At 46.1% G+C, this 144179-nt stretch overlaps 1 protein-coding gene across 1 annotated transcript; it reads left to right on the forward strand.

Moving 5' to 3' along the window:
• Positions 1–13025: 13025 nt before the first annotated feature.
• On the forward strand, positions 13026–96247 carry LOC308608977 (cAMP-dependent protein kinase catalytic subunit PRKX). Its single transcript, XM_081222382.1, has 9 exons — positions 13026–13254; positions 45511–45679; positions 62496–62759; positions 74522–74641; positions 82229–82324; positions 88180–88237; positions 91601–91678; positions 93463–93610; positions 96115–96247. Exons 1-8 carry the CDS (start codon positions 13089–13091, stop codon positions 93586–93588), a joined length of 1077 nt encoding a protein of 358 aa, XP_081078508.1. The 5' UTR covers positions 13026–13088; the 3' UTR covers positions 93589–93610; positions 96115–96247.
• The last annotated feature ends 47932 nt before the right edge of the window (positions 96248–144179 follow it).

Genomic DNA, 144179 nt, shown 5'->3' on the forward strand with positions numbered 1-144179 from the left:
ATGCTGCTCCACAGCCCGCAGTGCCCAGGACAGCTCCACTACAGCAAAGAAGTATCTGGTCCAAATATCCACAGTGCCAGGGAAGAAAAACCCTGGGCTATAGATTAGGAAATCTTCAGCGGGATCCGTTAAATGTGCCCACCAGGGAAGGCACCCACAGAGTGACAGACAGAACAACACAAACGCTGTAGAGGGATCTGATTAGTGTACGTCTCACCTGGCATCTCTAGTCCTTGTACCCAGTGGCATGCCCTTTACATGGAGTTGAACATAACTCCAGGTACCACCTATTCTAGAAGAGAAATAGAATAGAAAGTCCTTAAACAATTTTTAATGAATTTTCCAATAAAGTATGTATTTTCTTTTACAGTGTCTTTTTTTTTGTGGGGGGATGGATGAGCCAGGGCTTTATGGGGTTTGTTTTTAAATTGAAATAGAGTTGATATACATAAACAATATTATATGTCTCAGGGGTACAACATGGTGATTCACAATTTTTCCAGATTAAACTCCATTATAGGTTATTACAAGATAAAATGGCTCTATTCCCTGTGCTGTACGATATACCCTTGTATCTTATTTATTTTATACGTAATATTTGGTGTCTTTTAATCCCCTCCCCCATCTTGCCCCTCCCCCCTGGTAACCACTAGTTTCTTCTCTGTATCTGTGAGTTTGCTTCTTTTTTTGCTATATTCACTAGTTTGCTTTGTTTTCTAGATTCCACATATAAGTGAGATCCTACAGTATCTGTCTTTCTCTGCCTGGCTTTTTTCGCTGAGCGTAATATCTTCCAGGTCCATCCACGTTGTTGCAAATGGCAAAAGTTTGTTGTCTTTTTATGGCGGCATAAAAATGTTAAAGAACCTCTCCGGAACCCCTCCAACCTCAGAGCATGCATTGTTTACACACCAAGGTTTAGTAAAACACTCAGATGGCTTTTGACTGCAAACTGAAGCAGGAAGTGTTATGGGTGGGGCTGGGGCTTGGTGGCCAAAGTGGTTTGAGAAGTCAAGAAGATGGTATTAAAAAAAGGGTATAAAAAAAGGGGGGGGTATCAGATGAAGATTCTTGCTTCAGTGCTCTGTGGCAGCTGATCCGGTGCATGTCAGAGTGCAGTCACAGTACTTCAAACGAATGACATCACCTTTTTCCCACTGTCCCCGCAAAACAAGCACCTTAAAGATGGCGCAACTGATTGCATTCTCCAGAGGTGACCTGACATCTCCCATCCACAGGTCCTTATCTTGCCCCTCCCCCAAGAAATGGAGCCTAAATTCCTTCCCCTTGCATCTGAGATAAACTTACTATGTCTCACATGTCTTAGTTCCCTAGAGCTGCCAAAACACCACTGATTGGGTGATGCACTGGGGCTTCACCCAATCGTCATGCGATTGGGGCTTAAACGTCAGACATGTATCTCTCCTAGTCCTGGAGTCTGGAATCTGAGATCCAGGTGTGGGCAGGGCTGGTTCCTCCCGAGGCCTCTCTCCTGGGCGTGTAGACGGCCCTCTCCTCCCTGTGTCCTCACAGGGTCGTCCCTCTGTGTGTGTCTGTGTCCTGATCTCCTCTTCTTATAAGGATACCAGTTCTATGGCATCAGGACTCACCCTAATGACTACATTGTACCTTCATCCCCTCTTTAAAGACCCCATCTCCAAATACAGCCACATTCTGAGGTCCTGGGGGTTGGGACTTCAACATATGGATTTTGAAGGCACGTAATGCAGTCCATGTCACCACGGAATGGGGGTGGAAGGGACACTTCGAAGACAAGGTTAGGAAAGCCATTGTAGCTTCCTCCCATTTCTCCAGGGATGCTCCCTGGTGGAAATCAGCCCCAGGGCTGGGAGGAAACCCAAGCCCCATGGACGTGGTCCTGCAGACAGCCCCAGCGGAACCCAGCTTCAAGTCACCCCTCTTCAGCTCTCGATTTGATGACCTCTGCGTGCTCATTCCAAAATAGCACCCCATCCACCTAAATATGCAACTGACCTCATCCCATTTATGAAAACCATGAAGTAAACCTGAAAATTGGGAAGAGAGAGAAAGAGGCCAGAAGTTGTGCTTTTTCATTCATATTCGTTATGCAGGAGGGGGTCAGAAATCCAGTTTGTTTCTGAAATAACTGCATTCAGCTCTTTCCGAGATTCCATTTCCCGGCAGCCTTTATTTTACTTTTGACAAGCTGGGGTTGCACCAGGTGTAGCCTTGACAGAGACGGCTCCCTCTGGCTCCACAAAGCTCTGAAGCGTAGGCTCTACGGGCAAGCATCCCGGCTCACACGGCAGGAACTCAGAAGAACAAACACCCAGCCTGCAACCACAAAAGCCTGCGGCCATCTCACACCCCCAACTCAGGAAATAATAACACGCCCCTCTTATGAACGCTGGCAGCTAGTATGAGGGATGCTGCTTCTGCCCTCTGTGTCTTGCTTTCACTGCTCCTTGCAAATTTCTGGAAAGATCTTTGAGAGCAAGAAAATCGGGAGCAGTAGCTCCAAAAGAAGGTCAGAGTTTTGAAGCGGTCATTCTTTTTTTTTAAATTTAAATTTAAATTTTTTTATTGAAGTAGAGTTGCTGAAGTTACAGGTGTACAATATAGTGGTTCACAATTTTTATAGGTTGTACTCCATTTACAGGTATTATAAAATATTGGCTATGTTCCCTGTGCTGTATAATGTATCCTTGTAGCTTTTTTTTTTTTTAAACATCTTTACTGGAGTATAATTGCTTTACAGTGGTGTGTTAGGTTCTGCTGTATAACAAAGTGAATCAGCTATACATATACATATATCCCCATATCCCCTCCCTCTTACGTCTCCCTCCCACCCTCCCTATCCCACCCCTTTGTGGACACAAAGCGCCGAGCTGATCTCCCTGTGCTATGCGGCTGCTTCCCACTGGCTATCTATTTTCTTGTAGCTTATTTTATACCTAGTAGTTTGTACTTCTTACTCCCCTCCCCCTATACTGCCCCTCCCCACTTCCCTCTCCCCACCGGTAACCACCACTGCATTCTCTATATCTGAGAGTCTGCTTCTTTTCTGTTATATTCACTACTTTGTTATGTTTTTTACATTCCACATATAAGTGATAACATACAGTATTTCTCTTTCTTTGTCTGACTGACTTCACTTAGTATGATCATCTCTAGGTCCATCCGTGTTGTTACAAATAGCATTATTTTATTCTTTTTTATGGATGAGTAATATTCCATTGTATATATGTACCACATCTTCTTTATCCATTCCTCTGTTTGATGGACATTTAGGTTGCTTCCATGTCCTGGCTATTGTAGATAGTGCTGCTGTGAACATTGGGGTGCATGTATCTTTTCCAATTAGTTTTTGTCTTTTCTGGATATATGCCCAGGAGTGGGATTGCTGGATCACATGGTAGCTCTATTTTCAGTTTTTTAAGGAACCTCCATACTGTTCTCCACAGTGGCTGTATCAATTTACGATCCCACCAACAGTGCACGAGGGTTCCCTTTTCTCCACATCCTCACCAATTGAAGCCATCATTCTGTGGCAAGTGCACAGTTTATCTTGGGTGGGCTGGACTGTGGAACATTCCTGCACCATCAGTCTGGGATGGGACACATTGACAGATCCCCCGCCGGTACAACCTTGTCATTTTGCAAAGAGGAAGGCAACCTGCCAACTGGCTAAAGGTAGACAGCTATATACATATTTTTAGAGTTTTTCTGTAAAAGGTTTATCCCATGCCCTTGGGGCAACAAATGGGAGTGTCCACAGAAACAGACCCTCCACAGTACGACCTCCAGTTCATCAAATTCTCATGGGGATCTAAAATAAGACAAGCTGATGTGTTGGATTTCTGGGGTTGCTGTAACAAATTACCCCGAACTGGGGTGACTTAGGACAACAGAAATGTATCCTCTCACAGTTCTGGAGACCAGAAGTGTGAGATGAAGGTGTGGGCATGGCTGGTTCCTTCTGGAGGCTCTGAGGGAGAAGCGGTCCCATCCTCTCTCCCAGCTTCTGGTGGTCCTGGGCTTGTAGATGCATTACCCCAATCTCTACCTCCTTCTAAACAATGCTTTCTCCTCTTTATGTTTCCTTTTCATGTAGGGACATGTGTCCATGCATCACTGGATTTAAGGCTCACCTGGTTCATCCAGGCTGATCTCATTTCAAGATCCTCAGTCACATCCACAAACACTCTTCTTCCAAATAACATCCCATTGATGGATTGTAAGAGGACAGATCATTTTGCGGGGGGGAGAGGGAGGGGGGCCACCATGGAACCCAGTACCTGGTCCATGAAAGACAACCTCTAAGCTTCTTGGCCATTGGCTTTTTAAAAATATGGTGGAATCTCAACATTTTGGCCCAAGATTGTGGAATCCCCTACCAGGAATTCACATTTATCCAGATACCTTCAGATTCCTTAATGATCACACGGTAGAAATATTAGACTAATTGACATTTTCAAATCCTAAAATTTAGACCCACAGACTCCAGCCTAAATGGCTTCACGGTCTGTATTAAAATGCCCCACAGAAGGCTGGGCCCATTGAGGGATCAATTTTCCCCCAAACTATACAGTTTCATCCATTGAACACTCTGTTGTGAATCTTTTGGACATTTTTTTTAATTTTTTTTTTTATTGAACTAACTATAGTTGATTTACAGTGCTGTGTTAATTTCTGCTATACAGCAAAGCGACTCAGTTATACATATATATATATATACATTCTTTTTAATAGCCTTTTCCATTATGGTTTATCCCAGGATATTGAATATCGTTTCTTCTGGAAATTTGAAACTCTTTGTACTGTCTCTAGACAAGCCCACACCTACTCCCCCCCTTTTAAAAGCTAAAGCGCTCTGTCTGATATTCAGTGAACGCCAGTTCTATGTGTGTCCACACAGCAGATTAAATTTGTTTCTGAATCGTTCTTAGTTCTGTGTCCCTCAAAGATTTCACACCACAGAACGTTCCTATCCCCTGAAGGTCTTTTTGTATTTAACCTCAAGCTTATCTGTCACACTTGTATCATCTTTCTTTTTGCCCGAGAGGGCAGCCACGAATTCAGCAAAATTCAAAGCAAGTGATACCAAACCCTTGTTTTCTTATAAAGTTCCACTGTTCATTATACAAGCACATGGTTGTGTGGTTGTTCTTGGTGGTGGTAATAACCCCAAATATATACCCCATGTATGTGAGATGGATGCTACCTGTTGTGCCTTTTATCCTGTGGACAGGTGTTTGATGTTAAGTCCAGGCATGAGGTGTTGGTGGCATCCTTGCTTTCTGGAGATGGGTGGAATCTCTCTGTTCGTTCAAGGTTATGGGATGGGATGTTTTAGGGCTCCTTTTGGATATGTCCAGTATTGCCTGTTTCTATTCAAGTCTATCCACATTTTCTAAGACTGTTCTGAACAGCACTTCTTTTTTCCCCCTTTACTTACGTACTTTTAAATTGAAGTATTGTTGATTTACAATGTTTTAGTTTCAGGTGGACAGCAAAGCGATTCAGTTATATATATATGTATGTGTATATATATATATATATATATATTCTTTTTCAGATTCTTTTCCATTATAGATTATTACAAGATACTGAGTACAGAGCCCTGTGTTGTATAGTAGGTCCTTGTTGTTTATCTATTTTATATATCTGTTAATCCCAAACTCCTAATTTATCCCTCCCACCCCCTTTTCCCTAATTCAAAAAGATACATGCAGCCATGTAAATAAAAATAAATTAATTAATTTAAAAAAAAGATCTTAGGGAAAACCCTGAACAAACTTTTTGGCCAACCCAATATAAATTATATATACACTATGTAAAACATATACATTATACAGATTATACAAATGTATTTATTATGACTATCATATTTTAAAATCCACAGTCTCATCTAATGCTCCAGGGCTTTATTGTTGCACATGCCTTTTGACACGTGAAGGATTTATTTCCACGTGAAGAGTAGACAAAGAGGCCTGCCTTATTTACATTTAAGTCACCCTGCAGTTTTCTGAATAACGTTTACTGGGTGACCCATGTTCTTTGCCCTGTTAAAACAGCATGTGCATTCTGGAGTCCTGTGAAATGCGTTTCTCAATCTCTTTCTTTCCTCTGCAACAGGAAACTATTTTTTAAAATCCTGGCTTTATCATGAGAAAAGCTAGTTGCCACCTCATTCCCAGTCTTATTTTTCCGGATTTTAGAGCCCCGCCACCACGCCTTGGAGGCGATGATGCTGTGATGCTTTGTGATGCTGGCCTGAATCCTCCATTAAGGAAGAATTCCAGCCACAAATGCCTTCCTCCAAGATCAGGGCGTGTGTTTCTACTTATAGTCACATCCTCCTTACGTCCCTCACGAGTTTTCAACTTTCCTCTTCCTACTGATAAGTACTGATGACCAACTACAGCAATCTGTTTCTCCGATAAGAATTAATAAATGTTTTTTTACGTCCCTCCTGGAAGTTAAGATAAACTACAGAACCACAGTTTCTAGGCAAGCCCTAAGATAACTCTCAATCTGTATCTCCTGTGAAATCTTGTGTGTTCTGAGGTCTCTGACCTTATGAAAAAAAAATCGGCACACAACATTAGAAAAATCTTTGTAAAGATTCTCCTAATCCAGACACAACCTTTTGGGACATTTTTTCCCTTTATGGGGCGGGGGAGGCATCATCTTGTTATATAATGAAGATCAGAGTGTGTTACAAAATTTGGATGACTGCCTATGATACTTAAAATTTGGTCATAATGCTCCCATTCTTAAGAGTTTGAAAATCCCCTTACATAAACAGACCAGTATACATTCCCATATTTCTGGGTGTTGAAAGTATGTCTATTTATTTCTCTATAATAAAAACTGCCTTGAATCATTGGTGTCATTGTCAGATCATGTCACTAAAACAGAATATCACAGAATGGGTGGCTTAAACAGCAGAAATTTATGGTCTCCAGTCCTGGAGGCTGGAATCTGAGATCCAGGTGTGGGCAGGGCTGGTTCCCAAGGGTTCTCTCCTGGGCGTGTAGACGGCCGTCTCCTCCCTGTGTCCTCACGTGGTCGTCCCTCTGTGTGTGTCTGTGTCCTGATCTCCTCTTCTTTTAAGGACCCCAGTGCTATGGGATCAGGACCCACCCTTGTGAGCTCATTGTACTCTCATCCCCTCTTTAAAGACCCCATCTCCAAATCCAGCCTCATTTTTCTGAGGTCCTGGGGGTTGGGACTTCAACACTTGAATTTGTGTGAGATTGCTGAGCACATTTCATCCCATAATCATGGGTAACTCTGATCATGAGGCTTTTGATATTCTCCAAAATTGAATTCTGAAAAGTACATTTCTAGACGTAGAATGACTGCACCAAAACATATGATCATTTCGTAACATTACAACCAAAAGTGTATAAGAATTCCCTCATTAGCATGGAACATTTCACTGGTACGATGTCAGGTGGATTTAAAAACAAAAAGAAAAAAGCCGTCACATTTGTTCTCAGTCCAGTTTCTTTGATTATTAGTTATTTTAAAGATTTTTTGTTTCCTCCCTGTGTGAATGACCTGTAGCTATGCCCTTTTTTGGGTTAATAGTCTGTTAATGCCCATTGAACATATATCAGTTTGGCTCATGTACTTTTCTTAGGCACTTTGCATTCTTGTTGTTAATGTGTTTTTATTTTGTTTATAATTCCATAATGTTCTTACATTTTTAGGTTGTCAGATCTACTTATCTGTTTACCCCTGTGATTCTGTCTCTCTCAAGTTTAGGAGGTCCTCCTATGACCATCCAGGGATTGGAAAACTGACCCCACTCCACTCTTATCTTCTAGTCTTGTTGTTTGATTTTATTTGGCCATGCCACACGGCTTGGGGGATCTTAGTTCCCCGACCAGGGATTGAACCTGTGCCCCCTGCAGTGGAAGCGCGGACTCCTAACCACTGGACCACCAGGGAAGTCCCTAGTCTTGTTGTTTTAAGTTTGTTTTCCCGCTTCTTTATTTAAAATTTATTTATTTATTTAATTAAAATTTTTTTAATGTTTATACAATTTTTAAAGGTTACTTTCCACTAGCAGTTATTATAAAATACTAGTTATATTCCCTGTGTTGTACAATACAGCCTTGAGCCTGTCTTATACTTTCCCCCCGTCTTTAAATCTAGTCCTTCTGAAATGGATTTTAGTTTTCTTTTGTGGTAATGTCTTTGTGGTACTTTTTAATAGCATACAAGGTGAGAATCTAAAGGAGCTTTTAATCCAAAGTAGATAACAGTTGGTACTAGAATATTATTTATAATGTCTAGAGACATGTATGACTTGATTTGATATAATTTTTCTCATGTTACTTTGTGGTACTTGGAATTCATGGAAAGCTCCAGACACTAGCACATGAGCTAAAAGGACAGTGATCACCGCCTGACCCAAGTGACAAGGTCTGGTTTGTGGATTCTAGGATGCAGGTCACTGTGGCTCATGGGGTCCACCCCACTCATTAATTTTCACAACTTGAGATTTTAGGTAGGGAAAGGAAACTGCGTTAACATATGATGGAACAGAATGATGGATGCCCTTGGTGAAATCTCTCTTATGTCATCATATTTACTTCCTAATCATCCTTACTTTCTAATCATCACTATGATTCCTTGGGTAAAATATAACTTTTAAAGTTCAAGTTCAGAAATCCAGTTAAACAGCAGCCACAGGGGCACAGAACGTTAACTTCTCTTTTGGATGAAGGATGCTTCTATCCACCATATCTATTCACGTTTTGGGAAGCATGACCCACCTGTGTTCCTCCAGCATCACAGCTTAGATTTTCCATGAATCGCTTCAGCATCTGACAAGTAAAAACTTTCCTGCGTATCTTTGGTGATGAGTAAATGCACCATCTTCTAATTACAGGCTGGTCTATCCCAGGCAATGTGTCTATTCTCAACACGTTCCTCTACAGTTTCCTTTGAAATCTCTCAAGAAAAGCCTCCGAGTAAATAGACACGGATAAAAACATTATTCATAGACATTGGAGCTGCATACATGAATAAGAGCAGTGTGACAGTCAGATGTCCTTGTACTTTTTCAGATTTTTAAACTTCAGTTTGTAGAGAGGGTGGCTTAGGGTTTTATTTTAGTGATGGTGGATTGCTTGATTTTACCCAAATGTGCACATATTTAACCATCCAGGATTCTACCTTGGATGAGTTCATTGCTCTCAGCCCATTTGGAGTTCATGACCTCCCTCACCAGGGCAGTGTGTGTGACATCTCCATGGTGAAAACTTCATTTCCATCAGCAGGAAGGCCATTGCTAGATCAAAAGTTATCCGCGTATGTTGGGTCAAACACTTATTCAACAAATGAAGTTGAAGCTGTTTGAAAAGGGGGTCCGCTTTGCATAAAATATCTCTAGAGAGCCAGGTGCCAAAATACAGCCCTTGGGGTGCGTGGAGACACCTTGTGAGTGGGGGGAATTCAGCTGGGCTCCCACCGGGGCAGGCCTCTGATGCCTGTGGGTGTACTGATCATAATGATAAAATAAGTACCATCATCTGTGACTCGTCATGACAGCAGAGGTCCATCCGTGGAGGCAGAAGTGCCCAGGATTGTAATAGAACGTAGCCAACTAACTAGGTTATCATGAATTCCTAGCGTGTTAAACCAACGCAAACCCACCACGGGGCCGTCCGGACAAGGGAAAAAGAAGAAGCGGAGGATTGCAAACCTACTAAAAGTGAGTGCTTATAAATACTTGAATCACTCCTTGCCAGGAAAACATTCACTGGTGCCGAATGAAAGCACAACCCGCCCCCGCTATGTGGCTATGCAACAGCTCACCTGAGAAATAGGAACAAAATCACTGAGCATGAGAAATGACCTAGGCTATTCCTAGTAAACCACGGCTTCATCTGAATGGCAGTAAAGTCTAACCTCGGAAATCGGAAACCGTATTCCTGTAACTGAACACTTCTCTGAATCAGAATATAATAAAATATATTAGAATGTATATTCCAGAATATATTAGAATGTAGTAATATCACATAAGTAATACCTAATATTATATATAACTTGTAGCATCTGAAGGCAGCTGAAAACTTCTTTTGGAATATATATATTAGAACATATAATAAAACGTTAGAATATATATCTCAGAATAGATTAGAATATATGGGGTATAAATAGTACCTAATATTATATACATAAAAAATGTAAAGTCTGTGAGGGCAGCTGAAAACCTCTTTTGGAATATATATATTAGAACATATAGTAAAACATATTAGAATATATATCCAGAATAGAATATATGTGATAGAATAATATCTAATATATATAAAAATATAAAGTCTGTGAGGGCAGCTGAACACTTCTTTTGGAATATATATAAGAACATAATCAAATCGAATATATACTGTAAAACATGTATCACAGAATAGATTAGAATATAATATGTGATATTTAATATCTGTTATACACATATAAATTGTAAAGTCTGTGAAGGCTGGTAAACACTTTAGAATACATATCAGAACACATTGGAATGTAATATATATAATAATATAGAGAGATTGTAAACTTTGTGAAGGCAACTGTACACTTTTTATTTTAACTCAGTGTACACACGCACACATATCTACATATCTACTTATAGACGTACACATTTACAAATTGCATACAATTCCAAAAGAAGTGTCCAGCTGCCCTCAGGGACCACCCTTTTTATCTCTCCCTCATCCAACACCGCCTACACCTGTTTCGGCGTTGACTTCAGAGCTCATTCTGCGTACGGGGAGCATTTAGTCCGCTGGGTTAGAGTTCGGTATTTCCCTGTCCCATCACCACCGAATGCGCATCACAAAGGCGGTACAAATGATCCTGTAATGCCTCGCTTGCAGGACTCTTTTTCTTTTTTGCCTTTCAAGAAATATGCTGTGGTTTCTGAAGAATTTTTATGAGCCTTCCACATGAAAGCGGCTTTGTTCATCAAGGTGTTGTGAAACCCGCCGGGATATTTATAGGAGCAGGTAGGTAAGCGGTCAAGCTCCGGGCGGGCGAGGAAGCGTCAGATCCACGCCGCCACCCAGAGTTTGACTCTGCGAGCGTCTCTGTTACTTTTTCCTCCCCGGCTGCCATTAGAAGGGCAGGGCGTGCCTTTCACTGGGCGTGAAACCCTAGCCTTGACCATGGACCTTAATTAGCCAGCCCGACCGCAGTCACAAGGTCGCGTCCGCGGGGAGCGGGCGCGCGCTCCGCGTGGAGTCGCGCCCTTGCCCGGCGTGGACCGTCCCGGTCGCCCCTCCGCGGGCCACGGCCTGGTGGCCTGAGCGCAGGGGACCAGTCCTTGTCCGTCTAAGCAGCCGCTGGGGCGCACGCGGCCCGCTCCTGGAGCGCATTTTTCGCATTCCAGGTGAAGATCTGGCCACCAGCAGAGAGCAGGCGTCTCGCCCGGGGAAAAAGCCACCCACAATGTGCAGAGCAGGGCTGGGGCGCGGCTGGCAGCCGGGGGCCAGAACACCACACCCAGAGCCGGTTCTGATTTCCTGTCACCCCCTTCCAGTTGGCCAAGCGAGGCAGGCCCGGCCTGGTCCCCCGTAAAACGCCTCCTTTCTGAAGTTCTGGCCTCTGCGACAGACCGTCCCCACGCCGACCCGAGGCTAGGGCAGGCACGGTGCCCTCTCGCTGCTCAAACTGTGGTCCGCGGACCTGCGGCCCGCATAGCCCTGGGGGCTGCTCTGAAAGACCGATTCCAGGCGTTCCTTGCCCGGCCCGCTGTGGTCCAAGGAGCACTTTCACCAGATCCCCGGAAAAACAGGGGCCGCATCCGTCTAGTTACATTTGCATTTCAGATACAGCCCCGACATTTGGGGGTATCACTATAACCAAAGATGGCCTGGGACACACTTCGCTACCGTTACCGTTCGCTAACGCTACCGTTGTGTAGTTGTCTGTGACCGTCCTGCGTTTCTTTTCCGAAATCGTCCCTGGTGTTTACACCAGCTGCCCGTCAAGTTGCGTGCGCCGCATTTGGCAGTTGTCTGATTGTTAGCTGCCTCTTAGTATTTAAAAAAATGGTTCTTTGAAATAATTAAAGATTTATCGGAAGCTGTCAAGAAACGCTCCGGGAGCGCAGCTCCGCGCCTCCCCCATGGTGCGTCTCTTACATGACTGCAATCCAACAAGCCAGGGCTGGGAGCGGCCTCGGTTCCGGTGGTTATTCGCCAGACGTGGCGGCCGCCCGCCGGGACTCGCGGGCACCGCGCGGTCGGCGGAGCGCGCCCCATCCGCATCCAACTCCAGCTTTATTTTTTAACTTTACTTTTCTTTAAGCCACGCCCTCCCGCTCCCCAGCCGGTCCCGCCTCCCCCCAGCCTTCCGGGTTGGGGCGCAGCGGGCGCGGGGACAGGCTCGTGAGTCTCCCGGGGGAGCTCAGCCGAGACCCCATCCCTGGGGCGCCCCGGGGCGCGGAGGCCGCGCAGGCACCCCCCCGCCCGCGCCCGCACGCGCCCGCCCCAGAATGGCGGGACAGGCCCCTGGCGCCCGGGCCCTGAGGTCCCAGGGCTGGGGCGCGGAGGGGGCGGGGCGCGGCGGCGCGGGCCACACCCCCAGCCGCGCGGGCCACACCCCCAGCCGGGCGGGCGGAGTCCGGGCCGGCGCCCGGGCGGGCTGAGGGAGCGGGCGGCCCCGCCCAGGCCGCTTCCGCCCGGCCCCCCAGCAGCTTGCAGGCAGCACCCGCTCGGCGGCGGCGGCGGGCGCGGGACGAGAGGAATGAACAGGCAGCCGGGCGGCCGCGGCCAGGACCCCGCCTCGCGCCCGCCCGCCCGGGCCGCGCCCCCCGCCCAGGCCGCACCGCGCCCGCCCCCAGAGGCCGCTGGCTACTCCCATCGGCTGCCGCCGCCGCTCCTGCCCTGATCGCCGCCCCGCGCCCCGCCATTGTCCCTTCCGCGCCGCCAGCTGCGCCCGGCCGCCGACCGGGAGGCGGGGGCCGCGCATGGGTGGGCGCCGCTGATGCCGCCGCCGCCGCCGCGCCGCCCTCCGAGGCTGCGTCCCGGGAAGCCCGGCCCCCCGCGCCCGCCGGCCCGGCCCGGCGACCCGGACCTGAGCGCGCCCCCATGGAGGCGCCCGGGCTGGCCAAGGCGGCCGCGGCGGACGCCGCCTCCCGAGAGAGCTCGGGGGAGACCCCCGACGGGGCGCCGGCGCACTTCCCCGGCCCCGGGGCGCCCTCGCCGGAGCCGCCCGCCTACCGTCCGCAGGACTTCGACACGCTGGCCACCGTGGGTGAGTGCGACGCACGGGGGCCCGGCGCCGCCCGGGAAGCCGGCATCAGACAAAAGGCTTGTGTGCGGTCGCCCGGCCGCCGCCCGGGGAGGGCCCTGCCTGGTCCCGCCTGCTCGGGGTCTCCGCGCGGGGTTCCGCGTGCGCCCTGGGTCCCCCGAACGCCCCGAGACTTGGAGGGCTTTCTTCCGGCCCCCGATAGCCTCCCCACCTGCGGGCGCTCTGCCCCGCGCCTCCAAAGTCTCCTGATTTAGACCTTCCCGCCCACCCCCCAACAACCTCCCCGGTGTCTGGGCCCCCCCGACGTCCCAGAACTTGCTGGGGTCACGTCGCATTGAGGACGTCGCGCGCCCTCGCGGGCAGGGGCTCCCGGGGACGGAGGCGGCGGCGGCCGCGGAGACCCTTGCAGACCTCACCTTGGCCAGGCTCCCCTTCTGCCCCGCCTCAGGAGGCTCCCGCCTGGACTTGAGAACTGGGAGGTCAGGTGTCCCGTGGCGTTTTAGGGGCGCGGGGCGGCTGAATTACGCATATCCTTACCCTGCCGCATTTTCCGTCCGTGTATCCGGAACTGGGCATTTCTTTTATCCGGCACTGATTTCCTTTTTGTCGTCCGCCTATGAACCTGACCGCTCCTAGGCAGCTGGAAGCGTGAAGTCTCCAGTCCCGAGTGCCTGGATCCCAAAACGTGTTGGTGTGTGGAGCCCGCCCTGAGTGGGTCAGAATATCCCAACTCCTCAAGGGTGCTGCCTTCAGGCTGTGGGCTCAAACCAGCCTGTGGCTTCTTAGCAACTCTTTGTTGCTAAGGAAGTTGTCCCAACCTGTCAGGAAAGAATCCGTGAGGAAGGGGGCACATACCGTAAATGACCCTGGAGCAGGGGTACCCAGGTACTTCTTGGGGCCCTTCCCCACCCTCTCTTGGAAGGGAGGAGGAAGCATTGGCCTCAAGGGCATGGCTTGGGGCTTCATATGACCAAGGGGCACAGCCAGAGTGGCATGAAAACCACTCAGAGTGACCTTGAAACCTTCCCTTTTCCGTCAGTAGCCTTTTGCCCGTGTGTAGTTGGCTGTGAGGAAGGAGTGCCCAGGAAGCCTGGTTTGGGACGGAGGGGAAAGAAAGCACCCTCCCTCTCTCCTGTTTCTCTCCTCCTCTCCCTCTGAGCCTTCTTGTCCATCTCCTCTTTCATCTCTCTCTCTCTCTCCCTCTCTCCCTTTCCTGTTTTTCTCTCTGTGTCTCTCTGTCTTCATCTTCGCCATCTTCTCTCTCTCCCTCCCTCCCTCCCTCCCTCCCCCTGGGGCGCTCTGCAGGGCTGCTTTAAAAGCTGGCTGTGTTTTGCAGGGTAGGAGACCAGGATAGAAACCTAGACCATTGCAGTCACACCGGTAGGTGGAAACACAATTCAACAATGGAAAGTTGCGGGAGGACCCGGCGGCCCTTGGCACGCAGCGCTGGCAACAGGATCTGTTCTGGGCACTTAAGCAAGTCTATTGTGAAAGGTGCCAGGGCATCAGGCGGGGCATGGGCTGGCGGGTGGGCTGCGGACGTGACGCAGCCTGGTGTCTGCAGCTGCCTGGGGGGGCTTTGGGCGCTGCCTAGTGGGCATAGGGTGCCCAGTGGGTCGTCTTGTCCTTAAAAATAGAATGTCACTGCCTCTGGGGACCGAGCAGGGCCGGGTGGGGGGTGGGAAATGAGCTCTCCAGTTTTCTTTCCCTTTCTTAATGCAGAAGATACTTGGTCTTCAAGGATAACTTCCTGTGGGTTCCAAGGGTGTGAAGGGAGAGCCAGGTCACACAGTTCAGGATGTTGGACCAGCAGGGGTCTGGGACCCAGGGTGTGTGTGTGTGTGTGTGTGTGTGTGTGTGTGTGTGGCTTTGTAGTTTTGGTGGCTTTTTAAAATCACCTTTTGCCAGAACTTTCTTTAATATTCCAGATTTATCTGTGCATCGTTCATCTAAGAAACTAAGAATAAGGTTGTAAAAAGTCCCAAACCCATCAGAGGTGTTAGAGTTTCCAGTAAGTTTAGACCATGAGGTGTCATGGACAAAACTGAGGGGCTATGCTGGGCTCTTTTCCCACAGTTAGAACGCAGTTGGGGCCAGCATGGTGCCTCTTCCTCCTAAGCTTCGGGCCCAGGAAACCTAAGTTCCCTTTTGACTCCTCCTGGACCCATTCCTAACTGTCCCCCATCGCAAACAGGCACCTCCAGTGGATCTGAATCGTCTGAGGCCATCTGTATGCATTTCTCCAGCTGAGCAAGGCTGTTTTCCACAACTTGAAACGAACCCACACACAAAACAGAAAACCACAAAACACCCTGACAAACCTCTCAGCCTTTCTTAACATAACCACAATCCCCACGCCCTTGGAACCTTCCAGAATGAGTCAGAGTGGAAGGACCAGGCTGGCTGGGCTTGTCCTCCACCCTGAAGTTCTGAAGTTCTGGCCTCTCACAGTGGTGCATTTTCACCTGGTCTGATCTCCACTCCAGTGTGTGAGCTCTTCTTTTTCTCACCAACAGGCATTTTATTCATCCTTTTCTTTTGCCTGTGAGCTGGGCCCCGGGGGAGGCGCCCGTGGGACAGAATTGCTGACTCACAATCCCCCAAGGATGGTTGTGATGATCAGCGCAGGTGGAACGCGGCAGGTGGGCACAGATGTGCTTCTGCATGATTTAGCAAAACTGGCAGTGGCTATTCAGACGGCAGGACCCCCCAGGAGGGTTGGCACCGGGATACCAAGACCCAGCTGGAAGCAGATGGCCCAGTTCACGGGGCGGCCATGACACCTTGGAGATAGAATAAGGAGGAAAGTCAGTGACCAGTAAGGTCCCAGATGTCCTTATGCTGTGCTCCTGGATACACCGTCTATGGGAAGTTGTCCGTGTTCGAGGTTGATTAGCTCTCCACAAATTCAGACAGCTTGGAAGAAAACTCAGCTAGTGTCAGTGAAAAATCACACAGGCATTTTTTAAAGAGCGTGGAAGGGACCTTGGGTCCTGTCTTGGCCAAACTGATTTCGTAGATTGAAAAACAGGCTCAGTTACGGAAGGAATGGTGTGCAGCCCCTGGTCCACATGCCTGGTCCCGGTACAAGCTTGCTTTCTTGCTATGAGCACGAACACTGGTGCTATTAAAGATAAATGTTTTGAAATAACGATAGGCACACAGGAGATTCCAAAACCTGCACCCTTCATGAAGTTTCCCCCGTGACGTCTTCTGTAGGTGTCACACAATATCAAAACCAGGACGCGCGCCGGCGTGGGGTCCGTCCTGCTCAGAGACCACAGACCTTAATCAGTGCTCCCACTTTTCATGGGCACTCGTTTGACTTTGTGAAGAGGGGGCATGCGTGTAGTTTTGTGCAGTTTTATCCTGTACATCCATTTGGGCAGCCACCAGCACTGAGATCGAGGCACAGAGCTCGTTCCCTGACCACAGAGACGCGCTCACGCCTGACACTTGTATTTTTTTACTATCACATTGCGCTGTCAGAAAGTTGTATTTTCTTTAGACCGAGGAGACCTTCCGTAGTGATTAATTAAACCTGCACTGTTTGTCTCTGACGTTCATTTTCCTCCCTGCTGATACGAGTGTCTCATGCACTCTTGGTTCCCCAGAACCGGCCCTAAGTTTTCTCCCTCCCACCTGGACTCCCAAACCATCACAGGAGCAGCACGCCCTGGAGGTGGGTGGAATCCGCCCTGGGGAGATTTCCCACTGCATGTGAATGACTTCTCTCGGGGCGATGTTGACAGAAGCCTTTAGCAGGGAATGTTGCTTATTGTGTAACGATACCCAGAAAATCGTGTTCACCTTTTAATCTGATTTACCTTGAGTGGGTGTGAATGGTAGTTTCAACTTAAGAGCATGAGAGGAAGTTCGAAAGTTAGGTAAAATAGGAGAGAAGAATATTTCTTTTTATAAAATTACGGAAAATACTAGAAAAGAATATTTCGTCTTACAGAAGTCCTGCAGGCTGTTCCTCCTCATTAAAAAAAGTTTACTTGTTTTTTGGCCACTCCAAGTGGCATGTGGGATCTTAGGTCCCTTTTTTGTTTGTTTGTTTGTTTTTTGCGGTACGCGGGCCTCTCACTGTTGTGGCCTCTCCCGTTGCGGAGCACAGGCTCCGGACGCGCAGGCTCAGCGGCCATGGCTCACGGGCCCAGCCGCTCCGCGGCATGTGGGATCTTCCCGGACCGGGGCACGAACCCGTGTCCCCTGCCTCTGCAGGCGGACTCTCATCCACTGCGCCACCAGGGAAGCCCGGGATCTTAGTTCCCTGATCAGGGATCGAACCCCAGCCGCCTGCAGTGGAAGCGCGGAGTCTTAACCTCTGGACCGCCAGGGAAGTCCCTGTTCCTTCTCATTTCTAAAAAATGGCAGTGAAATTCACATAACACAAAAGGAACCATTTCAAAGGGAACCATGCCGTGGCGCTTCACACATTCACAAAGTCGCACGACCCTCATCTCTGTGAGGTTCCAGAACATTTTTGTCTGCTGCCCCTGCAGGGTGACCTGAAATCTGTGAGCAGTCACCCCCTGTTTCCTCCGGCTGCTGGGAACCCCCGTCTGCTCTCTGTCTCCGTGGATCCGCCTGTTCCACGTCCTCTTCCTCTTACACACTCAGCCTTCTTACTTTCTATCTCCAAGGGGACGGCGGGGCGGGAGGAGGGTGGGGCTTTGGGAAGAGAAGCTTAGGAGATGCAGAGCCCATAGGTCCCTGCTCGGGAGGAGAAAAGGAAAATGGGCCAGAGGATAGAAAGTATGGGATGGGGGGGGGGGTCAGGTGAGGACCAGCCAGGAGGAGAAATGTGCAGTCAGTGAGAGAGGCAGGGATGAGCAAACGGGTCACAGACACGTGCACACAGAACCTGCTGTCCTGGGTCGGATAGAGTCCCCCTTCTCCCCCCAAACTCATGTCCTCTCAGAACCTGGGAACCGGGACCTTGTTTGGAAACGGGGTCTTTGCAGATGTGATGCAGTGAAGGGTCTGAGATGAGGTCCTCCTGGAGGAGGGTGGCCCTATATCCAGTGACAGGGTCCTTCTAAGACACAGAAGAGGAGAAGAGAGACACAGACACAGAGGAGAAGCCCTGGGAAGATGAAGGCAGAGACAGGAGGGATGGGGCCACAAGCCCAGGGACGCCTGGAAACCCCAGAAGCTGGAAGAGGCAGGGATCCTCCCCAAGGAGCCTCTGGAGGGAGCTCAGCCCTGGGACACCTTGACCTCAGATGTCTGGTTTCCAGGACTGGGGGAGGATGGATGCCTGTGGCTTTAAGCTCACAGTTTGCGGGAGCCCCAGGAAACGAATACACCTGCCAGAGAGGATTGCAGAGCTGATTTCTACGTGGCTTTACAGCTTGGTCCATGAAGCAGTTTCCCCAAATCCTTGGAGGTGGAGGACACCAGCTTACATGTATTTTCCGAGGGTGTCCTCATCTCACACAGCATGTGGGTGTGGCTAAAGCAGAGCTCACTGTTTGACAGAGGTCATCCCCCGAGCTGGATGGGGCAGGGTGAGTTCCCATGTGGTCAGGCCAAGGGGCGCCATCTTGAATCCATCCCGACCTTGTTTTCTTGACGGGCACCAGCTGCCATAATAGAATACCGTCCACTGGGTGTCTTATCAACAACTCAGATTGATTTCTCCCGGTTCTGGAGGCTGGAAGTTCGAGATCAAGGTGCCAGCGTGGTTGGCTTTTGGTGAGAGTTCTCTCCTGGGTTGCACTGGCTGTCTTCCTGCTGGGTGCTCAGATGGTGGTGAGTACAAAGCTCTTATAAGGACACTCATCCCATCCTGGGAACCCCACTCGTGACCTCATCTCATCCTGATTACTTTGCAAAGACCCACCTCCGGATACCGTCCCATTGGTGTGGGGGGATAGGGCTTCAAAATGGGAATTTGGGGGGGCACAGACATCCAGTCCATAACACTGGGTTGACTTCTCCTTCCATGTCGCCCTGCCTTCTTCCTCCTGAGCTTCTGCCTTTGGGGTGCAGGTGGCTGCCCGAGCAGCAGCCTCACCTTGTCGCATCCTGGATTCCTTACAGGAGGACACCTCTCTCCCTGGATCTGGGGACAACCCTCCTTGTCCCAACTTGGCTCATCCATGGGGACGAGGACATGGCGCCATGATGCTGATCTCAGACCTGCTTCTGGGATGGGTCTCTCCGCAGTCGGGGACCACCAAGGAGGCCGTGTCTGTCACTGGAAGAAAAGGGCGGAAGCACCACATGACACGGACACACGCTTCCCCTTTCCGGGGTCACTTGAAGCTTGTCAGCACGATGTTCTTCCCGAGAAACACGTGTTCACGATTCTCAGTCCATCTCCTTCAGTCTCAGGAGCAACTTCTTGGGGCTTTCTTGGTATTTTCCTCCAAGTTTGTTTGTTTGTCTTCAAACACCCACATGTCACCACCTTCACACCATTTAAAACGTTTCCCTTTTTCCTCTTTGCTTTGCAGACTACAAATGCTCCTTCTTGCTGGGAAGAACAGTAAAGAACTGAGAAAGGAAGGTTCACTTTTTCAAGATCATTCTTAGCATTCTGGTCAGAGCACAAATATCTCCCTTGATTTTTCACAGGGACCCCCGGGAGGAGTGAGGTAGGATGGGGCATTTGGGGGTCTTCTCCCCACATGGTCAGGGTGCTGGCTGATGGGGTGTCTGGTGAGAGCACAGGGGTCCTGCTTGGCAGGTGGCTGTCTCCTTGCCATGTCCTCACACGTCCTCTCCTGGGTGCCTGTGCAGGGAGAAGGAAGTGCCCTCTTGGATCAGGACTCCACCCCTATGACTTCATTCTACCTCCTTAGAGGTTCCATGTCCAAATACGGTCCCACCAGGAGTTCGGGCTTCACCATATGGATTTGGGGGAGACACAGACATGCAGAGTCCCTAACAGTGGCTGAGACAAGAATCAGGGGTAGCTCCAAGGTGTGGGGGTTACATGATTGGAAAGCTGTGCCACCACTTGGAGACATGGAGGGGGTTAGAGATGGAGCAGTGTTTGGGGGGAAAGGCCAGGAGTACCGTTCGGGACGTGGTTAGTTTGATCTGCCTGGGGGACGTCTGTGTCGTTATCTACATCATCACCATCGCCTTCCGCCACATCCTGCCACCCTCCACCAGCATCCTCTGCATCACTTCTGACACTTGGGAAACTTTCGTTTAATTGAAATGCACAGAAGGGTGTTTTAAAGTGGACAATTCGGTGGCACAGTGTTATGCAACCACCGCCTCTATCTGGTTCTAAAACATTTTCATCAGCCCCCAAAGGACACTCTCTACCCATTAAGCAGTCACTCCCCAGCCCCCCTGGCAAACACTAACCCGTGTCTCTATGGCTTTGCGTGTTCTGGACATTTCACGTCAGTGGAATCATACACTGGCCTTTTGTGTCTGGCTTCTCTCACTGAGCTTCACATTCTTGAATTTTATCCTGGTAGCCTGTGTGAGTGCTTCATTCCTTTTTATGGCTGAGTCATATTTCACTGTGTTGGATGGACCCCATTTTGTTTCTCCTGTTACATTCATTTGCTTAGAGAAACAATGCACCACAGCCTGGGCGGCTTAAACCATAGAAATTTATTTTCACACAGCTCTGGAGGCCGGAATCTGAGATCCAGGTGTGGGCAGGGCTGGTGGGTTCCTCCCAAGGCCTCTCTCCTGGGCGTGTAGACGGCCGTCTCCTCCCTGTGTCCTCACGTGGTCGTCCCTCTGTGTGTGTCTATGTCCCGATCTCCTCTTCTTATAAGGACACCAGTCCTATGGGATCAGGACCCACCCTAGTGACCTCATTTTACCTTCATCCCCTCTGTAAAGACCCCATGTCCAAATACAGCCCCATCCCGAGGTGCTGGGGGTCAGGACTTCTAGATGAAATTCTTTGGGTGGAGGGACGCAATTCAGCCCATCACACCATGAACCTTTTAATGCATCATATGGTACCTCAGCCTCTTTGGAGTTCCCATAATGCACTAGTTGAGCCTCACCCCAGGTGGACTTGGCTGATTGCAGCCAAGGTAAGCACCATAATATCATCACCTTCATCATCACCAGCATCATCTTTTCCAAACACAGGCTCGTCTCGTTTTCCAGGACATACGATAGTGTCTTTGCATGGATTTGGCGCTCGCTTCTCTTAGCACACCTGTCGTGCATCCACCCCTCCGGTGCTCAGAGCACCTCCTTCTTCTGACTCCGGAGTCAGGGAGCCGGCAGGTGCGGGGGGTGGGGGGAGGGCAGGGCCCGCACAGGAAGCCCAGCGCAAGCTTCTCTTCCCTTTGTCTTCTGTTGTGATCTCTCTCGTGGCCTTTCCCACCTTTTGGCTACTGTAACAAATTACCTCAAACTCAGTGGCTTAAAACAACATGCATTGATTAACCTGCAGTTCCAAGGGTTAGGAGCCTGGAAATGGTATTACTGGTTGTTTTTTTTTTTCTTTCTTTCTTTCTTTCTTTTTTGGCCGTGCTGTGCAGCTCGCAGGATCTCAGTTCTCCGACCAGGGACGGAACCGTGCTCTCGGCAGTGAAAGCTCCCAGCCCTAACCACTGGACCGCCAGGGAATTCCCAGTATGGCTGGGTTAAAAACCAAGGTGTGGGCAAGGCTGTGTGCCTTTGGGAGGCTCCAGGGGAGAATTTGTTTCCTGGCCTTTTGCAGCTTGTAGAAGCCACCCGCATTCCTTTGTTTATGATAATCTTCCTTCATCACTGAAGACGGCATTGCCGGGTCAAACCCTTCTCATGCTGTTTCTCTCCTGTTTCTCTCGGATACTTCTAAGAACCCTGGTGACTCCACTGGATTCACCCAACTAACCCAGGGGCATCTCGCTATTAAGGCTCTGCTGATTCAAGTCTGTGGTTAGCACCCCTTTGCCATGTAAACGAACATGTCCCCAGGTTCTGGGGATTAGGACGAGGACATCTTATTCTGTGTATCGTGCACTGATTCTTCTAATCTACTGTGTACACCTCACCTGAGACACAGCACCGCTTTGGGGAACGTGACGGGTGGATGGCTGCACCCAGCCTGGCCTCAGCCCTGGTCTGACGGCACTGACTTCCACAGATGCAGGGACCAGAGTAACAATAAGAAGCTCTTCCGTTACTACCTGGGAGGAGAAATGGGAGATCCACTGACCAACAGATGGGTCTGGAAATTGTGTGTGTGTGCGCGTGGCTGTGCACGCTGGGGAAGGGATTACTGAGTTACCTGAGGCTGCCCCATCTTTGCCCTCTTTTGAGGGTCTGGAATGGTGTCACCACTAACTTCCACCTCCCCGGGCAAGCAGCACCAGTTCTCGTGTTGCAAGAGAAACCCCAGTGACGGGACTGCTCCAAGATGAGATGACAAAGCCTTATACCTTCGAGGAGCTTCTGGCCCCAGGATGGACCTTTAGACGCACGGCTGTGACCCATGCGGAGGCAGGTGTGGTTAGCCACGTGGAATCCCAGAAACCAAGCTTGTGCCCACCCGGAGGCGGGAGGTAAAGGTGGCGGCGGGTGGATTGTTCTCGAGGAGGCTTGAGCATGTTGATTGATTGGACAACAGGGGTACGTTTATTAATCTTTTGTTTTGAGGAACTTGGCAGGCTCTCCCCCCGCCACCCTGAGGTTACCCTTGGAAGAATAATAAAAGCAACACGACGAATGCATCTAAGCAGCTCCTAATTCCAGCAGCGTCATGCCCCCCCTGCGTTTCACGGGGAGGAGGGATCTCCGATACTACGCTGGGTTGGGTGCACAGGATGCTGCGTCTCTTGCTACATCCTTAGGGCACTTCAGTAAACGTCCGCTTGGCATCTGGGTTGCGTCCAAATAGGAGCATATGTTACAAAGAGCTATTCAGTGCCTTTGGAGTTAGCCATCGAGAACTCCAGGCAAGCATCCTGAGTGTCCCCAAGGCTCCTCCCACTGGAACGCCCTGTATCAGCCAAGGCTGCTGGTGGAGTGAGGGCATGTGTTCTAGGATGCAGATCCTTTCCTCCTCGGGCATGGGTGGGTCCTGCTCCCCTGGGGCGTAGGAACATGAAGGGGACATTCTCCATGTGGGTGGCTGTCACCCGTCCTGTGAGTCACCTTGTCCCCATGTAGGGGCTCCCGTCGGACCCCTCTGGGCCATCCTTGCAGCCTTTATTTCATGCCAGGTGCTGCCGTGGCCTCCCCAACACCTGCTTGGCCCATTGCCGCCCGCTTAGTCGAGGAGGACTGTCAAGACTAGACCCTGGGCGTCCGAGGTCCCCTCCCACTGGGTGATTCCACGCTTGAAAAAAAGATCCACCTTTGGCACCTTGCACATCTGTTCACCCCACTTACCATTTGGAAATTCACGCTGGCTTTTCCTCCAGGTACAGGAAAGACAAACCGTCTCCCAGAGTCCCTGCTCAAACGCATGAGTTCCTGAAAATCATTGCACCCAGCGCTCCCATGTCGTGAGCTGCTGTCTATGTGCATCCTCTGGACGTGGCTCCTTTGGACACGGTTTTGATGAGGCGGCTTATCGAAGGCATTCGGAGGGCAGCCTCCCCAGGGTTCCTGTAAAACAGTTGACAGTTTATTCGGTTGATGATGTCACCCTGCTGGATCATTATCTCGGGAGCCACTTCACTGAACAAAAGACCAGACCGGGCAGATCTGAGGGTTGGGTGTGGCGGGCAGGGCTCTGCTGCTCAGAGGACGGCCTTTGTAATGCTGAGGGCACCTGGGGTCTGAGGTTGGAGGGGCAGACAGAAGCTTGTGCCTGGGTGTGTGCAGTCGGGGGGCAGGGGGCTAGCAGGGAGCGAGGAGAGGTGGGTAGTTACCCAGCATATGTTTGGGGACAATTCCAAAAAAAATCATTCAGCACAGATTGAAAACTCTAGCTTGGAGTGTCCCCCCCCCACCCCCCCACCCCCAAATCGAATGGGCATCCAGAAGGCCAACTATCTAGAGTTTCCTCTTTTGGAAATTCTGCCTGGGTGCTGGTTTCCATTTATCCTTACACCTCAAGGGAAAAAAACATTTATCCAGAAAAAACCAAAACACCAGTGAGTCAGAGTATTGGATTCTTGAATATAAATAGTCATTGTTGGCAGTGATTTTACTCACCAAGACCTTCATTTAGTTGATCCTCCAAAAGATTAATTAGCATGTTCTTTTGGTAACAGATTCTGAGGTATCTGTTGTATTGATTTGGGTCAAAGCAGCAGCTTCTTGTTGCCTTGATTATTTTTTCTCTATTGATTTCTTGTTTTCTTTTAAAATTATTATTATTATTATTTATTTCACTGGGCTGCGTCTTACTCGCGGCATGGGGGATCTAGTTCCTTGACCAGGGATCAAATCCGTGCCCCCCGCAGTGGAAGCGTGGAGTCTGAGCCACTGGACCACCAGGGAAGTCTCTTTTGTTTTCAATTTCATTGTTTCCTGCTTGTAAAGTTAGTAAGGACCTAACACAAAGACCCGGGTTAGGTCTTTATTTCTGCTTGCTTTTGGTTTATGTTACTCTTCTTTGTGTAGGGTTTTTTTTTTCTTTCTTTCTTTTTTTGGTCTTTATTTACTTTTCCTGGTAGTAAAGTGCTATATTTTGATTGACATTCTGGGCTGCTCCTCTGAGCATCCCAGAGGGCCATGGAAGAAATGGAATCGTGACCCAGGAGGACTGCTAAGCCGGCGTCATCTTTTCCCACCACCCCAGGGCAGCCCAAAGGCTCACCGCCTCATCTTGGTCGTTGGGGGAGTCTTGTGTTCTATGCACTGTGGCTGGTTGACCCTCTTACAGGTTTGTTTCCCTCTCCCAGCTGCTGCTACTTTCATTACAGTTCTCCCTTCAGGAATGAAAAGCCCCAGCTGCTTCCCTGGGGAGAACAAGCCATAGAAATAAGCATGGAGAAAAACGAGTCAGCAGCCACCTGCTCCAGAAGCCTGTTTCTAAGTGCAGTGCATTTCAGGACAGCTGCTCGGCTTCCTTAAAAGCAAAAGCAAAACAAGGGTGCCGTCAGCTTTAGACATCAGCTTTACAATCCCTGTCTAGATGCCACTGGCAAAACCATCCGTGGGAAGGGTGGGGGGTGGGGGTGTGGACTGGTCTCTTTACCTCCTGGGTTATCGGTGGGAGATCTTCTACCTTTGTACAAGGGGAAACCGACTTCTTTCTGTAGTTGTCCAGTGGTTTTCCGTGTTTCTGTTTCTCCCTGCACTACTGCATACACAGGTGTGCACACACCCATGTACACTGCAAAGTTTTTGGCTGAGGGGGTGAGGACCCTTCTGGCTGTTGAAAACATTCCAGTTCTTCGGACGTTGACAAATACTCTGATGAAACCTGAGACCGGCCAACCTCTTTGGATGGGAAAAGCCATCTCCCATTGCCAGGCCCGCTGCCTGGCCTTCCTGTTAAGTCAGCAGGGCAGGTAGTTCCTAGGTAGACAGTCCCGAGTCTGCCCCAGAAGGTGGTTTCTGAATTGTCCCTTCAGAACGTTTTTGTTCTGGAAACAGTGCAACCTCTGACGGTCCGGGTTCCAGGCTGCTTCATTTGCAGCCCAGAAAAGAGTAATGAATCGTGACAGACATCACACAGTGAAAGGAAAGTAGAAGGCAGGCTGAGTATAAAATGAGGCCGCCAGTCCAGTCCAGGAATCACTCAGTAGCACAGACAGCAGGAGTCTTGCATGTGGATTCTTGAAAGACTGCAGATTTGCAGGAGGGCCTTCAAGACAGAGTGAGCAGCTTTTCTCAAGGCCCTTGAGGCATGGAGACCTTGTCTTTCTATCGATTTTATTTGTTGCCAGCATTAAACTTGACTTCCCAAGTGGCTGGCATGCCCTGTGAAACAGGTCTCTGGCTGTCCTGACTCTGCAGGGACTGGCCGTGCCCGGGCTTGTAGAGCAGTGTACTTTGGGTTATGAACACGTCCTCTGGCTCCAGCTGGGCAAGACTGAGGCACGGGCATTGGGAGACACGCGTTTTTCTCTTCTTAGTAGATGTTTGGATTCCATGGGCTTTCCCAGGATGTGGTTTGCGTGTATCGCACAAAGATGAAGGGTGCATGCTTACCCCAACCTGCGGCCACGGGGGACTTTTAAGATGACTCCTGGGGACCCTTAGGTCGCTCCCTCCCAGACCCCCTGGTCTCCGTCCTTCGTCTTTGGGGAATGAGGGTTATGCTGTGGGAATTGGATATCCTTGACAGGTAGGAAATCCTGGAGGAAGATTGTTGAGGGAAAGTGGGTCTTTGTCACATTCTCAAATGACACCTTTGATCTTGGTGAGAAGGTTGTGGTTTGAAGTGGGAATCATCAGAAAGACTTTGAATGGGAGACAGTTATATTTGATCAGGTGTCGTTTGTTCAGGTTTTCAGAATGCCCGTATTTAGTGCCGTGAGCTCTTAAATGATCACAAAATAGATACTAAATGAGAATGTAAAGGGTGGATTGTAATACCTAACAGGCTCATTCGAAATATGTCTCCTTTGCGGAGCCTAAACTAAAAAGACTGTAAAAATATTTCTTTATCCTGTTTGGAAAATGCTGGGTCTTGAGAAATAGTCTATTTAAGAGGCAGAACGAAATGCCTCTTGAAAGACCGCGTCGGTTATGCGATGGGTTGCTACAGTCCGTCCATAGCTGAGATGAAAGTGGTTCTCAAAGTGGGGTCCTGGGGCCCATGGGAGTTCCTTATGGGACTGAGGTTGCTATGACTTTTGTAAGAATACGAAAGCATAATCTGCTTTTTTTTCCTCTCTCCTTCTCACATGAGTGTTGGGTGGAATTTCCAGTAGCCACCTGACGTGTGATGATGGTTGTCTCTTTGACCACCAGTGAAATGCATCCTCGAGGGCTCTTGTGTTTTCTGTATTTTTGTTTTACTTGTTAGTATGGCTGCTATCGAGAGGCACCCCCAAGCCCCACACCAACAAACGCTCCTCAGGGATCTTGATAGATTTCTAGTGCATCCAGAAATCCTGAGATCAGAGAGTTTGAGAGGTGCTGCTTTGAGCGTGGGGGGCTCTGAAGTGGACATTGAGGGGCTTGAAGGTGGCCTGGGTCTATGTCTACCACACTGTATCACTCTGTACCCTGGGGCACAGTAGGGACCCCAGAATATTTGTCCAGCCAGGCACTGGAAGAATGGATGTGTTGCTGGCTGTCGGTTACCCTGGCAAGAGTTCAAAGCGTGAGGTCAGTTTGAGGAATTGAAGGGTCACCTCTCAGGGATGTGATCAGCAAGAGAGAGAAGAGACAAGGATCGGGGTCAGGGGCTTTAGAAGAAGAAAGGTTCTTGTGCTCCGAGAACCCAACGGTTGGTCAGCTGGGGGATATTTCAGCAGGATCCATGCTTTCCATTAACCATCACGTGAATGGTCTAAACATTGTAAAGACTATTATGCAACTTTAGTCCTGTTTTCTGTTACCAAGGATAAGTTTCGGACTGAGCCCTGATCCTCCCCTATCAGGAAATAAAGGTGATTCTCAGTTTGGGAGCAATATGGCAGCCTCAGCCCTATTATGCAAATGAGCCAGGCTCCTGAGTAGACTCAACAAGACTAGTTGAGCGTGACTAGTTGAGCATGTTTGTATGCCTAGTTCTTGAGTCATTTGCCTCTCCTGGATTCTCTCATAGCAAACTTCTCCTGTTCTTGGATTCTTTAGAGCAGCAGGGTCCAACAGAACTTGGTGCCATGAGGACCATGTCCTATAATCTATTTTGCTATGGTGACCAGCTGATGTACCAGCTTCTTTTTTTAAAATTTATTTTATTGAAGTATAGTTGATATACAATATTGTGTTAGTTTCAGGTGTACAGCAAAGCAAAATGATTCAGTTATACATATATAACATTTTTTTCCATAATGGTTTGTCACAGGATATTGAATAGAGTTCCCTGTGCTCTACAGTAGGACCTTGTTGTTTATCCATCCTATATATAATAGTTTGCATCTGCTAACCCCAAACTCCCAATCCATCCCTCCCCCACCTCCCCTCCCCCTTGGCAACCACAACTCTGTTCTCTATGTCTGTGAGTCTGTTTCTGTTTTGTAAATAAGTTCATCTGTGTTGTATTTTAGATTCCACATATAAGTGGTATCATGTGATATTTGTCTTTCTCTGTCTGACTTACTTCACTTAGTATGATCATCTCTAGGTCCATCCATGTTGCTGCAAATGGCATGATTTCATTCTTTTTTTATGGCTGAGTAATATTCCATTGTATATATGTACCACATCTTCTTTATCTATTTCTCTGTCAAGGGGCATTTAGGTTGCTTCTATGTCTTGGTTATTGTAAATAGAGCTGCTATGAACATAGGGGTGCATGTGTCTTTTTGGATTACAGTTTTGTCTGGATAGATGCCCAGGAGTGGGATTGCTGGGTCATCATCAACTTCCTTATTTGATTCAACCTCACTTCATTGGACTTTAAATAAGCCACATGTGTCCGGTAACTACTGCATTGGACAGCACAGCTTACACACTTAAGAATCCCAGCAGTCGTATAGGTAAACAAAATCAGACATCAGAATGCCTTCCTTCTGGAGTGCCACTACCTCAGGATCGGTTTTAAGTGATTTCTCAGGCACTGTTAGTGATACCAATGGAAACAGCTCTTTAAGAAAATTCTCGGCCGTCCCCTGATTCATTATGACACCTGAGCTAAATTACACGTCAAAAAGACCTTCTTTCCCTAGTATAAGTAAACGTCCAGAGGCATACGTATATTTTCCAAAAGTGATTGAATATCAGCTGCTGTTTTCTAAACATCTCTGGTTGCATGTTCCACACGGACCCCTTATAGCATGTCTTCTGCTTCTGTATGAACCATATTCTTATGGTTACTTGAGGATTTCATAACAAAACACTTTCAAACGGGCAAAACATCTTCACTGATGGGAACATTGAGTTTGTCAGCAGAAGACAAACTACATCTTCCTTGAGAAGATGTAGTGAAAGTTACAGTTTTAAATATATATACACACAGGCATAGCTTGCTTTACTGCACTTTGCAGATGCCGCGTTTTTTTACAAATGGATGGTTTGTGGCAGCCCCGCCTCGAGCAAGCCTGTTGGTGCCATTTTTCCAACAGCACTTGCTCCCTTTGTGTCTCTGGGTCACATGTTGGTCATTCTCGCCATATTTCAAACGTTTTCATTGTGATTATATGGGTCATGGTATCTGGGACCAGGGAACTTGGATGTTACTACGACAAGTCCCTGAAGGCTCAGAGGATGGTTTGCAGTTTTTAGCAAGAAGCTATTTTAAAATGAAGGTCTGTACATTGTTTTTTAGACAGAATGCTATTGCATACTTAATAGACTACAGGGGAGTCTATCAACTGGGAAAGATCACTTTTATATGCCCTGGAAAACCAAAAAATTCCTGTGACTCGATTTATTGCCATATTGGCTTTATTGTGTTGGTCTGGAACCCAACCTGTGTCTCTGAGGTGTGCGTGCGTGTGTGTGTGTGTGTAATTTATTTCCAGCCTCTCCCCATTGTAAATATTGCCAGAGACTTTTTTATTAATTAATTTTTATTGGAGTATAGTTGCTTTACAATGTTGTGTTAGTTTCTGCTGTACAGCAAAGTGAATCAGCTCTACGTTTACATATGTCGCCTCTTTTTTGGATTCCCTTCCCATTTAGGTCACCACAGAGCACTGAGTAGAGTTCCCTGTGCTATATAGTAGCTTCGCATTAGTTGTTTATTGTATACATAGTATCAATAGTGCAGAGACTTCTGATGTCATGTGGCCACCTGACTGCACACAGATGCCACCTGCTTGCTGGTACGTGCACACACACACACACACACCCCTCATAGTCTCCCTCTCCCAAGTTTCCATTAAACTGATAATACAGTTTATTTTCAGGAACACAGCACTAACGTAGATACAGACAGTCATCACAAAGGAGCTGCAGGTGTCATGCACAGCTTAGAAGTTGCATCAGACTTCTGGACAGCCAAGAACAGATGGCAGTGTGTAGGATAGTGTGGACGAAGCAGCGTGGGGAGGGCTGGACACGCCAGACCCCAGACGAGCTCTAACAAGAGTGAGGATTGAGTGGGACTTCCCCAGCGGTCCAGTGGTTAGGACTTGGCGTTTTCACTGCTGGGGCCCGACTTCGATCCCTGGTCGGGGAAGTGGGATCCCTGCGAGCCGCATGGCGTGGCCAAAAAAAAAAAAAAAGTTAGGATTGAGTAACGAAGCACAGGGATCCCTGGAGAACTCCACAGCTCCTGCGATGAGCATGGTGCCCGGAAAACCATCAGCACTGTTGGAACAGCTTATTTAGTAAAGAGACGGAAGGCAGTGTTTGCTGTCTAAGGGTGACCTTCTCCTAATTTTCTCACGCCGAGGGTCCCAGCCTCGCTCACACGTGGAAACTTGAGTGGTCCTCTGTAGACCCTTGTTCTTAACAGGAAACAGCCACCAAACTCGCCTTGTTCGATAGCTTTACACAGTCTGAGACATCAGGATAGCAGAAGACTTGAGATCCCAGAGAAAGCCAATAATTCAGGGAACCTAAGAGAAGGTGAAAACAAACAAGGGAACATAAGAGGAATTTTTTTTAAAGTCTCACTTTGAGTCATATTTTCAGAGAAGTTTGACAAGATACTGTATCCATCAGCAATAATAGGAAGTTCCAATAAAAGAGAAACAAAAGAGTTTTCACCAGGATGGCTGGATATCACAAAGGAGGATTTTCTAAAGTCCAAAGGGTGATCTGATCCACGCTTGTGACTTTAGTTACCATCCTGGAGCTGGTGGCTGCCAAAGGCACAGCTGTCACCTGCACCTTTCTCTTGTGAGCTTGCAGGTTGGTCTCCAAGGCAGTGCCTGTTGGGTGGGTTTGTCTCTCTCCCCCCAACATCCAGGGGCCCCTTATATGAATTTCCAGAGGCTCTTGTTACAAATCGTTACAAACCAGGTGACCTACAGAAACAAGCATCCATCCTCCCCCAGTCCTGGAGACCAGACGTCTGAGGTCGAGGTGTCCCAGGGCTGTGCTCCCTCCAGAGGCTCCAGGGGAGGGTCCTTCCCGCCTCTTCCAGCTTCTGGGGGCTCCAGGCGTCCCTGGGCTTGGGGCCGCCTCCCTCCCGTCTCTGCCTGTCTTCCCGGGGCTTCCCCTCTGTGTCTGTGTCTCTCCTCTTCTGTGTCTTAGAAGGACCCTGTCATTGGATGCAGGGTCACCCTCATCCAGGAGGACCTCATCTCACACCCTTCACTTCATCACTTCTGCCAAGACCCTGTTTCCAAGTAACGTCCCATGCTAAGGTTCTGGGTGGGCATGAATCTTTGGGGGCTCGATTGAACCCAGTACATCCCTGCTCCTCCAGGCATCCGCAGGGTCCAACATGGAACTTGTCACCACCCTCCCCAAAACAGAACAACTCAGTGGAGCCTTTGGACACCTGCCAGGGTTTCCTGTTTCCTGTCTTTTTTTTTTTCTTTCTTAGACCATACACTGTATACTTTTAGAGTGAATTATGCATAAAAGTCTGTGCAAACAATAACATATATTACAATAACATTCTCAAAAAATCCTACTATATTTTAGCGTTGTTAAGTTATATAAAATACATCTTCATAAAAGTACAGGATCTTGGGCTTCCCTGGTGGCGCAGTGGTTGGGAGTCCACCTGCCAACGTAGGGGACACGGGTTCGTGCCCCGGTCCGGGAAGATCCCACATGCCGCGGAGCGGCTACGCCCGTGAGCCATGGCCGCTGAGCCTGCGAGTCCGGAGCCTGTGCTCCGCAATGGGAGAGGCCACAGCAGTGAGAGGCCTGCGTACCGCAAAAAGAAAAAAAGAAAAAAAAAAAAAAAGAAAAAGTACAGGATCTTTTTTCAAGTTTTAAATCATGACCTTCTCAGATGCCTCAGCGCTACCCTGTGGGCTTCTCCTCCCTCCCTCTCCTAGCCCGTCCCCTCCAGCCTCATGCAGGATTTGTTCTTTCACTCCACACTCGTCTTTCGTCCTTCCTACTGGCTTCTGCAACCGCAGGGAAATCTCTGAAACAAAACGGAAAACACGCCGAGCTCAGATCAGCCAGGGACTTCCCCCCTGCCCGCCGCGTGATTTCCTGTAATCTGTTGCCTAAAGAACGCGATGAAAGGATTTCAGAATCCCTGCCTTCTCTTGCCCTGTTTCCTCCATCCTCATGAATCTCCATTCTCTCTGTGGCCTTTGCCATCCTTAATTTCTTTTTTTTTAAATTTTAAATTATTTTATTTTATGTTTTTGGCTGCGTTGGGTCTTCGTTGCTGCACATGGGCTTTCTCTAGTTGCGGCGAGCGGGGGCTACTCTGTGTTGCGGTGCACGGGCTTTTCATTGTGGTGGCTTCTCTTGTTGAGCACGGGCTCTAGGCACGTGGACTCAGTAGTTTTGGCGCGTGGGCTCAGTAGTTGTGGCGCACGGGCTTAGTGGCTCCGCGGCATGTGGGATCTTCCCGGACCAGGGCTGGAACCCGTGTCCCCTGCATTGGTAGGCGGATTCTTAACCACTGAGCCACCAGGGAAGTCCCACCCGTCCTTAATTTCAATGAGCGTCTACTCTCCAGTCCACCCCACCCTCCAATTTCCACTGGAAACTTCCCTTCCTCAAAAATGAACGTCTTTCCCGACCTTCACCCCAAGGTGAGGTCCATCCATATGTTCCTCAACACACCTATGTTCTGAAGTCCTGCAGCCTTAGAGGCCCATGAAACACAGATGAGCGCATCAGAGTCAGGATGGCTGTTGTCGTTAAGGTTTACTGCCAGCCTTTCCCGCACGATGGTAACAAAACAAGATACGAGGGACCAGCCTGGTGTGGATTGTGGCTGTTTCTGAAACGTGCAGAGCGTCCAGCACACAGCAGTATATCAGTAGTGGTGGGACGGATGCCTCGCTTCATTAGATTGACCCAGTTGTTTTTTTTTTTAATACTTATTTATCTGGTTGCACTGGGTCTTAGTTGCGGCTCGCGGGCTACTTGGTTGCAGCACGTGAACTCTTAGTTGTGGCATGCATGTGGCATCTAGTTTCCTGACCAGATATCGAACCCGGGCCCCCTGCACTGGGAGTGTGGAGTCTTAAGCACTGCGCCACCAGGGAAGTCCCTGACCCCATTTTTGCTTAGAGAGCTAGGTGGTCTTCACAGCGTGGGCCACATAAACTATTGTTGTCAGAGTCTCAGCATTCTCTACATTTCCAGAGGGGCAAATTGACACTTGACGCAAGAGTTGAGCATGAGCTGAGGTGCGGCACCAGCTGCTGGCCACATGAAAGACGATCAAAGCCAGTCGCCCAGTCTCAGGAGCCGCTGTGAGCTCGTGGCCACGAGTTGGACGGCACGGACGTAGACCGTTTGTTTCTGTCACCACAGAAAGTTCGACTGGGCTGTCTTGCTCCAAGTTGGTGCTTCCGAACGGGACACTTGGCAGCATCTGGAGACATTACTGATTGTTACACCTGGTGGGTGGAGACCAGGGAAGCTGCTCCACAGCCCACAGGGCCCAGCACACCCTGCATCCGAGACTCATCCAGCCCCAGTGTCAGTAGTGCTGAGGCAGAGAAACTCTGCGTTGACATGAGAGACCCTGTCTGTCTGTCTATCAATCATCTATCCATCCACCTATCATTAATCTATTATATCTATGTACCGTCTATCAAATCTATAAATCTTTCATCTCTCCATATCTATCCACCTCTCATCTACCAGTCTACCTATTATCTATTTACCCATCTATTATCTGTCTGTATTTCTCTATCATCTATCTACCATCTCTATATTTCTCTATTATGTATGTATGTATCCATCTATACCTATATCTATCCATCCATCCATTTATCATCTATCTTCTATATCTATCTATCCATGTATCCATCCATCCATCCATCCGTTTATCACCTTTTTCTATCTAGCTATCATCTGTTACCACTCTTACTATCTACCACCTACCTATTATCTATCTTCTATGTGTCGTCCATCCATCATCCATCTGTCTATACCAGTGGTCTTCAACCAAGGGGATTCTGCTCCTTGGGGGAACACTTGACAATGTCTGGAGGCATTTGGGGTGTCACAGATGCGGGGGGGTGGCTCCTGACATGTGGTGGGTGGAGACCAGGGATCAAGCTCCACACCCCACGGTGCCCAGCACACGCCCTCCCCCCCCAACCCCCGAATTATCTAATCCAGAGGGTCAATTACGCTGAGGTCAAGAAACGTCGCAGTGCATTCATTGTTCGTAACTTTGGGGGTTGCTAGGACATCATCCCATCCCACCCTGGATGCGGTACCGGGCTGTGACTTTTAACTTGCCGGGCTTGTGTTGTCAGAGGACCAAGACCAGCCTTTGTGCTCCTGGGTGAAGTGTCACCAAGCGCGGTTCAGAGTCCCTCATATCTCCTCTTAGGGAGCCCAGTGCAGGGCCAGGAATTCCAGGCGTTTCCTTGTGTCACATTCGCTAGCCTTGGGGTTGGTGGGAGGGATTTCTGTGTTTCTTTTTTCTTTCGTGATTATACACTTTGTATCTTTCTTAAGAGAGACTGTAACTTAGTAATTAATCTGTAAATAGAAGAATTGTGGTTCTGAAATATCTGTTCTACCGTCGGGCACTGGGAAATGGAATGTGGCTTGACTCAGCAACATTTTGAGGGAATTGCTTGTTTTTTGTTTTTTTTTAAATCTGTCTAGACTAGTGAACTCACAACTCTAACCTCCCACCCAGGCTCAGATGAATTGGGTCCAGTTTAATCAGCTGATCTTTGAAGTTAAAGATTCCAAGTTAAAAAAAAAATCCTCATAACTTTATCCAAAGCACACATTTTTTGGGGGTAGATTTTGCTTATTAAGAGATAATTCACAAACCATAAAATTCACCCTTTCAAAGTGTACAGTTCCACAATTCTAATTTTAACCAGAGTTAGCACACATTCTTTAAAAAACACCTTCTAAAGGTTTTTTTTTTCCCCCTGTAAAACAGAAGTTTGTACTAGTTTGCAGCCATAATTTCCAAAAGCCAACTTTGAAAAGGAGAACTGCAGGCTTGGGACACATGATGTCATGTATTGTAGTTTATAAGCTTTTCTGATGTTACCTTAAGGGGGGAAACCTGAAGGAAAAGAACTGGGTTTTACAACGATACATTCTTTCATTATGGCGTAGTAATTATCTTGCAATAATTATGTAATGTATGTTTATTGAATTGATCAACTTAACATAGATTTAACTATCATGTACCTAAAACATTTCTATAGCTCACAGATTTAAAAAATGAAAATTATACATGGAAATGCATCCCTGTTTTTGGCCCCCATCTGCCTCCATCACTGCATCCCTGGCTGACTCCAGGTACCCAGCCTTAGTATCTTGTATCTGTCTGCAGAAGCCCCTTTCAGGGACTTCCCTGGTGGTGCAGTGGTTGGGAGTCCACCTGCCAGTGCAGGGGGACGCGGTTCGAGCCCTGGTCCTGGAAGATCCCACATGCCGTGGAGCAACTAAGCCCGTGCACCGCAACTATTGAGCCTGTGCTCTAGAGCCCGTGAGCTGCAACTACTGAGGCTGTGGGCCACAACTACTGAAGCCCGCGCGCCTAGAGCCCGTGCTCCGCAACAAGAGAAGCCCCCTCAGTGAGAAGCGCGCACCACGACAAAGTGTAGTCCCCGCTCGCCACAACTAGACAAAGCCCGTGTGCAGCAACAAAGACCCAACGCAGCCATCAATAAATAAATAAATAAATTTATTGTTTTTTTTAAAGTCTTTTCAACATAGAGAAGCACATATCACTATCAAGAGTGGGCTGACATTTTCTTCACATACTGCCTTCTTTCAGCCTCCTTAGAAATTATAGATCCTTTTTTCAATTGGTTTAAACATCTCCAAACTAATTTCACTTGTCTAAACAGTTAAGGAGATAAAACGTTTGCTCCTGTTGGATGGAGGAGACAAGTGATTTCTGACACCTTGCAGGCGGGGTTCCAGGCAAAGGGGGTGCCTGCTGATGGCACTTGGGGTCCACTGGTGGTGGAAGGGTGTTGGAAGGGACCCCGGGATCCCCCTGGGTGGCCAGGTGATGCTGCTGATGCTGAGGCTGCCTGCCGTGTCCCAGGCTCACCTACGGGTCTGCTGAATTCTTCCCACCTCTGGGAATGCTAGCGAATTGGGGGTATGTCCCCCTCTGTCTGGCCCCCATCTTGCAGAATTGCTGCATCAGAGGCCACGGCACGACGAGGCCGGGGGTGTGTGATCCTCAGGCAGCCTCGGCTCCGAAGCGTGGTCCAGACCCCTCTGTAGCCCATTGAGGGTCACTGGGTCGCTCAGGAGTCTCCCAGTTGCAACCCTTAATATTATATACATCCTGTGTTAACCTCTGTACCTTAACCTACTTCGACCATATATAAGTGTGAGGAAGAAGAGCGTTCCCTCGAAACCCAACGCAGAGCTCAACCCACTGGCCCAGCAGGTGATACACGGGGTGTGGGGATTCTGCTCCTGCTGAGGGGACCTGGGTTGAAGCACATTATCCGCCGCATCCTCTTTCCCAGCGTCACAGGGAAGAGATGCCGTCCTTTCTTGGACGCTGTGCTCCTGTGGCAGTTTTCCACCCACCACTGGCCTGTCGGCTGTCTTTTATCCTGCATTTCAGGGCAAGTTGGGTCTCCTCCACCCACACTCTCTCTCCCCTTGGCTGCGCCTGGTTCTGTTTTGTTAGCATCTGGGATGCCCCGGTGCAAGGCACACTGAGCATCCATCGTAACTTCAAGAGAGATCGCAGGTTACAAAGAAGTGGAGGGTGCAGGGGATGGGATGGCCAGTAAGGCAGGTCTTTCTTTAGAGATGGTTGGGGCACCTCTTTCTGAGCTTTAGCTCAGCTCCCTTCCTACCAGTAGAAACAGGTATTGAAAAATTGTCGTTATCATTCGGGTATGATTATGCTCAGTATACAAGGGGCGGGTGCAGACTGTTTCGGGATGGGGTGGATACGTACTAAGAACTCTTGCAGTTGGTGTCTTTGTGATCATGAGATGCTCCCCTGAAAAAGCTTTACTTCTAACAAACTTCTGGTTACCAAAGGGGATAGTGGGTCTTGGGAGGGAGAGATAAATTAGGAGTTTGGGATTAACAGGTACACACTGCTATATATAAAATAGATAAACAACAAGGACTTACTGTAGAGCACAGGGAACTGTACTCAATCTCTTGTAATAACCTATAATGGAAAAGAATCTGAAAAAGAATATATATACATATATGTAAAGAACTGAATCACTTGCTGTAAACTGAAACTAACACAACATTGTCAATTACCTATAGTTCCATTAAAAAAAAAAGTTTTCTCTGGACTTCCCTGGTGGTCCAGTGGTTAAGAATCCGCCTTCCAGTGCAGGGGATGTGGGTTCGATCCTGGTTGGGGAACTAAGATCCCCCATGCCGCGTAGCAACTAAACCCGCGTGCCACAACTACTGAGCCCTCGCGCCACAACTAGAGAGAGGCCCGCACGCCACAGCAAAGGAGCCCGCTGCATGCCGCAACTAAGACCCGACGCAGCCAAAAGTAAAATAAGTAAAATAAATATTAAACAAAAAAAGCCTTCTCTGTATCAGACGGCTGTGGGAAGTGAGTTGAAATTAGTTGGCATCCGGATCCCGGGAGTCTTCAGGAGTGAGGTTTCTTGACGTCAGAAACCGGGTGACGGGTGTATTTAATCCTCTTCCCAGCTCTCTGTGCTTTAAGGTTTGACGGAGTGGTTTGGACTGTCCTAAAGTTGCCTCGGCTGTTACTAAATGAAGATGGAGATTACAGGTAATTGTCAGGTGGACTGTGATGAGGTTTTATCTCCTCTTTGGGAAACAGGCTTACAAAGCCCATATCTGTCTGTCGTCTGTCTATCCTTCATCCATCTCTCCATTCTTTCTATCTGTCCACGTTATCTGTGTATCCGTTCCTTCCTGTTTTTGACAGGGGTCGGGGGGATACAGTCAGATTAAGAAAAAGAAGGCAGGTGAGCTGGTACAATCGGTCCGTCTCTACCGATGCCTTTAGCAAAGTGTCTCTGGTCAAATCTGGAATCTATGGATTTCGGACCCAGGGCTTCTTGAAGATGGTCACGTGGGGCATAGGATCCTCTAGGGTGTACGACAGACGCGACTTTTTACAAGAACTTTTTATTATGACATAGTTTAAGACGATTAACTCAGTAGGTGAAGACGCAGGAGAAGTTGTAGAAGAGTCCACAGAGGGGAGTCCCCACGTGCCCTCCTCTGGGACCCCCAGTGATAACATCCGTAAACAAAGGATGAAGTTAAAACCAAGAACTGGCTTTATAGGATCTCCCGAGTGGGCCTTCTTTGGGTAACAGTGGAGGTCACTGAAAGGCTTTCTGCACGAAATCTGAGCTTGGATTCTGGGTCCAGAAGGTGCTTTTATCCCTTGTAAGAAGGTAACACCCGGGAGGCCACCCTGGGATCTTTGGGTAAAGAATGGACTAGAAGGATGAAGCTGATGTTTTTCATTGCTGGATTAGGCCCACAGATGTGAAAGACAGGTCTTGACACCTCAGACCCCCGAATCCATCCCCACAGCCGTGGCACCTCCTGTTCAGAATTGTTTCATCCCCAGCGTGGACCCAGAATGGAAAATGTGTGTGTGTGTGTGTTTAAGAATTGTTTGCATAATCAAATAACTGCCCCTCCCTTGCTGTGTGGACGAGACTTCATCCTATTTATTGATTTATTGTTTGAACTTTTTATGGGAGTGTAGTTGATTTACAACGTGTTAGTTTCAGGTGTACAGCAAAGTGATTCAGTAATACATATATCTTTTTTAGATTCTTTTCTAAAAGAATAGAATTCTTTTCTAAAATATAGAAAAATAGAATTCTTTTCTAAAATATGGGTCATTACAGAGTATTGAGTAGCGTTCCCTGTGCTCTACAGTAGGTCCTTATTAGTTATCTGTTTTATGTACAGTACTGTGTATATGTCAATCCCAATCTCGCAATTTATCCCTCCCCCCCAGACTTCATCTTATTTAGAGCAGACCCTTCAAAGCACGAACTCAGTCATTTTTAGGGAACCAATACTATTTCTGAATCTCTGAAACAGGAAGAAAAGAAAAGGTGATTTCTCGTCAGGTTAAAAAATGGCTCAGTTCCCTAATTTTCAACAGAACACAGGAAATACGGTTTTTACGTACAGGACTCCCTTTGCACGTTTAACCAGTCTTTGCTAATTTCTACCTTGGTGGAATTTCTATCTTGATTCTGCTCCACGGGTTGTTATCATGATCCTGTTATTTCAAGTTGTCTTTTCCTGTATTTGTGAAATAAATGTTCTCCTTAAACATGTCCTCAAAGGGTTTGTTTCTCCCCCTTTCATCATCAAAGAGTGGATACGTCCTTTCTTGGGGAGTCTTTTTTCCTTAAAGCACAAGACGGAAGTGTGTAAGTTAACGTCTCTGCCGATGGTCTCCACGATGTAAAGTAATAAAAAAGCAGTGTGTTTCTTCAAGGTTAAATTTTGTCAGAGGTATCTAGAAATAGGTAGAGGGGTATTGCATATTTCATTTGATTGCTGCAGTCTGAAGGATAAAAAAAAATAGTCATTGGGAAGCCAGACTTCTATGTCATAACAGTAAGCTTAATTAAGTCCATTTTTCGCAGGAGACATTATGTATACACTTTTACAAAAACCTTTGTAAGAGGAGGAATCTTCTCACTTCCCAGTAATTAAAACATGAAATGCAAATGCAATTCATAAAAGGGAATGTGGAATTTGGCTGTCTTTCTGGTGAAACTTCCTGTTTCAGAGTCTCCAAGAGAAATTCCCTTTTCTGGCGGGGGCGTGCTCCTGGTGAGGACAGGCCAGGGGCTTACCCCACCGGAGCAGAAACTCAGCAATGTTTCCTTTGCCCAGAAAATGTTGCTATTGTTAGCTATCATCCTGTTCTCTCTTGGAGCAGACTCATGGTTTGCATGCTTCTTTTGATAAGCTTTTGGAAAGTTCATCACTTTTCCAGAACAGAGCGGCTTTTCTTTTTATGAATTCTGATTGTTTTCCTTGACTATCTCCTCATCAACTATCTGGCCAAAGACAATGGAGTGTAGTGTCCTCTGTGTTGGCCTTTAAATTTCCCCGGATTTCCCAAACCACATCAGTGTATCAAAAGACTTGAGCAGATCCCTGTTGGGGTATTTGAAAAATGTAAATTTTCATTTCCAAACGTGTTCTCAAACAGGAGGAAGACAAGTAAAAATCCTGTTAGGTTCTGTATGCGAAAACATGAACACATAGTATTAGGTGATTAAATCAGAAGGGTGCTAGAAGAATCCTTGCATCGCGTGGTTGAATTTGTACCCCTGGAACTGCCATAACAGATTACCGCCAAACTGGGAAGCTTAAAACCATAGGCATTCATCCTCTCTGAATCCTGGGGACCACATGCCGGAGGTCAAGGTGCCCCAGGGCCACGCTCCCTCCAGAGGCTCCAGGGGAGGGTCCTTCCCTTCTCTTCCAGCTTCTGGGGTTCCACACGTCCCTGGGCTTGCGGCCACATCCCTCCCATCTCTGCCTCTGTCTTCACGTGGCTTCTCCTCTGTGTCTGTGTCTCTCCTCTTCTGTCTCTTAGAAGGACCCTGTCATTGGATGTAGGGCCACCCTCCTCCAGGAGGACCTCATCTTAGACCTTTCACTTCATCACCTCTGCAAAGACCTTTTTCCAAATAAGGTCCCGTTCCCAGGTTCCAGGGTTAGAAATTGAATCTATCTCTTGGGGGACACAACTCAACCCTCAACTGGTGGGAGGAGCGTTAGAAAAACTGTGTGTAGGTGACCCAGACAGGACCAGGCCCACCGTGGGTCCCCTCCCAGCACAGAGGTTGAGTAGGGTCCAGGTGGGCGATGTCGGTTTTCTGGTGTGTTGGTCCATTAGTGGATTTTTTCTATAGAACATGCTGCGGGAAAAGGTGGGGAGACCAGAGGGGGAAGAAGGGTGAAATCAGAGGGAGTGGCCTCCCTGTCATTTCTGTCATTACCCCTCTGATCCCCATACCCCGAAATAAAACCCAGAGTGGTTTCCATTTTCTCCTTTTGTAATTACCTGGCATTCCACGGTACTCCTCCCGTGCTCATTCTGTATGGATTTTCCCCAAGTGTTTTCAGGTCCAGCAAACTTAAAATGACCCCCACAGACTTAAATCCTAGTTTCTTTGATTTTCCATCTGCTTCATTTACATTATGGGCTTTCAAAGACAAAATAAGGCGGTCGCGTTTTTTGCTTGGAGTCTGCAGGGCAAAGGCTTTCCCATGGTCCCTGTGTGACCTCCCTCCTCTCGGGACAGTTTGTGGGTTTGGGGCTGAGGAAGAGGGCCGGTCAGTCCCTTCTGACCATGCGAAATGCGTTTTCTGCACTTTCCCACACCTCAGTCTGCAGTTCTTTTTCTTTTTTCCCCTCTGTTGTGACTTCACAGTAAAGAGATACCTTGTGTTCAAGGTGACCCCTTTCTTTATTTTTTAAATTTTTATTGGAATGTAGTTGAGAAATAGTTTTTTTTTCCCCCGTTGTTTTGAGATGTGTTTGACGTATAACACTGTATTCGTTCTGGGTGTGCAGCACAATGATTGGATATTCATGTATATTGCAAAGTGATCACCACACTCTATCTAGTTAACATCCATCACCTCACATAGTTACACATTTTTTTCTTGTGATGAGAACTTTTTTAACGGGAGCACAGGCTCCGGACGCGCAGGCTCAGCGGCCATGGCTCACGGGCCCAGCCGCTCCGTGGTATGTGGGATCTTCCCGGACCGGGGCACGAACCCGTGTCCCCTGCATCGGCAGGCGGACTCTCAACCACTGTGCCACCAGGGAAGCCCTGTGATGAGAACTTTTAAGATCTACTCTCTTAGTGGCTTTCAAGTAAACAATACAGTGTTACAGCTGTAGTCACCATGCCCTACTTGACATCCCCAGGACTTATTTATTTTGTAATTGTAACCTTCGACCTTTTAACCCCCATCATCCATTCCCCCCATCGCTCTCCCCTCACCTCTGGCAACCACCGTCGACTCCGTTTCTGTGAGTTTGCCTTTTTTTAGATTCCTCATATATGTGAGATCATACAGTGTGTGTTTCTCTCTGTTGGACTTATTTCACTTAGCATAATGCTCTCAGGGCTCCTCCGTGATGTCCCAAGTGGCAGGATTTCCTTCGTTGTTTCATTTTATTGGAGTATAGTTGATTGTCACACTAAGTGAAGTAAGTTAGACAAAGATCACATGCTGTCAGTCATCTGTGGCATCTAATTAAAAATGATATAAATGAACTTACTTACAAAATAGAAACAGAGTCACAGATTTCGAAAACAAACTTAGGTTTACCAAAGGGGAAACATGAGGGAGAAGGCTCCGTCAGGAGCCTGGGATTAACATACGCATACTAGTGTATATAAAATAGATAATCAACAAGGCTTTCCTTCATTTTTACACTGAATAATATTCCATTTCGTCTCTTATTGGGCAGAGGTGGGTCACGTAACCATCCTTACCTGCAGCAAAGCTAAAAGGCGGGCTTCTCTACTTTCTAACGGGAGGTGTTGAGAGCTGGGGATGTATGTTGGAGAGCCTGCCAGCACCGAGCAGGAAAAGATGTCTGTCCTTTTTCTTTCTACTGCAATAACAGCTTCATACCAGCACCATTGAATGTTGTTTTTGTCTTCAGTGCACTAAAGCCGGTCAGCTTAAAAATTACAGCCTGCTGGTTTCATCTGCCTTCAACAAGATGGTTTCCCTGTATCATCCTGTAATCTGATTGTGGTGCTGAGGGACTTCCCCCCATGTCTGCACTGCAGGCACTCTGCTTTGAGTTCTCGGTGTTTACAGCACACACAGCTCAGAGCAAGCTTCAAAGATGTTGCAGGCAGAAAGGTAGGAAAAAAAAGAAATCTGTTGAGTCATAGCTGTGCTGTCTTTCTTTTCATCATTAGAATTTTAGCGTGTGGCGAGACCATTGATAACGTTTATATAGTAATCTACCTGTTCTATCAGAGACATGAAAACAGTATGAGTCCAAACGGGTTAATTTGTTTTGCCTTTGGGTGCATAGAACAAGTCAAAGGCAAAACTTGCACTAGATGCCATGCCAGTGTCCTCGGTTCCCATTCATCCGCCCTTTGCCTAACGGAAACACCAGCGTTCTCATGAAAACACCTAAACTGTATCAACTCACTCTCCTCAGCGCCCTTTCCCTACGTGCCTCTCTGTGTTGATCTGATTCCACAGAACTTTGTCAACACTGCCTAACTGTGATACAGTTCTATATTTACTTCTGAATTATCTTTTGATGAGGATGTACTTTTAAAAAATGTATTGGGGCTCATCATTTGCTTCTTCTGGCACAATTTCTTCATGTTTGTACATCACTGTCTACTTCCGCAATAATAAAATATTCATGATTGGGAACTCCCTTTAAAAGCCAAGGTGACGGGCTTCCCTGGTGGTGCAGTGGTTGAGAGTCCGCCTGCCGATGCAGGGGACACGGGTTCGTGCCCCGGTCCGGGAAGATCCCACGTGCTGCGGAGCGGCTGGGCCCGTGAGCCATGGCCGCTGGGCCTGCACGTCCGGAGCCTGTGCTCCGCAACGGGAGAGGCCACAACAGTGAGAGGCCCGCGTACTGCAAAAAAAAAAAAAAAAAAAAAAAAAAAAGCCAAGATGACTTATCAGTGTCCCTCACTCCAGCTGCGTTAAGCCAGTAGATGTACTGACTGATTTTGCAGCTTGAGAATGTTAATTTGTAGAAAATGCCCTCCCCCCAAACCTATGGCGTAGGTATAACTTTCTTTTCCTCTCCATCTTACCATGTGCCGTAAATGGCATTCCCAACTCTATGAAAGAGGAGAAGGTGGCTGTATGGTTGTGTTGAAGGTCTTTTTCCTCTCCGAGCCATCCTTGAATTCCTTTTTTCCTGCTTTCTCACGTTGATTACCATCTTTCCAGCCAGGGAGCCCCAATTTGTTGGCCGTTTTCCACACCTTCTTCCCCTGGAAGAGCCTGTCCTCTGCGTTATTTCTTCGATAGGGGCAGGAAGGACAGCCGTCTTGGATAAGCTTCCAGAGGCTCACACATACAGATGTCATTTTTCTGCCCAACTTTCCCTTTTCTCTGGCCGTAGATAAAAGTCCTTTGGATCTTTCATCTCAGAGGCGCCTTAAGTGATTGCCGGCTGGAGGGAGACCAAAGAGGAGGAGACATTGGGTTGACCGTGTCACAGCATGGTACACGAGAGGGTTTGATTTCCTTTTACATGTATACTGTGGATTTCCTTTCATGTTTGCAGTGGTTGCACTTTTAAAATTCTTCTCTCTGTTAGTATCTGCATCACTTGATGCTAACCCTTGGCAAGTTTTAACAGAAACACTGAGTGCGTTTAGCTGGCATTAATGGGTTCAAGGAAGAAGCTTGTGAGGACGGCTGTGTTACACTTAGCCTTTTTTGTTTTGTTTTGTTTTGTTTTAACAGGACAGTGGCAATCACCAACACGTGTACTACAGTTGTGAGTTTATTAGCCTCTCATACAGTGCTTCGTGGGATAAATAGAAACCTGGCAGGGATGCTCACAAGTTTTTCATGGAAAGAGTTATCTTCTGATTTTTTTTTAATCCAATTTTTTAAACTGAAGTATAGTTAATTCACAATGTTGTGTTAGCTTCAGGTGCACAGCAAAGTGATTCGGTTATATATATGCATATCTATTCTTTTTCAGATTCTTTCCTATTATAGGTTATTATAAGATGTTGAGTCGAGTTCCCTGTGCTCTACAGTAGGTCCTTGTTGTTCACCTGTTTTGTATATAGTAGTGTGTATCTGCTAATCCCAAACTCCTAATTTATCTCTCCCCACCCCCTGCTATCCCCCCTGGCAACCGTAAGTTTATTTTCTCTGTCTTGTCTTGATTTAGAAAACCTAAAGAAAAACACACATTGAAGGAACGTATTTAGCATCCTTTTCCATTCTGCCTTTCCCTGTGTGCGTGTTTGTGTGTGTGTTTCCTCTGGGATGACTCATTTTCAGAAAGGATGGCCCGTCGCCCCTATTAAAGAACAATTCGGGGGCAAGTGATCCTGTGTGTCTATCTTCAATTGACCGTTCCAGACAGGTGCCTGGCACCCAGCCCTCGCACCAGATGTATCGCCCGGTACTGAGTTGTCCGAGCCTCCAGGTTCTCTTGAGGTCGGGGTGCTGGTCCCCCATCCCGGGGGCCGTGGCTGCTGACACCGCCTGTCCCCACTGCAGGTACAGGGACGTTCGGCCGCGTGCAGCTGGTCCGCGAGAAGCAGGGCACACACTTCTTCGCCCTGAAGGTGATGAGCATCCCGGACGTCATCCGCCTGAAGCAGGAACAGCACGTGCACAACGAGAAATCCGTGCTGAAGGAAGTCAGCCACCCGTTCCTGGTCAAGCTGTGAGTCTCCCTTCTCCGGGTCCCCACCGTCCCGGGCCCCAGGTGCATTTTCCCGCGGGAGGTGGGATGGAGTGCGGTCACGGCGGGTCACACTTCGCTGAGACATCTCAGCTCCCGGTCGCGCGGAGAAAGGCGCCGTTCCCACACGTGCCTGCCCAGGGTGGCCCGCCTGGTGCCGCGCCCCCTGCACGAGCTGCGTGTCCACAGGGGCACCTGGGGCCCCGCCAGAGGCTCTGTCCCCTACTGCCACCCCCAGCTCCTTGGACACCCCGTCCAGCCGGTCTTCCTGGGACCTCAGTCACCTGCTCACCTCTGCTCACTCACATCCTTTCTTGGGTTTCTAGTTGACCGTTCAGTGTCCCCATGTCGATGCCTCATAGAACCTTCCAGTTGAAGGTGCCCAATAGGGACCAAACGGATCCCTCTTTCTGCCACGCTCTTTGCTGGCGGAGGGTAAGGCCATACCCCACTCAGGGGCCAGAGGTGTGGGCGTCCACAGAGGGCTCTCCGTCCCCATCCCCGGGGGCCTTCCACTGCTTCCCACCCGTTCCGCCGCCTTCCTCACGCCCCTTTCAGCCCCCGACCCCTCCCCACCCAGCCTGGCGTGGGCCCCCCTCTCTGGCCCGAGTGCCCAGCTGTTCTTGGCCTCCCAGACTTGCCTCTTTCAAGGGGTTCTTTGCTTTAACTACAGCCGTAGTGATCCCTTCACCCGCACGGCCCTCCCGTGATCTGCGTCTCTGCTGACAAATCGGCAGGGAATGACCCCAGGGGCTCAGTGTCCTAGAAACAGCCCATCCCGGGCTCTGGCTTTGCCCTTGGCTCTGGCTTTGCCTCTGGCTCTGGCTTTGCCTCTGGCTCTGGCTCTTTTCAGACGCTCTTCCCCGCATCGTCCCAGGAAAGTGACCTGCAGTAGAAGGTGGGAGGTGCCATCCATGTTGTCACCCCAGGGCCACCCGCCCCCCTGTGGTGCCTCTCCCCACCCCCTGCCTCTCCCACCTCACCCTTACCCGCCTTTCTTCTGCGGTACACCTGCCTGTACACAGAGACAGGCGCCTCCACCCTGCTCTTGGAGCATCTTGCATGTGCCCCCGGTGCAGGGAGATAACACCTGTCGACTCACAGCCACCGGAGCAATGTCCCCAGGGCCCAAAACAGCGTGTCACTCGGAGCAGGGACGGGTGGCATGTTGGGTGGGTGACAGAGGGAAGGAGCTGAGTTCGTGTCTTACTTTCCTTTTATGAAGCCCAGTGGCCGTGTTGGGCCCGTGTGGACGGGTCAGTAGAGTCTCATGCTGGTGAGTCACTAAAATCGAAACAAAAAAAAAACTAGCCGATGCAGCAGAGTCACCACCCCTCCCTGTTCAGGTCTGAGTCTCCTCCTCGCTGGGAAGTGGTGGGAAGATGGGTAGAAAATCTCACACGTGTAGATCTTCTTCTGGAAAGAAGAAAAGCTTCTACTTCTGGTGTCTCTTCTAGAAACTGAAAGAGTGATTCTGGGTAAAGACTTCAGTGGGCTAGGGTTTTCAGGACACATGTTATAAAGGAGATGTGGACGCCTTTATCTGTTGCCAAGTCATTCTCACGTGATTTCGGAGAACGGTCTTGGGCTTTTACCAGATACAGGAAGTCTCAAGCCAGAACCCCAGGGTGTGTCCCCGAGGGTGCTTTGTGGCTGAGTTTTCCCAGGAAGACGGGGCACCTGGCCGCTGGGTTCCGGTTTCCTCAGGAAACCAAGTGGCGTGATCTGTTATGTGTCTGCAGTGAAATTAGGAGAACACGGAAGAGAGGCAGGTGGAATTGATGGTGACAACGAAAAGTCTGAGACATTGGTGTTGAGAAGACAAAAGTTTGGAGAAGAGGGAAGAAGCCGATGGCAGGAGTGCTTTCCGGGGCTGTGTGTGGGCGGTGGGCATGCCGCCCAGCGGGGTTGCTGAGGTCACCTCAATGCATATTTTCTGGGATCAGGCACATCCCCCTGGAAACATTAGGGTGATGCCGTAGGGAATCTTGGGGGATGGCTTCCATTCTGGGAGCTCCACCTTGTTGTGGGTTGAATTGTGTGTGCCACCACAAAAGATATGTTGATGTCCTGATGTCCTGACCCCCAGTACCTGTGAATGGGACCTTATTTGGAAGTTGGGTCTTCTTTGTAGGTGTAATCAAGATGTAGGTCGAGGTCCTATAGGAGTAAGCTGGGTTCTCCATCCGATGTGATGGGTGTCCTTGTAACAAGCGGAGAAGACACACAAAGACACACAGAGAGGAGAAGAGGCCACGTGAAGACAGAGGTGGAGATTGGGGTGATGTGGCCACAAGCCGAGGAACCCCCGGGATTGCTGGCAACCACCAGAAGCTATAGAAGAAGCTAGGATGGATCCTTCCCTGGAGATTCTAGAAGGAACCACGCCCACCAACACCCCGATCTTGGACTTCTGGCCTCCAGAACTATGAGAGGATGCATTTCTGTTGTTTAAGCCACCCAGTTTGTGGTCTTTGGTTACGGCAGCCCCAGCAAAGTAACACACACCCCGTCGTCTCCTGGAGTGGGGACCAGCCTAGGTGATGGGCTCTGGAGATGCTTTCTAACTACGTCAAAGGAGTCCCCAGGATAGAATCCTTGAGCTTTGGGACGTTAAAAGGGAATAGGGAAAAGGAGGACCATGATAAACAGAGCTGTAGTCAGATAACTCTGCGTCCTTTACTCCTGGACAGCTAATCAGGCGGTTTCCTCATCAGGTAGGGTAGACTGCTGGATCCAGAGGGACACGGATTCTGTATTCCGATGTTCCTTGCTTTTGGATAAGTACCTAAATTGTTTCCATCACAAAGGCTGTAAGCCCTAGTTTCAGTGGGATGGAATTTGACCCCAGGTTATCTAAATCGGGTTTTCTCTTTTAAAGAGTGTGATCGCTCTGCACTGTGGTAGCTCTATAATCTGGCAGTCTCTTTGCTACCTTGATATTCCTGTTGCCATACAGCTCACTGGGTGCAGGCACACCTCAATGTGGTCTTTTTCTATGTCAGGTCCAACTGTCCTATGGCCAACAGGCAGGAATTTTTCCTGGTCCTTTAGTCCACAAGGCTGTCCCTCTGCGTGTTTGTGTCCTGGCCTCATCTTCCTATAAGGACCCCAGTCCTACGGGATCAGGACCCACCCTAGTGACCTCATTTCACCTTCATCCCCTTTTTAAAGACCCCGTCTCTAAATCCAGCCACATGCTGAGGTCCTGGGGGTTAGGACTTCAGCATATAGATTTTGGGGTGGACACTACTACTTAGTGACTTGCTAAGTGCAGGTCTTTCAGTGCACGGGGGTCTTATTATAAAGTACTTGTAGCCTTTGGAAGTTTTCTGTGCATTATCACTTGAGGGACCCGGCGGTGTTTGAAAACTGGGATTAAATTGATCTAGGGTCAGCAGACTCCAGAGGTGCCCCACACGTAACAGGGGGAGAGCGCTGTATCTGACCAGCCCCGCGAACGGGGGCAGTAGGGTGCCCGGGGCCACTGGATGGAGCACCAGATTTAGTGGGAAGAGACTGCGAGGGAAGCAGGTATCGAATCCCCCCAGCGGTGCAGTTTCTCTTGGAAATCAGTTGCTTCTCCCAACATCTGCCTTTCATACTCTCCAGAAGTGTTGAGTGAGCCTTACTTGCATTCACATGAAGCCACAGGGAATACCAATGATTCCGGGTATCACGCCGAACAAAGACTCAAGTTTCAACTTCCACTTGAACGATTTGGCAAGTTCGCCCACAGTGTTATTAGCGTCCGGTATTTGAAGTGCTACTGTGGTTGCGTTGTTGAAAGTTGGCCAGGACGTTCATTACACACACATCAGAGAATGCATTCTGTTCTGGGATAAAGCCATCCTGAAGACCAGTTCAGCCAGCGTAGAGATAATTTTACAAGAGCTGACAAACTCAGTGTAGAAGGATTGTGACACAGTCAAGATGTCCCGGGGAGGAAGGCTTGTGTCCTGCCCCTAGACCATGACCCGGGGTCTGCTCCCCGCCCTTTGTGCCTATAGAAATCGCTGGCATCTTAGAGTTGCTGGGATCCAGGACAGGCATTCTCACCTGGGCACCGCTGACCTTGGGGACAGGAAATTCTTTGTGGTGGCGGCTTTTCTGTGCAGTAAAGGAGGTTTAACAGCACCACTGGTGTCTACCCACTCAATGCCAGGAGCACTCCCTCCCTGGTGTGATGACAAAAAATGTCTTTAGACGTTGACAGAAAATGTCCCAGGGAGTGAAATAGTCCTGATTACAGACCACTGCCAGGATAGATAGATAGATAGATAGATAGATAGATAGATAGATAGATAGATAGATAGGTAGATAGAAAGAATGCATGGATGGATGGATGGAAGGAAGAAAGGAAGACAGGATGAATAGGCAGGTGATATAGAAATAGATAGTGAGATAAATAGATTGATATAGATATTTGGATAGATGGGTGGGTGGGTGGGTGGGTGGATGGATGGATGGATGGATGGATACACGGATGGCAGACAAATAGATAAGTTGACGGATGGATGGATTATTGGTTGATAACGCCTGTGATAGGGGCACACACAGAGATTAGGTGGGTGTGGGTGCATTCTCACTTTCCTGGCCCAGCCCCTGCCCGTGGAGTTGCATCATTTCGTCTTGGTGATGAGCCTGTGGACCCAGTGACAGTCCCAGTGCTGTGTCACTCATTGTGCTGTAGAAGACCCAGCTAGCCAGCCATGTTTCATTGGCTTTCCCCTACAGATCTGGGTATGAAAGAACTCAGAGGTCCATCACCCGTGGGGCACATCCTTCTCATTATTGGCGAAATGACAGCTTGGATCTCCACGTAGAGGAACTTGGGTCTTAGTCTGGAGAGGACGAGCCCTAAAGGACCTAAAGGAAAGGTCTTTCTTCCTGCCCACAGACTTGAGTCTGGTCTGCATCTCCATTGGCACATGGACAGGTAGTTAGCAAAACTGTTCCTTGGCTTTTCTGATAGTTAAGGAGGAAAGAACACCCTGTTCTGACTTCCCTTGACCCCTTTGCACTTGAGTTTCAGAAGCAAAAGTCCAGAAATAGCTCTCCTTCCTCTTTCACCATCGCCTGCAAGGGACAGCTGTGACAAGGAACACAGCCACTTCCCAGTTCCTTGTTCTGTTCTTTGTCCAAACATCATGAAATGTCCATTTTGAATTTTGGGGGGTGTGGCCAGATGGATGCTTATACAAGGGAGGTTTGAATTCTCCTGATGGAGGGAAACTGAAGTTCCCGATGAGGCTCTGGTAGATCCCAGCGTGGTTGGTAAGGATGGAATCGTCAGCCCTTTGGGGTGGGAGATCCTAAGCCACTGAGGATGCTGCAGTGGAATCTCGCAGAAGGAGAAGGCATTTGTTGGCTGACAGGTGCGGGGGAGTTCTTGGTGCAGGGGCCACGGGTCAGCCAAGAGGCTGGGACGTGGGGAGGAATCTGAGTCCACCTTGGACGCAAGACTGGGTTTGTGGGGGAGCTCCAGCGTTGATGCTGGTGTGTAACTCAGGAAGAGGGGGAGGAGATGGGAACAGGCCCCCAGGGCACCTCTGGGGAGGTTAGATGGACACACTGTGCGCCCGGGTACCTCGGAGGGTGCGCTTCCCTGTGCATTCAGCTGGGGACTGGGGTGCGAGGACGGAGCACGAGGTCACCCCGTCCCCGCCTTGCACAGCGGTGTACTGGCCTGGCACACTCCTGGGAAGTTGGATGGGAGAGAGAGGGTTCCAGGTGGGGCAGTTTCCAGGGAGCCGCCTCGGAAGAGAGAGCGAGCGAGTGGTCGTCCTTGGGAAGACATCAGATGGAGCCACCGAGTGTTGGGACCCCTGGGGACCACAACAGGGGGATCCTGGGGTTGGGGACGGCGAAACAAGTTCAGGTCACCTCGGCGGGGCGGGCGGGGGGCACTGGTTACCATGGAGCCGGTTCGGAAACTGGAAGGGATGTTCCAGAACCTCAGATCGCGCCGGGCGATGAGGCTCAAGAAAGGGTGACGTGAGTGACTTTCCATTTTCTCCTTTTAATGGCAGAAGTCCAGCTTTATGGCAGCATCTGGAGAAATTGTGACCAACTTAAAGTTAGGTGTCTCCAGCTAAATGAGGCTGACTTTTAAGTTAATTAAAATGCCATAGGGGAGGTGCTCACTGCAGACTTTGCAAATAAAAGACAATAATCAAAGGTGGAAAGTGCTTCTTTGAGCTCAGAGCTGACGTCTCTGCCAGTGTGTTCTGTAGTCACTGTCAACGACGGCCACTTTTTTTTTTTTTTTTTTGCTGTTTATGGGATAATTGATTAATACGTTCTCTCGAATGCATTTTTTCAATTTTAATTTTTTAATCGTGGTAAAATGTACATCACATAAAATTTACCATCTTCACCTTTTTTTTTAACATCTTTATTGGAGTAGAATTGCTTTACAATGGTGTGTTAGTTTCTGCTGTATAACAAAGTGAATCAGCTATACATATACATATATCCCCATATCTCTTCCCTCTTGCGTCTCCCTCCCTCCCACCCTCCTTATCCCACCCCTCTAGGTGGTCACAAAGCACCGAGCTCATCTCCCTGTGCTATGTGGCTGCTTCCCACTAGCTGTCTGTTTTACGTTTGGTAGTGTATATATGTCCATGCCTCTCTCTCACTTCGTCCCAGCTTACCCTTCCCCCTTCCCGTGTCCTCAAGTCCATGCTCTATGTCTGCATCTTTATTCCTGTCCTGCCCCTAGGTTGTTCATAACCATTTTTTTTCATTTTAGATTCCATATATATGTGTTAGCATATGGTATTTGTTTTTGTCTTTCTGACTTACTTCACTCTGTATGACAGACTCTAGGTCCGTCCACCTCACTACAAGTAACTTAACTTCGTTTCTTCTTATGGCCGAGTAATATTCCATTGTATACACGTGCCACATCTTCTTTATCCATTCGTCTGCCCTCTTGACCATTTTTAAGTGTATAATTGAGTGACATTAAGTCCATCCACATCGTGCAGCCATCCCAACCATCATCTCCAGAACCTTTTCATCTTGCAAAACTGGAACTCATGGTGTCTGTGGAACACTGCGTCCCCCTCCCCCAGCCCCACCATCTACTTTCTGATGAGTGTGACAACTCTAGGTACCTCCTCTGAGTGGAATCACACACCGTGTATCCTTTTAGGTCTGGCTTCTCTCACTGAGCATCATCTTCTCAGGGTGCATCCACATTGTAGCCTGTATCACAATTTCCTTCCTTTTTCATGGATGAGTAATATTCCATCGTGTGACTGGAACACATTTGTTTATATCCATCATCCATCCATGGACACTTAGTTTGCTTCCACCTCTTGGCTGTTGTAATGCTGCTGTGAACACAGGTGTACAGACGTCTGAGTCCCTGCTTCAACTCCTTGAGTGCATTTTTGACATCTCATTCTCTTTCCTGCCCGTGGAGAGTGCTTAAGCATTTTCTCTTCTCTTCTCTGCTTTTCTTTTCTTTTTTTATTTTTTTTCTCAGCTTGACTCATTCCCTTTTCTTTCTTCCTTTGTCCCTCCACCATCACCAGGTCACCACGTGGACAGTTTGGTATGATGCCTTGTGTCCTTCTCCCCGTACTTAAAGAGCTCTGTGCACACACGCACGCACACGCAGAGTGTGGCATCCTTACAGCATATTATACACATTTTTTTTTGCCTCTCCCTGTTTTTAACTCTGTTTCATAGAGGTCCCTCCTGGGCATTTTGGGTGGACGCGTTCCAGGAAGCAGGGCAGGGGTGAGGGCATACAGAGAGGGAGGGAGGGAGGTCTCTTAGCTTTTCCTTGGAGAGAAGCCGGGCCATGGGCCATGCAAGGTGGAGGTGGGAGGACCAGGGAGCGGACGTGGTCTAGGGGACGGACGTGTGTGAACGTGTGCGCGTGCTCCCAAAATCATGCGCTGTGGTCGCGCTTGCTGCACACTAGACACGCTAGACTCCTCAGCTCAGCTTCTCACTCACACCTGCTCCTTCCAAGCTAGACTCATCCGCCCACCTGGCACCTGGTCCCTTCTGCTCAGATGTCTCTGCAAGCAGTTCAGGGTCCTCATGTTGGAAAGGAATTCTTGACCTTCCTCTTTGCCCCACACCTCCAATCAGTTCCTCCTCTGGACTCCCCCCAAATGGCCCTTCCGGCTCCTGGGTCTCCCCGCCCCCCACCCCCGGGCACTGTTGTTGATTTCCTTTTCTTCTGTGTTCACTCTAACCAGGGCTTCTGACCTTTCCTCTTCCTTTTTTTTTTTTTTTTAATTCTTTGAACTATAGTTGATTTACAATATTGTGCTCATTTCATGTGTACAGCAAAGTGATTCAGTTTTATCTATTTATATAAAACTTTTTTCCTATTCTTTTCCATTATAGATTATGATAAGATATTGAGTACAGTTCCCTGTGCTCTACAGTAGGTCCTTGTTGGTTATTGTATATATAGTGGTGTGTATATGTTAACCCCAAACCCCTAGTTTTTAACCCCTCCCCCCGCTTCCCCTTTGGTAACCATAAGTTTGTTTTCTGTGTCTGTGAGTCTATTTCTGTTGTGTAAGTAAGTTCGTTTGTGTCATATTTTAGATTCCGCATGTAAGCGATATCACATGGTATTTGTCTTTCTCTTTCTGGCTTACTTCACTCAATATGATAATCTCTAGGTCCATCCATGCTTCTGTGTCTGTGAGTCTGTTTCTGTTTTGTATATAGATTCATTTCTATCACTTTTTAGATTTCACATATGAGTGATATTGTATAACGTTTGTCTTTCTCTGTCTGACTGACTTCACGTAGTATGATCATCTCCAGGTCCATCCATGCTGCTGCAAGTGGCATTATTTCATTCTTTTTCATGGCTGAGTAATATTCCATTGTGTATATATGTACCACATCTTCTTTATCCATTCCTCTGTCGATGGACACTTCTGTTGCTACCATGTCTTGGCTGTAGTGAATAGTGCTGCTGTGCACACAGGGGTGCATGTGTCTTTTCGAGTTAGCGTTTTCATCTTTTCCAGACCTGCCCTTTCCTCGTCTAAATCACATCTCCAAAGTCCGTCCACCTTTGTTCATCTGGGTCCCCTCTCTTTCTCCTCAGTCACCTCCCCAGGGCTCATCCACTCTTGAGTGGAGACTGGGGCTTCGTTCTGACATGAAAACCCAACTGTCCTCCTTTGCTTTCCAATCCCATCAATGACTTTCCTTCCTGCCCTCGGCAACATGCAGACTCTCTACGGCGCGTCCACAGCTCCAAGGTTTGACTGGTGCCTCCGTTTCCAACTTCCGTGTGTGTCAGTCCCCAGCCTCCTTCGACCACAGATACACCTGGCCAACCCTTCCCATCTTGCTGGGACACACCCCCCTTTTGTGTTTGGTGTTTAGAGGCAGTTCCCCTGCTTCCCACAAGGCTCATGACAGGCCAAACGGGAGATGCCCTTTCCAATGTGTCCAAGATAGGACATTGCCAGGTATGAAGTGGGTCCTTTGTTTTTTTTGTTTTTAACATTTTTTTTTTGATGTGGACCATTTTTTAAGTCTTTATTGAATTTGTGACAGTATTGCTTCTGCTTTATGTGTTTTGGTGTTTGGGCTGCGAGGCATGTGGGATCTTAGTTCCCCGACCAGAGCTCGAACCCGCACCCCCTGCACTGGAAGGCGAAGTCTCAACCACCGGACCGCCAGGGAAGTCCCCGGAGTGGGTCCTTGTCCAGATGTATCCACTAAACAAAGAGAAAACCAGTGGGTGGTGAGGTCAATAAAGACGGGTGATCGTGAGTTATTGGAGATGTTGCTCAGTGATGCTAACCATGGGTCCCACGCCTTTTAGATCCACTACGTGCATGCTTTTCTCGTAGCGATGTGATAAATCTTGCTTTTTGCCCTCAAACTTTTATTTTTCTTATAGACTCGGTGCAAAAGACAGTGAGTGTCCTGCAGTTGATGAGAATGACTGGATGAACAGATTGGCTGATGCGGTTTATCCTGTTTCCGATTTTCTAAACTCAAGGGCTTAATTCCTCTGTGGTCACACGGACCGCCTCCTGTCAGCCACAAGCACCAAGTAATGACTGTAACTTTTTGGAATCGTGGTGTCAGGAACTGTTTGGATATTTGTTTAGCTCTGCTCATTAATAATACCCAGCTCTTTACAAATTCTTTCCATATAAGCAACCTCTGAACTGGTGGAGCTTTGAAACAAAGATGTATCGGAGGAATTTTTTTCTCCCTTTTGATAATTTATTTGATTTTCGTGATTTGGAGAAGGAAAGTGGCATCAGGGCCCTCAGGATTTTTGTTTGTTTTCTAGCCATAATTTCTATTTGTTATGGGTGCCTTTATTTGAAAACTGTTGCTTCTTAAGCAAGCTGATGACGGATCACTTCTGCATGTGATCTACATAGGTGAAAATGACTTATCCGCTTAATATACAGTGGCTTTCTTAGGTATGATGGTTGGTTGAAGTTTTGTTTGATTTCATTAGATATTTGTGGAACAAACATCTTCATCCGTCTTTATCGGTCGATATAGTTCTCCCCACTCTATCCCTTGTTTGTGACATTTGAGATTGTGATACAGTGATTTATTGTAAGAAATATTTATTTGGTCGTCTTCTCAGTTCCTGGCACGGAGTTCCTAAAACCCTTGAAATTTCCTAAGTGTCCAGAGCCATAAAGGTGTCTTTTGTTAGGTTAAAGTGGTGGCTCTTGGAAAGCCCCCGGGTCACCTGTGGCTGGGGGCTGGTTACCAGGGGAACCAACCATTAGCGGGTTGGAACTGTCAGTCCCACCCTGACCTTGGGAAGCGGAGGGGGGCTGGAGGTTGAGGTCACTTCCCAATGGCCAGCAAGTTCATCAGACCTATGTAATGAAGCCTCTATAAAACCCCAAAAAGGTAGCGTTCAGAGAGCTTCTGTGTTGGTGAACAGGTAGAGATTTGGGGAGAGTGCAGCCTGGAGAGGGTGTCGGGGTCCCCTGCCCCCTCCCCACATCTCACCCTCTGCATCGGTCCCATCTGGCTGTTCCTGAGTTAGCTCCTCTTACAATAAACCGGTGATCTAGTGCGTAAATGTTCCTCCGACTTCTGTGAGCCGTTCTAGCAGATGAAACCCAAGGAGAGGTCGTGGCAACCTTGCACCTGCAGCCGGTCGGTCAGAAGCACAGGTGACCCCCTGGACTGGCCGTTGGGGTCTTGTGGGACGGAGCCCTTACCCTGTGGGGTCTGATGCTAACTCTGGGGGCATAGTACCAGAGCTGAGTTGAATTCTAGGACACCCAGCTGGTATCCGAGAACGGCTTGACGTGTGAGGAATTGAGCCGGATAATAGACACGTCACCCTCATTTGCTTCCTGTATCGGTCGACCTACCCGTGGATGAAGTTGCAATTCCCCTGGAGCCCAGGTGACGGAAAGAGAGACTGTGACCCCGGCCTCCGTCCCGAATCACCTGGTGTCCAGCCACGCTGTTTTTCGGGACTGACGCACTCCACTCACTTGCTCAGCCCTGACAGTTACCTCATTCCTTGCTGCTAACCCCACCTGGGTCCCGTGCTCACCTCCCCGCATTGTTCATTATCTGATGCTCCTGAGACTTGAGATGAGTTTGCCTTGGAACCTCGTGACGCATTGTTTTCCAGAGTTGAGAATACGTCAGGGCAGTTTCTTATCCTGATGGTGGGTCTGTGGGAGCAGTTACAGAAGATACGCAAAGAATGAGTTGCCTAGCAGCTCACTGATGACTTCCAGGTGTGTGTGTGTACACGCACGTGTTTGTGCATTGGATCAGAGGAGAGATAGGCTTATATATATTTCTCCTACCTTTTCAACCCAATTCACAGCTGTAGAAGACAGTGCCCTTGCTTAGATATTATTGACTGTTTCACGTCTTCTTAAGGGCTCAGTTTGGCCTCGAAATCCCAGAATACCAGGGCTTTCCACATGGGTTCTAGCTAGATTGGCCACCCGCCTTGCCCCAGAGAAATTCAGCAAGTCACCAGTTTACGTAGAGGTTCAGTGTACAAGTTCACCGGTCAGGTATCAGGATCCTAGAACAGCGGTCCCCAAGCTTTTGGGCCCCGGGGACCGGTTTTGTGGAAGACAGTTTTTCCGCGGAAGGTGTGTGTGTATGGTGGGCTTCAGGTGGTAATGCGAGCGATGGGGAGTGGTGGGGAGCGGCAGCTCACCTCCTGCTGTGCGGCCCGGTTCCTAACAGGATGCGGACCAGTACCGTGGCCTGGGGGCTGGGGACCCCTGCCCTAGAACACATTTCCCCATCAGAACCGCAAAGCCCTTGCTGGGTTCTAAGCTCACCCACAAAACACAGCAAGGCTGTCGTGCGTTTGGGATACCGTGCGCTTCTATTCAAGCTTCACGGCACGGAACGTCCGTGCCATACACGTTGGTATGTGGACCGGAGAAGGAGGGCGGGCGGCCCAAAGATAACGACTCATCTCGATTTTAAATGATGGAAGGAAGATGGGCGTCTGTTCAGACAATTTCTCCAGAAAGCCCTGTCGGGGAGGAAGACATTTTCCTTATCCTTCTAGGCTCTTCTGGCTGGTCTAAGAATGAAATGGACGTGAGACAGGTGAACAGGAGAAAGTTACACAAAAGTTGAATCCCCTGGACACACGGGAGAGACCCAGGAAAACAGAGTCACTCACAAAAATGGTCCAAACCCTCATCAGAAATGCTATCCTCTTCAGCTAAAGACGAAACAGCCTGTTGGGGTAGTGGCTTGGGACTTCAAAGGGGAGGAGGGCCGTTGACATGGAAACGGAAAAGAAAAAGGTTGGTAAACAAGTGTTTGCTGAGCCTGCAGAGGCAATGGGACACAGGGTGGACCCTGATCTCCAGGCCCTGCTGTTTCCCCACCACGGGTGGCCCATACCACGGGCAGACATCTCTGGTGAGGATAGTGGTCCCAGGAACAGCTCCTCCATCTAAATTCTTTTAGGCTATTAGCGAGAAGGTCAAAGTTTCTTTTTTGAGTCTTTGGGCCTTGATTTCAGCTCGAAATAATCCGCGTGCTAAAGAGATACTTTGGGGGGGCAAAGTTGTGTTTCACTCAGTAGCAATAGCCACAACCCACAACCCCAAAGCTCTCTTTCTGCGTCCTGTGTTCCCTCAAGTCTCAACACTGCAAATCTTGAGCCTTTGGGCTGTCAGATGTGAGAAGGGGAACAGGACAGAGACGCGGGGCTCTCAGGAACTGGCGGAAAAGCAACGCCTAGACGTGGCTGCCACCGTGCTTCTTACAGACAGGATCCCGGGCCGTCTCTGACTCCGAGAGACAGAAATCAACGAGCAACACCGAGAAAGAATGGCACGTATAGCAACCCTATCGGAGGGTAGCCGTCATCCCCCACCTGCGCCCGTCGTGCAAAGAGTCTGCACGTGTAAACGCGCATGTAGAGAAACCCTTTTGTAACGCGTGCCCCATATTGTGCGAAGACATATAAACCACACTGCTTAACAAAACAGCCCTTCATTTGAACATCAGAAGAGTGTGTTGTCCTTTGTTGTTTTTAAAAGGCTTCCCTTGGGCATAGAAAGGTTCTTCACATCTACCACGGGGGGCATTTTTCCTCTCTGCAGCCCATAGTTTTTGTTTTGTTTTTCAAATTTGACCCCAGGCACCGCAAGGCTTACGGGGATCTTAGTTCCCCAATCAGGAATTGAATCCGTGCCCTCAGCAGTGAAAGCGCCAAGTCCTGACCACTGGACCGCCTGGGAAGTCCCCCATCTTTTTATTTATTGCATAAACTTATACCTTCCTGACCACTGCCACACTTGGTTATTGCTTTGTGGTTTTCCTTCCAGCTAGTTTTTGGGTCGTTGCAAACTATCTCCTCCAATGCTTTGTGTATATATTGATACGGTTTATTTCAGGCAGATCTCAGAGATAACGGTGGGTTCTGTTCCAGAGCACAACAGTAAAGCAAATATCTCCGTAAAGCGAGTCACACGAAGTTTTTGGTTTCCCAGCGCATCTAAAAGTTATGTTTACTCTGGACTGTAGTCTGTTAAGTGTGCAGTACCATTATGTCTAAAAAAAGCAATGTGGGTGCCATAGTGAAAAACACTTTATTGGTAAAAAATTGCTCACCATCCTCTGAGCCTTCCGTGACTTGCTTTTTTGCAATAGAAACATCCAAAATCACAGATCGCCACAATAACGAAAAGGTTTGAAGTATCACGAGAATTACCAAAAGGGGACCCAGACACCCAAAGTGAGCAAATGCTGTTGCAAAAATGGTGCCCATAGAGTTGCTCGCGGAACAGGGTTGTCACAGACCTTGCATTTGTTAAAAACGCGGTGTGTGCAAAGCACACTGTAACGAGGTGTGCCTGTATTTTTCTTTATTTTATTGGAACAGCCTATCCCAGCAGGCAAGACCATCTGGTGGCTGATGCCCTGAGCATCCTCCCCCAGGGATGCCGGGTGCTCCGAGCATCCTTTGTTTTCGTGGAAGCCCAGATGGATGCAGCTCTTTGGGGTCAGCCTTGGAGGGGAGCACAGTGTCCTGAGCAGAGAAGACGCCCGGGCTGGGGGCTCGGGGATCAGGCACCCTTGGCACGTTGTTTCACATCATCCTCTGTGTATCCCGATCCTGCAGGGGGACCTTTATATGCTTGTGCATCAGTCACGCTTCTGTGTCCTAAATCCACTCAAAAACAGAGCCCTTACTTCCAAAGAGCGTTTCACTTTTTTTCTACATCTTTTTTTTTAAACATCTTTATTGGAGTATAATTGCTTTACAATGGTGTGTTAGTTTCTGCTGTATCACAAAGTGAATCAGCCATACATAGCTACATCTCCTTTACAGGCAAACTTTCTTCTCCATCAGTGCTTATCTCCCCCGGATGTAGTTGTTGCTTTTCCTCTTTGCCATGACCTCTAAAATTCATTCAGGACTCTGTCTTCTTCTTGCATCCATATTCTTCTTTTCTCCTCAGTTTCTCGCTGCTGCCTTTTCTTCCATTAATAGAGCCGATCAGCGCCTTTCTAAGGATGATGTGTCTCTTCTGACTCTCTGGGGACATCTCCTACCCGTCGTTGCTGAGAAATCTCTTACTTTGGGGTTTTGTTCATGGCCACCTTTCCCAGCAGGTGTCTGGGAGACCATCGTGAATGGACTGGAAGTTTGCAGCCTTGATGACAACCCTGGGGGCACTGAACCAGGTGTGATCCCTGAGGTGTGCCCACCCCGTGTGAGTCTGCACGGGCTGTGAGAGAAACGCCCCAGATGGCACGGCTGGAGCAGCAGATTTATTAGCGCATGTTTGGGGAGGTTGGAAGTCTGAGGTCAGGATGTTGGCCTTGTGGGTGCCCTTTGAGACCGTGTAGACGGCCGTCTCCTCCCTGTGTCCTCCGAGGGTCATCCCTCTCTGTGTGTCTGTGTCCTGATCTCCTCTTCTTATAGGGACACCTGTCCTATGGGATCAGGGCCCACCCTAGTGACCTCACTGTACCTTCATCCCCTCTTTAAAGACCATATTTCCTAATCGAATCACCTCCTGAGGTCCTGGGGTGAGGACCTAACATATGAATTTGGGGGTTGGGGACACATTTCAGCCCATAACAAGCTGTTCACCAGTTTATCATCAGAAGTTGGTATTTACTCTTGGCCCTTCTGAGACCTTTGCACATCGACAGGATAGCCATCCGTCAGCATTGTGTCCCCCTGTATCCTAACATCTGTGTGTACCTGAATCTTAACGTCTACCTATACGTGTCTAAGCGTGTGTCTGTACACGTAAGATAACATCATCTGTGCCATATCTTAGCACATCGAATGAGTACCTGTACCCATAACATGGATCTCTGCCAAACCTTAACATGGGTCCACACACATATCTCGACATCTGTTCACCTATATGAGTATCTTAACATCCACCTAGAGATCGATCTTAACGTGTATGTATACACATGACGTGACATGTCTATGCCATGTCTTAACATGTATCTGTACCAATAACATCGCTCTCTACCAAATCTTAGCATTGCCCCACACACAGATGTGGGCATCAGTCCATCTGTATGAGTATCTTAACATCTACCTAGGGATCTTTTCTTACAAAGTAATCTTTGTAAGATGACTTACAAAGTAATCATTTGTGTATGTGTTGGTTTTTCTGTTCTAATACCTATAGACATATCTTAACATCGATCTCTACCAAATCTTAATATGTGTCCACACATGTCTTGCATCTGTTCATGTATATGAGTATCCTAACATGGACCTAGAGATATATCTTTTTTTTTTAGAGATTTAATTGAAGTATAGTTGATTTACAATGTCGTGTTAATTTCTGCTGCACAGCAAAGTGATTCCCTTATACGTATGAATGCATTCTTTATCATATTCTTTTCCATATGGTTTATCGCAGGAGAGTGAATAGAGTTCCCTGTGCTCTACAGTAGGACCTTGTTGTTTATCCATTCTCTATATACTAGTTTGCATCTGCTGACCCCAAACTCCCAATTCCTCCCTCCCCCACCCTCCTCCCCCTTGGCAACCACCAGTCTGTTCTCTGTGTCTGTGAGTCTGTTTCTGTTTTGTAGGTAAGTTCATTTGTGTCTCATTTTAGATTCCACATGTAAGCAATATCATATGGTATTTGTCTTTCTCTGTCTTACTTACTTCACTTAGTATGATCATGTCTTACCTAGAGATATATCTTAACATGACCTGTTCATGTAACACGACCTCCATCTAAGGGCCATCTCAGCATCCGTCCGTCCCCGTCCCTTTCTGTCCATCCGAGGCGCAGCCCTCACTCCCCCTCTGGTCCCGCAGGTTCTGGACGGGGCACGATGACCGCTTCCTGTACATGCTGATGGAGTTTGTGCCGGGTGGTGAGCTCTTCAGCTACCTGCGCAACCAGGGCCGCTTCTCCAGCTCCACTGGGCTCTTCTATGCCGCAGAGATCGTCTGTGCCCTCGAGTACCTGCACTCCAAAGAGATCGTTTACAGGGACCTGAAGCCAGAGAACATCCTGCTGGATAGAGACGGTCACATCAAGCTCACTGATTTCGGGTTCGCCAAGAAACTGGTGGACAAGTAAGTGCACATTTCCCCCGTTTTCCCATCGTCCCGCCCCCTGCCTCTGGCAGCATGCTCTGTGTCCTCTGCGCTGTGACTTCCTTTTACTTTAGATTCCACATAGAAGTGACATCGTATGGTATTTGTCTTTCTCTGTCTGACTCACTTCACTCAGTATGACAATCTCCAGGTCCATCCATGGTGCTGCAGATGGCATGATTTCATTCATGTTTATGGCTGAGTAATATTCCATTGTATATATGTGCCGCATCTTCTTTATCCATTCATCTGTCGATGGACACTGAGGTTGCTTCCATGTCCTGGCTATTGTAAACAGTGCTGCAGTGAACATTGGGGTGCTTGTACCTTTTCGAATTAGAGTTTTCTCCAGATATATACCCAGGAGTGGGATTGCTGGATCACAGGGTAGCTCTATGTTTAGTTTTTTGAGGAACCTCCATCCTGTTCTCCATAGTGGCTGCACCAGTTTACATTCCCACCAGCAGTGCACGTGCGTTCCCTTTTCTCCACACCCTCACCAACTCATGTTACAGCTTGTCTTTCTGATAAGAGCCATTCGACAGGTGTGAGGGCATAGCTCTCAAGTTAGCTTTCCTTTTTATCGAATGTTCCATGCACATACGTGGAGTCCAGGAGCTTTCTCCCCGCACTCTCCCTTCCATTTTCCCCTCAGCTCTGCTCAGACAGAGCTTCATCTCCTGGGTACCTTCCAAGCTGCTGCTGCTCTTGTCACCTGGTTCCTTCTTAGTCCTGGTGGATCACCTGTTGTACAGTTTCCTCCCATCATTCTTCATTGTCTTTTCGGGAGAGCGCAGAGCTGAATTCCTTTAATCCACCACCTTTGAGCAGGAAGGATTATGCCTTTAAACATGTTGACATCGTCTTTTATGTCGGATCTTTTTTTAAACATATCTTTTCATTTCTTATAACAGCAAAACACCATAAGAGTCCTTTGGCTGAGCACATGCCTGATGAGTGTGACTGTCCTCCTGTGTCAATACAGGTGCAGTACATGCACTCTTTATAAATACGTGCTTGAGATGAATGCTATAGTATAGATTTCCAAAAGTGGGATTACTGGGGCAAATATTCTGAGAAACATTGTTAGCACCGAAAAGTTGATGTCATGAAGAAGAATAAAATAAAATAAAATCTTACATAATTCCATATAAAATACCTTTTGGATGAATTCGCCCCAAGGATCCTGAATGCTCGGTTTACCTGGGGAGAAGTGTTGATAATGAATGTGTATCGTCCTATAATTTAGAGCTTAGGAAAGGACAACATGCAGGATAAGTAAGGCTGATGTACTTGCAAAGCCGTATGTGTTGCGTTTTCACGACTCTTTTAGTATATAAACAGCACGCTCTTTCTACGGGGAACAACGCTGCCTATGATGTAGAGAATAAAAGCGTTAACCGTTAGTATTTTAAATCCCATGCAGTTAAGTGAGGAGCACCCCTTACATGAAGCACTGGGGGCTTCTCTCGGGGTCTAAAGGTATGGTTTTGAGTTCAATTCTAGATTTTTATGCCAAAGAAAGGAGTAAGACCCCAAGTGGCTAAAGCTGGGGCCAGGGGCAGGGTTAGGGGGGAAATAGAACTTTCTTATTGTCTATGTTGGCAGTCTCTCATCCTTTACATCACACATTTGTTTTCTAGGTTTTTGGTTTGTTTTGGTTTTGGGTGATTTTGCTGTGGTTTTTGTTCTATTGTTGTTTTGTAATCCTCTAATAAAACGTAAGCTTTTTTCCCTGTGTCCCCAGCTGCCCACCCCATCAGCTGATACAATTAGGCATTGAGTAGAGACACCCAGACAGAGGGGGAGACACAATGGACTCTACTTTTTCTTTCTTTTTTCAAAAATTTGTTTTATGGAAGTATAGTTGATGTACAATGTTGTGTTTATTTCTGCTGTGCAGCAAAGTGATTCCGGTTCTACATGTATATGCATTCTTTTTCATACTCTTTTCCATGATGGTTTATCACAGGAGATTGAATAGAGTTCCCTGTGCTCTGCAGTAGGACCTTGTTGTCTATCCATCCTATACATACGAGGCTGCATCTGCTCACCCCAACCTCCCAATCCATCCCTCCCCCACCCCCCTCCCGCTTGGCAACCACCAGTCTGTTCTTTATGCCTGTGTGGACTCTACTTTTTCTGATACCGTCACAGCTGCTGATAATACCGGCTGTCATTACAGCACTTCATTTCCAGGGACAAAGATGTATGTTTTGTTCCTCCGGACAATTTTAGTAATTTAAGTTCCTAAAATTTCTGTCTAGAGCAGTGCTGTCCAATACAAGTCCAACGCAGACCTCGTGTATTATTTCACATTTTTAAGTAGCCATGTTTTTAAAGGTAAAACAGGTATAGATTATTTTGTTCATAAAGTCGATTTAATTCAGTATCTCCCAAATAGGATCGCTTCAACGTATCATAAGTATCAGCACCGAGAGACTTTACGTGAATTTTTGCTACTGAGGTTTTGAAATTCCACGTGCCTTTTGTTCTTTGGTGCGTGCATCACAAGGAGGGTGCTAAATGTTCATCAGAAACACTTGATCTGTATTTAGCGTCCGTGTAACACTTAACAGCTGGAAAGAAAGTAGATTCACGTGACCAAGCTCTCCAGAAATAGTTAAAAAGTTTTTCAGTCGCTGCCTCGAGTATGGGTTGTTAAATTGAATGTTCCAGTTAATTAAAATTAGATTAGGATTTCAGTACCTCTGTACTTTTAAAAGTGCTCAGATGCCACATGCAGCCAGTAGCTCCCATCTTGGGAAGCAGACCTGGAAAATACACCCATAGCGTCCTGTTCCGTGATGAGATAGGGTTGGTTCACATGATACCTGTGTCCCTCACATCGTAGAAACAGCCCCATTTGTGGGAAATGATTTGGAAGCTGTTTTACACTAAATGATTCATCTCTGATGGTTTTTAGAGAGGGGCTATCCTAGGATCGCTTTTATCATGCAGTTATTTTTTTAATTAATTTTTATTGCAGTATGGTTGCTGCTTTAAAGTGTTGTGTTAGTTTCTGCTGTACAGCAAAATGTATCAGCTATACATACACCTATATCCCCTCATTTTTGGATTTCCTCCCCATTTAGGTCACCACAGTGCTGAGTAGAGTTCCCTGTGCTATACAGCAGGTTCTCATTAGTTATCTATTTTATACATAGTATCAATAGTGTATATATGTCAATCCCAGTCTCCCAATTCATCCCACCCACCCCCTTTTCCCCCCTTGGTATCCATACATTTGTTCTCTACGTCTTTGTCTCTATTTCTGCCTTGCAGGTAAGTTCATCTGTACCAGTTTTCTAGGTTCCACATATATGCATTAATATACGATGTTTGTTTTTCTGACTTACTTCACTCTGTATGAAAGTCTCTAGGTCCATCCATCTCTCTACAAATGACCCAATTCCGTTCTAGGATGCTATTAAATGCAATCTGATTTTCCCCTGTAGAATTTCATCTATTGAATGGCTAAGAATAAAACGGGATGGTTTTACGTAGAAGAGTGTGAAGACTTTATATAGTTTTAAAAATTGGTTTTATGGCATTGGTGCTGCCCCCTATTGGTAACATGTGGTATATAGTCCACCTGGTAGTTTTTTGGGGTTTTTTAAATCATTTTATTTGGAAGCCCTGATGCAAACAAACCACCAATAAAATGTTTCACAAATTCACTCGGTGGTAAGTTTGGCCAACAGTCATCATTTTACAGCTGAGAAATCTGAGGCCCTGAGAGGTAAGGTGGTTTGCGTGCATCCCCACAATAGCCAAGCGGTAGTACCTTAGGGCTTCCAGGTTAAATTTATTTCCCTTACCAAGAGCCTCTGTTAACGGAAGCACCTCAGAGGGGCAGTTAGGAATGAAGAGTGGATATGGGGACCACTTGCCTCTGCTGGACCCCTGTGTCTGCCACTCTCCAGCTGGTGAGATTGAGTATGTTGTATGTTGTTACCACCCGTGTGCCTTGGTTTTGCTCCTCTGTGGAGAGAGAATTGTTCGTACCCTGTAGGGTGATTGGTAACGATGGATGGGTCTGCTCATTGGAAAGTATTTCCTAAGAACGGTTCCTCTCATGTAGTAATCATTGAGTAGACAATAGGTGGTTCTGACTTTATCATGCCCACCCTCACCTCATCATCGTTACCAACATCGCCAGCACTGTCATCATCATCATCATCTCCATAGTTATCACCTTCATCACCATCACCACCATCGTCACCACCATCAGCACCATCATCACCATCATCATCACCATCACCACTATCACCATCACCATCATCACCATCATCATCATCACCATCATTATCGCCATTATCACAATCGCCATCATCAACATCAACGTTGTAATGACCATCATCATCATCTCCATAATTATCACCTTCATCACCACCATCACCATCATCACCATCACCTTCATGATCACCACCATTGCTCTGGACTGAACTTGTGTTCCTCCAAAATTCATGTCTTGAAGCTCCAACCCCCATTGTGGCTGTATTTGGAGATCATGTTGTTAAGAAGTAATTAAGGTCAAATGATGTCATGACAGTGGGGTCCTAATCCCATAGGATTGGTGACCTTATAAGAAATGTATTTCTCCCAGTTCTGGAAGTCCGTGACCAGGATGCTGGCTGATTTGGTTCCTGGTGAGGCTGTCTTCCTGGCTTGTAGATGGCCTCCTTCTAATACAGTAGAGAGATCTCTCTCTCTTCCTCTTCTTTTAAGGACACGAGTCATTGGATTAGTCCCAGTCTTAACCGGATTACATCTGCAAGACCCTATTTCCAAATACATTCACAGGTACCGGAGTCTAGGACTTTTGGGAGGGGAACACAATTCAACTCAGTGGGGATGCCATGGAAGGCAGTGGGGGAGTCGGAACACATGAGCAATTGGACATGTATTTTACAGAGCATACTTGGATAACAGTCTTCCACCCCCAATTGTGGTGGACCTGATAACAGTGAGAAAACTGAGAACGGCGGGTGTCACTTTGCCCTCTCTTCAAGAGCCAAGTGAGCAGAAATGATAAGACCGGGGCATCGATAATTCACAGCCTGGACCAGCACTCTCCCAATAACATCCCCCACTGTCTGTCTTGTCTTAGCATATTTACTGCAGTATGAGGTTCTTTCTAGTAATTTATGACTCTCTACATCCAAGAAGCATGGGAGCTTTTTGCAGGAAGCTTTTTTAAATATAAAGAGAATTCTCTTAAAAGGAGAAGACTGCTTCCTCCTTGCAGTAATCATCTGCTATGAACCTGGGTGTATAAATGTTTGTTAGAGCCCCTGCTTTCAATTCTTTGGGGGCATTAACCAAGGACTGAAGTTTCTGGGATTTAGGGAAATTCTCTTTAACTTTTTAGGGAACTGCAGTACTGTTTGAAACTAAGGCTTTAAGAATGTTTACTGCAGTCTGAAGCTCTTTCTAGCAGTTTTTGCCTCTCTACATCCAAGAAGCCTGGGGGCTTTTTGGAGAAAGCTTTTACTTGAATGAGGGGGTCAGGCTACCTGAGTTTACTGAGAAACTGGAAAGTCATACGGCCTTCGATCTGTGCCCCATACCCCCAGGATGAAGCCAGGAAGAGACTCACCTTTCCACATGTAAGCGGAGACACCACACCTAACACAGATACAATTATCTGCACCCACCTCCACCTGGTGAGGACATCCGCTAAGCGCCAGGCTTCCAGCTAGATTCAGGCAACCATGGATGTGCCCCACCTGGGAATACAGCATTAACGGGCCAGTACCTGGGTCGTTCAGCAGAATTAAAGAATTTCATGAGCCAAAGCAACAAGGGCTGACTTTGAGTTGGCTCAGCTGGGTGTGACGGGAAGAAAGATGCTCCTAAGCTTAAGTCTTGGGGACAAGAAACTCCTAGCTGGACCGCCAGGTAGTTCTGGGCACCCTGACGGGACGTCACTTGAAAAAGCCCAGCAGGGAGTGTGAGCCCCTTCCCGCTCGACTCCGTGTGGGAAGAACCCACGTCTCCCATCTCCTTTCCTTCCTTGAACTTACGGCCACCTGTTGCACCCGAATTCCTGGCTGGTTACCAGACCATACAGTCTCTGTCTGCGCCAATGTAATGTGACCCTCCGTTCCTTCCATAGGATTTGAAATTGGAATGGTACTTTGTATCACCAGGGGTTCTAGGGAAATGGGAAAGAGTCTGTCGTGTGAAGAAAGAATCAGAGATTGGGAATGGAGAGGTGTCATGGAGGAGGGAAGCAGGGACCCAAGAGCACCTTTGGGTGGGTTCCTGTAGAGAGCCCAAGACCCCCAACACTCCAGTGGACCTGGGGAGGGCTCGGACCAGATGCACTGCTTACACAGCAGGGTCAGCGTGAGCTCGATGATGGGCAGAGAAACAGAGAGAGTGGACATACATATCAGTGAGCAGGCACTGTTACTTTCTTTACATTAAACCTGCAAGATAGGGGTTTCTTCTATCAATGCTTCATCATTGCATCTCTTGTTGGAGGAGTTCCTTGCAAAGGATATTTTCTCCCTCCTAAGATGCCGTTCCTTTTTACCTGTCTACAGACAGGTGCCAGACACAACAGCGACACTAGGCAACCCGGGCACACGTGGTCTGGACCTGGGCTGCAGCCCAGAGTTTTTAAGTGGCTGCCCCAGCGACATGCTCCTTGGCGGAAGCGTGCCAGCTGGATGTGGCTCCCACACGGCTCTGTCTGGACTTACTGGTCCCGGATCCTTTCCAAACCCGCCCTTGGTCCAGCTTCTGCCGAGGTCCTGGCTACCTTACCTTGACTCTGGGTATCAGACACCTGTTCCTGGATCTCCTGCCCATGGGGACACCCTCCTTTCTTAGCCTCTTGGGTCTCTGCACTTTATACAGTTTTAATTGGGGCAAAATATAGATAGCATCCAAGATACCATCTTAACCCATTTTAAGCATAAAATTCAGTGTATTAATTACATTCAGCACGTGGTACAGCCGTCCCCGCCATCCATCTCCAGGACTCTCTTCTTCTTGCAGAAGTGAAACTCTGTCCCCGTTAAAATGGGCCAGCTCCCCTGCTTCCTCACCCGCAGCCCCTGGACCCACCATCTACTTTCTGTCTCTATGAGTATGACTCCTCTGGGGCCTCATGTAAGTGGCATCATTAGGTGCTTTTCCTTTTCACTGAGCATAATGTCTTCAGGGTTCTTCCATGTTGTAGCAGGTGTCAGGGTTCCCTTTTCAAGGCTGAATAATATTCCACAGTCTGGATATATTACATTTTGTTTATTCATCCATGAGGGACACTTAGGTTGCTTCTCCCTTGTGGCTGTTGTGAACAGTGCTGTTACGAACCCACGTGTACAAATATCTCTTCAAGACCCTGCTTTCATGTCTCGTGGGTGTATGCCCAGGAGTGGGATTGCTGGATCATAACGGTGATTCTATTTTTAGCTTTTTGAGGACCCTCCATCCTGTTCTTCGTAGTGGCTGCAGCATTTTACATTCCCACCTACAGTGCAGGAGTGTTCCCTTCTCTCCACATCCCCGTCACCACTTGTTTTCTGGTTTTTTGATAGTAGCCATCTGCACGGGGTGAAGTGGTCACCTCTGCACTTTTGACTCTTTCCTCTCGCCGATCCCAGGGCAAAGTCACAAGGAGAACCTGAAGTTCTTCCTCACGGAAACCCCATCGCACCCCCTTTCTGAGCTGTAGCTGCTTGTCTACGTGACATGATGTCATCTCTCCAAGCCTGAGGGGGCAACTGGGTGGTCAGCCTGTTTAAAGAGATAAACATGGACATCATTATGACAATGTTCTGGACCTCCAAAGCTGTGTTTCCAAATGTTGTGTTTCCCTGGCCATCATTTAGCTTGTAGCCCGTCACATAGCACAAGTTATAATACCCGGTGTGCAGTGTGAAAACCCCAGGTGCTTTAGAAGCGGAGGTGAACTGGGTGAGGGCTGATGTGATATGGCCCACATGGGGTGGGTGTTTGGCTTCTGGGACCACCATAACAAAGTACCACAAACTAAGGGGTTTAACCCAACAGAATGTTACAGCCTCACAGTTCTGGGGGCCAGCGTAGGAAATCAAGGTGTTGCCAGGGCAATGTTCCTTGTAAAGGCTCTAGAAAACCATCTGTTCTGTGCCCCTCTCCTAGCTTTTGGTAGCCTCACGTGTTTCTTGGCTTGTAGATAAAGAAGATAGGAGATGTGTATAAAATGGAATATTATTCAGCCATAAAAAAGAAGGAAATCTTGCCATTTGGGACAACATGGTTGGACCTTGGGGGCATGAAAGTGAGATAAGTCAGTCACCGAAGGACGCATACTGTAGCATCTCACTTACGTGTGGAATCTAAAAAAGCTGAATTCGAGATCCCACTCCTGGGCATATATCCAGAAAAGACGAAAACTCTAATTTGAGAAGATACATGCGCCCCTGTGTTAATAGCAGCACTATTTACAATAGCCAAGACATGGAAGCAACCTAAGTGTCCATTGACAGATGAATGGATAAAGAAGATGTGGTACATATATACAATGGAATATTACTCAGCCATGAAAAAGAATGAAATAATGCCATTAGCAGCAACATGGGTGGACCTAGAGATGATCATACTAGGTGAAGTAAGTTGGACAGAGAAAGACAAATACCATATCATATCACTTATATGTAGAATCTAAATAAATAATACAAATGATCTTATTTACAAAACAGAAATGGACTCACAGACTTAGAAAACAAACTTATGATTACCAAAGGGGAAAGGGCTGGGGAGGGATAAATTAGGAGTTTGGGATTAACAGATACATACTACTATATATAAAACAGATAACCAACAAGGACCTACTGTATAGCACAGGGAACTATATCCAATATCCTATGATAAACCATAATGGAAAAGAATCTGCAAAAAAAATGTGTTTAATTGAATCACTTTGCTGTACACCTGAAAGTAACACAACATTGTGAATCAACTATACTTTAATTTTTTAAAAAAACAGCTGAACTCATAGTACCAGAGGGTAGAATGGTGGTTGCCAGGAGCAGGGGATGAGCAGAAGGGGAAATGGGTGAAGGTACCAACTTCCAGTTATATGATAATATGTTCTGGGGATTTAGTGTATATCATGATGACACACACACACCAAAAACACAAAACAGGCAGATGACATTGATTGCCTTGGACTTTTCCCCAATGTAAGAACATGGGATGGAACCAAGCGATTTCCAGATCTTCTTTGTGGTTTAACAGCCTAGCTGTCTAAATTGCACTTTTGGGAAGAGAAAGTCACCATTCAGACTTTTGCTAAAGGCTCCGATGGAGCTCATAGCTCATGTGTCACAGCAGCATTTTCCCTGGCATCTCCTTTGGTTGCCCTTTTTTTTTTTTTTTTTTTTAAAGATTTTTTTGATGTGGACCCTTTTTGAAGTCTTCATTGAATTTGTTACACTATTGCTTCTGTTTTATGTTTGGGTTTTTTTGGCCACCAGGCATGTGGGATCTTAGCTCCCTGACCGGGGATGGAACCTGCACCCCCTGCCTTGGAAGGCAAAGCCTTAACCACTGGACCGCCAGGGAAGTCTATGGTTGCCCTTTTGGATGTTAATCACTGTTACTGATCTGTTATATAAAATGTGAACATGACCTTAGTGGGTTATTTTCCTATGCTTTGGACACAGGTTTTTTTTTTTTTTTTTTTTTTTTTCAGTACATGGGCCTCTCACTGTTGTGGCCTCTCCCGTTGTGGAGCACAGGCTCTGGACGCGCAGGCTCAGTGGCCATGGCTCACGGGCCCAGCCGCTCCGCGGCATGTGGGATCTTCCCAGACCGGGACACGAACCCGCGTCCCCTGCATCAGCAGGTGGACTCTCAACCACTGCACCACCAGGGAAGCCCTGGACACAGGGTTTTTAAAAGTTTAATTTTCCCTCTTCTAGCCGACAGGCTGGAGCACACAGGGACCTGAGAGGTTGCAGACCTCAAGCAGAGTCTGTTGAACGGGATCCTGAGGTGATCAGAGCTGCCTTAAATGCAACAGGAGGTGTAAGGGACCGGGTTACCCAATATGTGATCCTTGGGGTGTGGCAGAGAGAAACTATGTGGCTTTAAAAAATTCTGTTAAGATTCGTATAACACAAAATCCACTGTGTTAGCCATTTTAAAGTGAAGAATGCAGTGGCATTTAGCACATTCACAGGGTTGTACAACCATCACACCTGTTTAGTTCCACAACATTCTCATCCCCCCCCCAAAGGAAGCCCCCTGTGCATTACCAGTCACTACCCCGCCCCTGACAACTACTAATCTCCTTTCTTTCTCAGTGGATTTGCCGATTCTGGATATGTCATATAAATAGAGTAATAAAATACACGTCCTCCTGGGTCTGGCTTCTCTCACTGAGCATCCTGTGTTCAAGGTCCATCCACGTGGTAGCCTGTGTCAGAGCTTCACTCCTTTTCATGGCTGAGTCATATTCCACTGTGTGCATGGACCCCATGCTGTGTATCCATCATCCACTGATGGCTCTTTATCTTTTTTTTTCTAAATTGAGGTATAATTGGCATATAACATTGTATTAGTTTCAGGGGTACAACATAGTGATTGGATATATGTATCTAGTATAAAATGATTTTCCCCAATAACTAATTAACATCCAACACCACACAGCTACCATTTTTTACTCTTGATGAGAACTTTCAACACCTATTCTCTTAGCAACTTTCAAATGTACAATACAGTATTATTAACTATATAGTCACCACACTGTATGTTACAACCCCAGGACTTAATCTTTCCACTGGAAGTCTGTACCTTTTTTATCTTTTCACGGGTGAATTTTTGTTAGCAAAATCCTCCATACTGAGATATACAAATAAAGAGAAAATTAGGAAAATCAGTCTTTATTTTCCATAGGGCATAAAAATTTAGATATTTCAGCAGAAATGTTACAAATTATAAGTTTTAATTAAACATTGGGGCTTTTTAAAGTACAAATAGAATTCTCTTAAAAGGAGAAGACTGCTTCTCCTATCTGTTGTGAAAAAGACAGGTCTAAGGCAGCACAGGGAAGGGATGACCCAATAAAAAACAACCTCCCAGATGATCCGGCTTGGCTGGTTGGAATCTCTTGCTTTCAGCCAGCTGTCCTCTAGGTGGGGCTAAAAACTAATTTTTTTTACAAGTCTCAACTCCTGGGGAGAAAATCCTTTCCAAAGCTGTCCACCCTGTTTAAACCCCAAACATCCCAGAGCCCCTTAACCTGAGGATTTCCAAAAGCCACCATGGATACTAAAATGACCGCGAACCCACAAAAACACTTCAGACCTTTTGCAGAGCAGGTGTAAAAGACACTTAGCCGTCGCTTTGTGTTTCCTCTGGGGGGACAGAACCAGCTCATTTATTCATAAAGCAGACGTGTGGGTTCCTGAGGGTCGTTCCCTTGAGTCAGTCCTTGAATCCTTTTTCCCATCGTTTTATGGGAAAACAGGGACTGGGGGGTTTGCTTCTGAGCAGCAAAAGTAAGCACCAAGAACAAGACACAGCCGTGATAACAGGGCCGTTACTCAGATTCTTTTTTGGTTACAGAGTGTTTATAAAGGCCAAAAGTCAGGGGAGACAAGGTTACTGTCTTTATCCACCGGGCGAGGGTTTAAGGCATCTTGTTGATCCATTCAATGACTAACCTTCAGTGCTTCTGAGACGCATGCACTGGCCAAGCACAGCTGAGTTTTGTGGACCCCCTTCTTTGCCCACAGGACGTGGACCCTTTGCGGGACCCCCGAGTACCTGGCCCCCGAAGTCATCCAGAGCAAGGGCCACGGGAGAGCCGTGGACTGGTGGGCGCTCGGCATCCTGATATTTGAGATGCTCTCGGGGTGAGTTGGCTTTCCATGGAGAAGTCTGCAGCGAGTCCCTGCCCCACTCGCTGGCCCTGGGGTGCTCAGCCCGCCCCTAGGATGGGGCATTGGGGGTCGGGGGCAGATTCTCGGGGTCGGGTCGCACAGCAGTTTTCCGCTGCTGGTGACGGTGATATATGAACTGACCGTTCGGCTTGATTTCCTAAGAGTAAAAGCGCAGGCTTGAAGGACCCGCAGGGCACAGCTGTCGAGGTCTTCTATCCTGTCTCTAAGTGTCCCTGTCTCCCAAGAAAATGCTGTTCATCTCCTGCACGGACATTCTGGGGTGATTCCCAGAGCTGGGTAACGTACGTGTTGGATAACGCAACTGAGTACGTTATGCACGGATAGTGTGCCAGAACGGAAAGGGGGTGTTCTTCCCTGAAATGCGAAATGTGCCTCGGGGGAGGTTAGGAATCACGTTGCCCCTGGTCCAGATAGCCGAGAGTCGGACTGTTTCTCAAGGGGTTGGCATGATTAAATATTGAAGTGTGGCTTCTGCATGAGACGTGCAGGATGGACACACAAAGCAGGCATCCCCCTCGTAGAAACTGGGGACCTGGGGATTCCTCCTCGTCCTGTGAGCGCGAGGCTCTCCGTCCACACTCCCACCCCTTGCCTTTCTCCTGCCTTCTTTGGCGGCTGTGCTTTTTGCTGGTAGGTTTTGCAGACACCGAGTTTACTCTGGTTTTACTAAAAGCCGGAGCCTGTTCCGTGCCTGTCTGGTTCCCTGCAGGGCTGGTCCACAGCTTTCAGTTGGAGAGAAAGATGGAGAGCGGCCTTCTCCTGCCTTGAGTGTGGGAGCAGCCGGGGGGGGGAACCTGTGCAAACCTGTCCGTCTTCGTCTATCAGTCATCCATCTCTTCAGCATCTATCTATGGTCTGTCTGGCGTTTATGTCTAGTTATCGTCTGTCTATCTGTCATCTGTATCTATCTGTCTATCTTCTCTATTGTATCTGTTGTCAGTTCTGTCATCTATTTACATAATATACCTGTCTCCCCACTCTTGTCACCTGTTCGTCATATGTACCTGTCATCTAGTGTGTCATTTATATCCGTCACCTATCTACCTATTTGTCTGTCTTACTGTCTGTACCTATTTACCTCTAACTGTATATCTGCTATCTATCATCTATATGTCATCTGTTCTATGTATCTATCATCTGTCATCTATCTATTCTATCATCGACCTGTATCGATCTCTAACTCTCTATATATTTATTTTTATCTACCTATCATCTATTTATATCTATCTCTAACTGTATATCTATTAATTTTTAGCTGTCTGCCTTTCTGTCAATCATAGATCAATATCTGTCTATCATAGATGAATATCTACCAATCATAGATCAATATCTATCTATCATAGATCAATATCATAGATCAATATCTACCAATCATAGATCAATATCTGTCTATCATAGATCAATATCTATCATAGATCAATATCTACCAATCATAGGTCAATATCTGTCTATCATAGATCAATATCTATCAATCATAGACCAATATCTATCATAGATCAATATCTATCAATCATAGATCAATATCTGTCTATCATAGATCAATATCTATCATAGATCAATATCCATCAATCATAGGTCAATATCTGTCTATCATAGATCAATATCTGTCTATCATAGATCAATATCTATCATAGATCAATATCTATCAATCATAGATCAATATCTGTCTATCATAGATCAATATCTATCAATCTATCTAATCTTTTCCATTTTCCATTGCTCTTTAGTCAAACACCTCTAGCAAATCACATAGACCCAAATTTCTTCATAGGCACCCTAGCCCAGGAAGTCCTAATCAAAGCAGAACGCTGAAATAAATAGCCTGTATGGTCAATCCACCAAGAAGGTAGAGAAATTGTACATCTCTCTGCACCTGTACTTGATCAGCTTCCACACTCAGGCCAGCAGCATACCTTCCTTCCTGTACATTGCCGACCACGAGAGGGCAGCCTTGCCCAAGGAGAATTGAATCCCGGCACCCAGTCATGTGTAGCAGAATGGGGTCCATGTGTCCTCTGTTCTGTCTTTATTGATAGGATGGAGTATAATAGTACAGAATATAATAATGGGGAATAGCATTAGGAAAGGCAAGGTTGGAGTATAATATACTGTTAGAACACAGTATTGAAAGACTATAATAGAAAATTATGAAAATAGAGTAGAATAAAGTAAGATAGGGTAGAATTAGAATATAATATTAGGATATACTAGAATTATTATAAGAGTTATTATATAAACATAAATATTAGAATTCTAATAATTTAATATGCTATTTTAACAGTAACTAAGATACTCTTAAGATATATTAAAATAATATTCTAATTACTATTGGGATGTAGTATATTAAAATATTAGAATATTAGAAAATAGAAAATATTCTATTCCAGTAGAATGTTAGCCATATAGTTCTAGTATTCTCAGAGAATATTGGGAATTCAGTAGAAAATAATGTAATTAGAATCTATTACTAGGTCCTATTATTAGAATATTTGGAGATTAATAATTAAAACCCTCTCCTAACCTAGAACACCGTAAGCTGAACTTTGCATTTCATAAAAGGGAACTGTTTGTTCACATTCAGCATATTTTTGTTTTCCACATCTCCAGTTAGAGTCAGGCTTGTCTGGGTGGTATTCTCAGAGACTTCCGTCCCTGCCCACACTGCACGCCTGGCTGACCCTGGGCTGTCCCTGAAGTCTGGCCAGCCTCTGCTCTCGCCTGGACCAGCCCCGAGTGTCCTCATGTCTCCTCCAGCTGCCCCCTGCCCATGACACCTCCCCCTGGCAGCCACTGGAGGGGTCCCTCACTGACACCCGCCAGGCCACGTCCTTCTCCCTAGCAGCCCTCGAGGGGAAGGACCCAGAGCTCCTCATTATACGAGGCTCTGAGTCGGTCTGTACAAGACCTGCCCACCTTAGACGGAGGCCTGGCCCCTCTCCTGGGATCGCAGGCCTTCCTGCTGTGCCTCCAGCACCCCATGAGGCGTTGCTGTCCCTCTCTCTGCCAGCCTCCTGAGGGCATCCCCCCGGCTGGTCCCTTCTCTTCTGGTCCTCACGATTCAGGCTCACCTGTAACCTGCCCTCAGAGCCCTCCTCCGCTGCTCCCAGCCACGTTCCGCCCTAGCACTCCTTTCTGTTCTCTCTGGAGCACTCAGTGGATCTGAAACTATCTGGTTCCGTGTGTTGATTGCCCACGAGATCACTGGATGGTGCAAGCTGCTCTTCTCACCCCCTTGAACCCAGACGTCTTTGGTGGCCAGTGGGAGGGAGTTATCATATAGATGGTGGAGATGGCCTTTTCTTCCAAGTCCCCGTCTCCCGCGTGCTTGTTGGATTTCCATTTCCTGTTTTGGCACCTTTAGCAAGATCAGGCTAGACTCTGTCTTGTCTCTTTGCTTATTGCTTTCATTGGTGGGCGAAATGTTTCATGAAGTACAAGAAGTACATTTGTTGGGTACAACCAGCTACATGATTAGGTATGAGAGCATGTCGTAACTGGGATTTTATTTTCATCGAGTAAGAAATGTTTCGGTTGGATTGAAAATAGGTGGCCCATTCATGGGCTTTCCCAGGAGCACCCAGCTCAGCCCTGATGTCTTCCATCATCGGCTCCTTTCATATCCACCCATGTGGAGCGTTTCAGTCACACGCCTGTTTTTCAGGAAGATGGAACTAGTCTGCATTTGGAGCTGCATCCATGTGGAACATTAGCTGCAGTGCAGTGGTTCTCAAAACATTACAGCCGCAGGGCCCTAAAAATTTCCAGTAACCATCTGCCCTAAAAGTTACTCCCTTCCTAAAAGTTATGAAAATGCCCCTAAATATTAGTATCGACCCCAAAGAGCTCTCATGGATGCAGGTTATATCTGTCAACGTTCACCACATTTGAAAACTAAACTGAGATTATATATATAAGTATATAAGTTTATACGTAAAAGCATATCTTATACATAAGGTGATAAAATAATGGTTAACATAAATCAAATTTTTAATGAAAAAAATAACTATGTCCTAGTATTAAAAATATTTAGAGAAAAGAGTGACGTTGTTTCCCATGTGCATTAGTCTCTTTTATGTCCAGCTTAATTGCGGGCCACTGCGTTCTTCCCTTCTCTCATACTCTGTCTGGTGTGATTCGTTGTTTTGGTTGAGGTATATGACGAAAATGCAGCCATATTCAGATTTATAGTCAGAGAAAGGGAGTCACAAATCTCCTGAAAAGGCCTCGAGGAACCCGACTCTTGGTTGCGGTGCGCGGGCTTCTCATTGCGGTGGCTTCTCTTGGGAGCACGGGCTCTAGGCGCACAGGCTCAGTAGTTGTGGCTCAGGGCTCTAGAGCGCAGGCTCAGTAGTTGTGGTGCATGGGCTTAGTGGCTCCGCAGCATGAGGGATCTTCCCGGACCAGGGCTCGAACCCGTGTCCCCTACATTGGCAGGTGGATTCTTAACCACTGCGCCACCAGGGAAGTCCAAAGCATGGAGTCTTAAGCACTGGACCACGGGGGACGTCCCAGGACCATCATTTTGTAACAGGGGTCTCTGGGTGTCTGATGAAGAACACGAGGTCACAACAACGATGGTGCCTATTTCTGGACAATCCATTTTTTTTACTGGAAGATTTAGGTAGGTCGAAGGTATCTATAAAAAGAATCCAGAAAGATGATGGAGAAAATGGCAAAATTGGCATGAATTTTTCAGACGAAAGTCTTGAGCCTGCCTTCATGGGGATGAGCAGGTTGTCCTTCTGACTACATCTCACCATGGACAATGCAAGGTGCATATAATGCCCACTTCTGTATGGTGAGCACCCGTTTATTAAGAATTGGAAGGATTCGGGCTTCCCTGATGGCGCAGTGGTTGAGAATCTGCCTGCCAATACAGGGGACACGGGTTCGAGCCCTGGTCGGGGAGCATCGCACATGCCGCGGAGCAACTGGGCCCGTGAGCCACAACTACTGAGCCTGCGCGTCTGGAGCCTGTGCTCCGCAACAAGAGAGGCCGCGATAGTGAGAGGCCCGTGCACTGCGATGAAGAGTGGCCCCCGCTTGCCACAACTAGAGAATGCCCTCGCACAGAAACGAAGACCCAACACAGCCAAAAAATAATTAAAGAAAGAAAGAAAGAAAGAATAATTTTTTAAAAAAGCCAAGCATTTGAAGCCCTTTAAAAAAAATAATTGGAAGAATTCTGTTGGATTAAAGGCAGAGATTTGAGGGCACTTTCTTTGGCTACTTTCCACATGCCGAGTTCTCTGATACGCCTTCTGCATGCTTTTTCCTTCAGGCAGGATCTGTTCGTGCTCACTTAGTATTGTTTTTTCCGCTTGCTCAACTTCTGCTAACATACCTTTCCCACGATAGTGTCTTATAATGCCAGCTCCCCCAGAGCACTGTGTGCCACATTCTCCATGCACGTGGGTAGGTATGGGTGACACATTTTCTCGTGGCCCCATTTCTGAATGTGTATCTGTTTCCCCCAGTGAAATCATACAGCTGCCTGTACTCAGACAGGGCCGCCCCCCAAGATAGGAATATGACTCCCCCAACCACTGTTGGAGGAAACGCCTGACGCACGCGAAGGGCTAGCTTGGGATTGATGAGCTTCAAGGCGTTCACGGTTGGCGAGGGTTGGGTGTCTCCCGGCCTGGCTAGTTTCTCAATCCATGGAAGCTGGTAACTCTGGAAGCACAACTGGCCAGAGTAGTTGTAGTTATGAGACCGTAACAGCCAGTAACCCCAAGAGGTACAGCTGTGGTCTTACGGACCCTGTGCTCCTATTCACGCCCAAGTGTAAAGCTGAGGGACGAAAGTATCACATAAGGAAAAAAGGCTATTTTATGCTACACGCAGCTGCATTTCTACATTTATTTAGAATCTTCCATTTTTCTGAGGAACCTACCTCTTTTCCTTCCACTTTCCCATTCATTTCTGTTTTTGTACTTCATATTTCTGTTCTTTATTTTTTTTAATATTTTTCGACTCTCTTCTCTGTAATATATTTGTGTATTGGTTTCCTGGGGCAGCTGTAACAAATTTCCACAAACTGGGGGGTTTAAAACAGGAATTCATCCATCCTCCCAGTCCTGGAGACCAGACGTCTGAGGTCGAGGTGTCCCAGGGCTGAGCTTCCCCCAGAGGCTCCAGGGAAGGCTCCTTCCCGCCTCTTCCAGCTTCTGGGGGCTCCAGGCGTCCCTGGGCTTGCGGCCACATCCCTCCCGTCTCTGCCTCCGTCTTCACGGGGCTTCTCCTCTGTGTCTGGGTCTCTCCTCTTCTGTGTCTTATAAGGACCCTGTCATTGGATGTAGGGCCACCCTCATCCAGGAGGACCTCATCTCAGACCCTTCACTTCATCACATCTGCAAAAACTCTGTTTCCGTATAAGGTCCCATTTAAGGTAGTCGGGGTGAGGACATGGGTGTAACTTTGGAGGCCACCATTCCACCCATGATACCCTGTTTCTCTTTTAAAAAAACACGAGGAGTTGATTTGGAATCAACACGAGAATTATATTTGATCATTGAGATTTGCTGTCATCAGTCAGACCATCATCTGAAAACTCCCCTTTATATTTCTGTTGCTTATTCTACTGAATTAGAAGACCTCCTTCTAAAGAAACTAAATAGAGGTTATGCTTTCGAGTTGAAGGTCTTTGCCTTGAGCGCTCTGAGGAAGTATCAAAAGTATACCTTGTGCCCAGGGACATGTGGCTATCTAGTATATATTTAGTGGTTTACTTCTAGAGTTTCTTGGATTTTTCTTGGTCTTTGCAGTTGTAAGTATATTTTTTCTTTAGCTTATGTCACGTTTTTTTGTTTTTCTATTTCCAGATTTTAGAAAGGCTAGGTCTGTTAGTTTCTATAACTAGACTGTAGTCTTTAATTGTGGTAACAGTGCTGCAGATGATACATAAGTGTATGGCATGGCCGTGTGCCAGTACAGCTTTATTGACCAAAAGGGGCTGTGGGCCATCATTGGCCAACCCCTAGTGTAGATTTTTGTGCCTAAAATTGCAAACTGGAAACCAGCCTTGCTGTCACTCACCTCCCAAAGTAGGATGGAGGTGAATTCATTGACTGTGGAGATTCACATACTGGCTTCTATAAAGTTAGGAAGTACCTGAGCCAAAGAAATATGATACAGTGTAACCTATCCTCTTACATTTGGCCTGTGTACACTTAATTGAGCACCTACTGTGTGCTACACACTCCCGTATGCAGCAAGGATACAAAGAGGTCCACTCATGATCTAGTTGGGGAGACATTTTTAATGTCTCCCTAGTGACCTCATAGTTGGTCAGATGGTCTCATGGTCGTTGCCTTTTCTTTGCTGGCCCATCCTCTGTACTTGGGCTGCAGTGCTTCACGCTTGGCCTCTTGGAACCATCTCTTCGAAGCTGGTCTGGAGCCATCCATGGACTCCAGGATGCGAGGAGAGAGCTGCCGTGAAATAAATTCTGTCAGGCGGAAAGAGTCATCCTTAACAAAGCAGGGATGTTTTCCACAGTTGCTCGCCACTAAAAATAGATGTTTATGTTTCTAACAGGTTTCCTCCGTTTTTTGATGACAACGCATTTGGCATTTACCAAAAAATTCTTGCAGGCAAGATAGATTTCCCCAGGCATTTGGACTTCAGTGTCAAGTAAGTAAACCGTTTCCCTCCTCATTGGGTGTGTTTATTTTGAAAGCATCTAAGAAACCCCAGTTATGGCATCTGCCGAGCAGGGTACCATCCTGTGTTATTCCCTATGCTGGGCTGAAGCTGTTTTGACCGGTCATTTTTTCCACCAAAAGGGAAAAGGTTTTCATGACTCTGCTGGGATGAGACTTCACCTTTTAACGACTCTCAGCCCTATTTTATACCGTTTAAAATAAAGGACACTTACAATTAGCAAATAAAGGCATTTGTTATCGTATTTAATAAGAGAGCTGTTTTGTTACTTGACAAGAAGGGTGTCCTTCCTCCTAGCTAGACTTGCGGTTGGCCCAAGTGTTGATGGCTTTAGCAGAGTTTATCTTTTCTCTCCTGCTTAAATTATTTTCATTCTTAAAGTCCTTTTCTCCTGCTAGAATTTTGAGTTACGCCCTCGTTGTTTCAAGAACTTTTGCATTGCTTCTGTGTTAAACTTTGGGTGTGCATTTTTGTGGCAATGGGGGGAAAAGCCAAATTTTTTAAAAGATAAGCATGCTTTAGGTTTTCCAACGATTTTTCCAACGACCTCACTCTGTGTGTCAGCTTTTAGCCATTTACACCGTTGTGAGTCCTAATTTATAGCTGTTTTACTGTATTTCCCAGATACGTTGATAGGTGCTTCAAACCTCTGCTGATCCCCAAATGGGGTTAATTGTGTTTAGTTGAGACCTAAATTTTTCTCTCTTTTTTGCTACATATTTTTAAAGTAACCTGTGGAAATTAAGTTCAGAGAAAACTTATTTCATGACAGTGATCAGCTGTGATCCTGGGGCCACTGGCTACATCTAGTTTTCTGGATGCATCTAGTTTTCTAGATCCTGGGGCCACTGGCTGCATCTAGTTTCTTAGTGATCAATGTACTTACCTTAAATAGAGATTCTCAGTATGAGTCAAGGATGGTGTTCTTCTTGGTTCGTGTGGGCTGGAGCTTGTGTCGTGTTTGACCCACCAGCTAGGTTTTAAAAGATTTTAGCCAGAAAAGGAGGCTCCAGTTAGACATAAATTATCCGGAAGGGAGACTTCTGTGTCATGAATGGTCTGACAGTAAGGTGACAAGGGGAATACAGCACTCAAAAGTCTATTGCTCTAGAAAGAAATGAAGAAATGTGGTCTAGGATTTCTCTCCCAGGCTTCAAATCCCATCACTGTTGAGTGACATTGTTTCGAATGGATGGCAAAACACTTTAAAAATTGAGTTATTGGGGGGGGGTGAGGAAGGGCAGGGGGAGGGTATTAAGAGAAGACAAAATAAAGAGAAAAAAATAAAGTTGAGTTATAAATGTATCAACGATTGACCAATGATTTGATCAGATTAGCGCCTACTCACACCCATGGGCACTGCTAGGTGATGGCCCCTGTAGACTCCCTGGAATTCTCCTGGGTACACCTGGGGCTTGTAAATACCCGCTGCATGTTGGCGGGACCTGCCCGCGATGGGTATGACTTCGCTGTTGCCGTGGGTGCACGTGCTCCAAGCAAGATAAATATGAACTACCTCCTGTGTCCTCATAGTCTGCTTCTTTCTTTTGTAAACGTGTGATGGTCTTAGGCAACACAGAAGATCATCAGACTGCATCCCCTTGCTCTTTCAAGGAAGGACTTAAATTCTTCCAGGAGTTGTTTCCCCAAGAGAAGGGAAGGTCCATAAATCTTAGGTCAGGGCTTCCCTGGTGGCGCAGTGGTTGAGAGTCCGCCTGCCGATGCAGGTGACGCGGGTTCACGCCCCGGTCCGGGAAGATCCCACATGCCGTGGAGTGGCTGGGCCCGTGAGCCATGGCCATTGAGCCTGCGCGTCCGGAGCCTGTGCTCCGCAACGGGAGAGGCCACAACAGTGAGAGGCCCACATACCGCAAAAAAAAAAAAAACAACTTAGGTCATTTATTTGCTTATGTTACTATATGTATTTTTAATGGTTAAAATAGTAAATTTTATTTCTATTTTACCACAATTTTTAAAATCCATTTTGTTTTATTGAAGTATAGTTGATTCACAATATTGTGTTAGTTTCAAGTGTACAGCAAAGTGATTTGGTTATACATATACACATACATGTATATACATATGAATTCTTCTTCAGATTCTTTTCCATTATAGGTTATTACAAGATATTGAATATAATTCCCTATGCTATATAGTAGGTCCCTGTTTATCTATTTAATATATAGTAGTGTGTATCTGTTAATCCCAAACTCCTAATTTATCTCCCCCCACCCCCTTTCCCAATAAGTCTGTTTTCTATGTCTGTGAGTCTGTTTCTGTTTCATAGATAAGTTCACTTGTATCTTTTTTTTTTTTTTCTGGCCATGAGTGCAGCATGTAGGATCTTAGTTCCCCGACCAGGAATTGAACCCATGCCCCCTGCATTGGAAGTGCAGAGCCCTCACCACTGGAAGGGAAGTCCCTGTATCATTTTTTAGATGCCGCATACAATTGACATTATATGATATTTGTCTTTCTCTTCTGACTGACTTCACTTAGTATGATCACCTCTAGGTCCATCCACGTTACTGCAAATGGCACAATTTCATTCTTTTTTACACTCATGTTCATATATTGAGTACGTTTCCAACGTTTTGTGAACAAGAAGATGTCATAGAAAGAGAACACACCTAAGCATAATCTCCGTCTGGTCTCCTGCCAACTCCCCGTCTTTTTCTCATAGTTTACTTCCAGGAGAGGAGCAGCAGAGACTGTTCTGGAATCCTTAGGGTTAGGGTTAGGGTTAGGGAACGGGTACGGTTTAGGGTACAGGTTACGGTATGACAACGGGTTAGGGTTAGGGTATGGGTTAGTGTTATTGTACGGGTTAGAATTAGGGTATGGGTTAGGGTTAGGGAACGGATACGGTTTAGTGTGTAGGTTAGGGTACGACAATGTGTTAGGGTTAGGGTACGTGTTAGGGTATGGGTATGTTAGTGTACGGGTTAGGATTAGGGTACAGGTTAGGGTAAGGGTTAGGGAATGGGTTAGGGAATTGGTACGGTTTAGGGTACAGGTTAGGGTATGACAACGGGTTAGGGTTAGGGTACATGTTAGGGTACGGGTTAGGGTAAGGGTACGGGTTAGGGTAAGGGTTAGGTTTAGGGTTAGGGAACGGATATGGTTTAGTGTACAGGTTAGGGTACGACAACGGGTTAGGGTTAGGGTACGTGTTAGGGCACGGGTTAGTGTTAGTGTACAGGTTAGGATTAGGGTACACGTTAGGGTAAGGGTTAGGGTTAGGGTTAGTGAATGGGTAAGGTTTAGGGTACAGGTGAGGGTACGGAAACGTGTTAGGGTTAGGGTACGTGTTAGGGTACAGGTACGTGTTAATGTATGGGTTAGGATTAGGGTACAGGTTAGGGTTAGGGTTAGGGCTAGGGTTAGGGTTAGTGTTAGGGCTCACGTATGCAGCTCCAGGCACTTCCTCTCACATCCCCAATGAGGGGGCTCAGCAAGGGCAGAAACCTGGGACCCTTTGCTGCCCTTAATGATGGCAGATCGTAGTTGAGTAAAATTTTACTTCTTCATGTTTTTGCCTAGATCTTCATGACCCTGAGGGTAGAATTTTGACTGAAGTTTTTCAGGTCCTTTGTGGGTTCCTACAACCTCAGCATTGGACCGTGTCAGCGTGTTGGCCTGGGCAAATGTCTCTTTGGATGAAGCTTAAGATTCCTTGTAGGAACATATATAATTGAAAAGGAAGTAAAAGCTTTGGGGCTTGGTGCCAACTTGGTAGAACTCATATTTATTTACAAGTGTTTCTCTGTGTCTGAAAGTGGCCGAGGAGAAGCCAGCTGGCACCCGGGGAGTCAGTAGGATTCAGAATTTCAGCCTCGGTGAATCAAGGGCTTGCCAGTGGACTCACAGCCATTCCAGGATGGAGGTGCCCACCTGTCACGTCTTGGATGCTTGCAGAGTTCCTGTGTGGCTTTGCCATATCGGGTGGCCCCTTTTCCTTTGCACCTTCTGCCTTCAGGATCGAGCTGTTTTGCAAAGATCTAATTTTATATATTAAATAAATCTTTGATTTTCTTGTGATCCTGGGACAGGCAGCTTTAAGGATATGCACTCATAGGGCTGAGGGTGCTGTAAATAATAGGGAAAAAGAAGAAAAAACACATGGATTTGGGGATGTTTTGGGAGTGTGGTGTTTGGTGACCTTGTTTTTTTGGTTTGTTTCTTTGGTATGTCAAAATAATGAAGGGGTGACTCACTAAGTATGGGAAAGTTACCTTCATTTCTCAGCACTCTTGTATCCTTCTGCCTTGCACAGGAGTAAATTTCCTCTGTTTTCGATGGACACATCAAAATCCTAGCCTTAAGGCTAAATCCTAGCCTTAGGTGAGCCAGTGTTCTTGGGTTTTCTCTTTGAGATGGGTTTGGGAAAACGTCTAGAAGGACTCCAGTTCTACTTAAGGATACACAGTGTTGGGAAACTCTGTGTTACAGTGATGCCTTGACGGAGTTGGACATCAGTAGGAACCTGGGAGATTTCACAGTCCACGTGTGAGGAACCCTGGGTCCCTGGTCCCTCATATTTATCACCTGACGCATCTGAGCCTCCTTAGCTGGTCCCACAGCACCCAGGGCGTAGCTGGAGCCTGGGTTTGTGCTACTCACCCCGGGGCATCGTTGGATTCAGGAAAGCTGAGATGCTTAAAGCTGAGTCGGGGGTTTTTGATTGTCCTGGAAAACATCCTTATATGCTTGAAGTCCCTGGGTATTATTATACACAATGTACTCAGCGTATTGGATACTTAAACACACACATTATACTTTTTACTTCCTTAACTGTTACTCTGAGAAGCTAGCCCATCTTCTGGAAGTCTTGAAAACCATCTCCAGTTTCCCATCATAATTGACCGTCCTGCTGTATTCTGATACTGCTTGCTATTTATTTATTTATTTTTAAACAAGATTATTTATTTAGTTCGTTAGTTATTTAATTTACTTTTGGCTGTGTTGGGTCTTAGTTGCGTCACGCAGGATCTTTGTTGAGGCATGCAGGAACTTTTCTTGCAGTGCGCGGGCTCTTCGTTGCAGCGTGCAGGCTTCTCTCTAGTTGTGGAGTGCAGATTTTCTCTTCTCTAGTTGTGGCGTGCAGGCTCCAGGGCGCGCGGGCTCTGTAGTTGTGGTGCGCGGGTTCCAAAGGGCGTAGGCTCTCTAGTTGAGGTGTGCAAGCCCAGTAGTTGTGTCACACAGGCTTAGTTGCTCCACGGCGTGTGGGATCTTAGTTCCCTGACCAGGGATCAATCCCGTGTCCCCTGCACTGGAAGGTGGATTCTTTACCACTGGACCACCAGGGAAGTCCCCCCGTCTGCTATTTAGAGGGAGGATCTAAGTGAACCAGCACACACGAAAGGGATCCAATGAGTTTACGTGCTTACGGGAAGGCAAGGATGGCCAGACAAGAATCCCACAAATAAGCAGACCCGCAGGGCAAAGCAAGACCATCGATTTTGGTAAAAGTGCATGTCTTGTAGTCGGTGGGGATAGCCTGACTCGTATGTTTGAAATGAAGCCTCACCATCCCCAGGGCAGGCGCATTTTCTCTTGCTCCGGCTCCAGCTCAACGGCTATTCTTCTCTACGATGATTTAATCAACCTCTTCCCCTTAGCTAGGTCCCTCTCGCAACTCTACGCCACAGAAATTATTTAGGAACAGATAATGGTTAGAAAGAAGCGTCAGAGAGCGTTCAGCCAGCGTGAACCATCGCACCAGTGTCCACGTTGCACGGTGTGGATTTTACTGCTGTTGACCTGCTGTGTTTGCATGGGTCCGTATCAACATGGCTGTGTTTTTATCTCCGTCTCCCACACAGAGACCTCATTAAGAAATTGCTCGTTGTCGACAGAACAAGGAGACTGGGAAACATGAAGGTGAGCGTTTCCGTCCGTATGTGTTAAGTGGTGTTCGTTATAAGTGCCTGTCATTTGACGTCACACACTTCAGCAAAGGCAGGCAGACCATTCATATTCAGTCCTTGGTCCAATTCCAAATCTGGGTTTCTGGGGCATGCGGAATCAACCTGGGTCTATACCCCATCTCCTTGTCTCTCCAAAGGAGCCAGTGACTCAACAGTGATCTGGAGGTTACGAATCATGACTTTACTTACTTTTATATTTTTAAACAACATTGTTGAGGTATAATTCACATACCATCCGGTTTACCCGTTGAAAGTGGACAGTCCGATGGCTTGTAATGTCTTTGCAAAATTGTGCAACCATCACCACAGTTCTAAAGAACAGGCTTATCCCTTCCAAAAGAAACCCCATACCCTGTATCCTGTAGCTATGACCTCTCTATCCTTCTATCTGTCCTGGTGGTAGGCAACCACTAGGCTACTTTCTGTGTCTGTAGATTGCCCTATTCTGAACTTCCATGGAAATGGAATCATACAAGACATGACCTTTTGTGTCTGGCTTCTCTCACTGAGCATCCTGTGTTCAGGGTCCATCCACGTTGTAGCCTGTGTCAGAGCTTCACTCCTTTTCATGGCGGAGTCATATTCCACTGTGTGGTTGGCCCCCATGCTGTTTGTCCATCCATCCATCCATCCATGGACACGTGGGCTGTTTCCACTTTTTGGCTGTTACGAATAGTGCTGCTACAAACGTGCATGTGCGGGTTTCTGTGTGAATTCATCATCATTTGAGAAGTTGTACACCGTGTGTGATTTTGTCAGACTTTTCATCTGGAGGGAAATATATGTAAGGAGCTGACTTGTATAAACTATGATATTATATATGCCTGTCTTGGTTCTGTTATGGCACTGCTGAATTTGAGACAAACCAGGGACATCTTTTAGCTCTTTCTAGCTCTAGATGTCTGTGGATAAACTTAAACGTGGACCAGTGCATTGACCCTGTCAGTTGCAGTCTTGAGGGACAAAGTAGACCTGTGTGAGACTTGAACCCTGCAGATCTCTTGGGGCCCTCTGTTTATGTGGGTGTGTCCATTTCCTGGGGCGGCTGTATCAAAGGACCGCAAACCGTGAGCTTAAAACCACAGGCATCCATCCTACCCCCAGTCCTGGAGACCGGACGTCTGAGGTCGAGGTGTCCCAGGGCCGCGCTCCCTCCAGAGGCTCCTGGGGAGGGTCCTTCCCACCTCTTCCAGCTTCTGGGGGCTCCAGGCGTCCCTGGGCTTGTGGCTGCCTCCCTCCCGTCTCTGCCTCTGTCTTCCCGGGGCTTCTCCTCTGTGTCTGGGTCTCTCCTCTTCTGTCTCTTGTAAGGACCCTGTCCTTGCATTTAGGGTCCACCCCAGTGACTTCATCTTGACTTGTTTACAGCTACAGAAGCCTTGTTTCCAAATAAAGGTACATTCACAGGTGCTGAGGGTTAGGACCTCAACATGTCCTTTCGTGGGGAGCACAGTTCAGTACCTAACTAGTTAAATTGGTTGGCTAGTTCAGGCTGCTCGTGCAGATGGGCTCATGTGTTCATCTCCTTAAGGAGGGAAGTGAACGCTAAGTGGTTGGATGTCACTGGTGAAGGGAACACATCTGTGAAACAGGATGGTTGTCCATCCAGTAGCAGGCTGCTTTTCTCCTCCTGGCGCTCCTTCATTTGGAGTGTTTCTCTTTTTATTTCCAAACCAGACCATTGTGTTTAACTCCTTCTTCCTCTGTGGACACTGCTGTGTCCTCCACACCTGCAAAGTTTCTAGCACTTACTTTCTCTCTTCACTTCTTTGTCTATTTGTTGTATCTGTCTGTCTGTCATCTATGTCTATCTATATGTCTGTCATATTCCATCATCTGTCTACCTATATATCCATCATCTATCTAGATATCTCTCTCTCCATTATCTATCAATTTATCTATCATCTATCTGCCTATGTATCTATCACCTATCATCTGTCTGTTATCTTCCATCATCTGTCTATCATCTATCTGTCTTTTATCTATTGAACACCCATCTACCTAACTTGCATCTATCATCTATAAATGTATCTATCTAAATAGCTCATCATCTGTCCCCTACAATCATCTATATCTATCTCTCTGTCATCTATCTAGATATCACAGTACCTTAGTATCCATACTGAGTTTGAACTTTTAGGGAGTAAACCTTCAGTCTTATGTACCTTCTCTCAGCATCGCTCAAGGTAACACTCGTCAGATGTCATTGTTTGACGTATATATGGATGGAAAGAAACAGGAAAAGGAAAAGAGTTTTCAAAATAATAGGACTGGAAAAAAGTAGAGAACATTGACGTCCCCATCTCCTTCCTTTTGGAGATAACAGTTACAGAGAATTTTCTTTTTTGTGGGTAAATCATTTAAAACTTTAAAAAATATGAACGGATACACGTTTTAAAAAGTTAACTTCAGATGTACTGGCTCCTGTGTCACAGACTTCACATGTTTCTGTCTTATAACTTCACACATTGAATCGATTAAAAAGTTGCTACAAGTGTCGTAAAAAAGGAGAAAAAGGGTGCAGCTGAAGGCTGAGAACTTGGAAGGGATTTTCAGAGGTCCTGGTGTTGGTGGTGTCTCCTGTCCAGCTATTGACACCACAGCTGAGGATGAACTAGACAGACCTTAGTACACATTGGTTTTTGTGTTTTGTTTTTTAAAAAAATTTTTTGGAATAGAGTTGATTTACAGTATTGTGTTAGTTTCAGTTGTACGGCAAAGTGAGTACATATACACGTATCCCCTTTTTTTAGATTCTATTCCCATATAGGTTATTACGGAGTATAGAGTAGCGTTCCCTGTGCTATACACATTGTTAAATGAGAGGCAACGTTGGGTAGTTGTTCAAATCTCTGAAGTTTGACATCCTCAGTTTGAGTTATAGACTTACTCGCTGGGCAGTACAGAGCAAATGACATCATTTAATGAATCTCAGTTTATACGTTTCTAAAATGAGCGTCATTTCACCTGAGGAAACTGTCAAGATGAAAACAGGTGTCAAACTCAGACCCGACCGTGTGTCAAGTCTAACTTTATGTCAAGAGGCTGAACCATAATTAGACTTCGGTCTTTGTGGTCCAGAGCAGTATACACGTGAACCTCGTGACTGGATTTCTTTCTACGCTGAAAGAAAGCAAATGAAACTCACATGCCTTCATCTGTAGTTTTCCCTAATAGCTCACACTCTGGGGACAGTGATTCAAAACATAGCAAACTCTAGTGTTTTCTCTGTAGGGAAGCATGTAGAGATTCTTTGGGAATATTTTCTTGCCTAGCCTGTCAACCTTCTGTTCACTGATGATGCATGTTTCTTTTGAAGAACGGAGCGGAAGATGTGAAACGGCATCGGTGGTTCCGGACCGTGGACTGGGAGGCTGTCCCAGGAAGGAAACTGAAGGTACAACATATTTAAATGGGCAGTTCGTACCTGGGCAGCCTGGCGCTCTCCTGAGCGCTCATTTACTTAGCATGGACACATAATGAATTGATTTGATACGAGCGACCATCCCAAATCGTTAATAAGCCAAGTTCCCAATTCAGGGGAGAGCTCAGCTAAAGAGTCACCTCATGGGGGGTTAAGACCCCAGCTTTTTTTTTGTTTTTTTTTTTTCTCTGTATGCGGGCCTCTCTCTGTTGTGGCCTCTCCCACTGCGGAGCACAGGCTCCGGACGCTCAGGCTCAGCGGCCGTGGCTCACGGGCCCAGCCGCTCTGCGGCATGTGGGATCCTCCCGGACCGGGGCACGAACCCGCGTCCCCTGCATCGGCAGGCGGACTCTCAACCACTGCGCCACCAGGAAAGCCCTCATCTTTCTTTGAACTGAATATGTTATTGATGGGTATCCTCAACAGCAGTGTTTCCAACGTTGCACTTGGGCGCCAGTGGAGAGACGTAAAAAATGCTAATGCCTGGCCCCCAGCCCAGACTCTAGGGGTGGAGCTGGTATTCCTTTTGTTCAAGGTTTTAACTTTTATGTATTTTATTCTATTACACTGACTTACAAAATTGCTTAGGTAATATATTCGCATTGTTCAAAACCCAAATCAATATTAATATGTATACATGGCCAGGTTGTCCCCTCCCAGCTGGCTATAGGTAACCACTTTTATTAGATTCTTCTGTGTATCCTTTAAAAGTTTCTTTATGTTAATGTAAACCCAGGTGGATACACATATTCTTATTTTCTCCCTTTTTAAAAAAAAGTATTTGTTTTTATTTATTTATTTATTTGGCTGTGTCGGGTCTTTAGTTGTGGCACGCAGGCTCTCTAGTTGTGGTGCGAGGGCTCCAGAGCGCTCGGGCTCAGTAGTTGTGGCACGCAGGCTCTAGAGCACGCGGGCTTAGTTGCCCCGCGGCACGTGGGATCTTAGTTCCCTGACCAGGGCTCGAACCCATGTCCCCTGCATTGGAAGGCAGATAGTCACTTGCAATACCTTAATTTCAAGCTTTTCCTGTTCATAAACAAAGAAAAGCAGCTCTGTTGTTTTCCAGTTCTTTTTACATTTTCACATAAAGCTGTAGACATAGAGGGATGTATGGGTAGACCTCAGAGATACTGTAAGCTTGGTTCCAGAGCAGCACAATAAAGTAAGTCACACTAATTTTTTGGTTTCACAGCACATATAAAAGTTATTTATAGGGAATTCCCTCGTGGTCCAGTGGTTTGGACTCTGCTTTCACTACCAAGGGTAGGGTTCGATCCCTGGTCCGGGAGCTAAGATTCCCGCAAACCAAGGCGTGGCCAAAAATTAAAAAAAAAGAAGAAGAAGAAAAAATTAAGTTATGTTACAATATATACTATCCTGTAGTCTATTAAGCATACAGTCACACTATGTCTAAAAAAAGTGTCCGTACCTTAACTCAAAAGCACAAAACAAAACAAAAAAAAACAAAATTTCAGTAGTAACATCAAAGATCACTGGTCACAGATGAACATAACAAATATAATCATAGTGGAAAAGTTTGATCTGTGAGAATTGTCAAAATGTGACACAGACACGAAGTGAGCCAGTGTGGTGGGAAAAAGGATCCCAATAGACTTGCTCAGGGTAGGGTTGCTGCAAAGCTTCCATTTGTAAAAAACACAGTCTGTGCAAAGCGCAATAATGTGCACTGAGCGTAGTAACATCCTGGCGCGCGCTGTTCGTCTGTAACACGGTGTTGTGTCTTGTTTATCCCCCAGCCTCCCATCGTGCCCAAAGTGGGCAGCGAGGGTGACACCTCCAACTTCGAAGCTTATCCCGAGAACGACTGGAACATGGCCCCTCCGGTGTCACAGAAAGATCTGGAAGTCTTCAAGAATTTCTGAGCATGGGCTCCCCACCTGGAAGGTATATCTTTTTTTTTTCTTTAATATCAAGGCATCTCTTATTTCATTCATTAATTTTATCAGTTGAATTCTGTTTCTTTCTTTCTTTCTTTCTTTTAACATATACATGTATCTATTCTCTTTTCAAATTCTTTTCCCATTTAGGCTGTTACATAATATTGTGCCCAGTTCCCTGTGCTGTACATTAGGTCCTTGTTGGTTGAACTTATTTACAAAACAGAAACAGACTCGCAGACTCAGAGAACAAACTTATGGTTATGAGGCGGGGAGGGATATATTGGGAGTTCGGATTGATACGTACACACTGCTGTATTTAAAATGGGTAACCGACAAGGTGTATCTTTATTTTTAGTAGTTAAAAATCAGCGAGGGGGCTTCCCTGGTGGCGCAGTGGTTGAGAGTCCGCCTGCCGATGCAGGGGACACGGGTTCGTGCCCCAGTCTGGGAAGATCCCACATGCCGCGGAGCGGCTGGGCCCGTGAGCCATGGCCGCTGAGCCTGCGCGTCCGGAGCCTGTGCTTCGCAACGGGAGAGGCCACAACAGTGAGAGGCCCGCGTACAGCAAAAAAAGAAAAAAAAATCAGTGAGGTTGACAGAACGTCACGTGCAGGAGGTCTTGCATAGACCGAATGGGGCTTCTCTCCCCACTTCGGGCACGAGCGTTGGAGCAGAACCAGCCAGAGCCTTTTCCAGGGCAGCAGAAGAAACAGCCGGTGTGTGTGGGCCGCACGGCCAGAGCCCAGCCTCACCAGCAGGATCTCACTCCCCGGACCGACCTGCCGCGGCAGGGTCTGCACCAATAAATACGGCTCCTAGGAGACCGGTGCGCCTACACATTTAAGAAGCATATCTCTTGTGGCTCCTTCCTGGAATCCCCGAGGTCCAGACCACAGTACTTCCCAAGTATTTTCAGAAGGGCTCTTGGGTCTCTTTTTGTTAGAAAGGAATCATCTGAGAACACCTCGTAGGAAATTTGCTCAAGTTAATTTGAGATTTAAAAGAAATGATTTTGAGTCTCTTACTTCTACGAACCTTTGAAGGTCTTTGACTCTCTGACTTTGAAGGTCTAGTTTATTTAGTTATTGAGTTAGTTTAATTGCCTTTTATTTTTCTCCCCGGTATCTAGGGGTTGGTTTTTATTTTTTTAATTTTTATTTTTTATTGAAGTATAGTTGATTTGCAATATTGTGTTAGTTTCAGGTGTAGCGAAGTGATTCCGTTGTATATATGTATATATATTTTTCAGATTGTTTTCCATTGTAGGTTTTCGCAATACATTGAGTAGAGTTCTCTGTGCTGTACAGTAGGTCCTTGTTGTTTATCTATTTTATACATTAGTAATGTGAATCTGTTCATCCCGAACTCCTAACATACTCCCTCCCCATTTTTCCCCTTTGGTAACCATAAGTTTGTTTTCTGTGTCTGTGAGTCTGTTTCCGTTTTGTAAATAAGTTCATTTGTATCATTTTTTTTCTAGCTTTATAGTGGAATTATTTTTAATAATTTGGCCAATGGCAGGGGCAGTATTTGATGACATTCTTGATGAACCTTTGGAAGTCAGGAGATCATTTCATGATCACATTGCTTTCTGTTTATTCAACCAGCTTGCATTTTGCTTCTTCTAAAAGCCAGACACATTCATATTTGAATCTATCTCAGTAATTTTACTGGCTGGTATTTTCCGCTGAGCGATTAGGTGTGATGATTCTATGCGAAAAGATATTCTTTAATGAAGTGAAATCTAATACCATAGGTGAGACCCAAGTTCAGCTTCATTACAGGATTCCGGAGCTATGTTCTGGAGCTATGTGACTGAATCGTGCATCTTTGTGTGGATTCCTGCTTTTCAGCAGGTGGAGATGGATGTTAAGACAGCTGGCAGGGGACCTCTCACCTCTCTGTGCCTTGTAGTTTTCTTCATCATAAAATGTTTTTTCTGGTTGTATAATCCTACAGCAAAGCACGTTGAAACTAGGATCTGTTTTTTGTTGTTGTTGTTGTTTTTGTTTTTGTTTTTTGCGGTACACGGGCGTCTCACTGCTGTGGCCTCTCCCGTGCTGGAGCACAGGCTCCGGACGCGCAGGCTTAGCGGCCATGGCTCACGGGCCCAGCCACTCCGCGGCATGTGGGATCTTCCCGGACCGGGCCACGAACCTGCGTCCCCTGCACTGGCAGGCCGACTCTCAACTGCTGCGCCACCAGGGAAGCCCTAGGATCTGTTTTTGCCTGAGTGATGAATCTCCCTTCTCATCGTGTGTGAGGAGGGGCTAGTTCTGTGGATGTCAACACCATAGAACATTAAAAACCCACCTTTCAAATACTGTTCCATTTCTCTTACTAGGCATCTTCTCTCCTTAGAATTCAGGCTTGTGGGTCTTTGCAGTAAGAATTCCAAAGGAAGGTTTGGTTTCTTTCCTGCTATTATCGTTGTTGTTGTTCTTAGGATGACAAACTTTACCCAGGTGTTTAAAAACTAACAAAATCCTTTGTCTAATTTCATGCCAGAAACAGGGTGATTTGAGCCTGCCTAGGACAGATGGCTGCCCCCAGGCAGACCTGAAGAAACATCTTCTTAATGGGATAAGGACTTTTCCACATATATATACACCCGGATGTATATAAAGAGATTGCAGAGCCATTGACATTCGTGGACCTAGAATTATTTAAGCAACTGGAAATCGACTGCACAGTAGGACATTTTGAAAAATTGTTTGGTTGTAGATTTTATCTTCTTTTTGGGCTTGTGTTCCTACTGGGATATCCTGGGGGTTTTTTTCTCGTAGACTTTATAAGTGTGAGCTGAACTTGTTCAGATACAACCACAAATTGTGTGTGTGTGCGCCTGTGCGTGTGTGTGTGTGTGTATAAAAAGGACGGTGTGCCTGGAGCAGGGAAATTGTGCAGTGAAGTAAATGTTCCTACTTTCCAGAGCCTATGGTGTTTATGTTTCAGATTTTTTTTCAAGAATCTATCCTCTTGGGGACAAATTTTAAAAGTATGATATGTGCATTTTTATCATCTTATATGCATTTTATGGTTATATGTGAAGAAAATATCATACGACGGTCTATATCCAGTATCTTCAATGCTTTGTGTCTGGTAGCCTTGGGTCATGAATCCAGGACGACAGGGAGGGAGATGTGGCTTTGAACTTTAGTGCAAGACTAGCCATTGACCATGAATGTTATTCAAGGAATTTTCTCTATTGCATTAAAAAATTTCATACTCTGTAGGGGGATGGCTATCTATTAATATTCCAGGTTAAATCCGTGGACCATAATGCATCTCCCAAAGCAAACTAGTAGCTTTCTATATTGGCTCAGTGAACTTACGCAAATGTTTTCTTTTCCCTTTGGTTTTAGGAAAAGTAAGAAACAAAATGGGTACGATGGAAGTGTTTGAACCTCCCTCGTTTCTGCTTAGTTTTACTTCTTGTCAATGTTCAGTCCATCTGGTTTCATAGACCTGGTTGGCTTCTGCAGAATAACCATTGGATGAGATTCGTTTCTCTTTGGACTTGATGGTGAGGGTCCCCTGAGGAGTGCTGTGCTGTGCCTTCCCCTTAGCACTGATCATGAAAACCAAGTGTTGAGTGGGTCGCCATGAGTGTGTTGCTGTTTAAATATGGGTCTTCGCAGAAGCAGTGCCTGGGCAGAGGTCCTTGGTGTCTGTCTGGTCCCTCATGCATTTCCTTCTCTACTCTCTGCTTCTGCTTTCTGATTCTAAATTTTGCTGTGAAAATCTAAAGGCGCCGCCCATATTCTGTTGGCTGTGAGTCAGCTGGAAACACAGCATTGCTCAAACCTGTTATGTATCCCATCATACGGCTCAACCACGGCCTTCTCCATGGAGGTCTGGGCATTTAAGATGTAGGTTCCAGAGCCTCCAGTGGCTGCAGGAATGCACCCAATAGATCTCCGAGATCTCCTCTCCTCCATCCTCCCTTTTCCTGCCAAGAAAGGTCCAGCTCCTTGGGCAGCTGGCATGGGGCAGCATATGCCCCATAGGTGTGTTGGTGTCAAGTGTTGGGTGCCCCCTGAGCTCTCAGCCCCCTGCCAGCCCTCTGCAGCTCATGTGTTCTTGGGTTACCTGGCAGGTTCTTTGCCATCAACACTGTTTTTCCTGTGCCGGGCCAGGAAGGCTTTTCTTCCTATAGCCCTTGCCTACCTCTCTCTTCTGCAGGCACATCTGGGGGTGTGGAGAGCTGCCATTTGCAAAAAATCATACATTTTTTTTACCGTAGCAAAAATGTCAAAGGAGATGCAGTCATCTCTCAGATTTGGCCAGTTTCCACTCACAAATCCAAAGACAAGGGCTGTGTGTATTTGAAGGTGACATGAAGGCAACTTAAACCTATAAAAGCTTTAAATTGAAGGCACTAAATCACCCCCTTCTCATAAATGACCTCGTTTTCAAATAGAAACCAACTCCATAGGTGAGAGTGAGTCCAAAATTTAGTGAAATAAACCCTTTACAATGAGTAGCTCAATAAAAATTTATTTTCCAAGGGTGCGCTTGGATAAATGTTCCCACAGAACTGTATTTTCAGTCTGTACTTTTCAGGCACTGTGCTCTTTGGATGAAGCCATGGGCCAACAGGGGCTAACATTGTACCATGTAATTTCTGCACTGTTTCATCGTTGAATGTCAGAAGGTCAAATCAGCAAAACAGACCTGCACGGAGATGTAGACCCACGAGGAAAAACATGTCTTGTGTCTTCTGACGATAAAAATAAACAATTAGGGCTTCCCTGGTGGCGCAGTGGTTGAGAGTCCGCCTGCCGATGCAGGGGACACGGGTTCGTGCCCCGGTCCGGGAAGATCCCACGTGCCATTGGGCGGCTGGGCCCGTGAGCCATGGCCGCTGAGCCTGCGCTTCCGGAGCCTGTGCTCCGCAACGGGAGAGGCCACAACAGTGAGAGGCCCGCGTACCGGAAAAAGAAAAAATTATTATTTGGAACCTTATGCTTAAAAAAATACAAAATAAATGAAACACCTTTCTTGAACACAATGCAAAATTGTACATACACACGATCCCTATGCATATTTTTTTGGGTTCGCTCTACCTGTCCAGGATTTAATTTATGAGATGGAAATCGTACAAGAATGCATGAAAACACACTGCCTTAATTTTGAACAAATATGCAGGGAAAACAAAAGTTCAAATACATTGATGACTTGATTCTTTAAAAACATTGTCATTGACCATCAGCCATGCAAAACATTGAAAATGAAGAGGAATTCCAAGAGTACCAGATGGTGTTTGTCTCACCTTCCAGATCCTCATGCCCGTTTAATTATACAGAGCATTCCCTGCCGGTGGCCAGGGCATAAATTAAATGGTCTGACGTAATACAAAGATGGGTGTGATCAAAATGAGTCTTAAGCACATGGCATGCTCCCGATGTATGACTGAAAAATCGTTCACTCCCTGGAGGCCTTCTGCGGTGTTCACACATCGGATCAAAGATAATCAGGGTGCAAAGTTTTGAAGAAAATTCATATCCATCAGTACAACATTCAGAGCCGGAAAAGGACAGATTTATTTTTGTTTTCTGCGGTTTGACAAGTTGGTAAATGACAATGCTAGTTCAAAAGTCTTTAGGAAACACATTTATTGCAAGAGGTGGATTGAGGCGGGTCTCGTTTTCCTAAGGGGATTGTCGCCAGCCTGCTTTCATAGGCATCTGTAAAGCTGAGGAGGAGATAAAAGCACAGCTGATCATACAGCCTAATGTTCATGGTCACAGAAGTTGGAATCGCACTCAGCAGACATGTATCGTTTGCCAGCAATGGAAAAATCGTGATTTATGGTCTCCACATGTCAAAATAGGCAAAAGAAACTCCAGTAATCAGGTAACAGGTGACCATGTCACACCATCACGATGCTTGAAAACACCACCTCCTGTTCTGCTCCTGGGGCGGCTGCACCATCAGCTGTTTATAAATGTCTTGTGCACTGTTTTGTTTCCTTCTGTCCGTCTGTATGTCGGGACTGACCTGCCAGCCACAGCGTCACGCGTAGCGCTGAGCAGTTGAGCAATGTGACGCACATCTGCCCTTTCTACGTACAACCTAAGTTGCCTCTCAATTTGGAACCACTTTAACTGTGAAATACAGCTCCATCCTGTTCACGGGAGACCCCGACGCACCGCCCTGTAGGCACCGAGGGCCGCCCACCCAGGTGAACTCTGCAGGCTGCACCAAATCCCATCAGGACATCAAAATCCTCACGTTAGCTGCAGGAGCAGGAAAGATTGGATTTTTTTTTTCCAGCCCTTTGATTTTGCATCACGACATTTACACCATTACAGAAGCCCTTGATGGCTCTCAGTTGAGATTTGAAGGGACATGCCTGCATTATTCTTTTTCCAGGGGTCCGTCTCCCTGGCGTGTATTTTACACCTGTTGGGCACATCCTACCTACTGTACGTACCCTCTATCCCTGTTTCTGACTAATTAGTTCAACTTCCGTGGATGTTGTTGAGTTACCAAAAACAGAGAAAAGCACATGCACGGTTGTCTTAATATATTTGAGTAGTTGTGTGTGTGTGTGTGTGTGTCTGTCTGTCTGTCTGTCTTGTTGCAGGTGGAATGGGGGGGGATGCTTTCACCAAGCATAATGTGTTCATATCAAGCTTGTTTTTGCACACCCTTTGGAGTTGCATCCAAGGAGCAGTGCTTCATAATCAAAAGGAAATACTCTGTAATGGTTTCCTCTAAATTATTGTGTCTTAAGACGTTCTGTTGATCTTCCATGGTGGACTCCTCTGTTATTTAAGTACAAGTCATTACATGTTTGTTTTTGCAACTGGGATTTGAAGCCTTCCTGCTCACAGGCCGTCTTTCCTGGTTCCCTGAGACGCTTTTCCAGCTCTGCAGGGCGGTCAGAGCTTCCTTCTTTCTTGTGGGATGAAGCTCCTGGGCCAGTGAGTCACACTGGGAGCCCCACCCGGTCATCCCAGCTTCTCGTGTGGATTAAAAAACCCTGTCAATTCCTTGCACAATGAAAATCACTGTGATTTGTATATATACCCTAGGAAAATGTTACTGCTGTCTAATTTATGGAATAATACTATTGATTCCAGGTTTGTTTAATAAAACTTTGTATCTTTTAAGATAAAGTCTGTCTCTGGTCTGCTTCTTTGGTCAAAGGGAAAGCTGTAGCTTTTCTGCTTTCATCTAGCCTAGGTGTCGGAAGTCTCTGTTTTTCTTTTTAATTTTTTATATTTTACTGAGATATAATTGACCAAAAAATTATGTTTGTTTCAGGTTTACAGCATAATGATTCTATATATGTGTATGTAGTAGAAAAACACCCCAGCATATCTATTTAACATCCGTCCCCTTACATAGTTACAAAATGTTTTTCTTGTGCTGAGAACTTTCAAATTCTCCCTTAAAACAAGTTTCAAATATATGATACAGTACTGTTGTATTTTCTTCTTCAGAGGGCCAGATGGTTAATGTTTTTGGCATTGCAGGACAAGCAGTGTGCAAAACAGCCCTAGACAGTATGTCAATGAAGGGGCGTGGCTGTGTTCCAATAAAGTTTTCTTTATAAAAAGAGGCTGGGGGGCTGGATTTGGCCATGCTTTGCCAACCTCTCGTACCCGAGGGTGTCTTTGCCAGTCGCCTTTGCAGTTTGTTCAAAATGTGCCTCCATCATTGTCATCAAAGACGAAAATATTTTAAAATTGCATTCCCATTCCTCACTGTAAGTCAACCCGTGTGTGATTTGTAACATTCATAGCACACTGGCACAGCCAGGTTGCCAAGCATCACAGCAAAATGAGGGTCACATAAGAGCCTGTTTATTACTTGGTGACCACCCTTGTCCACCTCTGCTCATGGAATTCCTTTGGGAACGTCTCCACAGACAGGCACGGCAACTTACGGTCTGGCTGCAAACCTTCTGGGAGTGACGGTCTAGAATTTCTATAGAGTAGGTGCTTAGGGGTGACATTCTGGTTTGGGAGAGAGAGAGAGAGTGTGTGTGTGTGTGTACGCGCACACGCACATCCATGCATATTTTGGGAGAAAATGAGAAAGAGCGTTTTTGAGGGACGGATGGAGATTGTCCACGGAGTCTGTGTTGTGAAGGAGCTAAGTTCTCCTGTCTCCTCCGCCATTTTGGATGCCCTCATTGGTTTCTTTTCTTTTCTTTCTCCTTTTTTTTTTTTCCTTAACCATACTCTGTTCATGGAAGTTTGGAAGCCAATCTCATTTCGCGTTCTTGTTAAAGAATCCAACTACCTTGTCTCAAGATGTGAAGGAAAAACAGGTGTGGTCTCAGTCCGAGGCTGCCTCAGGTATCGCCTGCAGAAAAAAAAGTTTTCTTCTGTTTTTGGAGCTCCTCTCCATACAGGACAGTAAGATACCTGGTTTACAGGGTTTTTTGGGGTTTTTTTTTTTTGTAATATAGTTGGCATATAACATTCTGATAGGTGTTCCGCGTGTTGGTTGATACATTTATATATTGCAGTATGATTGCCCTTGTAGCGATAGCTGTGATCTCTATCAGGTTACCTAATTATTTTTGTGTGTGTGTGTGTATGTGGTGGGGATAATTAAGAACTAGTCTCTTAGTAAGGGTGCCATTTATTATACAATATTATTGTCTGTAATCACTGTGCTCTGCATTAAATCTCCAGGACTTATTTACCTACTAGTTGCAACTTTATACTCTGATCGACATCTCTCCTATTACCCCTCCACCCCGCAGCCCCAGTAACCACCTTTTAAGTCTGTTTCTATGAATGTGACTTTCTTAGATTCTGCAAATAAGGGATATCATTCCCTATTTGTCTCTCTCTGTCTGTCTTAGTTCACTTAGCATACTACCCTCTCGGTCCATCTATGTTATCCAGAATGGCAGGATTTCCTCTTTTATGGCCAAGTAATATTCCGTTGTATGTATCTGTACGCCACATCTCCTTTATGCATTCCTCTGTTGACAGAGACTGAGGTTGTTTCCTCCACGTCTTGACTGTTGTGAATAAAGCTGCTGTCAATCTGGGGGTGCAGATACCTCTTCAAAATGCAAATCAAAACCACAGTGAGGGCTTCCCTGGTGGCGCAGTGCTTGAGCGTCCGCCTGCCGATGCAGGGGACGCGAGTTCGTGCCCCAGCCCGGGAAGATCCCACATGCCGCAGAGCGGCTGAGCCCGTGAGCCATGGCCGCTGAGCCTGAGCGTCCGGAGCCTGTGCTCCGCGACGGGAGAGGCCACAACAGTGGGAGGCCCGTGCACCGCAAAAAAAAAACAACAAAAAAACCACAGTGAGATACGACTTCACAACTTCATACCGGTCAGAATGGCTATTATCAAAAAGATAACAAACAAATGCTGGAGAGGGTGTGGAGAAGAGAGAACCCTCCTGCGCTGTGGGTGGGAATATAAACTGGTGCAGCCACTATGGAAAACAACATGGAGGTAAGGTTCCTCCGAAATTAAAAGTAGAATTACCAAATGATCCAGCAAACCCACTCCTGGGCCCGCGCTACCATTTAACATTTAAAAATAGGATATATCCGCCCCCTCCTTTATAGGTAACAAAATTGAGGCCAAGAAAGACGAAGTTATTCACACAGAGTCTCCTAGTTAATAAATCATGGAGCTGAGATTCAAACTCCATCTGATTCCTGCTCATTCCAATGCACCACATGACATTTCAATAATAAAAATATTAGGACCGTCGTTGAAGAAACAAAGAACCAGATTCTCTATATTTGGAGGAAAACACCGGATGCCGGGCAAACTGTCAAATGCTGAAGACCTCCAGTCAGTGGATGGATAAGAGCATGGACAATTGGATGCTTTGCTTTGTCTTAAGGCAGGAAACCATGATCTACTTGAACCCTTTTGAAAGTCAAAGTTATTAACAGGCAAATTACCTTCCAGAAATGCAGGCGAGAGACCCTTTTATAAACCTGTGAAGCCACGAGCACAGATAAACTTTTATTTTTAAATTGTGGTTAAAAAGTGCATCACAGGAGATCTACCCTCAATCAAATTTTAAGTGCAAAGTACAGTATTGTCAAGTATAGATGTTACTGAACGCAAGTTCGTGTGCCCGACGTACAGCGAGGCCAAGCACACCGAAACGTCAGAGCTTGGAGCAGAGAAAGGTTTATTGCAGGGCTTGCCAGGAGACAGGTGGCTCGTGCTCAGAAAATCCCATACTCCCTGAAGGGTTTCAGCAAAGCCTTTTTAAAGGCAAGGGGAGGGAGGGGTGGGGGTGTGGCACCTTCTTGGAGCTGGAATCCTCTGTTCTTGCATCTGTCCATGTAGGTCAGGTCACCATGTTCCTGTAAAACCTCCAACAAGACACATGTTATTCTCTGTTCTGCAACCTTTTATCTCTTTATGAACCAAAAAGTGTTTTACTGGTAAAGGTCAGAGCCGGGAGACTGTGCCATTGTGTATGTTTCAGGCCACAGGCAACATTCTTTTACAAAAGGTGCACAGCCAGCATCACTGAGCACAGGCAACAGAGCACAAAGGTCCCAGGAACAGGTAACTGGTTTTCCCTGTTACACAGGCACCGTCCAGTACAGCAGCTCCCTAGGACGTATTGCTCTCACATAACCAAACTGTATACCCGTTGAACAGTGAGTGACTGCCTCCCACTGCTCCCCTGTCCCCACTGCCCCTGGCCCCTGGCCCCCACCTTTGGGGCTGGGTCTCGAATTTCACCCGAAATGTTTCCAGTTTTCAAGAACATCATGGAGAATAGGCTGAGGCTTTGGTATCTGGTGAGAAAGGTCTGGCTTGGAGCCCACTGCACATTCAGCTTTTATAGTCCCCCGGGGAGGGCGATGTCTCGGGAAGCCACTGGCTGAACAATGGCTCTTTCTCATGAATCAGAATTTGTGTGCAGGCTGTTTAAAACCAGTGCCTTAGAGAAAGCGAAAAAACAAAAAAAAAAATCCACAAAAGGCAAAGTTTTTTAAAGCGATGTCCTTTCAGTAAGTGGGAAAAAACAAAGGTTAATTTGGCCTACGGAGATCGGAATTTTGGCAGTTCTTATCCACTGTGCTTATTTTTGTCAAGCTGGAGAATCACGACCCAATGCCTAAAAGGCAAAGGGGGAGGATTGGCCTTGTGCAGAGTACATTCTAATACCCGAGAACTCTCCATTTCCCGGGGGCCAGATGCTTATTTATTTATTTTCTTAAACTGATATCCTTTTATTTAAATATTTTTTAATTTATTATTTATTTTTGTCTGTGTTGGGACTTTGTTGCTGTGTGCGGGCTTTCTCTAGTTGCGGCGAGCGGGGGCTGCTCTTCGTTGCGGTGTGCAGGCTTCTCATCGCGGTGGCTTCTCTCGATGCGGAGCACGGGCTTCAGTAGTTGTGGCTCGCGGGCTCAGTAGTTGTGGCTCGCGGGCTCTAGAGCTCAGGCTCAGTAGTTGCGGTGCACGGGCTCAGTTGCTCTGCGGCATGTAGGATCTCTCCGGACCAGGGCTCACACTCGTGTCCCCTGCATTGGCAGGCGGATGCTTAACCACTGCACCACCAGGGAACTCCCTGGCCAGATGTTTAGATCCTTGGCTTTTTCTTGGGAATCTGTTGTCTTTTCCTTCCTAAGGGAAGGAGCCCCCGTGACCTATTTGGGGGAATTTATGCCACTTTCAGAATGTCATCTTAAAGAATTGGGGATTTAGCAGAGATCCCCTAATTCGTGCTTTTCAAGCCTTTACGGTGGCCATGGTGGGAAACCTATTTGGCATATTTAGCAGAACCATCCAGAATTGAAACCAGATTTCAGGCTTGGGTCTCTTGTGGGAAACCCATAGGTGACTGCTCTGAATCCCCCTTTTTCTTTCTCACATAACTCCAAGCTCTGTGTTGCTGATTTCACAAGGGACTGAATACTAGGGAGGGGTTAGAAGAAAGCTGTAGCTCTCTTTCCCATCACGTCTGTGAATTTAAAACTTGACCCTCTTTTCTACCCTTTCATTTCCATTGTTCACCATGGCCCACACCAGCCTTCAGGCTCATCTGTGCATTTTACAGTATGCTTGTCAAGGCTCTGTCTTTCTGGACTCATATTTTCTTTTCTAATGGGTTATGTACACTTTTCTTACTTATCTTTATTGTCCGTCTCTCCCCATTATAACGCAAGCTCCATGGAGGCAGGGACATTGGTCTCTGGTTTTGTTCAGTGTTGTATGTCTGGTGCCTGGAACAGTTCTCAGTACATGCAAGGACACCCTCACGTAAAACTCTGTTATGTGTCGTTTCTCTGCCACTGCGTGTAGAGAAACTTACTGCACTTTCCTTTGCAATGAGGAGATGGTCTCCTACTGTGGGCAAGGTGCCCTTATGTAACTTATGTATTTAATTGCTGCAAAGAAGAGAATTTTTTTTGCATTTTGTACAGTGCAAACCATGCTTTATATAAAATAGCGTGCATGTATATACGCATGTGGTTGCATCTTTGTGTGTGTGTGTGGTGTGGGGCAGGGGTCCCCATCCCCCGGGCCATGGACCGGTACTGGTCCGTGGCCTGTTAGGAACCGGGCCGTACAGCAGGAGGTGAGCAGCGGGCAAGTGAGCGAAGCTTCATCTGTATTTGCAGCCGCTCCCCATCGCTCGCAGCACCGCCTGAGCTCCGCCTCCTGTCAGATCAGCCGCCGCGGCATTAGATGCTCACGGGAGGGCGAACCCCACTGTGAACTGCACGTGCGAGGGATCTAGGCTGCGCGCTCCTTATGAGACTCTAATGCCTGATGGTCTGAGGTGGAGCTGAGACGGTGATGCTGGCGCTGGGGAGCGGCTGCAAATACACATTATCATTAGCAGAGAGGTTTGACTGCACAGAGACCATCATACATCAGTGGCTTGCAGACTCATCTCAAAACCCTATCAGTGAGGGGCAAGTGACAATGAAGCTGCCTCTTACGGAGTAGACGGGACCTGAGCCACTCACGTCGGGTGTCACTGTCTCCCACCACCCCCCAGATGGGACCATCTAGTTGCAGGAAGACAAGCTCAGCGCTCCCACTGATTCTGCATTATGGTGAATTGTATCATTATTTCATTATATATTACAACGTACTAATAATAGAAGTAAAGTGCACAATAAACGTAATGTACTGGAATCATCTTGAAACCATCGTGCCCCCCCCCCCCACTGCCGACCCCTGGTCCGTGGAGAAATTGTCTTCCACGAAACCGGTCCCTGGTGCCAGAAAGGTTGGGGACTGCTGGTGTATCTGGTGTGTGTATGTGTGTATCTGGGGTGTGTGTGTGTGTGTGTGTGTAGCAGTCGTTTCTAGAAAAGGATCTAGAAACAAAATGCTGGATCCAAAGGATTTGCTCAATTAAATTATGATCAGATACTGCCCGTTGCAACCCAGAAACACTTTTATCAATTTACACCCATCAACAGAGAATAGAAAAGTTTCTCATAGCCTTGTCCACAGCAAGTGGACAGGCCAGTTTTATAGTTCTTGGTAACTGGATTGGTTTAAAGAAGTGATATCTCAATATTTTCAATCCACGTTTATGAGTGAGATTTTGCACATAGTCACGTTTTGGACTTTCACATTTCTTTCTTTTTGAATGGCCTGTACTTTGCTTAATTTTTAGCAAATCATTATAAATCACCCTTCACCGTTTCTTCAACTTCTGAACTTAGCAAATAATCCCATGGAAAGGGGTTTTCTTATTATTTTAGGTTAGTGAGCCCACATAAAACTTGTATTAATTTTATTTTTTTATTAGTGCCCACTGTATACTTTGTTTTACCATCCGTGTGCAGTGTTTGCATATACATTAGCAGATGTAGATCTACAATGTTTCTCTAACATCTGAAAGTAAACTAACAGGGGTTTTGAAGCATGTTATTGTTCTTCTGGCCAGTTGTTCTGAACATTAGGGGGTTGCAGCGTATTCTGTTTCTGCATGGAGAATATTCCTATTCTCAAGTTTATTCTTCTGCTTTCTGTTTAACTGAAAGCTGCCAGTGGAAGGCATTTGTCTCCTAAATTTGCACATAGGCTCCTGGGTCTTTTAGTTTGCTTTAAGAACCATTTAGTAGCTCAGAATATGTCTTTCTGGATTTTCACTCCACATTTATTTTCCCATCAGTCCCCACCATCTGTATCCTGATCATACTTAGAAAACCGTTTAGTGGCTTGACAGGCATAATGAATCCCATAAATAGCCTGCTGCTCTAATCCCTTGAGACCAAGAATACAGAACTCAGCTGTAGTGGTGTTACCAAACTCAGGTCTCGCTGCTTGCCACTCTAAAGCCAGTACTCGAGAGGCAGGCATTGGTAGAAAGGAAAGTTTGCTTTATTCTGGATGGTGGCAACTGGGGGAGAAGGTGGACTCATGTCTAAAAGCCACCTCTCCCCTGCTGATCAGTGGACAGGAGCTTTCAAAGGGGAGTTTCAAGGTGGAGGGACGGGGCTCCATGCAGAAACAGCACAGTCAGCTCTGATAGTCATCTTGAAATTGGTCATGTGGTGGTCTGATCAGTATCCTCTTGATTGTTTTCAGTACAGTTGGTCTTCAATTCCGAGGTCAGCTTGTTCCCATTTCCTTGAGACCAGTTCTCGGAATGGTGGCCACTTATGTCATGGCTACAGCCTGGTCATCGTGCAGTTCACTTCTTCCACCCGGGGGGGGCGGTTTCAGTATCTGCCAAACAGCTCACAGGACGTGGCTCAGAATACGATCTGTAGTCCCTGAGGAGGGACTGAACGTCCTTGACTTTGTTTAATGGCTCAACTGTTATTTTCTGGTGTTGTTTGACCGCTTTCCTTTGCTTCTACATTTTCTCACTTCTCTGATTAAAGTTACTCTTTGGCTAAAGTTTTTCTACAGAAAAGAGGCAGGTGGAGGACATTGGGTGGGGGAGTGTCTGTCCTGAGAAGGCCGCTTAGGGTCTAGCCTCTGTTTCAGTGCTACAGAGGCTTAGAAGGTCTTAGGTGGTGGTGTGCTTCGTAAACCAGTTCTACGGGGGGAAATAAGGCCCTGACGCGTAGCTTCTGCCAATGTTCGTGATGTCAGTACTTGACCCACCATGACTGATTTCAAGCTGCCGACAGTTGAAGAGCTGGCTCACAGAGTTCTTCAGAATTTAAGTCCCTTTCCCAGAGCTGGAAGAAGCCAGCTCTTACTGTCCAGATGGTGGCAACTGGGGGAGAAGGTGGACTTCCCAGAGCTGGAAGAAGCCAGCTCTTACTGTCTCCAGCACAAGTGCTCCAAGAAGGAGGCGTCCTGGATGGACTTAGAGTCTCTGGAGGGATGAGGAACCTCCATCCACACTTGTCTTCCTCTGCTTGTCCTTCTCCTGGTGGGTCTAGGAGCTCCTGAGGCTTCACATAGGGTCTGCCTGCTCCCCCCATGGAAGAGATATCCCACCTGCTGGTAGGCAGAGCCAGTCTGCACCTTTCCCCCCAGTGCAGAAGCCCCAGGGCTGGGGCACAAATGTGCCTTTCCCACCCTTTCCTTCTCTCTCTACCTCTAGGATTTTAACTTGAACCGTGAACACACGAAGGGGAAATAGAAAAACGCCTCACTCTTCATCTCTCCTCCTCCAAACTTCCTGCTCACCTACATGTTAAATTCTGATACAGCTTGGCAAATTGGCCTTCAGAAAATATTCTTCCTGTTTCTACTCATTCAGTCATTAAAAAAAAAAAGCTTTTCTTCAGATCTTTACTGCCATGTACTTTAAAGTTCCTTTTAAGGGTTTTTTGGCTAACTACGTAGGTAAAATCTATTTCACCTTGATACGCATCTAAAAATGTTTTTTGTCGGGTGACCTCTTTGGTTTTCTTTTTTCCATTGTTATTTTTTATACCATTTTTAATGGTTACACCCCATTCACAGTTATTACAAAATATTGGCTGTATTCCCTGTGCTGTACCGTACATCCTTGTGGCTTATTTATTTTATACCTACTAGTTTGTACCTCTTAATCCCCTCCTTCTATCTTGCCCCTCCCCACTTCCCTCTCCCTACTGGGAACCACTAGTTTGTTCTCTATATCTGCAAGTCTGTTTCTTTTTTGTCATATTCACTAGGTTCTTGTATTTTTTTAGATTCCACGTATAAGGGGTGTCGTATAGAATTTGCCTTTGTCTCACTTATCTCACCAAGCACAGTGCCCTCCAAGTCATTGATGTGCATTTTTAAAGGAACCAAGTTGGCCATCTGTTATATGTTATGTTCTTCATGTTGCTTTGAAATGGGTGAGATAACTTATGCCATCTGCCTCTTTTTTGGTTATCTTTTCCTAATAATTTATATATGCAAAACATACGATAAAGTGGGAATTCCATATGGTTTGAGTTTTCTTGCCATGGGCGTACATAACTTATTATAGAGAATGGCAACACACATTTCTGTGTGCTGGAATTACCAGATAGTTTGGGTTCTTTGAGTCTTTTGTATTAAACGTACTAAGGAATAAACTAACAACCAAAACAAGAAAAAAGGGGCCTGAGAAAGAATCATAAAATTAGGGTGAGATTTGAAAATAAAGCAGAGTACAGCCGTATACAGAATAAGCTTCAGGGGTTTTAAAAAAAAAAAAGCTGTGGAAGGCCTGTATTTTGGGTCAAGGGAAGATTTCTAAGATATATTGGTATGTGGAAAAGTGAATTTAGAATTTACTCAGGCGAATCCGTTGTGTTTCGTTTTGGGGGTGAAAATGATGCACCTCGGGAAACGACACATTTTTCAGCACGTTCCTATATTTATGGACCCCAATCCATAGAAAAGGTCTAGAAAGATACACATCAAACAGATAACAGCTGAGGGAAATTGAGGGAGATTGTAAAGAAAAACTTTGGATTTATTCCCTTTTATTCCTCCGTGGTTTGAGTTTTGAAACCAAACCCCAAATTAAATATGACTGCCAGAATTGAAACGACCATAGCATTCAAAGTGCCTGAGATTTCACATCTCGGATTTTATCTGGTGGCTTCCTTTGTCTTGGCGTGTAGGATTCCAACGTGCAGCCCTGCCCATGCGTGGCCATCTGGGTAGGCTGCTTTCTTGGTAGCATTTTTCGATGAAGCCTCTCTTTGCCTTGAAACACCTCCCCTGCTTTCTGCCCCTCCCTTATCACCATCATGCCAGGCTGTCTCAAGTTGGGTCGAGGGATCTTTGTCTTGGATTGCAAACATTTTACAGGAAGATATCACACATGCTCTTTAGCTGTGTGGCCCCGGCCTGGTGCTGTGGACCCCTTGTGCGTTCTAAAAATATCCTGTGCGTTCACTTGGATGATTTGTTTGTTTGATGTCAGCAGAGTTCCATGGAATACCTACTTTTTTACAGCCTTGTCTTCATCACTGGGCGAGAGGCACACGTGTTAAGCATTATAATCATGCACGCGCAAGGAAATTATTGAGGAAAAGGATAAATTACAATCCTTAAAAATAGGCATAGGACTCCTCTTAAATCGGAATAATTGGAAAATGACTATTATTAAACATTTCAGTCCAAATAATTACAGATTCCGAGCAAGAGTATAAAGTTTGTAACATTTTGCTCTATAGCCAGCTAATTACAAATTATCAGGGGTGATTCCATTCTGATTTTGGCTCATGAAAGGGAGAATGATTATTATTATTATAGGTTTTTATGATTTCTTTTTTTTATAGGGTTATCAGATCTAAGGTCTGTTCATTATTTCATAAATGCCTCGTGCCAGATCGCTGTAGGATCTATTTTGGGGTTATAATGTGGTGTCTGTGGCATCTGACAAACTCATGTTTTAATTTATTTCAGAAACTTCTGGGACTTGAAGGCAATGTGCATTTCTAAAACACATTTTGATTCCATCATAAGTATTCACTCATGTGTTTAAAAGATGTGTTCTTTTCACAGTGGTTGGGCCAACCAACAGAGAGATTTGAGTTAAAAATTGACATGGGTTTGGGCTTGAGCGGATCCTAAATTCCATTCTTCCTGCAAATAAGGAAAACGCACTGTTCAGGTGTAAAAAACTGAAAAATGTGAGATCACACTCTGAGCTACTATTTCTGGAGAAATGGACTGAAATGTAAGACTCTCAGTGTTTAATTGGGCCACAGTGTCTCTCGTTAGGGAAGTAGATAGTAAAGCCTTTATTTTTAAGCCAAACCCAGCTGAGCAATTTAACAGTTAATAGACAATGAACACAACTTCAAAAGAGTATTTACCAGTGAAAGGAATATGCAAAACCTTCCACGATTGCATTTCTCATCTTTCATTAGGTAAAAGACCTTCCTACCTGAAATTCTCTTCTGCGCTATTCATTGAAAAACAATGGATAGCAAAGAATAAAGACCAAACATCAATCACAGAGACCAGAACCATAATTATTAAAACAACAGAACACTGTACTATATGTGTAGTTCACAGACAGGGCTGGTCCAAAGAGGTCTCTGTAGTTAATTTTAAAAGTATTAGCTATGACCAGGAATGGACTCCCAGGCTGCTAGGACGACTTGTAAATAAGTAATTTCAACGTCACCAATACATCCTATAATTATTTATAATGGCGGCGGAATGTTGGTATTTCCGGTGCTTTGGGGATCCATAAAAGGCGAGAGTCATATTTCTTCCATTAGACATTGTATGGTCACTAATGTCACGCAGGGCACGTGCGTACCCACCGCCTTGCCTGTGTTGTTATCCAAGAATGTAAAGCAGGAACTGAAGCCTCATTTCTCCTGTTTTATTCGAAAACGTGCTCTTTCTCATCGGATCCAGTTCTGGAAAGCTTGCCCTTCGAATGCCAAAACCAATTTTCACCGTGTTGGGGTGAGAACCTTATTAGAAGTTATCGCTTCCATTTCATGGATCTGCCACAGAAGCAAACAAAGTAATTTAACGTGTCCGGACCCAAGAAGAGAAGTCAGAACCAGTAAAGTAACTCTGTTTTCTCTTGTCCCATGTCAAGCTGGCTTCGGGCCACTTTTATTCCTCAAATACTCCTCCGCTGTGAATGGGTAGCCATGGCATCCAAGCTCGGGGGGTAGGGGGGCAAGGCATTTTCTAAGTTCTTTATTCTTGCATCACAACCCCCTGCCCCAACCAGGCACCTCTCGGGTAGGGACTGTTATCCGACTGGCGTTTATGTCTAGCTTAGGTCACCAAGCTCGCTGGAATCCACAGCCTCAGCAATGCCCACATTCCCCACAAGGTTCTTTTCGCCTGTTTGCAGCATCCCCGGTAACCAGCGACCGCTCTGGAAAGGGCACAAACCTTTATCCAGTCGCAGAGAATGAAGGTGATGCCCCCAAAGGGTGAGGATGGGACCCAGTCGGCTGTTAACCTTGGGTCTGAGGCCAGCACCCGTTTTTCTTTCCGCGGTAGAACAACTGGATGTTCTGAGCCTGCTCTTGTCTGGGACCCGCGTAGACAAGCTTGCGAAGAGGTTGCTGGTAGATTGGGGGGTCGGGGGGCGGAGGGGTGGATGTCTCGGGAAGGAAGGTATCAGGAATGCGGGGCAGGATTTCCGTACGCATTGGGCCAGCCCGTGGACGGCCTCGAAAGATTTATTGTTGCCCATCGTCTCCTGTCTCAGGGAGTTTAAACGGCTGCAGGTTGTACTCCACAGTCAGATGGTCGTTGGTTTAGTGACAGGTGATTGGCGTGGACGTTCAAAGCTGCGGGTGACCCCCCCACCCCCATCCACGCCCCGAGCAAATTATCGCTGCTAGAAAGTAAAAGATAGTTAACGCAGCATCCTGGCTGGCTTTCAAAAGTAGCTTCAGAAGGACCAGGCTTAACTATTTCCTCAAGACCAAAATGGTTATTATTATAGTACCATCTGCTCTGCACATCCCCCCCCCTCCCAGAAAGGGCTCCTAAAGGCAGGGTAGCCAAATGAAATACAGGAAGCCCAGTTACATTTGAAGTTGGGGTAAATGCTGAATAATTTTTTAAAGCATAAGCCTGTCCCCAATTAACGTACGTACTTAAAAAAAAACTATTCATTATTTGCCCCAGCTTCAAATGTCGCTGGTCAGTAGACTAGTGGTAACTGTTAAGCGTGTCCAAGGCACTATCTGGGACATCCTTATACTTGTGGACATCCTGTCCCTTGGTTTTTTGCTAAAGCAGCAGCCATCCATAAAGGGCACTGTTGCAAATTGTTTGTGACAGAGGGATAATCATCTAGCGATCCCCAGATGCTTTTACTCAGAAAGAAGTCTAAATAGGGTCGACTTAAAGATAACAAACATTAACAAATAAGAGGACAAGCCTCTCCTTCACGAAAGAGAGAGGACTGGCAGAAAAAGAAACGACCCTCTAAAATAGCTTGAAGAATGACACCGTCCGTCAGTCCGCCCAGGATGTCATCGTGGTTCTTTGCTAACAGTGTCCTCCTCTTCTTTGGGTTGGCATTCATCCCGGTTGGCAGCTCTGTGAACCTTGGAGAGAAAAAATAGATTGGGCTTCAGTTTGTGTCTGAGCTGACCATTCACCGACAGTCCTACCCCATGAGAAACCCTAAGTGAGGTCAGCATTATGCAAAATAGCTACCAGATGATACATCTGGGCACTTGTAACACTTTTATAACTATTCCTATCGACTTAGATTCTCCCATCTTCTCTTGTCACTGCAGTGGCTTTAAATATTATTTCGTGTTGAAAAATAAACACGACATTCTTCTTCCTGCTGCCTTTAAGGCTTTATAATAATAAGTAAACGGTTCTTTCCTGGCCACCTAATATTTATACAGATGGAGCTTGTTTCTCTGGGCAAAGGCAAACATTTTGAAAGAATGCAGGCTGTGGCTTTCTGTCTTCTGTGACATTTTATTTTCATGAAACAATGACCTAGAAAGCAAAAGTCTACATTTAAACCAAGTGCTTTAACGTTGTTTTTCCTTGAAACCAGCAGCTAGCACAGTGGCTGCCAACACAGTGGACATGCACTAGGCACTGGCTCCTCATTCATGTAGGACACCTGGTGAAGTGTGTTTTGCAGACAAAATCGTTACAACAGATTGAAATGTATGTATCCATGGGACTTTGGGGACAACCAAATTTTCGTCGAGATTCTAGAAAAGAGAGAAGGCAAGCCACAGTACGTGTCTTCCCACTGTCTGTTGCCTGCTTTCCTGCTCTTAAAAAAAGATGGAAAGGAGATGAATATTGGTGTGACGTATTCAGGGTCCAGTTGACGGGATGATGGTGGTTCACAGACTTCCAAAATTCATCGGATGGACGGACGAAGCGTCAGGTGAATGGGCTAAGGGGGCGTTTGTGTCACCACTTAGGGAACTTGCCTTTATGGGTTCGGGACGTCGGAACCTTGCATCCAGGGTGTGGCTCCGTGTTCATATAAAGTCCTACCAGCTGACCATCACCTGTGGCAGTTTTCTGTAGACACATATGCGCTGAAATACCACGTCGGGGACTATAGCGGATTGCGTGGCTCTTACAGAGATCCCCTACCGCACGGACATCTGGATCTCATGGCTGTAATACACACACGTGGTTTTAATTGACGGAAAGGAAGCTTGAACCAGAGGTAATGGGATCAATCCTCCTTTTGGTTACCTTAGATTCTTGCTATTTTGGGACCAGAGGACACCGGGTTTTCGAGGATTTATGTTACGGTACTTTATTTGCAGGGGGAGCCGTGAGCCCCAGAAAAGAAGCAAGTTTTTAGGAAGCCAAGGAGGAAGGACAGAGAAAGATGGACAGAAGCCATGAGCCCCACAGAGGAGGAGGTGGGGAGGTTACCCCTGCCCTAGTTTAGCGAACCGCACCTTCTTTTCCTTTTCGTTCTTTTTCTGGTCTGAGACGATGCCATCGTGACCATTGGTACCCAACATATATGCCACCGAAAACCTCTATTGTGGGAGGAAGGTAATAATAATATTACGTCTCTACCCTTTTTGGAAATACGTTGTGTAAGAGAGATAGCACAACATAGGTTCATATATGGCTGGAAGAGATGGTATAGTTTCAAAATGATTGAAAAAACGAATGAAAGGTTTATTACAATTTTAGCAACCGTGCATATATTGTGTATTTCATCGTGTGTGTGTGATTCCACAGTACAGAATAGTATGAAGCGCTCATCTGTGTGAGACCACAACCACTGGGGTCCAGCAGGATACTGCATTTCTTGTAGCTGACCTTGTGAAGAGCGTCTGGCCAGACTTTAGATGTTCAGTAAATACGTGGACATCTCATGACCCAGCCCTATCCATTGTAGGTATAAATCCCAGAAGAGTTCTTACAGACGTGTGTAAGGTGACGTATCTCGGGTATTTCATGTGGTTTAGGGCATTCCAGGCTGTCCTAGGTGGTCATCACCCCCATGAAGCTCGTAAAACACGGTAGACACATGCTACAGACAGATATATCTTACCATAGTTGGAGTTTCAGCTACAAGATGAGGTCTTAAAAGCATTTTTTTAACATCTTTATTGGAGTATAATTGCTTTACAATGGTGTGTTAGTTTCTGCTTTATAACAAAGTGAATCAGCTACACATATACACATTTCCCCGTATCTCCTCCCTCTTGCGTCTCCCTCCCACCCTCCCTATCCCACCCCTCTAGGTCGTCACAGAGCACCGAGCTGATCTCCCTGTGCTATACACCTGCTTCCCACTAGCTATCTGTTTTACATTTGGTAGTGTATATATGTCCATGCCACTCTCTCACTTTGTCCCAGCTTACCCTTCCCCCTCCCCGTGTGCTCAAGTCCATTCTCTACGTCTGTGTTTTTATTCCTGTCCTGCCCCTAGGTTCTTCAGAACCTTTTCTTTTTAGATTCCATATATATGTGTTAGCCTACGGTATTTGTTTTTTCTCTTTCTGACTTCATTCTGCTATTGTTAAGTTTATTCCACACTGTGCCCAAGATAAGGCAAGGCTTAATCATTGTTCATCTCTTGAACTTATCTACAAAACAGAAATAGAGTCACAGACATAGCAAACAAACTTATGGTTACCCGGGGTAAGGGCGGGGGAGGGATAAATTGGGAGATTGGGATTGACATACACACACGACTATATATAAAACAGATAACTAATAAGGACCTACTGTGTAGCACAGGGAACTCTACTCAATACTCTGTAATGGCCTATATGGGAAAAGAATCTAAAAAAGACTGGATATATATGTATATGTATAACTGATTCACTTTGCTGTACAGCAGAAACTAACACAGCATTGTAAATCAACTGTACTGCAATAAAAAATTTCTTAGAAAGAGAAAAAAATAATTATTTGTCTGTTACTTTGGCTTAGAAAAGGCTAATTTTCTTGTTAACAGCAGACAAAAAACCCCAGCAAGATATTCCACTTCATCCTTGCACTCGAGAAAATGCAGCATGTTCTTGATGAGATCCTTCTGGGTGAAAAGTTGCTGATGTGAACAAAAGCAAGGCGGGCAGGGGAGGGTGGATTACCTCAACTAAGACCAATTTGCTAAAGAAAGAGTAAAATCAAGTCTTTTTTTTCTTTTCTCAAAATTGATCCAATGTAAATGTAATTTTTCGTGTACGACGGGGCGACCTTTGTGGGCTGAGACCTGAAACATAAAGGCTGGGTCCCTAAACTTGAGAAAACGAGCTGCAGGGATGGAGCCCGAGGAAAAGGATGACACCCGTGGAAATGCCATTGCTGCCTTTAACCACAAACAGCTGTCCTTTGCAGACCACTGGGCGATGGTCATCAGTTTGCAAATGTTAGGTGTGGTTGGTCCAGAAAAAGGCATCGTGCTGACTTTATTATAAACGATTCTTGGGAAAAGTCAAAGGCCATATGGAACTAGAAAGACCCAGTATCTGACACGGATTGCAAACATCTCTCCGACTTCACTTTGTGGTGTTTGCAGCGATTTTACTGATATTTTCCAAAGGACGGCTTGAGCCCCACCATCTGTTTCCCCATCAGCTGCATTCCGGGCGTGAATCCCACAAGCGTCTTCATCTGATGCTCAAGGGGGCTCCAAATTGCACAGAAGACCCGAGTTGATCCTCCTCTCTGGAAAACGTGGATTCTCTTCTGCAGAGAGAAACACGCGTGGCTAGACAGCATCCCCTAAAAGATTTCAAGGGGCAGATTGGACAAGGATCCGATAAACCCCTTTTCGGTCATGCTGGAGATATTCACAGCACATTTCTCGCTGCTTTCGAGAAGGTAACATTTGCTGAAGACTTTGACATATTAAAAATATACTTAAGGGCTTCCCTGGTGGCGCAGTGGTTGAGAGTCCACCTGCCGATGCAGGGGACACGGGTTCGTGCCCCGGTCCGGGAGGATCCCACATGCCGCGGAGCTGCTGGGCCCATGAGCCATGGCCGCTGAGCCTGCGCGTCCGGAGCCTGTGCTCCGCAACGGGAGAGGCCACAACAGTGAGAGGCCCGCATACTGCAAAAAATATATATATATATATACTTAAGAAGCTGATATGAATTGCGCTTTGGCTCATCTCTAGAGTATGTGCGTTTGGGACTGATTGTCACACGATCCGTCTGCACCAACAAATGTGTAGGGTGTGGGTTTCAAAAAGGAGAACAGACTCGAACAGGGTTGTATGTGGGCATCAGAAGATTTCTTTGGAATATTATTGTTTTCCTTCCATATCATCTCTCGCAGTATGTTAACATCTGGAGTGGAATTAAATACTTTTTTTTTAAACATCTTTATTGGAGTATAATTGCTTTACAATGATGTGTTACTTTCTGCTTTATAACAAAGTGAATCAGCTATGCATATACATACATCCCCACATATTCAGTGTGAGAAACACTGGAAAGAGTTTCATCTCTCAGAAGTTCACATGATCAAGACAAGGTTTCTGTCCAGATGCGTCAATGGCTTCTGGTTTCAACAGAATCGAGTATGTACCTCTTAGTTTCACTGACAAAGCCTTCGAAAGTGGGTTCCTTCCTATACGTATTATTAGTATTGTCATTATTATTGACTTATTTTTTCTTTTTAAATTCTTTTTAAATTTTTTATTATTTTTCAGTGGAAGTATAGTTGGTGTACAATATAGTGATTCACAACTTTTAAAGGTTATACTTCACTTGTAGTCATTAGAAAACATTGGCTATATCCCCTGTGCTGTTCAATGTATCCTTGTGGCTTACGTATTTTATACATAGTAGTTTGTACCTCTTAATCCCTTTCCCCTATCTTGCCCCTCCCCCCTTCCCTCTCCCCACTGGGAACCACTAATTTGTTCTCTGTATCTGTGAGTTTGCTTCTTTTTTGTTATATTCACTAGTTTGTTTTATTTTTTAGATTCTGTCTGACTTATTTCACTTAGCATAATGCCCTCCAAATCCATGCATGTTGCTGTAAATGTCATTATCTCATTCTTTGTTTATGGTTGAGTAGTATTCCATTGTATATATACACCACATCTTTATCCGTTCATCATTATTATTGACTTATTACTCCAGTAACCTGCCCTCCATGACACCTGAATTCGATGTTTTTGCTTTTCTGTAAACATGCTTCATGCCTTGCTTTGTTCCCATGAGTTTCCTCAAGAGTGATGATTCTCCGTGTCTTGTGTGCAAATAAAATCCATTTTTCAACACCGGGTATGCATGGGTCTTCCTCCATAGACCCATCTTGGGTTCCTAGGAAGCTCTCTCCTTTTCCCATCATGCGTGGTTTATATAGCTTGTACCCAGGTATCACCTGCCAGCTTCTAGTACCTTATTTCCCCAGTGGACTGTGAATCCCAAAGGTACATGAGTATCGGGACAAACATTCCACCAGCTGAAGCCATTGAAGACATAACTCATGTCTAAGAACAGTCATTCTTCTGGACACGTGGTGTCCAGATGCAGCAGCTTGAACTTCCATTTTAAAAACTTGCTTTCGTGGCGGAAATGAACGTTCAGATGGTTGACACGTAGGGGGAGCCTGTTTGTCGCCAGCAGTGTGGGTTCAACCATGTAGAGAGGTAACTTGATCCATTACGTGTCCCGCCCAAGCCATGAGAACGGCAGAGCGGCCGCTGGATTCCTCCCTGGTGAGCTTTCCTCTGCCCTGTTGGAGCCCTTTACCGTGACAGCCCCAGACAAGCCTCCTGTCGAGAAGAATCACCCTCTGTACTGACAAAACACACAACACTCCTTCTCCTTTCTCTTTCAAGAGCTCTCTTGCTTTTGTGTTAGATTTAGTTGTGGGATTTTTCTCCCTTCTTGTGGCATCATGAATCTCAGGGTCAAGAAAAAGTGGACTAAAATCTAGACCAGACGCTGTGTGCATCTTCTATATCTTGAGCACAATGGAGTTCTTCACGGGCAACCACACTGCCTGCGTGTTCAGGACCATCATGAATTGAATAGAGTTGGCGTGATGAGCTGTCCCATCTTAATGGAAAAAGCAGAAGACGTAATTGGCTAACTTTGGTCTTTCATGCCTCCTTTTTGCAGGACATTTGATCTACAATGTTGTATCAATGAGTTCTTAAAATACATGCGTTCAGGTCACCGTGACGAAAATGCGTACTTCCTGCTCATTCATCCCAGACTCCTAAAGAGGGCGACTCTACCTGTTCGCCCTCTGCTCCCCGTTTACCAGCCACTTCTGTAAATCTATGAACCATGTTTCCAGATGTACAGTGGTCTCATCTCCTGTCTGGACAAACCCCTCCACCTGTCTCACCCCTTCCCCTCCTTCCACTCTTGACTTCTTCCACCAAGCCTTCCAATGCATGGCTGGGAGCCTCCCTTGGGTTTCTTTAGCAAGTCTCAGCTTTCGGATAAAACCTTCCCCCAGAACACTACCCTGCTCTCCTGTTCTGTGTCACACCCAGTGATGTGCGGATATATCCTAGGAACTGTTCTCAGCCGGTACTGGGGAACTGGGGTTGAGAGCTCGTGCCAATTTCCCTGCACCATGGCCAACTCCAGGATACCCACGTGACGTCATGGAACAGGGAGCTGGGGAGAGATGGGCACCCTTGGTTCTCCCAGCTCTAACCCAAATCCCTGCCCCTGCCCTGCCTGGCAGTCATAACACAGCTCACGGTCTGGTGATGTGTTCCATTCCTTTCCTTTTGTGGTGGGTGCGGTGATGGTTTTCCCCACCGAATATGTCTACCTCCTTGTCCCCAGAACCTGTGAATATATCTGGTTATGTGACCAAATAAAGGCTGCTGATGGGGTGAAGGTTGTTCATTAACTGGCCCTTAAAATAGGAGGATGATCATGGATCATCCCGTGGGCTCGGCGGTATCACTTCCTAAAAGGGGAGGAGGGAGACAGGAGACCAGAGTGAGTCTAGGTGAGAAGGACTCAACCCACCACTGCTGGCTTTGAAGACAGCGGAAGGGGCCCCAAAGCAAGTGGCCAGCAGCCTCGAGGAGCTGGAAAAGACAAAGGAACACATTGATCCCTGGATCCTCCAGAAGGAATGCAACCCTGCCCGCGCCTTGATTTTAGCTCTGTGACATCGGTCCCGGACCTCTGACCTCTACAATTGCAGAATAATAACTCTGTGTTGCTTAAACTCACAAAGTTTGGGGTCATTTCTCACAGCAGCTCTAAGAAACTAATATCGCTTCTGGTCTTGGTGAGTGTGGGCCAGTTAGTTAAATTCCCTGAGCACCAGTTTGCTCAATATAACAAATCCTGGATTTGCTTGTAATGCTGTGAATCAGCAACTGGGTCTGTCCACTGGGACGTCCTTCTGTTGGTCTGGACTGGGGTCAGTTTTGGAGCTGCCATCCTCTGGATGGTCTGGATGAGAATGGATGGTCTAGAATAGATGCACACATATGCCTATTGGGTGATTCCATCCGTCAGCCTAGACAAGGGGCTCCAGCTTGGGTCATCCATCGTTGGTTAAAACTGCCGGGTGACTATGGCCATGTGACACACCCTAGACAAGACCAAGAGAAAGGCAACCCAGTTGAGCCCAGTCTAAACGGCCAACCCAGAGAACGTGAGCAAGTAAAATGGTGGTCATCTTTGGTGACTAAGTATTGGGGTTGGTTGTTACCCGGTGATCTCATAAGGATCCTTAACGAACAAGCAGCTAATTTCATGGAAACTTGGGAGCTCTCATGCCTTCTGTTTATAATTAATTCTAAGATGGAGGAGAAGTCACCCTTGGATCTCGTGGGGTTGGAAGTGCCATGAGGGTCAAGGGGAGATTTGGGGCAGGTAGAAGCTCGTTTTAGTTGCTGTACCTTCATGGGTGGGCATATCCCTCCAAAGTGGCTCAGTTGTAGAGCTGGACCAAGGTCAGCTTGGGTTTCTGAAGGGAATTCCCTTAGAATAGGGGAAGTTGGACAGAGGGAAAAGAAAGTATTTGTTTTAGACAAGATTTTGTTTATTACTTGACTTGGATTTTATAAAATGACTTTGCTGCCTAATCCAAGGTGGTGACCCAGCCAATTTCCCCTGCCTTAGGTTTTCCAGCCAAGCACTGAAAATGTACCTGGTTAAGATTCCACCTTGTTTAAAGAACAAAGACACGACGTTTTGGCTTTTGTTGGGAGTTGGGTGTCTGAACTGTAATTAAAGCTTTTAAAATATTTCTCTTGGGTAATTGATATTTTTTCATTGAGCTTCTCATTTTTATCCTTCATCTTCTTAACACTGAAATGCTTATGTAATCTCGGGGAGAATCAGTCTGTTTCTAATTTATTTTATATTAACTCACTGAATATCTTTTCTATGTACAGAAAGTCTTCTGAGAGCATTTAATATACTATTTTGATCTTTCTTCACTAAAAGCATGAAGCCATATTTTTTTTCCTAAGGGTACAAATCTGGAAGAAATTTAAATTATGATCAAAACAGCAAACTCATGAAGTTTTAGAATGGTTTCTAAACTTGGAGAAAAGAATTTCTGGAGTCTCTTTTATTTTAGGAGAAAGTCGGATTTGGACTCCCTGGCGTTGCACGAAATGTACACTCTTTTTTTTTCAAAAATCTGCATATGATTCCCTGTTACGAGAGGCATTGATTTTTCCTACCAATCCTGTGTAACCTCATTAAAACATTCAAAAATATGTAAATACTCTCAATGATAATTTTAAGGTTTTTTTCCCCCTGGACATAAGGAGATACTTAAAAGATATATAGGATTTAAATCTCGTGATGATTTTTCAGGAAAATTGGATCGTGTTTCTTCCAGTGAGAAAGTAGGAATTGAACAAAATAAGGAAAAACAGAGATATGAAAATGAAATTTACATCCAGTTCTTTACACATATGTCAATGGGGGAGACCTGCGGAATCAGGGACACAAATTGTCCCACCCCCTCCACTAGCAAATATCAGAAAAGTCCCCCAAAGCACCCTGATACGTGCACATGTGTGCCGTGAAGCCTTCTAACAAAGCACACTTAAATTCCTTCGCCCTGAAATAGAACCAGATGCACTGGATTCATGGTGGGGGAAGGTCTGGCTGAAAAGACACTGCAGGACTTCTATTTTATTGCACATTATGCTCAAGGGACTTTTAGGAATGGGCTGCCTAAAAGCCATTTTCTGGAACTGGAAGTATACTCCCTGTGTATTGTGGATTGGATCATAGGAGTTAGAAATGAGCACCGTCATTTATGACTCCTTCAGTGGCAGCTGTAGAAAGAACTAAGTAGTGAGAGCATTTACTTGGACGTTTACGGCGTGGTCATTGTGGACAACGTTGGGCCCGGTATGGGGAAAACAAGTTGAGGAAAACCCGTGTGCCTCTGGGGTGCTTTCCAGAGGTTTCGGGGTGGGGGGCTTGGGAGGGATGGACAGACGACCGCCAACCAGAGTGGACAGGATAAAGAATGGAGCCAGAGGTGTTGGGGGGACAGGGAGGGAGCAGGGGCTCTGCAAAGCCAGGCTGGCCAGGGTGCAGGGGTGGGAGGCTGAGGTGGGCAGAGCGAATGGGGGAGGCGTCCCAGGCATGCCCCCAGCAGGGTTGGGTGCAGGAGTGAATCAAAAGGGAATCAGACCCATCACTAATTCCTCCAAGAGCCATTTCAGCAATTACCAAGTCACCCATTTCACCCCCCAAAAATGTTGCATTTTAAGTACTTCTACGTTTTACAAATTATCTATCTACCTATCTATCTATAAGTACCTACCTATCTATGAGTATATATAATTTAATAATAAATAAGGATAAATAGATAGATCATAATATATAATATGAAAGAGAGTAGCTAGGTTAGATAAATTGTAGATAGGTAGATAGACATAGATATATAGCAGATTGGTGACAGATATTAGCTAGGTAGCCAGCTATCTAGTTAGCCAGATAATAGAAACAAGTAGATAGGTAGATAGATGCATAATAAGATAGATAGATGATAGATTAGATGGGTAGATAGGTAGATGATAGAAATAGACAATAGGTAGACAGAGAGATAGATTATAGATAGAAACATGTAGGTGATGATAGAAACATGATGGATAGAAAGATGATAGAAATAGATCAGTGATAAAAAGAAAAAGATAGGTGATAAGATAATACATACATAGATACATATGTACATAGATGATAGAAATACATCTACCTACATAGAGAATAGGTAGAGAGATAATAGAAACAGGTGATAGATGATAGAAACTGATGATAGAAAGATGATAGAGATAGATACATGATAGATAGATAGATAGATGATTTTAACAGCTCTCAGAGATTTTGGTGAATGTTTGACCATTTTTACCGTTCATGAAGTGTATGGCAGTTCCTGTCACCTCGGATGATTTAAGATGAAGAAGCCTAGTAGCTGTTCCTTGACCGGTTTTATTTTATTTTCCTAAAAGCTCTCTAAGGGATGTCTGATTATCTGTGTCCCAGCTCTCAGCTGCTACCAAGGAGTGAGCTGGGGCAGACCGTCCCACTGCCCCAGGAGAGACAGACAGACAGTCAGGTGAATGAGCACCCAGCCCAGCCTGCAGCTCTGCTTTCCGGGGGTGAGGGCTACCCTAGGAACATGTTTTTGGTAAGTCAGTAAAACAGATCGTTTCTAGGAATCGACCCTCTGATGAACTGGCTTTTGGAGCCTTGACCTGAGGCCAGGAAGGAGGGGACGAGAAGATCGGGCAGGTCCAAGGCAGCCGTTCTGAGGGCTGCGATCAATGGTGGGGCTGTGGCCTGCGGGGACAGACGGGGTCTGGGTGAGAAACCCAGCTTCCTTCTGGAAATGATGGGGAGCTGGATGGGTCCGAGGGACCCTCCCTGCACCATCAGATGTGTCTGTTATAACTTTCTCCGTTTTCTCTAAGAAGGAGCGTGCTGCCTGCTGTGTACCATGCCCCAGATTCCCTAATGTTCCAGGTTGGTGACCAGGACACTTTCATTCCCGCCTTTCAACTCACACTTTTTAAGTTGAAATATATTTGACATGTCACATTGTGTGAATTTCAGGTGTGTAACATGTTGACCTGACACATGTATCGCACATTCTGCCCTTGGAGGCACAGTTAGTGACTTTATCACATCATATGATGATTGTTTCTTCTTTTGTGATGGAAATATTAAGATCTAGTCTCTTAGCAAGTCTGATGTTTGTAACACCGTATTGTCTGTCATCGCTACGTTTTGCATTCGATCTCCAGGAGTTATTGACCTCCTGGTCAGACATTTATACTCTTAACCAAGGGCTTCCCTGGTGGCGCAGTGGTTGAGAGTCCGCCTACCGATGTAGGGGACATGGGTTCGTGCCCCGGTCCGGGAAGATCCCACATGCCACGGAGCGGCTGGGTCCGTGAGCCATGGCCGCTGAGCCTGCGCGTCTGGAGCCTGTGCTCCGCGACGGGAGAGGCCACAACAGTGAGAGGCCCGCGTACTGCAAAACAAACAAACAAACAAATATACTCTTAACCATCTCCCCAGTTCACCCACCCTCCCAGCTCTTCCTGACCGCCGTTGTACTCTGTATGTCTACAAGGTCAGGTGTTTTTGAGATTCCATACGTACGTAACTGAGATCAGGTAGTATTTGTCTTTCTCTCCCTAACTTACCTTACTTAGCATAACGCCTTCGAGGTCCATCCGTGGTGTCACCAGTGGCAGAATTTCCTTCTTGCTAATGGCTCAAGTGCTATTCCACTGTATATAGACCACATCTTCTTTATCCATTCATTCAAGACCGACACTTAGGTGGTGTCCGTATCTTGGCCGCTGCGAATAAATAAGGCCACCGTGAACATCGGGGTGCACCTATCTCTTCAAGATCCTGTTTTCATTTCCTCTGAGTGGTTCACTTCTGCTTTGAACTCTCCAGAATTGAGATACGTTTGCAGAGAAATCTGAGATGCCTTTCTGAGAATAACATTGACTTCAAAAAGTAAAGGAAGCTTTAAAGCTGGCTCTTTTGTTAACATCCTTTGCATAAATGTCACGCTCCAGTTATTTCTAAATATATTCTTTAGGGCACGGTTTCTCAGTCTCAGTGCTGTTGACATTTTGGGCCAGGGAACTCCTTGTTGTCAGGCGTGCTGTGCCCTGTGGCGGGCGGAGCAGAGTCCCTGGTCTCCACCCGCCAGGTGCCAGGAGCACCCCCTCCCCACTGTGGGACAACCAAAAACGTCTGCAGACGTTGCCGAGTGTCTGCTGGTGAAGACAGTCGCCCCTCTTTGGAGACTACTCCTTGATTAACCCTTTAGGTCATAAAACACTGTTTTCTCCCCGACATATGTAGCTGAGGAATGTAGTGACAACTAATGCAGAATTAATACAGTCGGGTGGATATCATGTGAGTTTTTGTTAGGTTATTCACTGACACAAAAAGCATGGTGGATGCCACCTGAAGACAATGGTCTTTAGTGACCTTTTTCTAAATTTTTTTTTAATTGAAGTATAGTTGGTTTATAATGTTGTGGTAGTTTCTGGTGCATGGCAAAGGGATTCAGTCATGTATATATATTCTTTTTTGGATTCTTTCCATCATACTTTATTACAAGATATTGAATATATTTCCCTGTGCTATACAGTAGGTCCTTATCGATTATCTATTTTATACATAGTAGTGTGTGTCTGTTAATCCCAAACTCCTAATTTGTCCCTCCCCGGCTTTCCACTTTGGTAACCATAAGTTTGTCTTCTATGTCTGTGAGTCTGTTTCTGTTTTGTAAATAAGTTCATATGTATCATTTTTTAAAATTCCACACATGAGTGATATCATACGATATTTGTCTTTGTCTGACTTACTTCACTTAGTATGATCACCTCTAGGTCCATCCATGTTGCTGCAAATGGCATTATCTCATTCTTTTTTTATGGCTGAGTGGTATTCCATTGTGTATATATTTTGGTGACCTATTAATTAGGTTTCCAAACTGCTGACTTTGGGGAAAATTAGGAAGATGACTGGATTCTACAGCTCTGCTATACAACACCCTGCCTATGCTCAATACTGACGAATCGTATGCTTAAAAGTGTGTTAAAGAGGGTGAGTCTCAAGTGGTGTTCTTACCACAATGAAGTAAAAGTCAAAAAAAAAAAAGAGAAATTCTCTTAAACTCAGGAAGGAAGACGCAGTGTGTGCTTGTCTCGTGCAGGTGCCTTGGGGTGTGTTATTAACAAATGGAAGTTATCCCTGTAGCAATGTGCTCATGTTACTGTCAGGTTCTATACTGAGAAAAAAAATAAGCAGGCTGATACCTCTGCCATTGCCACAGCAGATAAAGTGTTAGCTATGCATGTAAATGTCTCTCTGTTTATCTATCATCTCTGTCACCTACATATCTATATATGTATGTATCTATCTACCTATTCTTCTATCACCTATCTATCTGTATCTATCTATCATCTATCACCTATCTGTCTCTCATCTATCTATATCTATCTATATCTATCATCTATCTACATCTATCATCTATCATCTATCTATTATCTATCACCTATCTATCTATATCTATCTATATCTATCTATCATCTATCTATCACCTATCTGTCTCTCATCTATCTATATCTATCTATATCTATCATCTATCTACATCTATCATCTATCATCTATCTATTATCTATCACCTATCTATCTATATCTATCTATATCTATCTATCATCTATCTATCACCTATCTGTCTCTCATCTATCTATATCTATCTATATCTATCATCTATCTACATCTATCATCTATCATCTATCTATTATCTATCACCTATCTATCTATATCTATCTATATCTATCTATCATCTATCTATCACCTATCTGTCTATCATCTATCTATATCTATCTATATCTATCATCTATCTACATCTATCATCTATCATCTATCTATTATCTATCACCTATCTATCTATCATCTATCTATCTACCTACCTATCATCTATCTATCTACGTACCCATCTATCAATCTATCATCTCTACCATCTATCTATCTATCTGTTCATCGATTACCTACCTATCTATATCTATTATCTATCTATCTAAAACGTCTCCTTTCCAATACAGGGCAAACAACAATAAAACACGGGGTAGATGAGTTTTGACCGTACCTTTGACAATCCAGAAATCTGCCTTGGCTGCTTTGTCCTTGGCAGTTGTTTCCATAACATCCTCCACCGTCCTCACCCCTGGAAGTGTTGCCGCTTATCTTCAGTGCAGCGCTGAAGGCACAGATAGCCATTTGTAGCCCCTATTTTTGGAAATATTTTTTTCCCTAAAACGTGGTTAACTTCCTCCAAAGTAGGATAACGAAATCCGAGTGAAAACATGGCATTTTCCTCAATGCTTTTTTGTGTAGACGCAGAATCCTAATATTATGACAACTCCAGACACCTGCCGTGACATCCCTATAGAAATGCCTCACGTTTTTGAGCTTCTCTCTGTATGTCCTTATAAACCCTTCGGCAATCAGATCATCACTGGGGGAAGATATTGCATGTATTTTCCCACTTTTACCTCGGAAGACTGCGAGTCTGTTGGTTCGGTTGGTTTCCAACATCTCCCTTCCCAGCAATATGTAATGCAAAATCAGGTTTCACACAGAGGTTTCTAACATGTGTGCTTCCCTCTGTTTCCTAAGTTTTCAAGAGTCATATAATTTATTATGTGGCAGGTTAAGGGAAAATATGCAGAGAACAGATGGGTGTGTGTAAGGGAAACATGTAACGATGTGCTGAAACCAATTCAAACCTCCAGATATATTTAGGGGAAGGGAGCAGAATGTTCTAGGATCTGACGAGAGCTTCCTCCTTTCTCTTAATTGTCATAAGTGGGTGGAGAAGTGGATCCATGGCTCCAGAGTGGAGATGAGAGTCTTTTCACCATCCACGTTAAGTCAAGCCATGTGGGGATGATCGGTCTCCAGAGGGGTCCAGAGACACTCCCCTGGAAGGCTCAGAGCAACCAGCAGCCCTTTCCCTACCAAGCCTCCTAAAAAGAAAGAATGAAACTCGGATCTCTGTTCCCATGTGGGTGAGCCTCAAATCCATGATGCTTAGCGAGAGAAGCCAGACCCAGAAGGACACACAGTGTGTGATTCCATTGACAGGAAACGTCCAGAACAGGCCAGTCCACAGACACAGAAAGTGGGTTTGTGGTGCCAGGGGCTGGGGGCAGGGGAATGGGGAGTGACGGCTCATGGGGATGGGGTCTCCTTTGGGGGAATGAGAACATTCTGGAACCAGAAAGAGGTGGTGGCTGAACAATATTGTGAATGTGCTAAATGCCCTTGAATACTTCACTTTTTTAAAAAATAATTTTTTTAAATTTTATGTAATTTTTGAAGGTTACTTTCTACTTCCAGTTATTACAAAATATTGGCTCTATTCCCTGTGCTGTACAATAGATCCATGTAGCTTATTTATTTTCTACATAATAGTTTATACCTCTTACTCCCCTCCCCCTATCCTGCCCCCCCCTTCCCTCTCCCCACTGGGAACCACTGGTTTGTTCTCTATATGTGTGAGTCTGCTTCTGTTTTGTTATATTCATTAGTTTGTTGTATTTTTTAGATTCCATGTATAAGTGAGATCATACAGTATTTGTCTTTGACTTGTTTGACTGAACATAATGCTCTCCAAGTCCATCCACATGGCTGCAAATGGCATGATTTCCTTCTTTTTTATGGCTGAGTAATATTACATTGTGTATATATGTACCACATCTTCTTTAACCAATCACTTGTTGATGGACACTTAGGTGGCTTCCATGTCTTGGCTATTGTAAATCGTGCTGCCATGAACATGGGGGTGCGTGGATCTTTTTGAATTAGAGTTTCATCTGGATATATGCCCAGGAGTGGGATTGCTGGATCATATGACAACTCTATTTTTAGTTTCCAAATATAGGATATGTTTGAATTGTTTTTTCAAAGGACCACTGTGAACAAAGAATACCACCTGCCATTCTGATAAACAATGAATGTTTCCTGCCATCAAGCCATCAGCCACTGCAGCTAGCCCCAGTGGTGCACTCTTGGATGGGGAAAAACAGTATCCTGGCCCTAGATTGCTAAGGTGCATATCCAAGGAATAATTTCAGTGAGCCCAGACTCTTGCATCTTCCCGTACATAGAAAAGTGCAAAACTCATTAACCTGAGATGTCTGTTTTTTTTGTGATTAGATGTAATTATGATGTTCAACTGCATGTGTTTTGGGGTGTTTTTTTTTTTTTTCCAGCAAAATCTCCTATATACCCAGGCTCTTCCCTGAGCTCTTTGGAGCCTACTCTCAGAGCTCTGAGAGTCTGTCTCCTGGGCTATAGTCATCAGTAAGGTCCCCGAATAAAACATAACTCACAGCTTTTAGGCTGTGCATTTTTTCTGTTGATACCCCCCAAACTCTGTAAGCTTCAGCCCGCACAAAACCTGGATCATCTCCTAAATGTAGAGTCTGTTCCTTGTTGGGATGATGGTAGCTGTGATGATGGTGGTTTTCAACTTCTCAGGGAAGGAGGCCCTGGGATTATCTGAGAATTTAATTCATGAACAGGTTTCAATGCAGAGTGAACCCATGTATCTGTAGAATGTGTGCGAGCCTTTCCTCTTCCCAGAGCTGACTCCCCCATGAAGGCAATTCACATCTTGTATGCCTTCACCATCCCCCAGTGCCCATCGTGCCTTGCAGATGCTTTATTTTGTTGTCTCAGAGGAAAGAATTAGGTTGAAGTTCTTGGGCTACGCTCTGTGCAAAGATGGCAGATCTCCACAGATCTTGGAAATATGGTTTCAGTCGCAGGCTAATTGTGTCCTCTACTCAGAAGGGTGACAAACGCAAGACAGGAAGCCCATGAGTATACCTAAGTTTGGGATTTTAAGCACATTCTCCTTATTTTTATCTTTGGAAGGCCTAATATCTATTGGGATTTAAATTTGAAATGTCAGATAATGATCCCTTATTTCCTAAAGTACTATAGAATTAAGTTTTGTTCATATTTTCTGTTTTACAAATTCAGTTGCTTTCCAGTGAAGTCCTCTGAAGCTACCCTGGAGAATAAGTGGGTCTATTTAAAGGAAACTTTTAACTTTGGGGGGAAATGTTAATAGAATCATATTTGAGAAATACACATAGCCTGATCCATCTTTTTACATCTGGTGTGCCTTGACAGCCCTCCTTTTTTCAAGCCCCTGCCTGTCCCCTACCCCGGGCAATGGTGTTTCCCTGAGCAAGTTATGACTTAGACAAATTTTGCTTCTCACAGCTCTTTACTTATTTGATTATTCCCCTATCCCAGGAATTAGGGTGACCAGGTCGTCCCAGCTTACCTGAAAAGTTCATGGTTTTAAAACTAAAGTCTCCACGTCCCTGGAAAATGCTCAGTCCCAGGAAAATCTACAAAGATCCTCAGTGTAGCAGGAAGCTGTTCTTTATCCTGTTCTGAGAATCCTTGACTCAAATTGTGGTGGTCTGATGGAGTATTTATTAGGTGATAAAGGGAAGTTGATTGGTCTGAATCCAACACTTATGGACTGGGGAACTTGGGACCAGGGTTTATATGACCCAGTAGGTGGGGGGCCCTTTCAAAACTCCATGGGGCTGCTCTCTGGGCTCCACTCTGCTTGCCCACACACCCCAGTCTTGCGTACTGTCCCACTCTTCTTGTTTTCATGAATAGAGACATTGGCTTTCCTCCCTCAATACCATGTGTATTAGTCTGAGTTCTTGAGAGAAACAGGACACCATTAGCAGTTAGATAGATAGGTGGATAGATAGATAGATGATAGGCAGATAAGGTTGGATGGATGGATGGACGGACGGATGGATGGATGGACGGATGGATGGATGGACGGATGGATGGATGGACGGACATATAGATGGAGTGATGGACATATGGATGGATAGATTGGATGGATGGAAGAATGGATGGATGGATGGATGCAAATATGGATGGATATGTAGATGAATGGGTAGACAGATAGACAGACAGAATCTCCCATGCTAACATGGGGTTTCTTGGCATCAGCAACCCTGACATTTGGGTCTGTACCATTCTGGGGTGGGGTGTCCTCTGTACTTGTACGATGTTGAGCAGCGTCCCTGGTCTCCACCCACCAGATGCCAATTGCACCCCTACCCCCAATTTATGACAACCATAATATCTCCAGATATAGCCAAGTGTCCCCTGGGGGTACAGTGGTCCCTGTCAAGGACTGTGGGATCTGATGAACACACCGAGGACCCTTTAGAATATGGTGCCTTTGGTCTCTTCCCTGTCACCCACCGGGACCAGAAAGGATGACACACAGCAGGAACATCTTTCACTTACTCTCCATGCTTCTGAGCACCTCCTCCCAACACTGTGGAAAGTCCCTGGCTCTCTAAGTGGGCTCAGATCCTCCTGGCTTCACGGATCGAGCAATGAAGTATTGCCACATACTTGTTCAGTTCTGAAAAGTGCTTGTGGAACCAGGAATAAAAAAAGAAAGTGTAACCAAGCAGAAGAAGGTACGGAAAACCCTGCCCCTCCTACCTGTTGCCCTCAGGGGCCTTTGCGCCAACGATTGTAAAACTGTGTAGAAATACCAGGCGTGATTCTGCAGTTGCTGATGGATTATGTTACATGATGACGCTAGTGGATCTTGCAAAACTCTCCAAAGATAAGCACACCCAACAGATTTAAACATGGCCAATTTGAACATTAAAAAAAAAATCACTGCCTAATTTTCGCAAAAAGGAAGAAATAGTTTACTTTATGGTCATTTGAACTGCAAACCTACCAGCCATCTGTATATAGAATATCTGCTGACATTGCTGAGTGTGGTTTTGTAGATGATTAAACAGCTGTATAAATTAACAAGAAACATTTGCACATTTCTCTTCTTTCTTTATTCCGGAAACAACCCATCCACAATTGAAAAAATATTTTGTGTCACAGGCCCACGGGATCTTTTTTGTTCAAACTGTGTCCACGAGAGGGCAGTTGATGCCACTTCAAGAGTCCTTCCCCTGGGATTTGAGAGGTATTTTTATGTGTCCAGTAGATTTCTGTCACTCTACTTTAAAAGTCACTTCCTTCCGGTGAGCTAGGACCCTCATACACAGCTGGGGGACTGGGAAAGAGAAGATCGGTCTCAACCAACCTCATCTTCCGAGAGAAGACAGTTCACACCGAGGTCTATACCCTCTACATTGATCATCTGTACTCATCAAATCATTCATGCTAGGACGGCTGGCGCATGGTAGGGAGTTCTGCATTTTAAACCCCAATAGACATTGGAAACACATCAGCCACTCCTGTTACAGTGGCCGATGCAAAGCAGCTTTGCTTTGAGGCCCCCTGGCGGGCACCAGCCCCGCAGTCCGCAAGCCTGGCTCAGCCTCTGAGACCACATTCTGCAAGGCTACACCTGGGCTCAGGTCCCCACGGAGACAGTCACCTACTGAGCTGTGCTGTCCCACCCTGCCAGGCACGTAGGTGGCACCAGAATCTTCCTTCACATGCCACTCTTACCTGTGAGCCCCGTAAACGTTTCCAAACATGTCTCATCCCACCATTTTCTCTCTCAGAAGACAGACTTGCCATCTGTGTCTTGATGCACATTTCAGGCTGTCGGGACCATGCGCTGCTTCCCCATGTATCCCTGAGAGACACACGTATCCGCATCTTTCATCCCCATGCCCCGTCTCCCTTGGGATCTTACTGCATCTGTTAATTCCCTCTGGTCCAAATCTCTACAGGATTCCTTGAATGACTGTAAAACTGTAAACGTGTGTGTATCATTCTCTTGAGTAAAATCCTTTCCAATCACTCCAACGTCATTTAGAGCAGGGATTGGCATATTTTAATCTTTTTCTTTTTTTTTTTTTTTTTTTTTTTTGGTAACTGGTCAGGGAGTAATTGTATCTCAGGCTTTGCAGGGTATCTGGCTTCCATGGCAGCTACTCGACTGCCACTTTATTGCAAAAGCAGCCATAGAAAATATGTCAAGGAACTGGCGTAGCTTTGTGCCAATAAAAGTTTTTTACAAGAAACAGATGGTGGCCCAGATTTGGCCCATGAGCTGTAGTTGGTCAGCCTCTGATCTAGAGGATAAATCACAATGGTCAAGCGTCGCATGGAAAGTTCTTCATGACCTGAGCTTGCTGACCTCAACTGTCCCCTTTCCTGCCATGTTGTCTAAAGCCAGTGGATGGTGCCTGCATTCCCGTGCTCCATAAAAAGATGCTGAGCAGAAACCAGTGACATATGTAGACTGTTTCAGCACAAAGCACACTTTGTCGGGACACTGGTATGGGCTGATTGTGTCCCATCAAAATCCATATGTTGAAGTTTTCACCCCCAGGACCTTGGAAGGGGGCTGTATTTGGAAACAGGGTCTTTAAAGAAGTGATGAAGGTAAAATGAGGTCATTAGGGTGTGGCCTGATCCCACAGGACGGGTGTCCTTATAAGAAGAGGAGATTAGGACACAGACACGCACAGGGGGACGACCCTGTGAGGACACAGGGAGGAGACGGCCGTCTACACGCCCAGGAGAGAGGCCTCGGGAGGGACCAGCCCTGCCCACACCGGGATCTCAGATTCCAACCTCCAGGACTGGGAGAAATAAATGTTTATTATTTAAGCCTCCTTGTCTGTGCTACTTTATTATGGCAGCTCTAGCAATGTATCTAGGCACCATCTCAGTGCCCCAGAAATGATACTGCTTTGTGGCTTCTCAACTTATTTGGCTGTAAAGCCATGCTTGAAATAATGTCTTTCAGGGATTTGGTGCTGTTGAGTTGGAAAGGCCCAACCTGTGAGAGATTCAAGGTAGTCAGTCACCTCATTGCAGCTCAGATGAGGACCAGAAGTTGACACTTCTTGGAAATTTGTACTCCCATCTCCAACCCCCGGCCTGTTTCCTTTGCATTTGGGCATCACCTTAGGAGCATGGCTTGGTTCTGATTTTTCCATTCTGCCTTAGTTCATGAGATGCTACAACGGATGGATGTATTTTTCTTGGTGCAAAAACCTTCATGGTTTTTTTTTTTTAATATTTAATGCAGTTTCTAGTCTGGCTGAGGAAAGCGGAAAATTTTAGGCAGTGGTCCCAGGGTTTCAGACCGTTTCCAAACTCTTGCTATTGAAGACAAATATTGTAAGTTCCTCTTTTCTGTGATCCACCCAGACTGGCTTTCTCTTTTCCTCACATTCTCTGGGTTCTTTCTTTCATCTGTGCTGCGTTTTGCTACCTTTAAAACATATTCTCAGTGTTTTTAGGTTAAATGGCATTTTACAGGCCTTTTGAGGAATCACCGTGTCTGCATTTGCACTTTACACATTCTCGGAAGGGTAAAGGTGTTTGCACCTGCCTGGTTCTTCTTACACCTGAGGTGTGCTTGTGTCGGCTGAGATGCACAGACCTTACCAGCACACAACAGCACAGTTTTGCCCACTTCTTTAAAATTCACTTGTGCATAGATTGAAGATGAGCGGCTTGAGATGCCTCGTGCAATCTCATTAAATACGAGGGAGGCGGAGAGAGCCATCCAGAGTGTGTAAGAGCATTGCTGTGGTACCTCAAAAACACAAAAATGGGATACTCTTAAATCAGAATGAGTGTGCTCAGTTTGTTTTTCTTTAGCACCAGTCTTACAGTATTTTCCTTCCTAGTACTTCATAACATCGGTTGCAATAAACACGTCTTACTTTATTTGGTGCTCACATGTGGCTATTCATACCCACAGGCCATGTTCGTCAAAGATACACACAGTCCAATGGAAATTCCACTGATAATTTAAACGCTGGACAATGGAAGTCGTTAGTAACAAACGGAAAAATCCCTGTTCCCTGCCATCTGTGAGACTGTTAATAAGGAACTGGTGTGTCCCACTATCTTTGCCATGTTACAGACCCAGTTCTTCTAAGGATGTCTCCACTTACTGCTTGTGGAAACTTGGCGTCGTTCCCCAATTTGTCTGGGCTTCTGTTGCCTTAGGCGTGAGTTGGAGATGAAAACGGTGCCCATCCCAGGATGCTGGTGACTTCATGGGCTACCCTGTGTCTCAAGAGCTCAGGGACGTGTCTTTAAATGTTAGGAAGAGCCAGTGCCCGCTGTCTATGTCTTTCTCTCTCATCATTCTGCGTTTCAATGCCGTTATCTTGTTCGTGTAAGAAAGCGAGATTGGGTCAAAATCCATACTAAAGTCATTTTATTTTTTAAAATTTTATTGGAGTACACTTGATTTACAATGTTGTTTTAGTTTCAGATGTACAGCAAAGTGATTCAGTTATACATATATTCATTCTTTTTCAGACTGTTTTCCCATATAGTTTATTACAAAGTATTGAGTAGAGTTCCCTGTGCTATACAGTAGGTCCTTGTTGTTTACCTATTTTATATATAGTAGTGTGTATATGTTAAGCCCAAGCTCCTAATTTATCCCTGCCCCCTGCTTCCCCCTTTGGTAACCATAAGTTTGTTTTCAAAATCTGTGAGTCTGTTTCTGTTTTGTAAATAAGTTCATTTATATCATTTTTTAAAAATTAGATTCCACATATAAGCCATATCATACGATATTTGTCTTTCTTTGTCTGACTTACTTCACTTGGTATGATCATCTCTAGGTCCATTTATGTTGCTGCAAATGGCATTATTTTATTCTTTTTTAGGGCTGAGTAATATTCCATTATACACACACCACACACACACCACATCTTTTTTTCATGTTTAAAGTAATTTTTATTTTTTATTTTTATTTTTTACATCTTTACTGGAGTATAACTGCTTTACAATGGTGTGTTAGTTTCTGCTTTATAACAAAGTGAATCAGCTATACATATACATACATCCCCATATCTCCTGCCTCTTGCGTCTCCCTCCCACCCTCCCTGTCCCACCCCTCTAGGTGGACACAAAGCACCGAGCTGATCTCCCCATGCTATGTGGCTGCTTCCCACTAGCTATCTATTTTACGTTTGGTAGTGTATATATGTCCATGCCTCTCTCTCGCTTCGTCCCAGCTTACCCTTCCCCCTCCCCATGTCCTCAAGTCCATTCTCTATGTCTGCGTCTTTATTCCTGTCCTACCCCTAGGTTCTTCAGAACCTTTTTTTTTTTTAGATTTCATATGTATGTGTTAGCATACGGTATTTGTTTTTCCCTTTCTGACTTACTTCACTCTGTATGACAGACTCTAGGTCCATCCACCTCACTACAAATAACTCAATTTCGTTTCTTTTTATGGCTGAGTAATATTCCATTGTATACATGTGCCACATCTTCTTTTTTGTTTTTTTCACATCTTCTTTATCCGTTCATCTGTCGATGGACACTTAGGTTGCTTCCGTGTCCTGGCTATTGTAAATAGTGCTGCAATGAACATTGGGGTGCATGTGTCTTTTTGAGTTATGGTTTTCTCAGGGTATATGCCCAGGAGTGGGATTGCTGGATTGTATGGTAGTTCTATTTTTCATTTTTGAAGGAACCTCCATCCTATTCTCCATAGTGGCTGCACCAATTGACATTCCCACCAACAGTGTAGGAGGATTCCCTGAGAAAAGTCTTTTTAGACTGAGCAGATGTCAGATATTTGCTGAGACCAGATGTCAGAGTTCCCAGGGCAGGCTGTGAGGTTCACAAAAGTTTCCTCTCTACGAAGTGCCCTCAGTTGGAGCCCACATGGACTCCCCAGATCAACCGCCTTGGATCCTGCATCCTGCTTTGTCCACCCTCCGCAAGGCCCCCATCTTAGTCCATTCAGGCTGCCATCACAGAATATCACAGACTGGGGGTCTCATAAACAACAGACATTTCTTTCTCACAGTTCTGGAAGCTGAACATCCAAGATCCCGGTGAGGCAGGTTCTGTGTCTGGTGAGGACGCAGTTTCTGGCTCCTGGACGGCGTCCTCTCACTGTGTCCTCACCTGGAAAAGGGGCGCGGGTGCTCTCTGGATAGTTATCTTGCCAACTCTATCTGTATTAACATAACGATCCATATCATGAGTGAAATAACTCCTTGCTGCATTCATTACCGTGAATTTTAACCACAATCTAAGAGTCAACCTTATACTTGTCTTACATACAAGCTTTCTCAACTTCTTCTGCTGTACCCAGCACCCATTCATGTCAAAAACAAATCTTCTCCGCTTGACTTTCTCTTTGAAGTGAAATGCAACTCATTTGTCAAACAGGTGCTCTTCTGGAGGGTAAATAACGCTTTTTATTTTTGCAATGTGTGTTCACAAGGTATCCTAAATCTTGGTGCAAACCTGTGACAGCGGTGAATTCTTTGAACACTCAGCATGTTGAAACACTGTCCTGTGAATGTGTTCCCACATATTATAGTGTCAAATGGAGGACAAACCTAATGCTCTGAAATATAACCATGCTTTAAAATCCATCCACTGAAACACTCAGATAACAGTCACCAGAACAGCTGATATCTTTTGGAAAAAGCTGTTCTACTTTTGTTATTTTATTCAGAATCCTAAAGTGGGTGTGGTTGGCTGAGTAAAGCCCCCGTCTCCCCAAATGTCCATTCTCGAATGCTTGGAACTCATGAGTATGTTAGCTTATGGGGCAAAAGGGACATTGCAGGAGTGATTAAGGGCCTTGAGATGGGGAACTGACCCTGGGTTACTCAGGTGGTCCCTATATGTCTTGACAAGGGTCCTTGTAAGAGGCAAGCAGGAGGGTGGAGTTAGAGAAGGAGATGGGGGGAAAGAAGTAGAAGGGAGAGTGATTGAGAGACAGAGAGACAGAGAGAGATTGGAAGAGTGTGTGCTCCTGGTTTTGAAGATAGACAAAGGGGCCATGAGCCTGAGCCACCAAGCCATGGAGGTGGCCCCTAAGAGCTGGAAGAGACAAGAGGATAGACCCTCCTCTGGAGCTTCCAGAAGGAGCACAACCTTGCCCACCCATTTCAGAGTCTAACCTCCAGCAGACACGGGTTGCGGGGGTGTCCTGTGTGAGGAGAAGGGAGAAGGGGCCAGAGCCCCAAAGTGCAGAGCGAACACTTGGCTTGTTTAGGACGACAAGTGGAGAGGAGCCTGTTGGTCCTCCAGAAGCTGGCATTCGGGGCTCATAAATCTCAGTTAGCCCCATCTCTAACCTGCCCTGACATGAGTTATTTTATGACATTCTGAGCAGAAACTGCTGGTTGATAGCTGAAGCCCATTCTCAGTTGAGCTCAAGGTTTTTGTTTTGTTTTTGCCTTTTGAAGAGGGTGATAATGTCCCCAGATTAGTGTACAAATTACATCTGTTAGCCTCTCATTCAACTAGGTGTGGCCATGTGACTAAGTTCATAGGACTTTAGTTAGGAGCATTGTGGGACATTTAGGAAGGCTGCTGAGAACATTGAGTTGGAAGGTAGGCCCTTTGGCCCTTAGTTTTTGGCAGGGCTGCACGGCATGCAGGATCTTAGTTCCCTGACCAGGGATCGAACCCTGGCCCCCTGCAGTGCAAGTTCAGAGTCTTAACCACTGGACAGCCAGGGAAGTCCCAGAAGGGAGTCCCTTTGATTCCACACTGCTCCCTCGTTTCTGCTTCCAGGGCTGTAGACACAATGGCTGGAGCTTCAGCATCCACGTTGAGCCACGTGGCAACCTTGAGGATGGAAGTCAACGTGTTGGAGTGTTAGAGCAGAAAGATCAAAGAAGTCTAGATTCCTGAGCATCTTGGAGTCACCACTGTGATCCTCATCCTCATTCCAAGTTGCCTGTAGTTTCCAGGTTTATTGTTTTTACTTTTGTCCTCTCTGAGCCTGATGCTCATCTGCTACTAATCCTCTTAAGATTAAGTCCCTGGTGCATCTCGCAGAAACATCTGGCTGTCACCGAGCGTTGTCCACTTTCGAAACATCTTATTCCGTGGTGATTTCAATGCACCCACTCTGCATCTCTAGCTGATTTGCTCTAGATGTGAAGCTGCGGGTGAAGACTGTAATTATTTGAGGCAACCAAATGCTCCTATAGTTTAACCCAGAATGGGATTATTTAATTGTCAGTTTATTGTGCCCCGTGGTCAGACTGGGAGCTGAAGACTATGAGTCGACCCTGGGAAGGTGAGAAATCTGTGTGTGTGCACGTTTCAGGTGAACTTCTCCAGGGAGTGAAAGGAGAGAGACCGTCCTTTTCTCCCCAGAGCACCACCCCCTCCTTCAAGGGGTACGTCCTGAGCCCAGAGTGTGAGAAAATGAACAGTCTTCCAACTTACTCGAGATTGTACACTTGCCATCCCTACTGGGGTCTTCGTAGAGCGAGGTTCCCACGCCGTGAAAAGCATAAAGCACCCGGTCTGTTACCACTACAGATGTCTGCTTCACGACATCTGCTTTATGACATTCATTCTTTGATGACTGACCTTCACCTTTGGGGGTGGTGAAGGGTCAGAGAATGAGCTGCGAAAACCTGGAAAGCCCATTAAGGAAACCTCGTAAGGTCACAGCGACCACGGGTAGTCAAGCTGAGCTGTGCTTTTCGGCAAGAAACACCCTTGGAGGTGTCTCTATATTTTGGATGCAAGCCAACTAATTTGCGTGGAGGTAAACGAAAATAATGCTTCCTATTTGAAGAACGGCGATGGTTTTCAATTAGGAAACTTTGGCCAAATGGAAAAGGGGGAAGCGACACGGAACATTGGGCCCGTTTTATCAGTCAGGCTTTCTTTTCTTCCTGAATTTCACCGACCCACACACCTTTTTGTACGATGGAAAACACTGACCCACGCACCTTTTTGTACGACAGTGGGGTGTGAGGCTGGGATTTAAATGGCCAGAAGTGAACACCGAATTGAGTTGTAAGCCACAGGCCCCTGAGGAAGGAAAGGATGTAGGCAGGCACCTGTCAGAGGCTGGTGGAGGTGTCCCACCCAGGGGTCCCAAAGGATGAGATTTAACGCAGGACCAATTACAGAGCGTGGGCTTAACACACGACACAGGAGGTCTGGGGACATTTCTCCAGGACGCTGTTTCTAACTTTGGGCTGAAGGCACGGGGAAGAGAAGAAAGTCGCTGGAGGCTTTTGAGATAATAGGATTGTGGAGCAAGCTTGGACGGACGTGAAGGACACCGTTAATTTGGGGGCATATGCAGGGACCACTGTGAGCTTCTTGTCGGCGAGATCCAGAACCACCCGTAGCTCTCAGGTGTCTGTCTGTGCTACCGAAGCCAGGGCTCCATGGAGAGTGATTCTGAAGACATCCCTGTTTTGGAACACTGAGCAAGGCTCCCAAGGGAAGAGACAGGAGAATAACCAACCGACCCTAGTCTAACAAACTGGAGTTCGGACACACAATCAGTCACGAAGCTCTCTCCATCACACACACACACACACACACACACACACAGAGGCACAGAGCCTGCAACTCAGGATGACAGACTGAAAAGCAACCCTTCTAAGTGCCACCAAAAAAAGGGGACCCAGCATCTCTCCGGACCCCCCGCGGACTTTCAGGGCAGAGTCTTAAGATGTCAGCCTGCCTCTCCCAGAGCCCGACATGGACTCCGTTTGCGTTCCATTTGCCATTTTTCTCTTCCTGGAGCCTTGCTTCTGCTTCCGCAGGTAGACGCCGGCACCAGAGCCTTTGTCTCCTGGATGCAGGGGAGGGTGTTTTCTCTTCTAGAAGTGGGTGCCCTGGGTGTTCTGTCTTCCAGCCACCTCTTCAGAGCTCCCTGACCTTCGGACCAACTCCGTTATTTATCCTAGTCGATTTCATAGCTTCTTGTAGCTGAATCACTCAGGCGAGGCAGACTGCCTTCAGGGTGGGGACGTGGATTACCCCACCGGGACCACAGGGTCCCTCTTTTCTCTACGGGGTAGCTGGCTGGGCGGGGTAACGGCCTTATCTGTCCTGCTGCACATGGAATTAGCTCCTTTCTCCCTTTCTTTTTTAATCTTCAACTTGGTCTCTCCGGCTCCTCACCCACTTGGAGTTCCACGTGCTCTCTGTTGTATTTCATCTCTGAATGCATGTTTTTAGGGGGCCTGGGTCGACGACTTTTCAGAGGTGTTAGAATTCAATTGTAAAGTGATAAACCTTGGTCACAGACTCAGATCTGAGATGCCCCATGGATATGAACACAGGGAAGATGAGGGCAGGATGACTGGATGCCTTTCCTTGGAGTCCAGTGTTTAATCTGGTGTTCATTTCAGAGGCTCTTTCTTTCTTTTTTTTTTTTTTTTTTTTTTTTTGTGGTACACGGGCCTCTCACTGTTGTGGCCTCTCCCGTTGCGGAGCACAGGCTCCGGACGCGCAGGCCCAGCGGCCATGGCTCACGGGCCCAGCCGCTCCAAGCATGTGGGATCTTCCCGGACTGGGACACGAACCCGTGTCCCCTGCATCGGCAGGCGGACTCTCGACCACTGCACCACCAGGGAAGCCGGAGGCTCTTTCTTATTGTAATTTCACACACTGTATATATGTACCACATCTTCTTTATCCATTCCTCTGTCGATGGACATTTAGGTTGCTTCCATGTCCTGGCTCTTGTAAATAGTGTTGCTATGAATATGGGGATGCATGCATCTTTTCAAATTAGACTTTTTCCCGGATATATGCCCAGGAGTGGGATTACTGGATCATATAGCAAAGGAGCTGCTGTCTTGAAGCCAAGAGAAAGGGACAAAGTTTACAAGCTTGGGTCGTTTTAACCTTGGGTTTCCTAAGTCTTTGGTGAATATAATCTCATCGTAGAAGCACCCTAGAACTTACGTTTGCTGCAAAAGAGCATCGGCAAGCTTGATCTATGTATCCCGGTTGTACATACAGAGAACACCAGACTGTTTCTCTTCAACCTTCTGGAACTGAGATGACCTTTTTAAAACCCCAAACAAGTTGACTGACAGAAAAATCAAACCATGTGAAGTATGACTTAAGGAACCGAACACATCCACCACGGCGTAGGCTGAGTTCTGGTTCAGGTTGCTAAGGCAACAGTTTTTTAATTCACAGGTGAATAAACCCCACAGCTGTCTTCCTTTATAGATCTGAGGTTTCTAGAAACTAAAGTCTGCTTAAAAACACACATGGAGAAAGTAAACATTTCGTTATCTATTAATAAAATCACGCATAGTAAATTCTGATCAGCTGTAATTATCTGGATGTTTTAAACAAAACCCTCTTCTTTCTTTCAAAACAACCCAACCTCGTAAAAGCCAAGCATGCTCTATCCTTAGACGATCTCAGACTATCCCTAGTTTCCCACTTGACTGGCACTGTTCAAAGTGAATTACTCATACATAAAACGCTGGGTTTGAGATTTATCTTTCCAAGATGTTTATTTTCCTTGCCTACCTAAATGTGTTTGCATTTTCTTGTTGAAATATTGCATAGTCTATAATTTGTTAAAAGGAAATATTTAAAAATAAGTTGTAAATCTGACGGGTGTGTGAGCTGGGCCAAGGTTCTGCATGACACAGAAAGCAGCCCAGCTCCCCTTAGCCAGTCACTCAGAGTTTCCTCCAGATGGATACCAACTCATGGTCCAAGCATCCCATAGTCAGTTTCCAAGGGTCAGAGCAAGGGTTGTCCAGCTCTGTGTGAAAATTTCCAGAATCACTTATTTCCAAGGCAGCCCATCGGATGTGATGATACAGATGGTGAGACGTTCTACTCTGGGGTTGGACTACGGTTGGGTTTTTTGTAAAGTTTACCTTTTGTAGACTTTGTTATAAATTCAGCTCCATCCTAAAGAGCAGCCCAGACCAAGGTGGACTTCCCCATCCCTAGAGTGGCCTTCCTGTCTCTTTCTGGAGTTGTTTGGGTCACACTCTTTAGGGCACAACTTGGATTTTCTTGATAGCGAGGGTCACTCTTTATATGGCACACTCTGGGCTCTCAACATCCCATGTCAGGGCCACACGACAGAACAGAGCCCCGCCCTAGATTCTGAACACGTGGTAGCATAATGTGACAAAGCATCCTTCTTTTCAGGACTCTATCTTTCTAGCAACATTGCTTCTGGTTATATTCGCTTGATAGCCTCCTGGTTAGGAATGGATTCGATGAGCCATATGGGATTTAAGGATGGTTAGACCCTCTTGGGTTGGTTGGATCTAACCTTTTCTGTGTTTCTTCAGTTCGGGGGAGATTTTCAACTGTTAGTTGTCCAAATATTCTTTCTCCTTCTCTTCGATTCTTTCTCTTCTTTCTGTCTGGGGCAATCATTGGAGTTTTGCTCGACTTTTATAATCTTCTGGATGCCTTTTGAAAGGCTTCTTGGAGGAGCATCTTCTCAGTTATATTATTGGTTCAACAATTCCCTAAGTAAAGAACACTGTATAGTTACCTC

Source organism: Mesoplodon bidens, assembly GCF_964165515.1.
Source record: "Mesoplodon bidens genome assembly, chromosome: X".
Taxonomy (NCBI): Eukaryota; Metazoa; Chordata; class Mammalia; order Artiodactyla; family Ziphiidae; genus Mesoplodon; species Mesoplodon bidens.

What these genes read in the sequence shown, in the direction of transcription:
- LOC308608977 (XM_081222382.1), top strand. Translation starts at nt 13,089, where the DNA reads ATGGAGGCGCCCGGGCTGGCCAAGGCGGCCGCGGCGGACGCCGCCTCC. An exon ending in CATTTGGACTTCAGTGTCAA is followed by an intron (nt 82,325 to 88,179) that starts GTAAGTAAACCG and finishes TCTCCCACACAG; the next exon opens with AGACCTCATTAAGAAATTGC. An exon ending in GGAGACTGGGAAACATGAAG is followed by an intron (nt 88,238 to 91,600) that starts GTGAGCGTTTCC and finishes TTTCTTTTGAAG; the next exon opens with AACGGAGCGGAAGATGTGAA.